The 144,179-nt window shown below is 42.2% G+C and overlaps 5 protein-coding genes across 8 annotated transcripts; 2 read left to right on the top strand and 3 right to left on the bottom strand.

Moving 5' to 3' along the window:
* Positions 1–28,144: 28,144 nt before the first annotated feature.
* Positions 28,145–54,497, bottom strand: LOC110538589 (ras-related C3 botulinum toxin substrate 2). The gene is made up of 6 exons (XM_021625496.3): positions 54,344–54,497; positions 39,172–39,243; positions 38,473–38,590; positions 37,807–37,869; positions 29,346–29,505; positions 28,145–29,012 (listed from the first exon to the last, which is right to left on the bottom strand). Exons 1-6 carry the CDS (start codon positions 54,376–54,378, stop codon positions 28,882–28,884), a joined length of 579 nt encoding a protein of 192 aa, XP_021481171.1. The 5' UTR covers positions 54,379–54,497; the 3' UTR covers positions 28,145–28,881.
* A 537-nt stretch (positions 54,498–55,034) lies between these two features.
* On the top strand, positions 55,035–64,570 carry LOC110538588 (cytohesin-3). 3 transcript variants are annotated; one of them, XM_090193747.1, is made up of 15 exons: positions 55,035–55,615; positions 55,982–56,048; positions 58,184–58,266; positions 58,547–58,611; positions 59,233–59,299; positions 61,165–61,283; positions 61,415–61,495; positions 61,618–61,730; positions 61,941–62,089; positions 62,212–62,323; positions 62,504–62,580; positions 62,708–62,779; positions 63,092–63,240; positions 63,423–63,551; positions 64,414–64,570. In XM_090193747.1, exons 1-14 carry the CDS (start codon positions 55,610–55,612, stop codon positions 63,508–63,510), a joined length of 1,248 nt encoding a protein of 415 aa, XP_090049873.1. In that variant the 5' UTR covers positions 55,035–55,609; the 3' UTR covers positions 63,511–63,551; positions 64,414–64,570. The 3 variants fall into 3 exon arrangements, with proteins under 3 accessions (XP_090049873.1, XP_090049872.1, XP_021481170.1); XM_090193746.1 differs by having other exon boundaries at positions 55,361–55,615; positions 55,940–56,048; XM_021625495.3 differs by having other exon boundaries at positions 55,361–55,615; positions 55,940–56,048; positions 63,423–64,570.
* Positions 64,571–74,043: 9,473 nt separating this feature from the next.
* On the bottom strand, positions 74,044–86,785 carry LOC110538990 (scaffolding CK1 anchoring protein F). Its single transcript, XM_021625949.3, has 5 exons — positions 85,221–86,785; positions 80,542–80,709; positions 79,387–79,508; positions 78,194–79,266; positions 74,044–78,078 (listed from the first exon to the last, which is right to left on the bottom strand). Exons 1-5 carry the CDS (start codon positions 85,689–85,691, stop codon positions 78,032–78,034), a joined length of 1,881 nt encoding a protein of 626 aa, XP_021481624.3. The 5' UTR covers positions 85,692–86,785; the 3' UTR covers positions 74,044–78,031.
* A 1,441-nt stretch (positions 86,786–88,226) lies between these two features.
* On the bottom strand, positions 88,227–103,412 carry LOC110538587 (GRB2-related adapter protein 2). The gene is made up of 9 exons (XM_021625491.3): positions 102,917–103,412; positions 95,702–95,776; positions 94,205–94,340; positions 93,882–93,973; positions 93,631–93,750; positions 90,803–90,992; positions 90,338–90,433; positions 89,990–90,106; positions 88,227–89,757 (listed from the first exon to the last, which is right to left on the bottom strand). Exons 3-9 carry the CDS (start codon positions 94,280–94,282, stop codon positions 89,581–89,583), a joined length of 870 nt encoding a protein of 289 aa, XP_021481166.1. The 5' UTR covers positions 94,283–94,340; positions 95,702–95,776; positions 102,917–103,412; the 3' UTR covers positions 88,227–89,580.
* Positions 103,413–106,933: 3,521 nt separating this feature from the next.
* LOC110538586 (ras-associating and dilute domain-containing protein) lies at positions 106,934–134,228 on the top strand. 2 transcript variants are annotated; one of them, XM_021625490.3, is made up of 15 exons: positions 106,934–107,793; positions 108,110–108,448; positions 108,713–108,948; positions 110,025–110,359; positions 114,673–115,377; positions 115,622–115,659; positions 116,383–116,677; positions 118,760–118,979; positions 119,340–119,512; positions 125,231–125,375; positions 127,150–127,313; positions 127,476–127,860; positions 131,836–131,987; positions 132,781–132,920; positions 133,097–134,228. In XM_021625490.3, the coding sequence occupies exons 1-15, from the start codon at positions 107,666–107,668 to the stop codon at positions 133,194–133,196; spliced, it is 3,555 nt and encodes a 1,184-aa protein (XP_021481165.3). In that variant the 5' UTR covers positions 106,934–107,665; the 3' UTR covers positions 133,197–134,228. The 2 variants fall into 2 exon arrangements, with proteins under 2 accessions (XP_021481165.3, XP_021481164.3); XM_021625489.3 differs by having other exon boundaries at positions 131,833–131,987.
* Positions 134,229–144,179: the final 9,951 nt, after the last annotated feature.

Genomic DNA, 144,179 nt, shown 5'->3' with positions numbered 1-144,179 from the left:
ACATTGGTGCTGGTTTCCCCGAGCTGCGGAGACACCAGGGAGAAGGAGCACGTTGGGATTGCTTCCATAAATCAAACAGAACCAAATCAAGGGCACACATGACGGGCTAACAAGATCACGCTCTGAAGTCTTCAGCTCCACATGGAGAAGAGAGGGATGCCATTGCATTTATCTTTATCCTTGGGTTATGAACATAACATTGTCACTAATGCCTTGATTTCCTTCAGTTATTAACATATTGTTAGTGGAATGGTCTTTGCACGATGGGACAGTTTTTTTTCTGAAGACTCTCTTATCTCCAGCATTTCTCTTCTCTGCACAGATTACAAATTGGGGTTCTGAGCTGGTCAGGGTACCATGGGGAAGGCAGGAATATAGTATGAATGCAGACCACACACATCTTTTAATCAATGTCATTCTCTTTTACTGCCACTCGGGAGCCATTTGTCCAGTGAACAAATATTTCTAAACGAGTCTGGCCAGTCAGTGCGGCAGTGCGGAGTTACCATGGGAAAAGAGACATAAAAGCTAAGTGACTACTTCAGAGCTGCATCCATGCAATCAGCCCTCTTAGTCAGATCAATTGTGTTCCATAGCTGGGAAGAACAGAAGACACATGCCTCTTAAAGATGATCACTAATGCACATGATCATACATGGTTTATTGGGTACACCCATCTAGTACTGGGTCTGGCCTTTGCCTCCAGAACAGCCTGAATTATTTGGGGCATGGAATCATTGCTCAATTGATATCGAGGGACCTAACGTGTGCCAGGAAAACATTCACCATACCACACCACCGCCACCAGCATGTACCGTTGACAACAGGTAGGATGAGGCCATGGACTCATACTGTTTACACCAAATCCTGGGATTTGTCGGAACAGGCAATGTTTTTCCACTCCTCAATGGTCCAGTGTTTGTGATGGCGTGCCCACTGGAGTCGCTTTGCTTTTAGCTGATAGGTGTGGAACCCGATGTGGTTGTCTGCTGCAAAAGCCCATCCGTGACAAGGATTGACAAAATGTGCATTTCGAGATACGCATCACTGTTGTACTGCACCGCTATTTGCCTGTTTATGGCCCGTCTGTTAGCTTGCCATTCTCCTTTGATCTCTCATCAATGTGCTGTTTTTGCCCACAGGACTGCTGCTGACTGAATGTTTTGTAAACCCTAGACACTCTCGTGCGTGAAAATCCCAGGAGGGCGGCTGCTTCTGAGATATTGGATCTGGCGCGCCTGGCACCGACGATCATACTTTAATTAAACATTTTTTTTCACCTTTATTTAACCAGGTAGGCCAGTTGAGAACAAGATCTCATTTGCAACTGCGAATAAACACTGGAGTGATGGATGTGCAGAAGATGAATGGGCAAGTAGAGATACTGGGGAAAGGAGCAAAATAAATAAATAACAGTATGGGGATGAGGAAGTTGGATGGGCTAGTTACAGATGGGCTATGTACAGGTGTAGTGATCTATGAACTGCTCTGACAGCTTGTGCTTAAAGTTAGAGAGGGAGATATGAGTCTCCAGCTTCAGTGATTTTTGCAATTCTTTCCAACTGGAACTGGAAGGAAAGGCAGCCAAAAGAGGAATTGGCTTTGGGGGTTACCAGTAAAATATACCTGTTGGCGTGCGTGCTATGGGTGGGTGCTGCTATGGTGACCAGTGAGCTGAGATAAGGCAGGGCTTTACCCAGCAAAGACTTATAGATGACCTGGAGCCAGTGGGTTTGGCGACGAATATGAAGCGAGGGCCAGCCAACGAGAGCATACAGGTCGCAGTGGTGGGTAGTATATGGGGCTTTGGTGACAAAATGGGTGGCACTGTAATAGACTGCATCCAATTTGCTGAGTAAAGTGTTGGAGGCTATTTTGTAAATCAAATCAAATCAAATTTATTTATATAGTCCTTCGTACATCAGCTGATATCTCAAAGTGCTGTACAGAAACCCAGCCTAAAACCCCAAACAGCACGCAATGCAGGTGTAGAAGCACGGTGGCTAGGAAAAACTCCCTAGAAAGGCCAAAACCTAGGAAGAAACCTAGAGAGGAACCAGGCTATGTGGGGTGGCCAGTCCTCTTCTGGCTGTGCCGGGTGGAGATTATAACAGAACATGGCCAAGATGTTCAAATGTTCATAAATGACCAGCATGGTCCAATAATAATAAGGCAGAACAGTTGAAACTGGAGCAGCAGCACGGCCAGGTGGACTGGGGACAGCAAGGATGTCAGGTAGTCCTGAGGCATGGTCCTAGGGCTCAGGTCCTCCGAGAGAGAGAGAAAGAAAGAGAGAATTAGAGAGAGCACACTTAAATTCACACAGGACACCGAATAGGACAGGATAAGTACTCCAGATATAACAAACTGACCCTAGCCCCTGACACATAAACTACTGCAGCGTAAATACTGGAGGCTGAGACAGGAGGGGTCAGGAGAAACTGTGGCCCCATCCGATGACACCCCCGGACAGGGCCAAACAGGAATGATATAGCCCCACCCACTTTGCCAAAGCACAGCCCCCACACCACTAGAGGGATATCTTCAACCACCAACTTACCATCCTGAGACAAGGCTGAGTATAGCCCACAAAGATCTCCACCACGGCACAACCCAAGGTAGGGCGCCAACCCAGACAGGATGACCACATCTGTGACTCAACCCACTCAGGTGACGCACCCCTCCCAGGGACGGTATGAGAGAGCCCCAGTAAGCCAGTGACTCAGCCCCTGTAATAGGGTTAGAGGCAGAGAATCCCAGTGGACAGAGGGGAACCGGCCAGGCAGAGACAGCAAGGGCGGTTCGTTGCTCCAGAGCCTTTCCGTTCACCTTCCCACTCCTGGGCCAGACTACACTCAATCATATGACCCACTGAAGAGATGAGTCTTCAGTAAAGACTTAAAGGTTGAGACCGAGTTTGCGTCTCTCACATGTGTAGGCAGACCGTTCCATAAAAATTGAGCTCTATAGGAGAAAGCCCTGCCTCCAGCTGTTTCTAGGGAAATTCTTGTGACCGTAGCGTACGTGTAGGTGTGTACGGCAGGACCAAATCAGAGAGATAGGTAGGAGCAAGCCCATGTAATGCTTTGTAGGTTAGCAGTAAAAACCTTGAAATCAGCCCTTGCTTTGACAGGAAGCCAGTGTAGGGAGGCTAGCACTGGAGTAATATGATCATTTTTTTTGGTTCTAGTCAGGATTCTAGCAGCCGTATTTAGCACTAACTGAAGTTTATTTAGTGCTTTATCCGGGTAGCCGGAAAGTAGAGCATTGCAGTAGTCTAACCTAGAAGTGACAAAAGCATGGATTAATTTTTCTGCATCATTTTTGGACAGAAAGTTTCTGATTTTTGCAATGTTACGTAGATGGAAAAAAGCTGTCCTTGAAATTGTCTTGATATGTTCTTCAAAAGACATTGCCAAAGTCAAGGATCGGTAGGATAGTCAGTTACGAGGGTATGTTTGGCAGTGTGAGTGAAGGATGCTTTGTTGCGATATAAGAAGCCGATTCTAGATTTCGTTTTGGATTGGAGATGTTTAATGTGAGTCTGGAAGGAGAGTTTACAATCTAACCATGTATGTATTTGACACCTATGTATTTGTAGTTGTCCACATATTCTAAATCAGAACCGTCCAGAGTAGTGATGCTGGACGGGCAGGCAGGTGCGGGCAGTGAACGTTGGCAGTGAAGTTTTTCTTGCATTTAAGAGCAGTTGGAGGCCACGGAAGGGGTGTTGTATGGCATTGAAGCTCGTCTGGAGGTTAGTTCACACAGTGTCCAAAGATGGGCCAGAAGTATACAGAATGGTGTCATCTGCGTAGAGGTGGATCAGAGAATCACCAGCAGCAAGAGCGACATCATTGATGTATACAGAGAAAAGAGTCGGCCCGAGAATTGAACCCTGTGGCACCCCCATAGAGACCGCCAGAGGTCCGGACAACAGGCCCTCCGATTTGACACACCAAACTCTGTCTGAGAAGTAGTTGGTGAACCAGACGAGGCAGTCATTTGAGAAACCAAGGCTGTTGAGTCTGCCGATAAGAATGTGGTGATTGACAGAGTCGACAGCCTTGGCCAAGTCGATGAATACAGCTGCACAGTATTGTCTCTGATCGATGGCGGTTATAATATTGTTTAGGATCTTGAGCGTGGCTGAGGTGCACCCATGACCAGCTCAGAAACCAGATTTCATAGCAGAGAAGGTACGGTGGGATTCAAAATGGTCAGTGATCTGTTTGTTAATTTGGCTTTCGAAAACCATAGAAAGGCATGGTAGGATAGATGTAGGTCAGTCACAGTTTGGGTCTAGAGTGTCTCCCCCTTTGAAGACGGGCATGACCGCGGCAGCTTTCCAATCTTTGGGGATCTCAGACGATCCAAAATAGAGGTTGAATAGGCTAGTAATAGTTGCAACAATTGCAGCGGATACTTTTTTAGAAAGAGAGGTTCCAGATTGTCTAGCCCGGCTGATTTGTGGAAGTCCAGGTTTTGCAGCTCTTTCAGAACATCAGCTGTCTGGATTTGGGTGAAGGAAGAATGGGGAGACTTGGGCAAATTCCTGTGGGGGGGGGGGGGGGGCTGGGCTGTTGACTGGGGTAGGGGTAGCCAGGTGGAAAGTATGGCCAGCCATAGAAAATGCTTATTGAAATGTTTAATTATCATGGATTTATCGGTGGGGACAGTGTTTCCTATACTCAGTGCAGTGGGCAGCTGGGAGGAGGTGCTCTTATTCTCCATGGACTTTACAGTGTCCCAGAACTTTTTGGAGTTTGTGCTACAGGATGCAAATTTCTGTTTGACAAAGCTAGCCTTTGCTTTCTTAACTGCCTCTGTATATTGGTTCCTAACTTCCCTGAAAAGTTGCAGATCGCGGGGGCTATTCGATGCTAATGCAGTCCGCCACAGGATGTTTTAGTGCTGGTCAAGGGCAGTCAGGTCTGGAGAGATCCAAGGGCTATCTTGTTCCTTCCAATCTGTTCCTGGTTTTACATTTTTTGAATGGGGCATGCTTATTTAAGATGGTGAGGAAAGCACTTTTAAAGAATAACCAGGCATGGAATGAGGTCAATATCCTTCCAGGATACACGGGCCAGGTCGATTAGATAGATCTGCTCGCTGAGGTGTTTTAGTGATGTTAGCAGTGATGTTTGACAGTGATGAGGGGTGGTCGTTTGACCACAGATCCATTACAGATGCAGGCAATGAGGCAGTGATCGCAGAGATCCTGGTTGAAGACAGCAGAGTTGTATTTGGAGGGTAGGTTGAATAGGATGATATCTGTGAGGGTGCCCGTGTTTACGGATTTAGGGTTGTACCTGGTAGGTTTATTGATAATTTGTGTGAGATTGAGGGCATCTAGCTTAGATTGTAGGATGGCCGGGGTGTTAAGCATGTCCCAGTTTAGGTCACCTAACAGTACCGTCTTTGACGATAGATGGGGGGCAATCAATTCACATAAGGTGTCCAGGGTACAGCTGGGGACAGAAGGTGGTCTATAGCAAACGGAAACTGTGAGAGACTTGTTTCTGGAAAGGTGGATTTTTAAAAGTAGAAGCTCAAATTGTTTGGGCACAGACCTGGATAGTATGACAGAACTCTGCAGGCTATCTCTACAGTAGATTGCAACTCAGCCCCCTTTGGCAGTTCTATCTTGTCGTAAAATGTTATAGTTAAGAATGGAACTTTCAGGGTTTTTGGTGGCCTTCCTAAACCAGGATTCAGACATGGCTAGGATATCCGGGATGGCAGAGAGTGCTAAAAGAGTGAATAACACAAACTTAAGGAGGATCCTTCTAATGTTAACATGCATGAAACCAAGGCCTTTTCGGTTACAGAAGTCAACAAATGAGAGCACCTGGGTAATGGGAGTGGAGCTAGGCACTGCAGGGCCTGGATTAACCTTTACATCACCAGAGGAACAGAGGAGGAGTAGGATAAGGGTACGGCTAAAGGCTATAAAAACTGGTAGTCTAGTGCATTCGGAACAGAGAGTAAAAGGAGCTGGTTTCTGGGCACGGAAGAATAGACTCAAGGGACAATGTACAGACAAGGGTATGGTAGGATGTGCATACAGTGGAGGTAAACCTAGGAATTGAGTGACGATGAGAGAGGTATTGTCTTTAGAGACACCATTTAAACCAGGTGAGGTTTGGGTGGTGGAACAAAAGGGTTAGCTAAGGCATATTGAGTAGGAGGCTCTACAGTGAAATAAGACAATACTCACTAACCAAAACAGCAAGGGCAAAGGCATATTGACATTAGGGAGAGGCATGCGTAGCCGAGTGGTCATGGGGTCTAGTGAGTAGCTAGCCGGGCTGGAGACACGGCGATTCAGACAGCTAGCGGGCAGGGGCTAGCAGGCTAGCAGAAGGGCCTTAAGGGGATGTCGCGACGGAAGGGTCAGTTGTAGCCCTCTCGGGCGGTTATGTCGGCAGACCAGTCATGATGGATCGGCAGGGCTCCGTGTGGTAAAAGGGTCCAGGCCAATTGGCAAAATAGGTATTGTAGCCCAAGACAATTGGCTGATGGGCCTCTTCAGCTAACAGTCGATATGCTCTAGACAGCTAGTGGGCCGCGGCTAGCAGGCTAGCAGATGGACATTCAGGGGACGTCGCGACGGAGGAGCCTGTTGAAAACCCCCTCGGGTGGATTACGTTGGTAGACCAGTCGCGAAGGATCGGCGGGGAGCGGCTGATGGACCTCTTCAGCTTGCTGGGAGATGGGCCTAGCAAAGGCGAGCTCCAGGCTAATTGGTGCTTGCTTTGGGACAGAGACGTTAGCCAGGAGTAGCCACTCGGATAGCAGCTAGCTAGCTGCGATGATCCAGGTGAAAAGGTTCAGAGCTTGTGGTAGGAATCCGGAGATGTGGGGAAAAAGGGTTCGGTATGCGCTGGGTTGAATCGAGCTGTGCAGACTGGCAGGAGCTGTGAAGACTGGCTAAATGTTAGCTGATGACCGCTAGCAGTGGCTAGCTGACTACTAGCTAGTAATCTGGCTAGCTTCTGTTGGGGGTTCTGGTTCTGTTGGGGGTTCTGGTTAAAGAAAATAGCAGATCCATACCCCATTGGGTGAGCCGGGTTGCAGGAGAGTATGTTGGAGTTGAGGTTAAAAAATATATACGAAATATATACGAAGAAAATGCAAAGGAAAAAGATATATACATGTGACACGACAGGACGAAGACAAAGACACCTGACTGCTACGTAATCTTGGAATGATACCATGCTCAAAGTTGCTTAGATCACTAGTTTTTCCCATTCTAACGTTCAGTCGAACAGTAACTGAATGCCTTGATGCCTGTCTGCATGGTTTATATAGCAAGCCATGGCCACGTGACTCACTGTCTGTAGGAGTGAACCATTTTATTGAATGGGGTGGTGTCTAATAAACTGGGAACTGAGTGTATTTTTTTATGTTTCCAAAGGCGCTTTCTGTCATGAGGATATGTTGCTATGGCAAGGTTATTGAGGGACAGGGAGTGCTCTCGTTTTCTTGGGCATGATATAAATGGGACGACAATGACAACAAAAAACAACAGCAATCCAATGTTTTTTGACAACTGCCACCCAGTCCTACTCTTGGCTTCGTCATGCTCTTTGATACATGTGTCACAGCCTTTGATGCCAGTCTATTTTGATGCTCTTCGATTGTTCGAGGGCCTTGACTCAATGCTGAACACTTTCTGTCATTTCTCCTCTTGCCCATCTGAGATAATGGTCACAACATGAAGTTCATAGAGATAAAGATCCCTTAATTAATCATTTATAAACAGTTTAAAGAGAGTTCAATTACCATTCATTAATCATTGTTCCTACATTGTCAATAAGCAATCTCTAAAGAGTAATTTATATTCACAATTTGTAAATTATTAATAATGTTCTACTGTTGTACTTATAAAACAGTTGTAAAGAAATTATTATCAACTCATAAGATGATTTATAAGGTATTTGTTAATGGCTGACTAATGGTTTGATATTTATAAATCTATTTATACACTGCTCAAAAAAATAAAGGGAACACTAAAATAACACATCCTAGATTTGAATGAATGAAATATTCTTATTAAATACTTTTTTCTTTACATAGTTGAATGTGCTGACAACAAAATCACACAAAAATTATCAATGGAAATCAAATTTATCAACCCATGGAGGTCTGGATTTGGAGTCACACTTAAAATTAAAGTGGAAAACCACACTACAGGCTGATCCAACTGTGATGTAATGTCCTTAAAAAAAGTCAAAATGAGGCCCAGTAGTGTGTGTGGCCTTCACGTGCCTGTATGACCTCCCTAAAATGCCTGGGAATGCTCCTGATGAGAAATGCCTGGGAATGCTCCTGGACTAAAGCATCCGCCAATTCCTGGACAGTCTGTGGTGCAACATGGCGTTGGTGGATGGAGCGAGACATGATGTCCCAGATGTGCTCAATTGGATTCAGGTCTGGGGAACGGGCGGGCCAGTCCATAGCATCAATGCCTTCCTCTTGCAGGAACTGGTCATACTCCAGCCACATGAGGTCTAGCATTGTCTTGCATTAGGAGGAACCCAGGACCAACTGCACCAGCATGTGGTCTCACAAGGGGTCTGAGGATCTCATCTCGGTACCTAATGGCAGTCAGGCTACCTCTGGCGAGCACATGGAGGGCTTTGCGGCCCCCCAAAGAAATGCCACCCCACACCATGACTGACCCACCGCCAAACCGGTCATGCTGGAGGATGTTGCAGGCAGCAGAACGTTCTCCAAGGCGTCTCCAGACTCTGTCACGTCTGTCACATGTGCTCAGTGTGAACCTGCTTTCATCTGTGAAGAGCACAGGGTGCCAGTGGCGAATTTGCCAATCTTGGTGTTCTCTGGCAAATGCCAAACGTCCTGCACGGTGTTGGGCTGTAAGCACAACCCCCACTTGTGGACGTCGGGCCCTCATACCACCCTCATGGAGTCTGTTTCTGACCGTTTGAGCAGACACATGCACATTTGTGGCCTGCTGGAGGTCATTTTGCAGGGCTCTGGCAGTGCTCCTCCTGCTCCTCCTTGCACAAAGGCGGAGGTAGCGGTCCTGCTGCTGGATTGTTGCCCTCCTACGGCCTCCTCCACATCTCCTGATGTACTGGCCTGTCTCCTGGTAGCGCCTCCATGCTCTGGACACTACGCTGACAGACACAGCAAACCTTCTTGCCACAGCTCGCATTGATGTGCCATCCTGGATGAGCTGCACTACCTGAGCCACTTGTGTGGGGTGTAGACTCCGTCTCATGCTACCACTAGAGTGAAAGCACCGCCAGCATTCAAAAGTGACCAAAACATCAGCCAGGAAGCATAGGAACTGAGAAGTGGTCTGTGGTCACCACCTGCAGAACCACTCCTTTATTGGAGGTGTCTTGCTAATTGCCTATAATTTCCACCTGTTGTCTATTCCATTTGCACAACAGCATGTGAAATTTATTGTCAATCAGTGTTGCTTCCTAAGTGGACAGTTTGATTTCACAGAAGTGTGATTGCCTTAGAGTTACATTGTTTTGTTTAAGTGTTCCCTTTATTTTTTTGAGCAGTGTATATAGTGCCTTCAGAAAGTATTCACACCCCTTGACTTTTTCCACATTTTGTTGTGTTACAGCCTGAATTAAAAATGGATTAAAAAATATTTATTTTCACTGGCCTACTCACAATACCCCATAGTGTTAAAGTGGAATTATGTTTTTAGACATTTTTACAAATGAATTACAAATGAAAAGCTGAATGTCTTCAGTTAAAATGTATTCAACCCCTTTGTTATGGCAAGCCTAAAAACGTTCAGGAGTAAACATGTGCTTAACAAGTCACATAATAAGTTGCATGGACTCACTCTGTGTACAATAATAGTGTTTACCATGATCTTTGAGTGACTACCGCATCTCTCTACCCCACACATATAATCATCTCTAACGTCCAGTAGCAATGGGTGGGTAAAATCACTTGGGAAGCCAAGCCAGAAAAAAAGGCATATTACAACCTATGTGTTGTGATAATTGTGTTGTTTGCTCTATAACCTGTTAGTGCATACAGTATGCCTTGCGGCCGTGATATATAGGCCTAAGACCTAGACAATAAGAGGACACAGTGGCAGAATAAATTCAACACAACTTTTGTTTCATCACAAAACCAGAGAGCAACCTCTGTCCGGGTGAAGTCCACAAAGCATAATGTATGTAGTTACAACTAAAAGATACCAAAAATGATTTAATCCAATTAATGTAACCTAAATATGATGTGGCTGTCCATGGTTCTGATTTATGTGTGTATGTTGATTCACCCTACTTTTAGAGAAATGCCAATGCTATCCTCCTCTCTTTCATGTTGACGAAATGTCTATGTCCTAGGCTACCTGGCTAACATGCTTGCTCGCTAGCCTAACTTCCTTTCATGGACCATGTTAGCTAGTTAACATTAACCTTCTACATCTAGCTACATATTGAGCTTACATTGGCCAGTATGGAGATTTAGGTTAAACCACAAGTCCAAATCCTTATCTCCATCCATGGATAATTTAGGAATGGGACAATTTTACCTAGCTAGTTAGCCACCAGAGGACAACAACAGAATGAGATGCAGCAATTCAAGTTGGTTCTGATAATGATGTATTGATCTCGATGTGATTTGAGTGAAGCCAAATCCAAATTGGCTTCTCTTGACACTTTGTTTTGGTGTGCCAGGACCATTCACAGTTGTGCTCACTCAGTTTAGCTCAACACTAATAGGCTATAATTTTATACTTTATTTTATCAAGGGAGGCCAAATTCTGTCTTCCTGTGCATTAAAAGCTACGGGAGACAACAATGTCATACACTTTTTGACCAGACAGAATCGGATAGATGGCCTACACTTACAGAGACAGAGAGGCGCTGTTTCGCTGGCTAAGATGCTTTCTCCGGTGAAAGATATTCAGGCTCTTGCGAATTGAAGGAAAATTATGAAACACAGAGAGACGAAAGAAAAGTTATTTTATGTTTTCTTCTAGGTATTTTTTTTTAGGGAAGCCACTGGTAAGGTCCTTCAGTCGAGCAGTGAATTTCAAACTCAGATTCTACCACAAAGACCAGGAAGGTTTTCCAATGCCTCACAAAGAAGGACACCTATTGATAGTTGGGGGGGGGGGGGGGGGGGGGGGGGCATGGTGAAGTCATTAGTTACACTTTGGATAGTGTATCAATACACCCAGTCACATCCTAACTCAGTTGCCGAAGAGGAAGGAAACCGCCCAGGGATTTCACCATGAGGCCAATGGTGACTTTAAAACAGGTACAGAGTTTAATGGCTCTAATAGAAGAAAACTGAGGATGGATGAACAACATTGTAGTTAATCCACAATACTAAGCTAACTGTCAGAGTGAAAAGAAGAAAGCCGGTACGGAATAAGAAAAATTACAAAACTTACATCCTGTTTGTAACGAGGAGCTAAAGTAATACTGCAAAACATGTGGCAAATTAATTATTTTTTTGTCCTGACTAAAAAGTGTTATGTTTGGGGCATATTCCAATACAACACATTACACATTACATCACTCTCCATAGTATAGTGGTGGCTGCACCATGCTATTTGTATGCTTGTATTTGTTTAAGGACTAGAGGAAAACCTGGTTCAGTCTGCTTTACACCAGACACTGGGAGATTAATTCACCTTTCAGCATGACAATAACCTATAACAAAAGGCCAAATCTACACTGTAGTTGCTTACCAAGAAGACAGTGAATGTTCCTGAGTTACAGATTTGACCTAATCTACTTGAAAATCTACAGCAAGACCTGAAAATGGTTGTCTGACAACGATCAAGAACCAATTTGACAGAGCTTGAAGAATTTTGAAAAGAATAATAGGCAAATGTTTCACAATCAAGGTGTGGAAATCTCTTAGAGACTTACCCAGAAAGACTCACAGCTGTAATCGCTGCCAAAGGTGCTTCTATAAAGTATTGACTCAGGGGTGTGAATACTCAAGTAAATGAGATATTTCTCTATTTCATTTTCAATAGATTTGCTAATATTTCAAAAAGCAGGTTTTCACTTTGTCTTTATGGTGCATTGTTTGTAGATGGGTGAGAAAAAATATCAATTTAGTCCATTTTGAATTCAGGCTGTAACACATATAAATGTGGAATAAGTCAAGGGGTATGAATACTTTCTGAATGCACTGTATATCATGAATGGGATATTTAGGAATTCTTAATGAGTGCATTAATGTACATAAATGTGAGTAGGTCTACATGCACTTATTAATACCTCAGATGACGATTAATGTAGCTGCTTAGAAACCATTTATTAATTATTAATCAACCATTTTGCAGCTCCTAATCTAAAGTGTGCACTATATATAGCTACTTTTATAAATGCTTCATAAATGACTTGTCACTCCCCAAAAGCTGACCACATTTGTAGATAGTACCCGACGCTCCACCAATGGCTAAAAATAACCTAAAACAAGCAACGGTAAAAGAAGTACACAATTAAGGGACGCATAAGAATTTAAAAAATTAAAAACAGAGTATCTCCAGAATACATTTTAATGCATGAACTGGCTTAAATAATTTCAGTTACATATTTCATAAGCTTCATAGCTGCAGTCATTAACAAAGGCCTGATAAATCACAAGTGATCATCAACTTGGGTAACTTGCAGTTGAACCAGAATCATACGCACAGTGTTATATGGCTGCTGAACACTAGACTAGCCGGGCTATTTCTAAGAATCTCAGATAAAGTGGTGATAATAGCTGTCCATGGGAATGAAGATTCTCAGCTGTTATTTGGTCCCACTAACTGGATGACTAGATGTAGAACACCCTCCTTTGCTACCTGAGAGGTATAATCACTGCTTCCTTGAACTGTTATTTTCTGTTATTTTTGCCTGCTGACATTTGCAGATAACGCTTTTTGCAAGCTGTGACCCTCTAGGGAACACAAAAAATCCCTGAAAAAAAGAGAAGGGCCATTCAGTTTTTAATTAAGTATCAGTCCCATTTTTTTTACCCAATCTAATCTTCCCCTTCAAACGGAAAGCAATCTCAAAGATTCTTGCCTCATAAATATCAATCTTGTTTTTCCATGTCGTGCCACTGTCAGAGTCAATAAAAGCTGATGATTTAGAGGCCACATTGTTTGAGGAAATAAAGGAACTGAACACAATAATGTATCTATCAGTACAGAAAGACTTCAGTGTCCCTGAAATTTAGCATACAGCTAACCATTTTTACCAATCAGAAAGCATTCAAGCACAAATTGGCCAAAAGATTCTCCTGACAGATAGGTGATCACAGCACACTAACTAATAAATGATCACACTTGTGAGGTAAAACATAGGTGTTTTGACAAAAAAATGTCCATGAACTATAATCCATATGATAATCCACATTTCTTTTTGCTGCAGGACTTTCCTGCTGTAGCAAACTTGCTCAAATGAAGAGCCTACATCTATACATAACCACCATGTATGGCTTGGACACACCATTTGAATCAGTCTCCTTCAGTGTTGAATGCAAACAGGACCACGTGAGAACCAAGGTCAATGTCATTGCCATGCAAAGATGTTTACATACCTTATCTGCTTCCATATTTCTGCCTTCATCTAAAAATCCCATCCCAACAGTCACAGAACTATGACACTGCTCTACCGACAACTCATAATATACACTCTTGGAAAAAAAGATGCTATCTAGAACCTACAAGGGTTCTTCGGCTGTCCCCATAGGAGAATCCTTTGATGAACCCTTTTTGGTTCCAGGTACAACCCTTTTGGGTTACATGTAGAACACTTTCCATGGAAACCAAAAGAGTTCTACCTGGAACTGAAAATGGTTCTCCTATGGGGACAGCCAAGGAACCCCTTTGGAACCCTTTTTTTTCTAACAGTGTAGTCTCAAGATGATGTCTTAATAAAAGCCATTCATTATTTTCTAAAAACAACAAACATCATTGGACCATCTACAGAAGTTCCTAATATTGTGTGTTTGTTCTGTATGGACTGTAAATGCCACATGGCCACACATACTGAGTGTGCATGTGTGTGGGAGGTGGGGGAGGGGGGGGGGGACTGCTGGGTTCCCAGATTTTCCATCTTAGCAAGGTCCAACCCACATATTGAAATCTGCCAAGAGGCCTTGAATAAATTAAAGAGTGATGATCCAGCAGGTCTATAAATTCATTTTGAATGATTTATTAATGTTATTATTTTGAACCTAATCCTGTGGGTGTTTTTCTACAGGGTATAGCTCTTCAGGGCTTGCTGACTCACATACTGTCCCTCCAGAGCTATGGACAGACAGATGGAACTCATCATGCTCATTAGTGAGTGCTCTTGTATGGTCTTTAACATTAACTGAGCTCTAATTTTTTTATTTTGATCGCCCCTGGGCCCTCTGTCCCAGATTTTCCACCAATCGCCCAGACTGAGTGCTAAAAACATCCTCAGATTGACTCAACTCTGCGCTCTGTCCATCTGCTTGTACATCAATCTCCAGCAGACATCAGCCCCCAACTTTTTTCTTATCAAAACTAAATAAGTAAAAAAAATATATATAATTTTATGTCTTTTTCAGCTGGTGGGAGGAGGTGAGCAGGGGGTGAGGGGTGTTTGGAGTGGGCATGGCCTGCAAGAACACCTTGCAGGTATTTTACACCTAGGGAATGTTGGCGAGACACTGTGATAAACAGCATGCGTCTAGCAACCTAAAGGGTGCGAGTTTGAATCTCATCACGGACAACTTCAGCATTTTAGCTAATTTGCAACTTTTCAACTACTTACTACTTTTTATTTACTTTTGAACTACTTAGTATGTTAGCTAACTCTGACCCTAATCTTAACCCTTATAGCTAAACCTTCAACCTAACCCTAAGCTTAACTATTTTAACTAACTCTTCCCTTAAATCTAACCTTAACCCTTTAACCTAACTCCTGAACTTAACCCTAACCTTAACCATAACCCCTAAACTAGCTAATGTTAGCGAGCTAGCTATTGTTAGCCAACTAGCTAGAACTTGTAACAGATCATATGTTATGCAAATTCGTAACATAATGTACGTTTGGCAAATCCGTACGTTTGCAAATTTGTGACATAATATAAATCATATTTCATAACATATCATACGAAATGGTTGATGGAAATCCACAAATGAATTCATACCATACAAAACGTAACATATCATAATAAATGATGTGTCTTGGGTTTACAAACAGAATAATAAGAAATGCTCTGAGACCAGGTTGTGTTCAAAGGCACTTAAATCATTCACTCTTGGAATGGCACACATACACAATCCATGTCTCAATTGTCTCAAGGATTAAAAATCATTATTTAACCTGTCTCCTACCCTTCATCTACACTGATTTGAAGTGGATTTAACAAGTGATGTTAATAATTGATCATAGCTTTCACCTGGATTCACCTGGTCATTCATTCTATGTCATGGAAATAGCAGGTGTTCTTATATGTTTTGTACACTCAGTGTATATTGCTCTAGAAATAGACTAAACAAAAACCATTAAAAAAAAAATCTTACCTTTCACTTTTGCAAACACGTTTTTTCGGTAAGTATCCACAGCTGGGTGATTAAATAATGGTGAAGTTGTGCTTTCTCTTGAGAAATTACCCCAAAAAATGTTACTTGCAAATAATAGGGTACACAATTGTTTTTTCTTTAGTGTGTCCAATATAAAAACAATATTTTATAACGGAATTAACTTTCTTTTACGCGCACTTCCACCTGACTGTTCACAGTCCGAGAGGTAGCCTGCACTGAAAGCCACCAACATTACATTAGGCTACTCGTTGCACCATCACTCGCTTGTAACTAGGTAACGGGTATTCTGCTCGCAGGCGCTCCAGAGAAAAAAGTAGGAGGTGTTGGAATAAATTACTGTGTGTTTGTGTGTGTGTGAGAGAGAGAGATGGGGGGCTTTGGGGATTCTACTCTTTGAATTACATCTAGAGTCAATTGGACATTGCACTCCACCAGTCTCTGCCCACTTAATCTGTAGCCTGGTGTATGCCCTTTTGATAATAACCGAAGTATGCTATTGTTAACGTAGAAGGTGTGGCGATCTTTTTCCCAAAGGATTTCAGGAGAAATGTTCCAGCACATTAATCAGTCACATACGTTTATAGCATGAGAACATCTGATAATTACTGGTTTATAATGGCACAATAGAACCTATTGGAGAATATGTTTGACAAGACCACCAGTTAAAACAGAGACGCTAATGCTGGCAGTTAAAAACAAATCTATATCTGCTTTTCTTCTGTTAGTTTGCTGTCATACGGACAATTCCAGTGCTCTCTCTCAGGCAAATCACTCTATCCTCACCAGGAATCCACTCATTTGCTGTACATATCTGTGAAGAGCCAATATAATGGAAGTCAGAAACCAAGAACATTTGGCCGAGACTGCAGGCTGGGCCTGTCTAAATTGTGTTATTTTTGCACAAAATGGTCACTACTTGGCTTATAATGGGGGCCTCAAGGGGAAAAAAATGGGCTGGTGTGGGGGCCTCAAAGAACAAAACGAGCCAATGTGTTCTAAATGTCTGGAACGATTTTTGTTCCCAGTCCGTCCCTGTCCATTGGCCATAAAGAGTGGTCAGTCAACTAATTGGGTGATTTCCTCCCTGATGCATATCCCCAGTGGTAGCAGACCTCTGTACATTACAGAGATATTGCGACAGGGAGAGACCTCCCCCACAATGCCTGAAAGGTCACCCATCTCTCTCCTACCGCCATCATTAGAAGAAATTCTGGTTGTAAATGATAAACCAGCAGTCCCTTCTAGCCCATTGGAGGTAAGCAGGTAAATTAAAAACCGAAGCAACCAAACCAAAGTTACTGCACACGTCACAACTTCCTGTGTTCCCCATCTCTTCTCCCAGAGCCCAAAAGTCTGCTGAGGACACTGCATCCTCAGTTACACATCATGTGTCCTAATTAGATTTTTTCACTCAAAAGAGTGATTGACATTCTGTGCATGAGGAGATGATCCAAAGCAAGCTGCTCAGTGTTCTCAGGACCATGGAAGTTGTGGTTGCGTGGGAGGTGTTGTGTAAGAAATGGCTCAATTGTTACTCCGCCTGCGATGGCATTGACAAATAAGGTATGAAATGGAGTAGTGAGCTGTGTGTAGGAGTGTGTACTTTATAGAAACAGAATTCTAGACCCAGGAGGACTTCTTTTCTGTTTTCTATCTTTTTCCTCTTCCTTTCAGCTAAAGAGACGCAATCGCTGGCTCACCTCAAAACATTAGGCAGCCTTGAATGACACACACAGACGCACATGGACACAAACATATGCACACACATACGCACACACTATCACGCTCTACGTCATTTTCTCGAGGCAATCATAACATTGTGCAAAAAGCTTGCTGAGTAATGCAGCAACATTTTTTCAATTTGTCTCAGAGCAATGTCAATGTTCTCCCCCTTTAGTTGGAAGCCTAAGTTTATTTTATTTATTTATTTTGATTTCACCTTTATTTAACCAGATAGGCCAGTTGAGAACAAGTTCTGATTTACAACTGCGACCTGGCTAAGATAAAGCAAAGCAGTGCGACACAAACAACAACACAGAGTTACACATGGAATAAACAAACATACAGTCAATAACACAATAGAAAAAAAAGTATATATACAGTGTGTGCAAATGGCATGAGGAGGTAAGGCAATAAATAGGCCATAGTGGCGAAGTAATTACAATTTATCAAATGAACACTGGAGTGATAGATGCAGTGCAAGTAGAAGTACTGGTGTGCAAAAGAGCAAAAAAGTAGATAAAAACAATATGGGGAGGAGGTACAGTAGGTAGATTGGATGGACTATTTACAGATGGGCTGTGTACAGCTGCAGCGATCAGTTAGCTGCTCAGATAGCTAATGTTTAAAGTTGGAGAGGGAGATAGAAGTCTCCAACTTCAGCGATTTTTGCAATTCGTTCCAATCATTGGCAGCAGAGAACTGGAAGGAAAGGCGGCCAAAGCAGGTGTTGGCTTTGGGGATGACCATAAAGATACACCTGCTGGAGCGCGTGCTACGGGTGGGTGTTGTTATCGTGACCAGTGAGCTGAGATAAGGCGAAGCTTTACCTAGGAAAGACTTATAGATGACCTGGAGCCAGTGGGTCTGGCGATGAATATGTAGAGGGCCAGCCGACGAGAGCATACAGGTTGCAGTGGTGGGTGGTATATGGGGCTTTGGTGACAAAACGGATGGCACTGTGATAGACTGCATCCAGTTTGCTGAGTAGAGTGTTGGAGGCTATTTTGTAAATTAAATCATCGAAATCGAGGATCGGTAGGATAGTCAGTTTTACGAGGGTATGTTTGGCGGAATGAGTGAAGGAGGCTGTGTTGCGAAATAGGAAGCCGATTCTAGATGTAATTTTGGATTGGATATGTTTAATATGAGTCTGGAAGAAGAGTTTACAGTCTAGCCAGACACCTAGGGGTTTGTAGTTGTCCACATATTCTAAGTCAGAACTGTCCAGAGTAGTAATGCTAGGCGGGCGGGCGGGTGCGGGCAGCGATCGGTTGAAAAGCATGCATTTAGTTTAACTATCATTTAAGAGCAGTTGGAGGCCACGGAAGGAGTGTTGTATGGCATTGAAGCTCGTTTGGAGGTTTGTTAACATACTGTCCAACGAAGGGCCAGATGTATATGGTGTCGTCTGCATAGAGGTGGATCAGAGAGTCACCAGCAGCAAGAGCGACATCATTGATATATACAAAGAAAAGAGTCTGCCCGAGAATTGAACCCTGTGGTAACCCCATAGGGACTGCCAGAGGTCCAGACAACCGATTTGACACACTGAACTCTATCGGAGAAGTAGTTGGTGAACCAGGTGAGGCATTCATTTGAGAAAATAAGGCTTTTGAGTCTGCCGATAAGAATACGGTGATTGACGGAGTCAAAAGCCTTGGCCAGGTTGAAGACGGCTGCACAGTACTGTCTTTTATCGATGGAGGTTATGATATCGTTTAATACCTTGAACGTGGCTGAGGTGCACCCGTGACCAGCTCGGAAACTGGACTGCACAGCGGAGATGGTACGGTGGGATTCGAAAATGTCAGTGATCTGTTTATTAACTTGGCTTTCAAAGACTTTAGAAAGGCAGGGCAGGATGGATATAGGTCTATAACAGTTTGGGTCTAGAGTGTCACCCCCTTTGAAGAGGGGGATGACCGTGGCAGCTTTCCAATCTTTAAGGATCTCGTATAATATGAAAGAGAAGTTGAACAGACTGGTAATAGGGGTTGCAACAATGGCAGCGGATAGTTTTAGAAAGAGAGGTTGCAGATTGTCTAGCCCAGCTGATTTGTACAAGTCCAGGTTTTGCAGCTCTTTCAGAACATCTGCTATCTGGATTTGGGTGAAGCAGACGCTGGGGATACTTGGGCAAGTAGCTGGGGGGGGGGTCGGAGTTGTTGGCCGGGGTTGGGGTAGCCAGGAGGAAATCATGGCCAGCCGTAGAGAAATGCTTATTGAAAATCTCGATTTTCGTGGATTTATTGGTGGTGACAGTGTTTCCTGTCCTCAGTACAGTGGGCAGCTGGGAGGAGGTGCTCTTATTCTCCATGGATTTTACAGTGTCCCAAACTTTTGGAGTTAGAGCTACAGGATGCAAATTTCTGTTTGAAAAAGCTAGCCTTTGCTTTCCTGACTGACTGTGTGTATTGGTTCCTAACTTCCCTTAAAAGTTGCATATCGCGGGGACTATTCGATGCAAGTGCAGTCCGCCACAGGATGTTTTTGTGCTGGTCGAGGGCAGTCAGGTCTGGAGTGAGGTCTGTCAGGTCTGTTCTTAGTTCTAATTTTTTCGAAAGGGGCATGCTTATTTAAGGTGGTGAGGAAATTACTTTAAAGAACAACCAGGCATCCTCTACTGACGGGATGAGGTCAACATCCTTCCAGGATACCCGAGCCAGTTCGATTAGAAAGACCTGCTCGCAGAAGTGTTTTAGGGAGCATTTGACCGTGATAATGGGTGGTTGTTTGACCGCAGACCCATAGCAGATGCAGGCAATGAGACAGTGATCGCTGAGATCCTGATTGAAAACAGCGGAGGTGTGTTTGGAGGGCTGGTTGGTCAGGATAATATCTATGAGGGTGCCCATGTTTACGGATTTAGGGTTGTACCTGGTGGGTTCCTTGATAATCTGTGTGAGATTGATTTTAGATTGTAGGACTGCCGGTGTGTTAAGCATATCCCAGTTTAGGTCACCTAACAGAACGAACTCTGAAGATAGTTGGGGGGCAATCAATTTACATACTTTGCTTTGATGAGAGATTTAGTATTTGCTGTGCTACTAAAAAAACATGAAACATACTGTATGTGTATGATACTATTTCCAAGAAGATTTCTAGTTAAGTGCTCTTACCTCATTTGTTTTTATAATTTGTTTTATTGGACTTTTGCAGGTGGGTCACCATTTAGACCAGGGTCTCATTCTCAAGGGAGCCCTGTGAACATGAACACACAATTCAATACAACATAAAGCAAAATAACATCAACACAATACAACACATACAGTACAACAAGATTAATCAAAACAAGCACAACTATCACATACAGTGCCTTGCGAAAGTATTCGGCCCCCTTGAACTTTGCGACCTTTTGCCACATTTCAGGCTTCAAACATAAAGATATAAAACTGTATTTTTTTGTGAAGAATCAACAACAAGTGGGACACAATCATGAAGTGGAACGACATTTATTGGATATTTCAAACTTTTTTAACATAACAAAAACTGAAAAATTGGGCGTGCAAAATTATTCAGCCCCTTTACTTTCAATGCAGCAAACTCTCTCCAGAAGTTCAGTGAGGATCTCTGAATGATCCAATGTTGACCTAAATGACTAATGATGATAAATACAATCCACCTGTGTGTAATCAAGTCTCCGTATAAATGCACCTGCACTGTGATAGTCTCAGAGGTCCGTTAAAAGCGCAGAGAGCATCATGAAGAACAAGGAACACACCAGGCAGGTCCGAGATACTGTTGTGAAGAAGTTTAAAGCCGGATTTGGATACAAAAAGATTTCCCAAGCTTTAAACATCCCAAGGAGCACTGTGCAAGCGATAATATTGAAATGGAAGGAGTATCAGACCACTGCAAATCTACCAAGACCTGGCCGTCCCTCTAAACTTTCAGCTCATACAAGGAGAAGACTGATCAGAGATGCAGCCAAGAGGCCCATGATCACTCTGAATGAACTGCAGAGATCTACAGCTGAGGTGGGAGACTCTGTCCATAGGACAACAATCAGTCGTATATTGCACAAATCTGGCCTTTATGGAAGAGTGGCAAGAAGAAAGCCATTTCTTAAAGATATCCATAAAAAGTGTTGTTTAAAGTTTGCCACAAGCCACCTGGGAGACACACCAAACATGTGGAAGAAGGTGCTCTGGTCAGATGAAACCAAAATTGAACTTTTTGGCAACAATGCAAAACGTTATGTTTGGCGTAAAAGCAACACAGCTGAACACACCATCCCCACTGTCAAACATTGTGGTGGCAGCATCATGGTTTGGGCCTGCTTTTCTTCAGCAGGGACAGGGAAGATGGTTAAAATTGATGGGAAGATGGATGGAGCCAAATACAGGACCATTCTGGAAGAAAACCTGATGGATTCTGCAAAAGACCTGAGACTGGGACGGAGATTTGTCTTCCAACAAGACAATGATCCAAAACATAAAGCAAAATCTACAATGGAATGGTTCAAAAATAAACATATCCAGGTGTTAGAATGGCCAAGTCAAAGTCCAGACCTGAATCCAATCGAGAATCTGTGGAAAGAACTGAAAACTGCTGTTCACAAATGCTCTCCATCCAACCTCACTGAGCTCGAGCTGTTTTGCAAGGAGGAATGGGGAAAAAATGTCAGTCTCTCGATGTGCAAAACTGATAGAGACATACCCCAAGCGACTTACAGCTGTAATCGCAGCAAAAGGTGGCGCTACAAAGTATTAACTTAAGGGGGCTGAATAATTTTGCACGCCCAATTTTTCAGTTTTTGATTTGTTAAAAATTTTGAAATATCCAATAAATGTCGTTCCACTTCATGATTGTGTCCCACTTGTTGTTGATTCTTCACAAAAAAATACAGTTTTATATCTTTATGTTTGAAGCCTGAAATGTGGCAAAAGGTTGCAAAGTTCAAGGGGGCCGAATACTTTCGCAAGGCACTGTATCTCCCTCAAATGTATCTAAACTGTCCAATGGTGACCAGCGAGTCCAGGTTCAAGTTAGCCTGAAGGCAATGCCACTTTCTCATCATTGAAATGAAACGTACCTCTCGTTATCTCATCCTCAAACAGCCTTGCTTAGTCTTTTATCCAAGACCCATCTAAATCTATAAAGAAATTACTACCGACAGTTTGTATCTATGTGTGTATTCATGTTTGGTGGTGGGTTGTTCTGAATGCTTGGCAGTGCTCTCTTTCATCCTTCAAATGAGTGTGAGATGCAGGTGCCCACACTCCTCTTAATGAGTGAGACTAGCCTCCTCTCATTCGCTCAACTACTTCTGTTATTCAAGCAATTACTATTTCCAATATGACATAGCAGCATCTTCAGTGGAGTGCCAGAGAGGATCATGTGGCCTTGCACCAGCTGGCCCCAGGGTCAGCAACAGAGGGACAGAAAGGGAGATTGAGGGCTGGAAGTATGGAACTTGTCATTTAATAAACCTCTTCTGGTTTAACTAATGCTGGAAACACACATAACCTGCTTAGACCCATGCCCCCATGTTAATACCACACACACATATTTTAGTCAGCGATTGAGCCGTATTGGAGGGAAGAGTTGCCTACATACTAGGTTTCTGTTGTGGTTATGTAATAATGACGTCTCTGAGGAAAGGTTGTACAAGGTCATCCTGGGTCAGGAAAAGAAGGAGGGAAAAGTAATTAACAAATATCCTCATTCTCTCCCCCTCAGCCTGTTAGGAAAGAGAGAGATTCCACACACTAGAGTTTGGAGGCTTCAATAGAACAAGGATGAAAGAAGAAGATTTGGGTACTGTCGTGCCGAGAGATTACCACAGTTGAAGAGTGAATCTCAAACCATATCTCAAATAGAGATTGAAAAAATGATTTGATTGTGTATTATACCAATAGTGTAATGATGAGATAATATGTTATATTAATTATTCAGTATGACACATAGTGTCTATGCTGTTAAGAGATATGGACTAACACTATTTTTGTTACTACCTTTGATTCTGCCTATTGTATTTCAAATAGAGCATGTTGTTTCAGTTTTCAGTATAGGATATATACCAGAGGAAACTGCAGGGAGACAGGGACGGTTAGCATTGAGACCCCCATGTTGCGAGATCAGGCCAGGAGGCATCATGTACAGTTTTTGTGGAAGAGTTTCTGTCAAATGTTGGCATAGCAATGATTCAAAAGCTGTCATGGGGGGAATCAGTACGCTATTATGTTGAATGTGTGAGATGACCTTCAAACATTGTCCCCTCAGACAATTGGAAACACAACAATGAAATTACAGTGAATGAAGCTACAGTACAGTACATTCAACCATTTTGTATAGGTGAATATTATGATCTATTTCCCCAAGGTGTTTTACATAACCAGCAGCCTTCAACATTATGAGATGGATCTGATCCAAAACTCCTCTGGCCACAATACCACCTAATACAGCATCAACGTGTTCACATGCTCTGTTTTCCCTCTGCATCGCAATGAGATCTGCTCATTGTAATTCCTTAAATGTTCCGCCTCGAATGGAGCCAGGCTTTCTCATTTGCAGCCGGTGGCGGAGTCCTGAACCTGGGAACTAACCTCAGTTGACCCCTCCCCTTTAATCTAAGAAACTGTTTGGGGCATTGTGCATCAATTGCACCCACAGAGTGTCTGTGTGCAGAATCAGCTTTGACTTCAGCTGATTGCTTTTCTGTCTTTAGCTCAGTGAGGCTCTGTGATACGAGGTGACGGTGGAAACTGCCTCCTTGATCCGCCTCACTGGCAGCATCGTTGAGCATGGTCCCATGGGACCGCCCTGACTTATACTGCCCTTCTTATTCTCTGAAAGCCACATGTTTATATGTCTGGTGTCTTGTTAGGACTGAGCTCTTTCTTACCATATGTCGTAACCAGGAATAACTCTAGGCTCTAGCTATAGTCAATAGGCCCAAGTCAACAGGAATGCACTGTCTGTGGCCTGATTTCCCTCCACTATAATCTGTAATGTCTCTTCATCTAACTCCACTATAACCTGTAATGTCTCTTCATCTAACTCCACTATAACCTGTAATGTCTCTTCATCTAACTCCACTATAACCTGTAATGTCTCTTCATTACAGGAGAAGGTGAAAATCTTCAAAGTTCCTCGGCGTACACCTCATTGACAATCTGAAATCTTCCACCCACACATACAGTTTGGTGAAGAAGGTGCAACAGCGCCTCTTCAACCTCAGGAGGCTGAAGAAATTTGGCTTGTCACCTAAAACCCTCACAAACTTATACAGATGGACAATTGAGAGCATCCTGTCGGGCTGAATCACCGCCTGGTACGGGAACTGCACTACCCGCAACCGCAGGGCTCTCCAGAGGGTGGTGCGGTCTGCCCAACGCATCACCGGGGGCACACTTCCTGCCCTCCAGGACACCTTCAGCACCCAATGTCACAGGAAGGCCAAAAAGATCATCAAGGACACCGACCACCTAAGCCACGTCCTGTTCACCCCGCTACCATCCATAATGCGAGGTCAGTACAGGTGCGTCAAAGCTGAGACCTAGAGACTGAAAAACAGCTTCTATCTCCAGACCATCAGACTGTTAAATAGCCATCACTAGCCAGCTACCACCCGGTTACTCAGTTCTGCACCTTAGAGGCTGCTGCCCTATATACATAGACATGGAATCACTGACCACTTTAATAATGGAACACTAGTCACTTTAAAAATGTTTACATACTGCTTTACTCATCTCATATGCATATACTGTATTCTATTCTACTGTATTTTAGTCAATGCCACTCCGACATTGCTCGTCCTAACATTTATATATTTTTACTTTTAGATTTGTGTGTATTGTTGATACTACTGCACTGTTGGAGCTAGGAACACAAGTATTTCGCTACACCCACAATATCATCTGCTTCAATGTGTCTTCGTCTAACTCCAGGCTCAGTCAAACACGTCCTGATGTGGCTGAGAGCTGGAGCTGTGAACTTAGTGACAGCAGCGTTTGTACTTTGGCTTAACACCCTTTGATGTCCATGGGAGGGTGTCTGATTGAAGTTTCTTTACCAGGCAGTCACACAGTGACACACATGTGGCAGATCAGAGCTGGTCTCACAAGGACCTAGAGGCTGAGCTGAGCTGTGTGTTCACAGATACAATAACAACATTTGATTTGAAACTTAATCACCATCCAAATCAGCTTATCAGACAGTGCCTGGAGCGGTTGTGGACCAGTGGTTCTACAGTGGATAAGGAGCCTGCTCCAGGTTCCCTGTTCTCAATCATCTGTTGTTGAACGCAGGCACACCAAAGTCTCAGCCAAAAAGCTAGTCTTAATGATTTACTTAATTTCTCTCAAAGCTTTATTGACACTTAGCTCTACGGAGTGTGTGTTTGTCTACATCAGGGATCCCCAACCCTGGAGAGCTACCGTCCTGTAGGTTTTCGCTCCAACCCCAGTTGTAACTAACTTGATTCAGTTTATCAACCAGCTAATTATTAGAATCAGGTGCGCTAGATTAGGGTTGGCGTGTAAACCTACCGCTCCGGGAACAGGGTTGGAGAGCCCTGGTCTACATCTAAATCTACATCTTTGGCTAAAAGCAACACAGTCACAGCAGGCTTTCAAGTAGTGATTCAATGACAGCCTTTATCATTAGGACTCCACACAGAGCTCATGTTTGATTACTGAAACAACTGTTCTAGCAGCATCCAGTCACACACTGTATTGTAACCTACTGTGCTGTACCTGAGGAGGAGAGAACAGCCAAAGCACCCGTACATAACATGGGTGTTTGAATAAACCCTTAACTGTATGTGTGAAAATGATGAATTGCCAAAGCCATTTCCTATTTTGTATCAAACTTTTGATTGTGAGATGCCTGTTTGCTCAGAGTCTAGTTGCAAGAAGGATGGATCAAAGGGTTCAGCATACATACCTGTCATGAGTCAGAGGAATAAACCTCTTCATCCTGCCTCTCTGCAACTCCTCTATTCCCCTACAGGCAACATGAGAGAGTGATGCCTGTGGTTGGAATCAATACCCGAGGCTACTAGAGAAAATACGAGTTTATTTTAAGACAGAGTGGATTTCTGTGGTAGTGCATGTCAGTTTCTGACACATCACAGTACTATGCTGTAGCCCTGGAGGGGAGATGATGTCTAGGTAGCTGTTGTAAAAATAGGCCCCAGTAGAACTTGTATACTGGTATACACACTCCCCTCCATATGTATTTGGACAGTATTTTTTTTATTTGGCTCTATACTCCAGAATTTGGGATTTGAGATGAAATGTTTCAAATACCCTTTTATTTGAGGGTATTCTCATATATATTACTATCTGTTCTACCGTTTAGAAATGAAAACACTATGTGTATCTAGTCCCCCCCATGAGAATAAGTCAGTAGTATTTGGACAAATTCACTTATAGTGTATTCAAATAGTCAAAAGTTTAGTATTTGGTCCCATACAGTATTGTCACGACTTCTACCGAAGGTGGCTCCTCTCCCTGTTCGGGCGGCGCTCGGCAGTCGGCGTCGCCGGTCTACTAGTATTCCTTGATTAGATGTTTCTGAACACTTATAAATGAATCCTGATAATGCCCTGATTAAGACAAATCATGAATGAATCATAAATAATGGCATTCATCTAAATAAGCATTTTTTTTGGGGGGGGGGGGGGGGTATGATCTTTATGCCCCATTCACGATTAATTCATGATTAGCAATAATCATGGTAGCATCAACATGAAACATATTGGCACAAGACATTATTCACCATTCAGTTCCAAAACATAATCAGAAACACAACCAAAACTAACCACAAAAGCACCCAACAATTTATTACATTTTAAAAACTTTTTACCCCTTTTTCTCACCAATTTCATGATACCCAATTGTTAGTTACAGTCTTGTCCCGTCACCGCAACTCATGTACTCATGCATCCTCCGAAACACAACCCTGCCAAGCTGCACTGCTTCTTGACACACTGCTCGCTTAACCTGGAAGCCAGCCGTACCAATGTATCGGAGGAAATACCGTACAACTGGCGACCGTGTCAGCATGCATATGCCCGGCCCACCACAGAAGTCGCTAGAGCACAATGGGACAAGGACATCCCGGCCGGGCAAACCCGGTCGCAGCCGGCTGCCACACAGCCCGGGATCAAACCCGGGTCTGTAGTGACACCTCAAGCACTGTGATGCAATGCCTTTCGGGAGGCCAGCACCCAACACATTTGAAAAGTCACAAGCTTGATGTAGTCATTGTGTGCAAGGAAAATGGTACCAAATGCTAAACTTTTGACTTAAGTCCAAATACTTATGATTTCTTCAAATGGAGGGACGAGAAACATAAAGTGCTTTCATTCCCAAATGGCAAAACAGATCATGTGTGTATGAAAATACCCTCAAATAAAAGCTTGCATGCTGTACTTATCACTGAGTATACAAAACATTTTTGACATAAACTGACCAGGTGAATCCAGGTGAAAGCTATGATCCCTTATTATTATCACTAGTTAAATCCACTTCAATCAGTGTAGATGAAGGGTAGAGACAGGTTAAAGAAGGATTTTTAAGTCTTGAGATAATTGAGACATGGATTGTGTATGTGTGCCATTCAGAGGGTGAATGGGCAAGACAAAAATGTTAGCGCCTTTGAACGGGGTATGGTAGCAGGTGCCAGGCACACCGGTTTGTGTCAAGAACTGCAACGCTTCTGGGTTTTTCATGCTCAACAGTTTCTCGTGTGTATCAAGAATGGTCCACCACCCAAAGGATGTCCAGCCAACTTGACAAAACTGTGGGAAGCATTGGAGTCAACATGGGCCAGCATCCCTGTGGAATGCTTCCGACACCTTGTAGAGTCCATGCCCCAACGAATTGAGGCTGTTCTAAGGGCAAGGGGACACACAAACACACCCATATGTTTTATTTTGTGTTAAATTAAATTGTAATAGAGAGAAAAGTAATACGGTCCCATAGAAATATAGTAGAATGCTGTATCATGTCAAAATATGAAAAATACATTTTATAGAGGAAACAACATGATCATTCTAGAAAGTTTCTTACATTAGGATGGTGCAATACATTTCTGACTATACACACTGTAATGTTTGGTCTATGTATTTTTCAGTGTCTTTCTTGTACAGTAAGGACCAGTCACTGCATTAACAAACCATATACAAGAAGTGTATAAGAAAATGAGTCAGAAACCAAAACCAAATACCAATATATGAATCTAAAACACTTATCCATGTGTACATATCCAGGATTTGTCTTGAAAATATTAAGGACATTTATATTGATGCTCCAGAAAGTCTGATGGTTGTTTTCAGACCTGAACAGTGGTCTAACATTGAGAAGAATCGTAGATCCAGCTATATGCCTCAATCCCCAACTAGTGGGAAAGGTAGGCACCATCTGTAATGGTACAATCCGACGGTCCAACTATCTTCCATTCATTTGGGATTGAGGCATACACTATATACTGTAATTATAGCTGGATATACACTACAGATGGCAAGACTCAACACTACATATGTTGACTCATCTGAACATTAGACCACTTTGTAAAACTGCCAAACTTTGTATTTAACTAAAATCAACATTTGCTGTTGTGTGATTCCTGAGCCCTTCCCTCTTGGTCTATCCACAGGTCTGAGATCAGATGAGTAGACAAGGTCGTTTCTTCACCTTGGTGGGCTGGGGGCACAGCACCGCTCGGATGGCCTCGTCAAAGACCGTCTTCAGCCCCCGCTGGGTCAGGGCAGAGCATTCCAGGTACTTCACAGAGTCTACCCAGAAAACACACAAAAGATGTATGAGGGACATGAAGAGGATAGACTGTTTATCTGGCATAATGCACGGCTGGCGGGCGATGACTTGGGCGACATGAAATCTCAACAACTATGCAGTATAAGGACTAAGAGCAGAATACAAAGTGTTCCATTATACTGTACAGCTCTGTGAACAACAATCATTAAAATGACAGATAATCAATCAATCGCTGATTAAGTCATATCCAATCACAAACCCAGAGTGACCACTGTATATGTGACCACTGTATACCAATCACGGTAGATCTCTGATGCACGATCACTAATTCAGGATCTCAGAGACCTACATACCTATCTCTTTGGCTAGTGCTAAGCCTTGTGGGTAGGTGATGGGCGCTAGCTTCTTCTCCTTCAGCTTCTCAATGGTTTCCTTCTCGTCCCTCAGATCCAGCTTAGTGCCCACGAGGATGATGGGTGTGGAGGGGCAGTGGTGTCGTACCTCAGGGTACCACTAGTGGGAGCAAACAGACACACACACACACAGAGTAGGTCAACATGGTACTGAATTACTTTTCACTTCCTTTTCTGGGATACAGCTCATCCTTAATTCTACCAAAGATGATCTGTATTCTGACAAGATACTGGACTGACCACTTTAATAATGAGAATAAATGTCCGCAAAGCGGACTGCAGACAGGAGGAGGCGGGGTCAGACGGGAACATTCTAACCAATGAGAGGGCACATACACATAAAATAAAATATTTTTTCTCAAAGTTGCAGGAATGCCACGTGTGTCCACTTATTTCAGAACATTCGTAACAACCTAAACATTACAAAATGTCTATTCGATCAAATAAGGCTCCCGTAACAAATTAGAATGACATTTTTTAGTTGACGAAATTCGACACTCATTATAAAAATCCCTACTTGTGGACAGATTTTGTGGACAGATTTAGGGGCAGAGTCAAGCCTCTCGCTACGTCTCTTACCCTCTGGTTCTACTACTGTATTATGGAGTAGCCAGTTAATGCAGAGGTTGATTCCTGGTATAGCTCCTCACACATAAAATCTAGGATACTCTGTCTATTACTATTATTATTATTACTACTATCATTACCGTCATTATTATTACACACTATTCAAATAAAATGGCTGCTCTCTTGTTTCTATCAGTCACTCAATGAAAAAGGAAGTTCATTCTTCCACATTGAGTGACTGATAGAAACAAGAGAGCAGTGTATGCTTTTGCAGAATAGGAAATGAATGCTTATGAATGACGTTAGTGAGTCACCTTCGCTTATTTTAGTGTGCCTCTGTTCATTTGGAGGCCTTTCATCAGCTTCTCTGCTTAACACCTGGTTAACAGCTCTACGTATGTTTATACGTCAGTAATTATTGGCATCTCTAATACAATAATACAATACAATATACAATATCCTGCAAGCCATCATTAGCTGTTACAGCAGAGTGGAGGGAATGTCAAGGTTGAAAATGTTTCCTTTTTATAGAGCATGAATGTATAGTAATGAGAACAGTGACAGTGAAGCACGCACATACAGTGGGGCAAAAAAGTATTTAGTCAGCCACCAATTGTGCAAGTTCTCCCACTTAAAAAGATGAGAGAGGCCTGTAATTTTCATCATAGGTACACTTCAACTATGACAGACAAAGTGAGAGAAAATAATCCAGAAAATCACATGGTAGGATTTTTAATTAATTTATTTGCAAATTATGGTGGAAAATAAGTATTTGGTCAATAACAAAAGTTTATCTCAATACTTTGTTATATACCCTTTGTTGGCAATGACAGAGGTCAAACTTTTTCTGTAAGTTTGGGATCATTGTCATGCTTAAAGACCCAGCCACGTATCATCTTCAATGCCCTTGCTGATGGAAGGAGGTTTTCACTCAAAATCTCACGATACATGGCCTCATTCATTCTTTCCTTTACACGGATCAGTCGTCCTGGTCCCTTTGCAGAAAAACAGCCCTAAAGCATGATGTTTCCACCCCCATGCTTCACAGTAGGTATGGTGTTCTTTGGATGCAACTCAGTATTCTTTGTCCTCCAAACACGACGAGTTGAGTTTTTACCAAAAAGTTATATTTTGGTTTCATCTGACCATATGACATTCTCCCAATCTTCTTCTGGATCATCCAAATGCTCTCTAGCAAACTTCAGACGGGCCTGGACATGTACTGGCTTAAGCAGGGGGACACGTCTGGCACTGCAGGATTTGAGTCCCTGGCGGCGTAGTGTGTTACTGACGGTAGGCTTTGTTACTTGGTCCCAGCTCTCTGCAGGTCATTAACTAGGTCCCCCCGTGTGGTTCTGGGATTTTTGCTCACCGTTCTTGTGATCATTTTGACCCCACAGGGTGAGATCTTGCGTGGAGCCCCAGATCGAGGGAGATTATCAGTGGTCTTGTATGTCTTCCATTTCCTAATAATTGCTCCCACAGTTGGTTTCTTCAAACCAAGCTGCTTACCTATTGCAGATTCAGCCTTCCCAGCCTGGTGCAGGTCTACAATTTTGTTTCTGGTGTCCTTTGACAGCTCTTTGGTCTTGGCCATAGTGGAGTTTGGAGTGTGACTTTTTGAGGTTGTGGACAGGTGTCTTTAATACTGATAATAAGTTCAAACAGGTGCCATTAATACAGGTAACGAGTGGAGGACAGAGGAGCCTCTTAAAGAAGAAGTTACAGGTCTGTGAGAGCCAGAAATCTTACTTGTTTGTAGGTGACCAAATACTTATTTTCCACCATAATTTGCAAATAAATTCATAAAAAATCCTACAATGTGATTTTCTGGATTTTTTTCCTCATTTTGTCTGTCATAGTTGAAGTGTACCTATGATGCAAATTACAGGCCTCTCTCATCTTTTTAAGTGGGAGAACTTGCACAATTGGTGGCTGACTAAATACTTTTTTGCCCCACTGTACTGTATGCACACACACACACACACACACATTTCAGGTATTTCACCAAGTCTACCGAGAAAACACACACACACTACATTCTGTGAAAAATGCATCAAGAATTCTTGGTACCATTGCATTCTCGGTACCATTGCCATTGGTACCAAGGTTTTTCTGCCTCTCGTGTCTGTCTCTCTTTCATTGCAGGGTAGCCATTATTTAGTCATTGTCTATGGGGACAAACACCCACTCCTCTGCACTCTTTGGCCTTCCTGCCATCAAACCTTGAATGCCACACAAAGGACTGTGGTTGATCTCACAGAGTCTTAGCTCCTTAGGAGGACTCATTGGAGAAGAGCAGCTTTACAATAAAAGGCTTTCACTATTCAGGAACTAAGGGGTTACCTCTGCCCTGACCCTACAGACTCTGTGGAAGAGAGATGAAAGGATGCTTTTCTATATACCAGGACAGGTAAGAGATGTCACTTTAACAAATAAAACTGGACCGTGGCAATAATCAGAGATAACACAGGTCAATTGAATCTCCTTTTGACAGGCAAATACCAGAGTGACATGGGTGGGTTAGTGTGAGCAACATGCTACATGGCTGTGACTCTGGCTGTGACTCTTCCCCCACACAGTCTGTAGCCTACCTTCCATGTTAAATAGATCCTAATGTCACCTGAAAGCCTGGTAATCTATTAAGGCTCCATTTGCATACATGGTCAATGTTACCATGGAGACTCATTGGGAACATGCCATGAAAAAACAGACTGAGAAAGATGGAGAGAGGAGGGAAAACAACTAAAGAGGTTTGTTCTTGAAATGTAAAAAGTGGCAAACATTTGCATAAGGGCTGGAGAAGCAAGATTGCTATTGTTTGAAGCTAATCATAAATTAAAGGGCTGAGTAAAGTCATTTGGGAAAGCGGTGCAATTCGAAATGGCACAAATTGGAATGGACACTGGTCTTTTCAATAATTGCCAATAGCAAGAGCATTTTTCTTTCCCCTCCTTCTTAGTTTGAGCACTTGAAATCTATGTAGTAGAATAAATGACACATTAATACTTTGCAGCGACCTACCAGACCTGCCTTCAGACCACTCTGGACCATTATAGGGTTGTTTTGACAATGTCATATTAAGTAAAGCAGATTTATCAAACTTCATTGTCTTTTGGCCTCCACTGCTCTTGATATAATGCTGTCCTCTCCAACACTGACAGTTCCCAAACTAATCAGATCAATTCAAATGGTTGACTGTGAAGTCAGAGGAGTCAGACACTTAGCTGTCATTTTTTAAATTGTATTTATTTTATTTAACCTTTATTTAGCTAGGAAAGTCAGTTAAGAACAAATTCTTATTTACAATGACAGCCTACCAAAAGGCAAAAGGCCTCCTGCGGGGACGGGGGCCTGGGATTAAAAATTAAAATAAAAACAATATAAATATAGGACAAAACACACATCACAACATTAGAGGCAACACAACATTACATAAAGAGAGACTTAAGACAACAACATAGCAAGGCAGCAAACACATGACAACACAGCATGACAGCAACACAACATAACAACAACATGGTAGCAACACAAAATGGTAGCAGCACAAAACATGGTACAAACATTATTGGGCACTGACAACAGCACAAAGGGCAAGAAGGTAGAGACAACAATACATCACACAAAGCAGCCACAACTGGCAGTAAGCGTGTCCATGATTGAGTCTTTGAATTAAGAGATTGAGATTAAACTGTCCAATTTGAGTGTTTGTTGCAGCTCATTCCAGTCGCTAGCTGCAGCGAACTGAAAAGAGGAGCGATCCAGGGATGTGTGTGCTTTGGGGACCTTTAACAGAATGTGAATGGCAGAACGGGTGCTGTATGTGGAGGATGATGGTTGTAGTAGGTATCTCAGATAGGGGGGAGTGAGGCCTAAGAGGGTTTTATAAATAAGCATCAACCAATGGGTCTTGAGACGGGTATACAGAGATGACCAGTTTACAGAGGAGTATAGAGTGCAGTGATGTGTCCTATAAGAAGCATTGGTGGCAAATCTGATGGCCGAATGGTAAAGAACACCTAGCCGCTCGAGAGCACCCTTACCTGCCAATCAATAAATTATGTTTCCGTAATCTAGCAACAAGGCTAATCTGAAAACAAGACTCCCTAAATTCTATCAGCATATCGATTGTGCTACCAGGGCTGGTAAAACCCTGGATCATTGTTATTCTAACTTCCGCGACGCATATAAGGCCCTACCCCACCCTCCTTTCGGAAAATCTGACCACGACTCCATTTTGTTGCTTCCAGCCTACAGACAGAAACTAAAACAGGAAGCACCTGCGCTCAGGTCTGTTCAACGCTGGTCCGACCAATCTGATTCCACGCTTCAAGACTGCTTCGATCACGTGGATTGGGATATGTTCCGCATTGCATCCAACAACAACATTGACAAATACGCTGATTCGGTGAGCGAGTTCATTAGAAAGTGCATTGGCAATGTTATACCCACAGCAACGATTAAAACATTCCCAAACCAGAAACCGTGGATTGATGGCAGCATTCGCGCAAAACTGAAAGCGCAAACCACTGCTTTTAACCAGGGCAAGGTGACTGGAAACACGACCGAATACAAACAGTGTAGCTATTCCCTCCGCAAAGCAATCAAACAAGCTAAGTGTCAGTATAGAGACAAAGTAGAGTCGCAATTAAACGGCTCAGACACAAGAGGTATGTGGCAGGGTCTACAGTCAATCACGGATTACAAAAAGAAAACCAGCCCCGTCGCAGACCAGGATGTCTTGTTCCCAGGCAGACTAAATAACTTATTTGCTCGCTTTGAGGACAATACAGTGCCACTGACACGGGCCACTACCAAAACCTGCGGGATCTCCTTCACTGCAGCCGGCGTGAGTAAAACATTTAAACGTGTTAACCCTCGCAAGGCTGCAGGCCCAGACGGCATCCCCAGCTGCGTCCTCAGAGCATGCGCAGACCAGCTGGCTGGTGTGTTTACAGACATATTCAATCAATCCTTATCCCAGTCTGCTGTTCCAACATGCTTCAAGAGGGCCACCATTGTTCCCGTTCCCAAGAAAGCTAAGGTAACTGAGCTAAACGACTACCGCTCCGTAACACTCACTTCTGTCATCATGAAGTGCTTTGAGAGACTAGTCAAGGACCATATCACCTCCACACTACCTGACACCCTAGACCCACTCCAATATGCTTACCGCCCCAATAGGTCCACAGACAACGCAATCGCAACCACACTGAACACTGCCCTAACCCATCTGGACAAGAGGAATACCTATGTGAGAATGCTGTTCATCGACTACAGCTCAGCATTTAACACCATAGTACCCTCCAAACTCGTCATCAAGCTCGGGACCTTGGGTCTCGACCCCGCCCTGTGCAACTGGGTACTGGACTTTCTGACGGGCCGCCCCCAGGTGGTGAGGGTAGGTAACAACATCTCCACCCCGCTGATCCTCAACACTGGGGCCCCACAAGGGTGCGTTCTCAGCCCTCTCCTGTAATCCCTGTTCACCCACGAATGTGTGGCCATGCACGCCTCCAACTCAATCATCTAGATTGCGGAAGACACTACAGTGGTAGGCTTGATTACCAACAACGACGAGACGGCCTACAGGGAGGAGGTGAGGGCCCTCGGTGTGTGGTGTCAGGAAAATAACCTCACACTCAACGTCAACAAAACAAAGGAGATGATTGTGGACTTCAGGAAACAGCAGAGGGAGCACCCCCCTATCCACATCGACGGGACAGGAGTGGAGAGGGTAGTAAGTTTCAAGTTCCTCGGCGTACACATCACGGACAAACTGAATTGGTCCACCCACACAGACAGCGTTCTTCAACCTCAGGAGGCTGAAGAAATTCGGCTTGTCAGCAAAAGCACTCACAAACTTCTAAAGATGCACAATCGAGAGCATCCTGCCGGGCTGTATCACCGCCTGGTACGGCAACTGCTCCGCCCACAACCGTAAGGCTCTCCAGAGGGTAGTGAGGTCTGCACAACGCATCACCGGGGGCAAACTACCTGCCCTCCGGGACACCTACATCACCCGATGTCACAGGAAGGCCATAAAGATCATCAAGGACAACAACCACCCGAGCCACTGCCTGTTCACCCCGCTATCATCCAGAAGGCAAGGTCAGTACAGGTGCATCAAAGCAGGGACCGAGAGACTGAAAAATAGCTTATATCTCAAGGCCATCAGACTGTTAAACAGCCACCACTAACATTGAGTGGCTGCTGCCAACATACTGACTCAACTCCAGCCACTTTAATAATGGAATTGATGGAAATTGATGTAAAAAATGTATCACTAGCCACTTTAAACAATGCCACTTAATATAATGTTTACATACCCTACATTACTCATCTCATATGTATATGTATATACTGTACTCTATATCATCTACTGCATCTTGCCATCTTTGTGTTATACTTGTATCACTAGCCACTTTAAACTATGCCACGTTATGTTTATATACCATACATTACTCATCTCAGATGTATATACTGTACTCTATACCATCTACTGCATCTTGCCTATGCCGTTATGTACCATCACTCATTCATATATCTGTATGTACATATTCTTTATCCCTGTACACTTGTGTGTATAAGGTAGTAGTTGTGGAATTGTTAGGTTAGATTATTTGTTGGTTATTACTGCATTGTCGGAACTAGAAGCACAAGTATTTCGCTACACTCGCATTTACATCTGTTAACCATGTGTATGTGACAAATAAAATTTTATTTGATTTGTTGTTGATGTAAATTGAGAAGAGCGTGGGACCTAGGATCAAGCCTTGAGGTACTCTCTTGGTGAGGAGGAGGGTTTATTCTCCAGGTCTTTAACCATTTCCCAGAACTTCTTGACAAAGCCTATGGCTGAGGCAATGGTATGAGAAGAATCAACAATAAAAGTGTTTGAAAGTAATGTTTGGCAGGCTTTTTTGGTGATATTATAACTCTTTGATGTGAATTCAACTTCTATAGTAGTGTGTCAGTTTCAAACCCATGACTTCTGGAGAGATGGAGATGGAGAGACAGAATGGGACAATTCCTATATTCTCCTTTCCATCAGAATGGCAGTAGAGCGATAGAGGGCTCAAGGACAGCTTCGTTCAGCAGTAGCTGAGAGCTGCCAAGGTGACATGTGAACTGTGTGCCCCGTGCAGTGAAAAGGCACAGACCCTGACAGTTACCTGGGGGAGTAGGTAGAGGTCTCATCGTTCATTAGGCGAGTTAAGTTCACATGGGACATCCATGTTTGACTCCGTTAAAGAAGAGATGATTACTTCTCTCTGACGTAAACCTGAATGAATATGATTGAATATGATTTCTATTGATGAACAGATCTCTATTTCCTATCCAAATGGAGTGAGGTTCATTGGAATCCAACGGGATGCAAGGTGCTACCTGAATAGATGTGCTGTTCTAGCCCTTGGATTTGAAATATTTTATTCATGACTGTCTGACTGAAGCGACTAAACCCATGGCCTCTGCAACAATAGGTAGAGCTGAAAGCAGCAGATCACAAAACAACTGTTGACAATAGCATTACTCAGACATAGTTAGGATATTGTCCATATCCTATTACTGTACCGTAAATGCCCGAATCTGCAATATGTTTGTTTTATTATAGGGTACACTTGGATGTTCTATTGAAAGCAGGTAAACCAGAGTAGCCTATCCTTTTGAAATGGATTGATTTCTCTATGTGTTTAGACTCACTTCATTATCTTAATCTTGACAGGCATTTTACCGGCGGCGGCGGATCAAATAGAATATGTGTGTATTGCATACTATATGTACCTATACACTGTAGCACAACAGCCATGAAGATCACACAGCATCCACTCACCTTGGCTCTGACGTTCTCAAACGATGCTGGGCTCACCAGAGAGAAACAGATGAGGAACACATCCTAGGGGACAAACATAGTACCGAAGGTTAGAAAGGTGTATCAGAGTAGTGGAAGACGTGGGGTCCAAAATGATTGACTCTTTTGATAAATATGAGCGATGATGACTATATAAAATGCAGTATGCAAATACTGAACTACATTGTGTGCTCCAAACAACGTGGGAATTATATTATTTTATGCTAATACAATTGCTAAAAGAGATTTAGTTTAACTAGTAATATTACGTTTTTCTCAAAAAAGTAGTCGTCAAATTTAAAGACACCCCTAAAGATTCTTATAAATAAAGTAGTCAACAGCTTACATCCTGAATGAATCGTGAATAATGATGAATGAGAAAGTTACAGAGGGTCAAAGATCATACCCCCAAGACATTACCAACAACAGGGGAGGTTAGCATGTTTTGGGGCTATGATTTTTGATCCTCTAACTTTCTCATTCATCATTATTCACGATTCATTCAGGATTATTCATAATCATGGCAGCATCCATTATTAATTGGACAGTATACAGTCATTACTGCTCATCTTTATCAAGGGTGTCAATAATTCCGGACCCCACTGTATATAATTTGTAATAGAGAATCTGTATGTGTGTGTGTGTTACCGTCTGAGGATAGGACAGAGGTCTGAGTCTGTCATAGTCCTCCTGTCCTGCTGTATCCCACAGTCCCAGGTTCACTGGCTTACTGTCCACCATCACATTGGCTGAGTAGTTATCAAACCTGCAAGACAAATGAGTCCATTACATCTAGAACATATCACAGTGGAAAACCTTACACAGAATAAACAGTATACAGTTTATTAGTTGCACCACCCCGTTCACGAAAATGGATCGCTCCTACAGACAGTGAGTCACATGGTCGTGGCTTGCTATATAAAGCAGGCAGACAGGCATCAAGACAACTTGAATCAATGGACCCATCCAGCCTGGTGTTAACGGTACTGGTGTAGGGAATGTTTTCCTGGCACACGTTAGGTCCCTTGACACCAATTGATCAACAATTGAACGCCATGCCCCAAAGAATTCAGGCTGTTCTGAAGGTAAAGTGGGGTCCGACCCCGTACTTGATAGTGTACCTAATAAACGGGCCACTGAATGTATAAAAACTGCATACCATAGGTGTTTGTGAAAGTAAAGTCAATATCTAGCATACCAATCCCTAGAATTATTGTGAATATAATATTGTTTCCTATTTCTGGTTATTGGTTGCATTTTGTATGATGTTTGTCCATTCAGCCCACACATTTGTCACTGTACCAGCCATATCATGTCCACTGTGTCTGTCTGTGGTCCAGTACTTACACTGTGGGGATGTACTCTCCAGGGAAGGCGTTGGTTGTGTAGCTGATGAGCAGGCATGTCTTTCCCACAGCACTGAAACAGACATTGGGCAATCAGTTGTGTGCCAACACATACACACACATTTTCTTGCTGCAATAGCACATTGAAACACTCTCGTGCGCACGAACACACACACACACACACACACACACACACACACACACACACACACACACACACACACACACACACACACACACACACACACACACACACACACACACACACACACACACACACACACACACACACACACATTTACTCTAGCACACACTGAGAGAACCTATAGTCATTATACAGGGTAGCTGCCAGCTGTCAGAGTAACTCCTTTCTCTTACTCAAAAAACACATGTCAAATTCGCAGTTTCACATGTGAAAACTGCATTTTCACATGTGAGATACTGTAGCTGTTTTCATATTGAGGTAAAATGTCACAAGTGAAACCATATTCATTTTCTTTTACAGTTTTTTCCAACGGCTTACACACATTTTCAAAACTGTCTCCTTTTTTCAAAACTCTACACACAATTCTCAAAACTGCACACACAAAATGCAAAATGCCTCACATCTACTTCAAAATGTAACACTGCATTCAAAATGCCATGAACACATGTCAGAATGAAGCATTTGCATCAAATGGCAAACACTGCTTTCATAATAGTACATTTTTGGATATACCATGTAAACACTGTTGTTCTAAATCTAAAGCTCTTTGGTCTTTCATAGGCTTATATCTACATTTCAATACAATGTTCTACAGTGAAAGTAATCTGCTGAGAGGGGTAACAAGTACACTGTAAACACCAATGTAATGTAGAAACAGAAAATATTTATTAGGCCAAACATTACTGTTGTATACAGTAGCATACAACAAAACCATAAACATATGTAAACCAAAAGTATATTCTTTAGAATACAGTAAAGAACACAATTGTGTGTGTGGTGTCCCAAGGGAGCAGTACAGGAATTGGTAGGGGGGGGGGCAGTCACCAGTGCTAAGCTACTCTTCTCTGGCCTGAGTCTGGCCACGATACTTCGGCCACATCACAAGATGTGATTTTCTCTTGCCAAACATCGAGGGAAGAATCTCCTAGCATGGCGTATCCAACCTTGGACAGAGGCAACCTCTATGTCCCCAAATAGACCATATTTATAATTGCAGTCTCTTGTACATCTTGTACATCTGTAAACAAGCATCCTCGTCCTCCATGATGTCTTTGCCTTTCCACTCTGTACAGAATTCAAACACAGTATGTGTTCAGCATAGGAACTGTAAACAATGTACAAAAAAATGTAGTACAGCATGATAACCAACCTTATTCATTCAGTGCAGTGCAGTAAATGGATGGCTTAGAGTTACAAATGTTTATGCAATACTATGAAGTCATACGTATTTTACAGTACATTACTGTAATGCTAAAATAGTCATTAGATAGTTGCATACCTGTTCTCATTTCTGAAAGTTCGAATTATGGACGCCACTGTAAATCGACTCAAATTGGGCTGGACTCTCAGTCCAGCCTCTCTCATGGTCAAACCGTGGTTGATCACATGATCAACAAATTTTGCCCTAATCTCATTAGAGATGCCTCTCCTTCCTTCTCTTCTTTGCCCTCGTCCTCTTCCTCTCCCTCCTACTCCTCTTGCTCTCTGTCCATTGTTGGCATCCATTGTTCAAAACAGGTAATCTGACCTTTGACCTATTTATAGGCCTATACTATATTTTTTATTGCTTGTTACAGTATGATGAATGGCCATAGACATTCTAACTATGTACAATGTGCTGAATGAACAGCATGATGGGGCCTGGCTTCTTTCAAACTTGCCTACATTATGAGAAGCAGTAATCTGCTTTCTCTAGCTTCTTGTCAGTGTTCTAAAACACCTCTGACAGGCAGCAGCTAAAAACACAGTCAAGGTTTTTGCAGTAAAATTCCAATAAGAAGCACGCACCTGCATGTACAGACAGGAGGGAAGGAATGCTAGTCTGAGGAGTGCTCCCAGAGTTACATTTTTAGGGCAAGGTTAGAAAGTGACACCCCGGGCTATACGTAGGCAGGCTACCATCAGCTTCTTCTACAGATTGGCTCCACCTTGAACATCATTAGGTTAGCATTCAAGGTTGGGTAGAAGAAACCTGATATAGATGCCATTGAAAAGAACTGGAGAAACATTCATAGTTTATACCCTTGTGGAAGACATGATTAGTAATAACTTACTGTATATTATATTAGGTGCAAAAAAGCAGTTCTGTCCACACTAACTGAAGTCAAGAGAGGGAGAGAAAGAGAGAGGTGACATGAGAGAGATAGAGAGAGAGAGAGAGAGAGAGACAGAGAGGTGATATGAGAGAGAGACGTGATATGAGATAGAGAGAGAGAGGTGATATGAGAGAGATATGTGATATGAGAGAGAGAGAGAGAGAGACAGAGAGGTGATATGAGAGAGAGAGACGTGATATGAGATAGAGAGAGAGAGAGAGAGAGAGAGAGGTGATATGAGAGTGAGATGCAGGATAGTGTGATAGTGTCTGTTTCCCTCTCTCAGTGGTGAGTTAGTGTGTCATTGAGCAGTCTCTATCTCTGCTACCCTCTGACTCACACACACATGCTGTTGACTGTGGTCTAAGTGTAGGGGCCCCGTGCTTCCTACTCTCCATCTGCTCCTCCTGCATGAGGCTCCCTCTCTCTTCTTACCCCCACACACAGATGGACAAGGGACAGGGGTGGATGGAAGCCCTGAATCCAATGATGGCATTGTGATAACTTACTACATGAACCTGATGGAACCACGTGAAATGCTATATTCTATGGTGCATCTAAAAGGTATTCCTTTTAACTAGAGGTCTACCGTTTATGATTTTTCAACGCCGATACCGATTATTGGAGGACCAAAAAAAAACGATACCGATTAATCGGACGATTTTTATTTATTTTATTTATTTATTTGTAATAATGACAATTACAACAATACTGAATTAACACTTATTTTAATATATATAGTACATCAATAAAATCAATTTAGCCTCAAGGTAATAATGAAACATGTTCAATTTGGTTTAAATAATGCAAAAACAAAGTGTTGGAGAAGAAAGTTAAAGTGCAATATGTGCTATGTATGAAAGCTAACGTTTCAGTTCCTTGCTCAGAACATGAGAACATATGAAAGCTGGTGGTTCCTTTTAACATGAGTATTCAATATTCCCAGGTAAGAAGTTTTAGGTTGTAGTTATTATAGGAATTATAGGACTATTTCCCTCTATACCATTTGTATTTCATTAACCTTTGACGATTGGATGTTCTTATAGGCACTTTAGTATTGCCAGTGTAACAGTATAGCTTCCGTCCCTCTCCTCGCTCCTCCCTGGGCTCGAACCAGCAACACAACGACAATTAGCGCGCGCTAACTAGCTAGCCATTTCACTTCGGTTACACGAGCCTCATGTTGGGAGTTGATAGGCTTGAAGTCATAAACAGTGCAATGCTTGACGCACAACGAAGAGCTGCTGGCAAAACGCACGAAAGTGCTGTTTGAATGAATGTTACGCACCTGCTTCTGCCTACCACCACTCAGTCAGATACTTAGATACTTGTATGCTCAGTCAGATTATATGCTACGCAGGACACGCTAGATAATATCTAGTAATATCATCAACCATGTGTAGCTAAATAGTGATTATGATTGAATGTTTTTTATAAGATAAGTTTAATGCTAGCTAGCAACTTACCTTGGCTTACTGCATTTGCGTAACAGGCAGTCTCCTTGTGGAGTGCAACGAGAGAGAGGCAGGTCTTTATTGAGTTGGACTAGTTAACTGTAAGGTTGCAAGAGTGGATCCCCCGAGCTGACAAGGTGAAAATCTGTCGTTCTGCCCCTGAACAAGGCAGTTAACCCACCGTTCCTAGGCAGTCATTGAAAATAAGAATGTTTTCTTATCTGACTTGCCTAGTTAAAGAAAGGTATATACATTTTTTTTTTTAATTAGGCGAAAAAATACCGATTTACGATTGTTATGAAAACTTGAAATCGGCCCTAATTAATCGTCCATTCCGATTAATCGGTAGACCTCTACTTTTAACAGGGCAATTACTTTTAAACTCAGTTCTACAACGGAACAAAAGACTAAAAAGTGCCAATCATGCTACAGTAGTTAAAAGTTACAGCACATGAATGCTTTTCAATGATACTTCACTGTGGGAATCCAACATATACAGCATCTGACTTCAAAGACCAACCTAATTACCACTGGCTGGGCAGAGTTAATTTTAAATGCTCTCACTTCTCACTCAGTCAGAAGGCCTAAAACAAAAAACAACCGAGGAGGATATAGATGTCAAAATCACACTTACACCTAAATGCCACACTCCAGAATGAAGTTGTTGGCCTATTTGTGTCCTATTTAGTTTCTGTCACCTCTGCCTTGATGTAGCCTACAGGAAAAACATATCTATGTTCCCCACGTATACATACTGTATGACTGCATTCAAACAAGTAAGCCGTCACAGTTTCAAAAGCTAGTCTCCTGATCTACAGGGGTTCTCCACATAGGGGGACCGGGGTGTCAGAGTTGTGTGACACTGGGTGGTGACACTGAGTGACAGTCAGGACGATAGGGGCATAGAACCTCTTATGAAGTGTACCTTTGTAAAGTATTTATCTTTTTCTGTCATTCTCTCTCTCTCTGTCTCTCTCTCTCTGTCTCTCTCTATCTCTCTCTCTCTCTCTGTCTCTCTCTCTCTGTCTCTCTCTCTCTGTCTCTCTCTCTCTGTCTCTATCTCTCTCTCTCTCTCTCTCTCTCTCTCTCTGTCTCTCTCTATCTCTCTCTCTCTCTCTGTCTCTCTCTCTCTGTCTCTCTCTCTCTGTCTCTCTCTCTCTGTCTCTATCTCTCTCTCTCTCTCTCTCTCTGTCTCTCTCTATCTCTCTCTCTCTCTCTGTCTCTCTCTCTCTGTCTCTCTCTCTCTGTCTCTCTCTCTCTGTCTCTATCTCTCTCTCTCTCTCTCTCTCTCTCTCTGTCTCTCTCTATCTCTCTCTCTCTCTCTGTCTCTCTCTCTCTGTCTCTCTCTATCTCTCTCTCTCTGTCTCGCTCTATCTCTCTCTATCTCTCTCTATCTCTCTCTCTCTGTGAAAAGTTTGGACAACCACTCCCTCTCTCTTTCTCTTCTCTCCCTCTCTCTTCTCTCTCCAGTTAATGTCACCTCTACCAGCTCTTACTGACACCGACCCATGGCCCGACCCATGGGCCCCCTCTCTTTCCATGTACTGTAACCAGCCACCTCACCCACTGAGCACTAACTGACACTGGACGTCCATGTACTGTAACCAGCCACCTCACCCACTGAGCACTAACTGACACTGGACGTCCATGTACTGTAACCAGCCACCTCACCCACTGAGCACTAACTGACACTGGACGTCCATGTACTGTAACCAGCCACCTCACCCACTGAGCACTAACTGACACTGGACGTCCATGTACTGTAACCAGCCACCTCACCCATTGAGCACTAACTGACACTGGACGTCCATGTACTGTAACCATCCACCTCACCCACTGAGCACTAACTGACACTGGACGTCCATGTACTGTAACCAGCCACCTCACCCACTGAGCACTAACTGACACTGGACGTCCATGTACTGTAACCAGCCACCTCACCCACTGAGCACTAACTGACACTGGACGTCCATGTACTGTAACCAGCCACCTCACCCACTGAGCACTAACTGACACTGGACGTCCATGTACTGTAACCAGCCACCTCACCACTGAGCACTAACTGACACTGGACGTCCATGTACTGTAACCAGCCACCTCACCCACTGAGCACTAACTGACACTGGACGTCCATGTACTGTAACCAGCCACCTCACCCACTGAGCACTAACTGACACTGAACGTCCATGTACTGTAACCAGCCACCTCACCCACTGAGCACTAACTGACACTGGACGTCCATGTACTGTAACCAGCCACCTCACCCACTGAGCACTAACTGACACTGGACGTCCATGTACTGTAACCAGCCACCTCACCCACTGAGCACTAACTGACACTGGACGTCCATGTACTGTAACCAGCCACCTCACCCACTGAGCACTAACTGACACTGGACGTCCATGTACTGTAACCAGCCACCTCACCCACTGAGCACTAACTGACACTGGACGTCCATGTACTGTAACCAGCCACCTCACCCACTGAGCACTAACTGACACTGGACGTCCATGATCGTTAAAAAGTTGCTTCATTTTGTTAGTCCGACCTGGCCTTAATTTTAACATCCACAGACGTCTGGACCGGCCTTCATTTGGCCCAAACATAGACATGCATGACTGGTTCAAAAGTTTGGACAGCACAGTACAGTACATTACAGTAGAGTACTGTACAGTGAGGTAAAGAATAGTTCAGTATAGTTCAGTACAGTACAGTAAAGAATAGTTCAGTACAGTACAGTACAGTAAAGAATAGTTCAGTGTAGTTCAGTACAGTACAGTAAATAATAGTTCAGTATAGTTCAGTACAGTACAGTAAAGAATAGTTCAGTATAATTCAGTACAGTACAGTAAATAATAGTTGAGTATAATTCAGTACAGTACAGTAAAGAATAGTTCAGTATAATTCAGTACAGTACAGTAAATAATAGTTGAGTATAATTCAGTACAGTACAGTAAAGAATAGTTCAGTATAGTTCAGTACAGTACAGTAAAGAATAGTTGAGTATAGGTCACTACAGTACAGTAAATAATAGTTGAGTATAGGTCACTACAGTACAGTAAATAATAGTTGAGTATAGGCCAGTACAGTACAGTAAATACTAGTTGAGTATAGGCCAGTACAGTACAGTAAATAATAGTATAGGTCAGTACAGTACAGTAAATAATAGTTGAGTATAGTTCAGTACAGTACAGTAAATAATAGTATAGGTCACTACAGTACAGTAAATAATAGTATAGGTCACTACAGTACAGTAAATAATAGTATAGGTCACTACAGTACAGTAAATAATAGTTGAGTATAGGTCAGTACAGTACAGTAAATAATAGTTGAGTATAGGTCAGTACAGTACAGTAAATAATAGTTGAGTATAGGTCAGTACAGTACAGTACAGTAAATAATAGTTGAGTATAGTTCAGTACAGTACAGTAAATAATAGTTGAGTATAGGTCAGTACAGTACAGTACAGTCAATGATAGTTGAGTATAGTTCAGTACAGTACAGTAAATAATAGTTGAGTATAGTTCAGTACAGTACAGTAAATAATAGTTGAGTATAGGCCAGTACAGTACAGTAAATAATAGTTGAGTATAGGTCAGTACAGTACAGTACATAATAGTTGAGTATAGGTCAGTACAGTACAGTACAGTAAATAATAGTTGAGTATAGGTCAGTACAGTGCAGTAAATAATAGTTGAGTATAGGTCAGTACAGTACAGTACAGTCAATGATAGTTGAGTATAGGTCAGTACAGTCAATAATAGTTGAGTATAGGTCAGTACAGTACAGTAAATAATAGTTGAGTATAGGTCAGTACAGTACAGTAAATAATAGTTGAGTATAGGTCAGTACAGTGCAGTAAATAATAGTTGAGTATAGGTCAGTACAGTACAGTACAGTCAATAATAGTTGAGTATAGGTCAGTACAGTCAATAATAGTTGAGTATAGGTCAGTACAGTACAGTAAATAATAGTTGAGTATAGGTCAGTACATTACAGTAAATAATAGTTGAGTATAGGTCAGTACAGTACAGTCAATAATAGTTGAGTATAGGTCAGTACAGTGCAGTAAATAATAGTATAGGCCAGTAGAGTACAGTAAATAATAGTTGAGTATAGGTCAGTACAGTACAGTGCAGTAAATAATAGTTGAGTATAGGTCAGTACAGTACAGTAAATAATAGTTGCGTATAGTTCAGTACAGTACAGTACAGTACAGTAAATAATAGTTGAGTATAGTTCAGTACAGTACAGTAAATAATAGTTGAGTATAGGTCAGTACAGTACAGTAAATAATAGTTGCGTATAGTTCAGTACAGTACAGTACAGTAAATAATAGTTGAGTATAGGTCAGTACAGTACAGTAAATAATAGTTGCGTATAGTTCAATACAGTACAGTACAGTGCAGTAAATAATAGTTGAGTATAGGTCAGAACAGTACAGTAAATAATAGTTGAGTATAGGTCAGTACAGTACATAATAGTTGAGTATAGGTCAGTACAGTACAGTAAATAATAGTTGAGTATAGGTCAGTACAGTACAGTAAATAATAGTTGAGTATAGGTCAGGTCAGTACAATACAGTACAGTAAATAATAGTTGAGTATAGGTCAGTACAGTACAGTAAATAATAGTTGAGTATAGGTCAGTACAGTACAGTACAGTAAATAATAGTTGAGTATAGGTCAGTACAGTACAGTAAATAATAGTTGAGTATAGGTCAGTACAGTACAGTACAGTAAATAATAGTTGAGTATAGGTCAGTACAGTACAGTACAGTAAATAATAGTTGAGTATAGGTCAGTACAGTACAGTACAGTAAATAATAGTTGCGTATAGTTCAGTACAGTACAGTAAATAATAGTTGCGTATAGTTCAGTACAGTACAGTAAAGAATAGTTGAGTATAATTCAGTACAGTACAGTAAAGAATAGTTGAGTATAGGTCAGTACAGTACAGTAAAGAATAGTTGAGTATAGGTCAGTACAGTACAGTAAATAATAGTTGAGTATAGGTCAGTACAGTACAGTACAGTAAATAATAGTTGAGTATAGGTCAGTACAGTACAGTAAATAATAGTTGAGTAAAGGTCAGTACAGTACAGTACAGTACAGTAAATAATAGTTGAGTATAGGTCAGTACAGTACAGTAAATAATAGTTGAGTATAGGTCAGTACAGTGCAGTAAATAATAGTTGAGTATAGGTCAGTACAGTACAGTACAGTCAATAATAGTTGAGTATAGGTCAGTACAGTACAGTAAATAATAGTTGAGTATAGGTCAGTACAGTACAGTACAGTCAATAATAGTTGAGTATAGGTCAGTACAGTCAATAATAGTTGAGTATAGGTCAGTACAGTACAGTAAATAATAGTTGAGTATAGGTCAGTACATTACAGTAAATAATAGTTGAGTATAGGTCAGTACAGTACAGTCAATAATAGTTGAGTATAGGTCAGTACAGTGCAGTAAATAATAGTATAGGCCAGTAGAGTACAGTAAATAATAGTTGAGTATAGGTCAGTACAGTACAGTGCAGTAAATAATAGTTGAGTATAGGTCAGTACAGTACAGTAAATAATAGTTGCGTATAGTTCAGTACAGTACATAATAGTTGAGTATAGGTCAGTACAGTACAGTAAATAATAGTTGAGTATAGGTCAGTACAGTACAGTAAATAATAGTTGAGTATAGGTCAGGTCAGTACAATACAGTACAGTAAATAATAGTTGAGTATAGGTCAGTACAGTACAGTAAATAATAGTTGAGTATAGGTCAGTACAGTACAGTACAGTAAATAATAGTTGAGTATAGGTCAGTACAGTACAGTAAATAATAGTTGAGTATAGGTCAGTACAGTACAGTACAGTAAATAATAGTTGAGTATAGTTCAGTACAGTACAGTAAATAATTGAGTATAGGTCAGTACAGTACAGTAAATAATAGTTGCGTATAGTTCAGTACAGTACAGTACAGTAAATAATAGTTGAGTATAGTTCAGTACAGTACAGTAAATAATAGTTGAGTATAGGTCAGTACAGTACAGTAAATAATAGTTGCGTATAGTTCAGTACAGTACAGTACAGTAAATAATAGTTGAGTATAGGTCAGTACAGTACAGTAAATAATAGTTGCGTATAGTTCAGTACAGTACAGTACAGTGCAGTAAATAATAGTTGAGTATAGGTCAGAACAGTACAGTAAATAATAGTTGAGTATAGGTCAGTACAGTACATAATAGTTGAGTATAGGTCAGTACAGTACAGTAAATAATAGTTGAGTATAGGTCAGTACAGTACAATAAATAATAGTTGAGTATAGGTCAGGTCAGTACAATACAGTACAGTAAATAATAGTTGAGTATAGGTCAGTACAGTACAGTAAATAATAGTTGAGTATAGGTCAGTACAGTACAGTACAGTAAATAATAGTTGAGTATAGGTCAGTACAGTACAGTAAATAATAGTTGAGTATAGGTCAGTACAGTACAGTACAGTAAATAATAGTTGAGTATAGGTCAGTACAGTACAGTACAGTAAATAATAGTTGAGTATAGGTCAGTACAGTACAGTAAATAATAGTTGAGTATAGGTCAGTACAGTACAGTACAGTAAATAATAGTTGAGTATAGGTCAGTACAGTACAGTACAGTAAATAATAGTTGCGTATAGTTCAGTACAGTACAGTAAATAATAGTTGCGTATAGTTCAGTACAGTACAGTAAAGAATAGTTGAGTATAATTCAGTACAGTACAGTAAAGAATAGTTGAGTATAGGTCAGTACAGTACAGTAAAGAATAGTTGAGTATAGGTCAGTACAGTACAGTAAATAATAGTTGAGTATAGGTCAGTACAGTACAGTACAGTAAATAATAGTTGAGTATAGGTCAGTACAGTACAGTAAATAATAGTTGAGTAAAGGTCAGTACAGTACAGTACAGTACAGTAAATAATAGTTGAGTATAGGTCAGTACATTACAGTAAATAATAGTTGAGTATAGGTCAGTACAGTACAGTCAATAATAGTTGAGTATAGGTCAGTACAGTGCAGTAAATAATAGTATAGGCCAGTAGAGTACAGTAAATAATAGTTGAGTATAGGTCAGTACAGTACAGTGCAGTAAATAATAGTTGAGTATAGGTCAGTACAGTACAGTAAATAATAGTTGCGTATAGTTCAGTACAGTACAGTACATTACAGTAAATAATAGTTGAGTATAGTTCAGTACAGTACAGTAAATAATAGTTGAGTATAGGTCAGTACAGTACAGTAAATAATAGTTGAGTATAGGTCAGTACAGTACAGTACAGTAAATAATAGTTGAGTATAGGTCAGTACAGTACAGTAAATAATAGTTGAGTATAGGTCAGTACAGTACAGTAAATAATAGTTGAGTATAGGTCAGTACAGTACAGTACAGTAAATAATAGTTGAGTATAGGTCAGTACAGTACAGTAAATAATAGTTGAGTATAGGTCAGTACAGTACAGTACAGTAAATAATAGTTGAGTATAGGTCAGTACAGTACAGTACAGTAAATAATAGTTGCGTATAGTTCAGTACAGTACAGTAAATAATAGTTGCGTATAGTTCAGTACAGTACAGTAAAGAATAGTTGAGTATAATTCAGTACAGTACAGTAAAGAATAGTTGAGTATAGGTCAGTACAGTACAGTAAAGAATAGTTGAGTATAGGTCAGTACAGTACAGTAAATAATAGTTGAGTATAGGTCAGTACAGTACAGTACAGTAAATAATAGTTGAGTATAGGTCAGTACAGTACAGTAAATAATAGTTGAGTAAAGGTCAGTACAGTACAGTACAGTACAGTAAATAATAGTTGAGTATAGGTCAGTACAGTACAGTAAATAATAGTTGAGTATAGGTCAGTACAGTACAGTACAGTCAATAATAGTTGAGTATAGGTCAGTACAGTACAGTAAATAATAGTTGAGTATAGGTCAGTACATTACAGTAAATAATAGTTGAGTATAGGTCAGTACAGTACAGTAAATAATAGTTGAGTATAGGTCAGTACAGTGCAGTAAATAATAGTATAGGCCAGTACAGTACAGTAAATAATAGTTGCGTATAGGTCAGTACAGTACAGTGCAGTAAATAATAGTTGAGTATAGGTCAGTACAGTACAGTAAATAATAGTTGCGTATAGTACAGTACAGTACAGTAAATAATAGTTGAGTATAGGTCAGTACAGTACAGTAAATAATAGTTGAGTATAGGTCAGTACAGTACAGTAAATAATAGTTGAGTATAGGTCAGTACAGTACAGTACAGTACAGTAAATAATAGTTGAGTATAGGTCAGTACAGTACAGTATAGTAAATAATAGTTGAGTATAGGTCAGTACAGTACAGTACAGTAAATAATAGTTGAGTATAGGTCAGTACAGTACAGTAAATAATAGTTGAGTATAGGTCAGTACAGTACAGTACAGTAAATAATAGTTGAGTATAGGTCAGTACAGTACAGTACAGTAAATAATAGTTGCGTATAGTTCAGTACAGTACAGTAAAGAATAGTTCAGTATAGTTCAGTACAGTGCAGTAAATAATAGTTGCGTATAGTTCAGTACAGTACAGTAAAGAATAGTTGAGTATAATTCAGTACAGTACAGTAAAGAATAGTTGAGTATAGGTCAGTACAGTACAGTACAGTAAATAATAGTTGAGTATAGGTCAGTACAGTACAGTACAGTGCAGTAAATAATAGTTGAGTATAGGTCAGTACAGTACAGTAAATAATAGTTGAGTATAGGTCAGTACAGTACAGTACAGTAAATAATAGTTGAGTATAGGTCAGTACATTACAGTAAATAATAGTTGCGTATAGTTCAGTACAGTACAGTGTAGTAGAATAGAGTGGAGTAGAGTTCAGTACAATACACAGTAGAACACACTAGAGTTGAGTACACTATAATGTACTGTACTATACTCTACTACACTGTAATTTACTCTACGACACTGTACTGTACTGTACTGAACTCTACTGTGTAGAGCTGGGAATTGCCAGGGACCTCGCGATACGATATTATCACGATACTTAGGTGCCAATACATTATGTATTGCAATTTTCATGATCCTCACAATTCTATATGTATTGCAATTCAATACTGTGATTTTATTGCGATTTCATGGTCAAAACATATTGCTCACCATATGTCTGCTGCAGAAGGACATGAGAGAGCCATGAGAAAACAAGTTGTTTTTTTTATCATTCATGGAAATAAAAGTGCTGAAAACAAATTGGCTCCCCATTTTCTTTAAAACACTGGAGTTTTATTTCAGGTACAGCCAACTAGCCCAAAAATAATATTGTGATATTGTCAAATGAGCACAGTCAAAAATATCCCATTAATTACTGTTCTGTACTTTAATTTCCAAACTTGTGAAACTTAGAATTCTATAATTGGTTCAGACTTGGTCCGGTCCAGAGCAACAAAATGTAGTTTTGTTTGGTGGCGGAGCTCATAAACAAAATAGCCAGTGTGTAGAATGATACACAAATATGCATATTTCTACTTGTGTACCTATTTATTTCTACTTTGCACATTCTTCCACTGCAAATCTACCATTCCAGTGTTTTACTTGCTATATTGTATTTACTTTGCCACCATGGACTTTTTTTGCCTTTACCTCCCTTATCTCACCTCATTTGCTCACATCGTATATAGACTTGTTTCTACTGTATTATTGACTGTATGTTTGTTTTACTCCATGTGTAACTAACTCTGTGTTGTTGTAAAGCTTTGGTTTATCTTGGCCAGGTCGCAATTGTAAATGAGAACTTGTTCTCAACTTGCCTACCTGGTTAAATAAAGGTGAAATAAAAAATAAAAATAAAAAGAGAATGACATTCGTATTCATAATTATGCATTTCTGTGTAGTACAGATCAGGGACCCATGATGAAATGCCATTCTGCTACTGGGTGTAAATCCACTTCACTTACTATTCTAAAGCTTCCTGTTGAAACTTCCTGTTGAATACAGGCCATTTGCTGTATACATGTAACTGCACTTTGTCGAAATACAAAGAACAAGCAAAAAGGTGTCTTTGGTCTTTGCATCGACCGTGTAGGAGAATGGTGTTGTGGGTGTTAAGGTGACTGTGTTACAGGTGGCAGCTGTGCTTTGGTTCCTTTATTAACCATGAGACTGTGCAGACAGAGTGCACCACAGACTAAAGAGGAACTTCAAAACTAAAACTGGAGGATAAAAGCAGCATAACAGAACTTCTCTTTTACAAAACGAGAAGAGGTTTAACGAACGGAGAACAGGAAAAGGCTGCATTGACCTCACTGACTGCTGTCTGTCTGTGTCTTTGTAAATGTTCTCTTTAATTGAGGCTCTCATTATCACCAACTACTCTCCATCCCCTCTCTCCTACAGACATTACACCCACGGATCCCAATCTCCAGCTAGCATCTCAGCATCCATTTTGTCTTATTCAACTTGTCACCAATCTTGCATACACTCCAAAAGGGTTCTTGGGCTGTCCCCATAGGAGAACCCTTTTGGGTTCCACGTAGAACCCTCTGTGGAAAGGGTTTTTACATGGAACCCAAAAGGGTTCTATCAGTAACCAAAAGGGTTATTCAAAGGGTTCTCCTATGGGGACAGCCGTATAACCGTTTTAGGTTCTAGATAGCACCTTTTTTTCTAAGCTTGTAGGCACTTCCTTCCTGTCTACTGAATTCAGTGTGTATTGCTACACTGTCTCTTCATTATTGATTTAAGGGCTGTTGAACAATGTCATTGTCAAGTCAACATACATTCCTCAACCTGATGTTAAAACTGCACATGCGAATTAGGAATTTAAAGTGTTAATTGTGTGGCCTGTTTTACAGTTAGAGGTTTGCTCTACTGGGAAGTTCCTGCCTTGAGGGCGTCATTATGTTGTTGTATTGACTCTGTGGTAAAGACCTATTGAGTTTCTGGACATCAAGGTTAATAATGTACACAAAAGGACTGTTACTTGAAAGTATTATTTCTTTGTCTAGCTAATACAGAGTAGAACAAGGTTAGATTGTACTGTGGCACCTTTTACAACCTTTACCCCCCTCATGTCTATCAAGCTGACAGAACACAGCTGTCAGGAAAGTATGAACAGTGTAAACTATATACAATAACCTCATTGTTAAGAGTATGACAACCAAATTGAAATAAAAACTACATACATTCCAATTGTTGCAGCTCCCATATGCAATATGAAACGAATTAATTCAATTAATTCATAAAAAGCAGAAGTTGTCTCTTGACACAAGAATGTGTAGTACAATACACAGAGAAAAATTAATCTCCCAATTAATAGACAATTGAAAGAAGGCTAAATAGAGTTTTTCTAAATGTCTTTTTAACACACCCAAATCCATGCGCGCATACATAACTTAAAGAACTTACCCATCTCCAACCACCACACACTTGATGGCTTGCATTTTCCAGGGGCTGATTTAACAACTTGTGAGTTTACACTTAGTAGGCAAGACAACGATGTAGAATCAGGTACAGTGCAGGAAATACGTTTGCCTATCTTATCTTGCCCACCGCCTCGACTCTCGCGTTTACTCATGCGCAGCGCAGTTGAATGCGGTTGGCCTATGTGAAACTGTGATATTAATGTCCTTCAAATTTGATTAACAAAATACTCAGTGAAGCTTTCAGAAGCTGACATTATGACTCACACTGACATTTAAGCATATCTAGGCTATGACTTTATTGTCCCAGCGCGAACACACTTTTTTTTCACCTAGGCTATGACAGTGTTATGCACTTCCATTTTATTTTCACTAGATGGTGCCCTATATCAAGAAACTGGGAGCAGCGTTTGACAAGTACTCTATATTCACACTAGTTATATAAACGGGGCTGACAACTAGCCTTTACTCACAGAAGTTCTATGTTTTATTGTTGCAGAAATCTGCAAATGAACATAAAAAATCTGAAAAGGCTTATTTTATACCTAGCTAAGAAGTAGTCAGGGAATTATATAATTTCAAAAAGTAGTGGATTTATAAAAATCACTTTTGATGCCTAGGGGTGCGTTCGTAAAATGTGCTCTTGCTATCTATTCCGATTTCAGATCACTCTCGTCTGAGTGTGCAGTAGTGCAGAGTAATTGATGAATTTACGAACATGCAACACCCGTTGAATATGACCGGTGTCGGTAAACGTCGGGGAAAAATTATTAAATTGTTGCCATCAGCAAAGTTACAGTCACGAACGCTCTAGAAAACATGAAAACAGCCTAACCAGCTTTGCTAGGGTGAGTAAAATGGTCAGATCGAGGCGTTCTCTCGTTCATGACTGGAAGTAGCTAGGAAGCTAGCCAACTTTAGCCTATTAGCTTGGGTGCATGACTGCCATTGTGAGGTCAGAACACTCGGATCAACCATACTCATTGGCAAGAGCGTCCAGTGTGCGCTTTGAACGCCCCTCCCCCCAAGAGCGAAACAAACGCTCAGAGCACACTGAGCGCCCTCTGGCACTCCAGATTGAATTTACAAACGCACTGACAGTTTGAGTTGCGCAGGTCTGTGCATGGTACTTGATTTGAGGCGTCAGAAGTGGCTTCCACCCCTGCCTGAAGCACTCTTCCCATCTACTGTACATGTCTACATGAGTGTTGTCAGAACGTAATTACTCTCTCATGACCTCATACATCTATTTATGAAGGTAAGCAGTTGGTTGATCTATTAGTCTCCCCAGAGTTTCAATCTGTGTTTGTTTGAGTTCAGCACAAGGGATTTTCAAATGACTTAAGGTCACTTATGTTGGCTACATTTTCACACTGACTGCTGAATAATTATTGATATTGTGCATTAGATCTATCTCGAACTGGTATCACCAGTCAATACACACACACACACACACACACACACACACACACACATCTTCTTTACTTGTGCAGTATATGCAAATTTTTTCCGTAACAGCACTGACTTTAGGTGGTCAGTTCATTATGTTTTGAGGATGCTATTGACACTGCCCTTCTTGCAGTAGGCTACATGACTTCAACACTGACACATGTTTCCTGTACAGCCACAGTCTCTCTCCAACACCTTCAACATGGGCAGCCAAAGAAAAGACAGCTTCCTCTGGGGAAAATGTAAGGTTTTTACGTTTTTACAGTCCATTTTGCAATTTAACAACATCCCTAATTAGGCTATATTATCTGGGGATTAACACCATGAACAATACATGAGTGTCTTTATGTAAGATGATGAAGTGTTGAAGTGTCAGTAGACAATGGGGGTTTGAGTTGTTGCTGTGAATATCTTACTTGAGAAATGAAAATGAAATACACTAATAAGAAAGTGTACTGATATAGTACCTGTCTTCACAATAGATATTCACTACAGTCTACAGTGACTATTGTGTGTTCAATCTCTTTACCTTGACCTATATATATATATATATATATATATATATATATATATATATATATATATAAAGTCAGCAGTGTTCAACGGATTCAAATGGTTTGTTTTGATCACTTTTACCACAGTGATGAATGTTATTCACTTTATTATAGCATCACCTGACTTTATAGAGACATTTATTGTTGTCAAATAGCCTTTATATACTTCAAGTTCTCATTACTGACTATCAAGTAACGTTCAGAGGTGTTGCTTACACTATAGTGTTCAACAATCTAATTGCCAAGATAGATGGAGTTTGGTGATGTTGTATTATGAGTTAAGGTTGTACTGTCTAGTTAATGTTGTATTGTCTAGTTATAATGTTGTATTGTGTCATTATAATGTTGTGTTGCCTAGTTATAATGTTGTATTGTCTAGTTAATGTTGTGTTGTCTAGTTATAATGTTGTGTTGTCTAGTTATAATGTTGTATTGTCTAGTTATAATGTTGTGTTGTCTAGTTATAATGTTGTATTGTCTAGTTAATGTTGTGTTGTCTAGTTATAATGTTGTGTTGTCTAATTATAATGTTGTATTGTCTAGTTAAGGTTGTGCTGTCTAGTTATAATGTTGTGTTGTCTAGTTATAATGTTGTATTGTCTAGTTAATGTTGTGTTGTCTAGTTATAATGTTGTGTTGTCTAGTTATAATGTTGTATTGTCTAGTTATAATGTTGTGTTGTCTAGTTATAATGTTGTGTTGTCTAGTTATAATGTTGTATTGTCTAGTTATAATGTTGTGTTGTCTAGTTATAATGTTGTGTTGTCTAGTTATAATGTTGTATTGTCTAGTTATAATGTTGTTTTGTCTAGTTATAATGTTGTGTTGTCTAGTTATAATGTTGTATTGTCTAGTTATAATGTTGTTTTGTCTAGTTATAATGTTGTATTGTCTAGTTATAATGTTGTTTTGTCTAGTTATAATGTTGTGTTGTCTAGTTATAATGTTGTATTGTCTAGTTATAATGTTGTTTTGTCTAGTTATAATGTTGTTTTGTCTAGTTATAATGTTGTGTTGTCTAGTTATAATGTTGTATTGTCTAGTTATAATGTTGTTTTGTCTAGTTATAATGTTGTTTTGTCTAGTTATAATGTTGTGTTGTCTAGTTATAATGTTGTATTGTCTAGTTATAATGTTGTGTTGTCTAGTTATAATGTTGTGTTGTCTAGTTATAATGTTGTATTGTCTAGTTATAATGTTGTTTTGTCTATTTATAATGTTGTGCTGTCTAGTTATAATGTTGTATTGTCTAGTTATAATGTTGTGTTGTCTAGTTATAATGTTGTGTTGTCTAGTTATAATGTTGTATTGTCTAGTTATAATGTTGTTTTGTCTAGTTATAATGTTGTGTTGTCTAGTTATAATGTTGTATTGTCTAGTTAATGTTGTGCTGTCTAGTTATAATGTTGTATTGTCTAGTTAATGTTGTATTGTCTAGTTAATGTTGTGTTGTCTAGTTATAACCTGAAAAGGGAGTAATGAATAACCCTCATCTAAAAACCGTGAGAAGCTGTTATGAGGACAAGACTAGAGCAGATCACTTACTAATGGACATTACTGGGGCTCATTCTATAAAAAGCTGAAGTTCAGCAGTTATATTTAGCTAGTGCTGAGAAGTGCAGTATGTTGAGTTACTGTATGCTAGGGTTGGTGTGAGGGTGGTTGTCAAGGCACATTTCTGACACCTTTGATATTTTCAGTGTATACAGGAAGATGTCTCAATTAGATCTCAGGGGTTTTGCCTGACTGCTTCATTTATGCATTGGATGATAATGATGGTTTTGTCTGTATGTTTGTTTTTGTGTGTATAATCAATTATACAGCTTCCACAATGCTTAGCTCAATGGAGAGGCAGGAGATAGACACCATGAAGTTTCATAAGAGTGACCTATTAGATGACATTCAGGTATAGTACATCATGCTCTCAACGAGGGCTCTTTTTGCACAGTCAAAATGCTTTATGAAACTGCATTTTGCCAGAATAAAACTAGCTGTATTGTGACATTACCTACAACAGTTATTACATTTACAAAAGCCTCCCTCAAAAGTTACAACATCTCAGAAACATCCAGTTTTATGTGTAGACTGACCCTGTACCTCTGTATGTGCCAAGGGCTTGAGTCGGCTATGGCTAAAATACCACACATTATCATCTCATCCCTTTGACATCATTTCCCCTTGTGTAGAAGCTGAGGTTGGAGATCGACAGCGTCATGACGGAAATCCACAACATTGAGGCGGACGAGGAGAAGTAAGTTAGAGCTTGCACAATGGCTCATTCGGATAGGTTACCATTGACCAGTAGGCCTCTTCCTCTGTGGGAGAGTTAGCTACAGTAACACTTGGCAGTGTGTCGTAGCTTCTTTTGAATCTATCACAGCACAAACACCAGATCAACAATACTCCCTGACATCCATCTTGACAAAGAGGCTCCTCTGACGTCCTATCCCTCCCTAACTCAGACTAAGAAAGGCATGGAGGCCGCGGGGAGTAGAGGTGCACCCCCTGAACCCCCCCGCCCCCTCCCCTACTGTGGTCACCTCTTCGTCCTTATAAGTGGGCTCTGGGGGCGTTGTCTTCAAGAACAAGAACAGATTCTGCCCCCCATCTGTAAGGCCCCTCTGTATATGTGTGTTTCCTGTTTCTTCACTAGCAGCTACAGGAATGTGGTAAAGCTCTTATATGTCAGCAGCATGAAACACTGAGACATGTTCCAGGCAGGACAACCCCAGCTTCCTTTAATTGTCTCACTCTCACTGTGTCATCTCTTATGCAGTGGACACATACTGTAGCTAGTATAACGCTCATGGGCAAAAGTGGTGTAATTATCCTTTGTCAATATTTATTATGTTTTGTCTTTGTCTCTCTTCAGCAAAAATGTTGTGAGAAACAAGAGGTTCTTAAGTGGGAAAAAGAAATTCAACATGGACCCTAAAAAGGTGAGCCCATGTCACACACTGTAATTAGAGCCCTTCGTTTTTCCTGGTGAGGTTCTCTGGTAAGACAAAGTCATAACATTACTCAATATGGAATACACTAAACACAAATACATACGGATCAGATATGTACCGAAATGTGAAGTGCTTCAATTATAACATTTAAGTAGTAAATATCTGTATAATTATCACATCTCTACTGACAGAGGCTTGCCACAGCTAGAAGTTTAAATAGTTAACTGCAAGATGACAGAACAAATCATCTGACACAAACCAATGAATGCTGAGCGAGTGACGTGACTTATGTGCAGAAGTGCAACTGTGCGGAGGCAGAGAAAACGAGAGAGAACCACATCCTGTTCCGTGAAGAGAAGTGGAGGCGCACACTCCTGCTCAAACCACAAACACCCCTCCTTTCCTCTCATCTGACGAGAGGCCAAAACCATAATATAAAGTCCCCCCGGCCTGTATGACCACCCTGGAGACAAGCCTGGCCTGTATGACCACCCTGGAGACAAGCCTGGCCTGTATGACCACCCTGGAGACAAGCCTGTCCTGTATAACCACCCTGGAGACAAGCCTGGCCTGTATAACCACCCTGGAGAAAAGCCTGGCCTGTATGACCACCCTGGAGACAAGCCTGGCCTGTATGACCACCCTGGAGACAAGCCTGGCCTGTATGACCACCCTGGAGACAAGCCTGGCCTGTATGACCACCCTGGAGACAAGCCTGGCCTGTATGACCACCCTGGAGACAAGCCTGGCCTGTATGACCACCCTGGAGAAAAGCCTGGCCTGTATGACCACCCTGGAGACAAGCCTGGCCTGTATGACCACCCTGGAGACAAGCCTGGCCTGTATGACCACCCTGGAGAAAAGCCTGGCCTGTATGACCACCCTGGAGACAAGCCTGGCCTGTATGACCACCCTGGAGACAAGCCTGGCCTGTATGACCACCCTGGAGAAAAGCCTGGCCTGTATGACTACCCTGGAGACACGATTGGCCTGTATGACCACTCTGGAGAAAAGCCTGGCCTGTATAACCACCCTGGAGAAAGTCTGGCCTGTATGACCACCCTGGAGACAAGCCTGGCCTGTATGACCACCCTGGAGAAAAGCCTGGCCTGTATGACCACTCTGGAGACAAGCCTGGCCTGTATGACCACCCTGGAGAAAAGCCTGGCCTGTATGACCACCCTGGAGAATAGCCTGGCCTGTATGACCACCCTGGAGAAAAGCCTGGCCTGTATGACCACCCCGGAGAAAAGCCTGGTCTGTATGACCACCCTGGAGAAAAGCCTGGCTTGTATGGCCACCCTGGAGAAAAGCCTGGCCTGTATGACCACCCTGGAGAAAAGCCTGGCCTGTATGACCACCCTGGAGAAAAGCCTGGCCTGTATGACCACCCTGCAGAAAATCCTGGCCTGTATGGCCACCCTGGAGAAAAGCCTGGCCTGTATGACCACCCTGGAGAAAGGCCTGGCCTGTATGACCACCCTGGAGAAAAGCCTGGCCTGTATGGCCACCCTGGAGAAAAGCCTGGCCTGTATGACCACCCTGGAGAAAAGCCTATGTGTGGGTGTGTGCAGAGGCTAGAGATCGAGTCAAGCAGATCATTGGTTTCTTTAGCTGGAAGCTCTGCATTGTTTAGATATAAGAAGATATATTACTTCTGGTGGCTCTCTCAGAATGGCAGACAATGCATACAGAATATTTCATATGTGCATGACCACTACCGCACATCACAGTGCTTTGGACCTCATTATTATTTCTGCAATTTTTTTATTCCACATACAAATATGCGTTAATGCATTCATATCTTCCAAGTTCATACATGTTCATTGACTTGTCATGGCCTCTTCCTCCAGGGTATTCAGTACCTGGTTGACAATGACCTGTTGGAGTGGACAGCAGAGGCAGTGGCTGAGTTCCTATACAAAGAGGAAGGACTGAACAAGACAGCCATTGGGAACTTTTTAGGAGAGAGGTACACAATGCTTCTGAACATGACCAGGATAATGATGGCTTTGTTGATGGGGATAATGATGACTGTCATAACCACTCATTAACTAAATAATCTCTATATCACTGATTTGACTCTTGTTTGTGTTCATGCAGGGAGGAAATGCACCTTCAAACTCTGAAAGCCTTTGTAGAACTACACGAATTCTCCGACCTGAATCTGGTGCAGGCACTGAGGTTAGTGCTGCACTACACTGGTGTATCTCTTACACTCATACATGAATATATTCTCATTATTACATAAATTTCCACAGTCAATCCTGTCTGATTCCTGTCTCTTCCCTGGCTCATCCCTGTAGGCAGTTCCTGTGGAGTTTCCGTCTCCCTGGAGAAGCCCAGAAGATTGATAGGATGATGGAGGCATTCGCTACACGCTACTGTGACTGTAATGCAGGGGTCTTCCAGTCAACAGGTACTGTACAGTACTGTAGTTCACAGGAACCAGCCTCCTCTACCATGCTGCTGACTCCCTACACTGACAGATCAGCAAGACAGATGGGTTGGGGGTTGAGGAGTACATTTTGAGGCATATTCAAATCATTTCACAAAGGTGATGCTGATTAAGGATGCAAATACATATCATTGACCAAACAGTAAGGAAATGTGTGGGTGTTTCAAACAGACACCTGCTACATCCTGTCCTTTGCCGTCATCATGCTGAACACCAGTCTCCATAACCCCAACGTGAAGGACAAGCCCACTCTGGAGCGCTTCTTCAGTATGAACAGAGGCATCAACAACGGGGGTGACCTGCCCAACGACCTGCTCATGGTGAGGCCTCAGGGGTCAGAGGTCAGGAGTTAACTCCACTCTCAGAATGTGACCCCTATTTGGTTGTTGTTGTCTGTAGCTGTAGTTACAGTAACTCTCATCTACTACCTCATTAAATCCAGAAACTCTATGAGAGCATTCGGAACGAGCCGTTCAAAATTCCAGAGGATGATGGGAACGACCTCACACACACCTTCTTCAACCCGGACAGAGAGGGTTGGCTGCTCAAAATGGGTGAGATGATTAGCAATATCTTTAGATGAGAGAATTGTCTTATAATTGTGCCATTACCAAGCATTAAAAACAAGCTTACCACTGAATGATCTGATTTCCTTTATGGAGCGTGTTGGATGGAGAGTTTCATGATTAAACGTTTTATTTGTGTAATGAAATGTTAACCTTTCCTCTTTGCAGGAGGAAGGGTGAAAACATGGAAGAGGCGGTGGTTTATTTTGACAGACAACTGTCTGTACTACTTTGAGTATACCACAGTGAGTATGCTATACCCCCAACTTTGTTATAGGGTTTGCCAGTAATGTAATTTAGGATAAAAGATGTTAGTAGTTACTGCTAAGTGATAGTTCTTGACCAACGCATCTCTCTCTCCTCCTCCCTCAGGATAAAGACCCCATTGGGATCATTCCCCTTGAGAACCTCAGTGTAAGAGAGATAGAAGACTCTACCAAACAGGTACAGTGTATTCCACTGACTGCATACTTCTTTCTAAGGTTTATGGCAGTGCCACCTGTTCTATGGTGTTTCAGTCTCATAGTCTGTGCAGAAGTCACATTTACAGAAGCTACTCTCTTAGCTGTCACGGCACTGTATGACTCATAGCCTCCGTATGAGAAAGGAAGGTTTTAACTGGAAGATTAGGAGTAATTAGACCAATATACTATGGGATCATTTCCTTTAAAAAAAAAAGAAGTTATTACCAGTAATTTGGCTTGGGCAGGTGTTTTGTGAACATTTGTATGCATGTGTGTGCTTCATTGTGAGCAGTATTGTCTAGAGATCTACAACCCCAGAGGGCAGAAGATCAAGGCGTGCAAGACAGAGAACGGAGGCAGGGTGGTGGAGGGGAAACACCAGTACTACAGGATGAGTGCAGCCACAGCAGATGAGAGAGATGACTGGATAGGCTCCATCAGGTCAGACACCTCAACCCAGGCTTAACACATACCTGTACTACACGCCATACACTTCACACATGACATCCCAAATGACAGTTGTGTCCGGGCACCAGGACACAACTGGCAATCAATAGGATAAAGTGAACTTGATGATTATCATTTGGACACTTGTCTTATTCTTCTCTCTGTCTTTCCCTCAGAGCAAGTATCACCAAGGATCCCTTCTATGACCTGGTGTCATTGCGCAAGAGGAAAGTCATCAACAACAACAATGCTTCACAGGACTGAGACATCAGACATGATATAAAGCATCATGGGAATTGAGCCCGGTAATGATCTGTAGAGGTCCTTCTCTGTAGCAGAAATGCTTGGAAATGATAGACTGGTTCAAGTACATAGACATGGCACTTAACGTTACAGTGCTGTACAGTACAGCATTAGTGTAATACTGTAACTCAGAATGAAAAAAGATCATTGTGACCTGTGTGTGGTTTAAAGCTGTCAAACCAGAAACTCCCCATACCTCATACTGTAGGTCTAATTTTATGGTTGAAGTTAGAGTCACTCAGTCTGTTCAATTACTAATAGAAAGTGATTTCTGTCAATATTTCTTAGAAGAAGAATAAGAATAAGAATAAGAATTTAAAAGTACGTGGGAGACAGTTGCAAACCAAAATAAGTGTGTAGCACTGTAAGAATAATGCATCATTCTATAAGGGCAGATTTGAACATGTAATGTATAACGCAAAGTTACTAAAATGTAGTTGTATATAGTTATAGTTGATTCTGTACCATGAGCATAGAACAAAGGAACTATCAGGTAAGCATTACGGAAATGCTCCACCTTTTCACCTTGCACCAGGCTCAGGATTTCAGTTCCCAGTAAGCCTCAGTACTACTAGCCTTTTCCTCTCCCAAGCCTATAGAATTCCTGTTACGTGGACACAAAACTTCAACACTGATTCAGTGTTGCGATGTTCTTCCATTGCCTTAGAGGCATTGTGTAAATATTTTTTGAAATATGTATTTTGTAAATACTGTATTATAATAGAAAGTTATTTTGCACATTGCCTTTAAAGTACAGACAGTGATAATACACACGTCTGTATACATGCCTTAATAATGTTGAATAAATAATAAATAATACATGCTTATTTTATTATAAATATGTGTGTACTTCTTTCACAACAGATGACAGATAGTAGCAGATTATAATTATATCAATCGAGCCTAAAAAGTGGGACTGAAGACCTTTCTCTTCAGGAGGGCTCTATGTTGATTGCACTGCTCATTGGTTTCATTGTCCCTTGTAGCGTCAAGAAATAAAAGATTGCAGAAAAGTTCAAAATGTTCTACATTTTTATTTTTACAAATTGGTTTACATCACTGTTAGTGGGCATTTCTTCTTTGCCAAGATAATCTATCCACCTGACAGGTGGGGCATATCAAGAAGCTGATTAAACAGCATGATCATTACACAGGCGGCTGTGCTGGGGACAATAAAAGGCCACTCTATAATTTGCTACACAACACAATGCCACAGATGTTTCAAGTTTTGAGGGAGCATGCAATTGGCATGCTGACTGCAGGAATGTCCACCAGAGCTGTTGCCAGAGGATTGAATGCTTGTTTCTCTACCATAAGCCGCCTCCAATGTCGTTTTAGAGATTTTGGCAGTACGTTCAACCGGCCTCACAACCGCAGACCACGTGTAACCACGCCAGACCAGGACCTCCACATCCGGCTTCTACACTTGCGGGATCGTCTGAGACCAGCCACCTGGACAGCTGATGAAACTATGGGTTTGCACAACCAAATAGTTTCTGCACAAACTGTCAGAAACCATTTTAGGGAAGCTCATCTGCGTGCTCGTCGTCCTCACCAGGGTCTTGACCTGACTGCAGTTTGGCATCTTAACCAACTTCAGTGGTAAATGCTCACCTTCGATGGCCACAGGCACACTGGAAAAGTGTGCTCTTCACGGATAAATCCCATTTTCAACTGTACTGGGCAGATGGCAGACATATGGCGTCGTGTGGGTACAGTGCCCCATGGCAGTGGGTTTATGGTATGGGCAGGCATAAGCTACAGACAACGAACACGATTGCATTTTTATCAATGTCAATTTGAATACACAGAGATACCATGATGAGATCCTGAGGCCCATTGTCGTGCCATTCATCCACCGCCATCACCTCATGTTTCAGCAGGATAATGCACGGCCACATGTTGCAAGGATCTGCACACAACTCCTGGAAGCTGAAAATGTCCCTGTTCTTACATGATTAGCATACTAACCAGACATGACACCCATTGAGCATGAGTTTGGGACGCTCTGGATTGATGTGTCCAACAGCGTGATCCAGTTCCCATTAATATCCAGCAATTTAGCACAGCAGAGGAGTGGGACAAAATTCCACAGGCCACAATCAACAGCTTTAAAAACTATGCGAAGGAGTTTTGTCATGCTGCATGAGGCAAATGGTGGTCACACCAGATTTGATGGTTTTCTGATAAACACCTGTGACTGACATATGCGTATCTTCATTCCCAATCGTGTGAAATCCATAGATTAGTGCGTAATAAATGTATTTCAATTGACTGATTTACTTTTATGAACTGTAACTCAGTAAAATCTTTGAAATTGTTGCATGTTTCGTTTATATTTTTGTTCAGTGTAAAATCAAATTAAGTAGTTTTAAACCATTTTTATTATTTAGTGATACAAATGTAATCAATCTGATTTTGTTCAACACAAATAAGGAAAAACACAAAGATATTATCAAAGGAATCACTATTTGAATTTCTAAAATGTCCAGTAGATGGTGCCAGATTATAATCTGTTGTTGGTTTTCAGTTTTCAATACATATTAGGTGTCAGAGTTTAATAACCACTCATCAATATGCTTTATGTCTCCCATGACATGGGAAAATATACTTTAGCAACCCAAATGCACAGCTCCTAATGAAGAAACATTGAATCATGTCATGTGGTCATCCTGAGGTACTGTGTACTGAGGAGCTGCGTTGTTTTTAGCATCATGTGATGAAAGATGCATCATACTGGCTGTGTTTCTCTATTTTGAAAGTTATTCATTTTGAAAACTTTTTGGGACATTTTGGGACTAGAAATGGACTAATGAAACAAATAACAAAATATTGTTTTTGGATGGGGTTTTCCTTTAAATTAAGTGCTGTATTTCTACTGTGAAATGAGGCCTGCACCTGTGGTATGAAAAACACAAGCATCCTTCCTGTGCACATCAGTTCCTGTGTGCATGTGTGTCTGTCATAGGGCTGTGGTTCTGCTCTGAGGTTACTATAGCCCTTATGCAGATATGAGAGACAAAACATACAGGGAGGAGAGAGTTGATGCAGGGAGTGATACACTAACCCTCCCCACATGTGACAGCAATATCCATGAAGAGGGCTACTGTAATATACACAGTATGTATATGTTGTAAGTCCTCTCTCACTCACAGTTAAATATACAGTACTGTATGTCCACACACAATATGCAGTACACCGTTTGAGTGAAGGTACAGTAAGCATAGGCTACAATCTTATGAAACCTTTCCCTAAAGCTTTACAGGCAAGAGTGAACCAAAGAAATGTCTATGTGCTTTTTGTAAAAGTGAATTCTCGCATAAATTTCTCTTCAAACAAGGGTGGGAATATAAACACTGATGCACCCAGAGAGAGAGAATAAAAACACTGATGCACCCAGAGAGAGAGAATAAAAACACTGATGCACCCAGAGAGAGAGAATAAAAACACTGATGCACCCAGAGAGAGAATAAAAACACTGATGCACCCAGAGAGAGAGAATAAAAACACTGATGCACCCAGAGAGAGAGAATAAAAACACTGATGCACCCAGAGAGAGAGAATAAAAACACTGATGCACCCAGAGAGAGAGAATAAAAACACTGATGCACCCAGAGAGAGAGAATAAAAACACTGATGCACCCAGAGAGAGAATAAAAACACTGATGCACCCAGAGAGAGAGAATAAAAACACTGATGCACCCAGAGAGAGAGAATAAAAACACTGATGCACCCAGAGAGAGAATAAAAACACTGATGCACCCAGAGAGAGAGAATAAAAACACTGATGCACCCAGAGAGAGAGAGAATAAAAACACTGATGCACCCAGAGAGAGAGAATAAAAACACTGATGCACCCAGAGAGAGAGAATAAAAACACTGATGCACCCAGAGAGAGAGAATAAAAACACTGATGCACCCAGAGAGAGAATAAAAACACTGATGCACCCAGAGAGAGAATAAAAACACTGATGCACCCAGAGAGAGAATAAAAACACTGATGCACCCAGAGAGAGAGAATAAAAACACTGATGCACTCAGAAAGAGAGAATAAAAACACTGATGCACCCAGAGAGAGAATAAAAACACTGATGCACCCAGAGAGAGAGAATAAAAACACTGATGCACCCAGAGAGAGAGAATAAAAACACTGATGCACCCAGAGAGAGAGAATAAAAACACTGATGCACCCAGAGAGAGAATAAAAACACTGATGCACCCAGAGAGAGAATAAAAACACTGATGCACCCAGAGAGAGAATAAAAACACTGATGCACCCAGAGAGAGAGAATAAAAACACTGATGCACCCAGAGAGAGAGAATAAAAACACTGATGCACCCAGAGAGAGAATAAAAACACTGATGCACCCAGAGAGAGAATAAAAACACTGATGCACCCAGAGAGAGAATAAAAACACTGATGCACCCAGAGAGAGAGAATAAAAACACTGATGCACCCAGAGAGAGAGAATAAAAACACTGATGCACCCAGAGAGAGAGAGAATAAAAACACTGATGCACCCAGAGAGAGAGAATAAAAACACTGATGCACCCAGAGAGAGAATAAAAACACTGATGCACCCAGAGAGAGAATAAAAACACTGATGCACCCAGAGAGAGAATAAAAACACTGATGCACCCAGAGAGAGAGAATAAAAACACTGATGCACCCAGAGAGAGAGAATAAAAACACTGATGCACCCAGAGAGAGAGAGAATAAAAACACTGATGCACCCAGAGAGAGAGAATAAAAACACTGATGCACTCAGAAAGAGAGAATAAAAACACTGATGCACCCAGAGAGAGAGAATAAAAACACTGATGCACCCAGAGAGAGAATAAAAACACTGATGCACCCAGAGAGAGAGAATAAAAACACTGATGCACCCAGAGAGAGAATAAAAACACTGATGCACCCAGAGAGAGAATAAAAACACTGATGCACCCAGAGAGAGAATAAAAACACTGATGCACCCAGAGAGAGAGAATAAAAACACTGATGCACCCAGAGAGAGAATAAAAACACTGATGCACCCAGAGAGAGAGAATAAAAACACTGATGCACTCAGAGAGAGAATAAAAACACTGATGCACCCAGAGAGAGAGAATAAAAACACTGATGCACCCAGAGAGAGAATAAAAACACTGATGCACCCAGAGAGAGAGAATAAAAACACTGATGCACCCAGAGAGAGAATAAAAACACTGATGCACCCAGAGAGAGAGAATAAAAACACTGATGCACCCAGAGAGAGAGAATAAAAACACTGATGCACTCAGAAAGAGAGAATAAAAACACTGATGCACCCAGAGAGAGAGAATAAAAACACTGATGCACCCAGAGAGAGAGAATAAAAACACTGATGCACCCAGAGAGAGAATAAAAACACTGATGCACCCAGAGAGAGAGAATAAAAACACTGATGCACCCAGAGAGAGAGAATAAAAACACTGATGCACCCAGAGAGAGAGAATAAAAACACTGATGCACCCAGAGAGAGAATAAAAACACTGATGCACCCAGAGAGAGAGAATAAAAACACTGATGCACCCAGAGAGAGAGAATAAAAACACTGATGCACCCAGAGAGAGAATAAAAACACTGATGCACCCAGAGAGAGAGAATAAAAACACTGATGCACTCAGAAAGAGAGAATAAAAACACTGATGCACCCAGAGAGAGAATAAAAACACTGATGCACCCAGAGAGAGAATAAAAACACTGATGCACCCAGAGAGAGAGAATAAAAACACTGATGCACCCAGAGAGAGAGAATAAAAACACTGATGCACTCAGAGAGAGAGAATAAAAACACTGATGCACCCAGAGAGAGAATAAAAACACTGATGCACCCAGAGAGAGAATAAAAACACTGATGCACCCAGAGAGAGAATAAAAACACTGATGCACCCAGAGAGAGAATAAAAACACTGATGCACCCAGAGAGAGAGAATAAAAACACTGATGCACCCAGAGAGAGAGAATAAAAACACTGATGCACTCAGAAAGAGAGAATAAAAACACTGATGCACCCAGAGAGAAAGAATAAAAACACTGATGCACCCAGAGAGAGAGAATAAAAACACTGATGCACCCAGAGAGAGAATAAAAACACTGATGCACCCAGAGAGAGAGAATAAAAACACTGATGCACCCAGAGAGAGAGAATAAAAACACTGATGCACCCAGAGAGAGAGAATAAAAACACTGATGCACCCAGAGAGAGAGAATAAAAACACTGATGCACCCAGAGAGAGAATAAAAACACTGATGCACCCAGAGAGAGAGGATAAAAACACTGATGCACCCAGAGAGAGAGAATAAAAACACTGATGCACCCAGAGAGAGAATAAAAACACTGATGCACCCAGAGAGAGAGAATAAAAACACTGATGCACCCAGAGAGAGAGAATAAAAACACTGATGCACCCAGAGAGAGAGAATAAAAACACTGATGCACACAGAGAGAGAGAATAAAAACACTGATGCACCCAGAGAGAGAATAAAAACACTGATGCACCCAGAGAGAGAGAATAAAAACACTGATGCACCCAGAGAGAGAATAAAAACACTGATGCACCCAGAGAGAGAGAATAAAAACACTGATGCACCCAGAGAGAGAGAATAAAAACACTGATGCACCCAGAGAGAGAGAATAAAAACACTGATGCACCCAGAGAGAGAATAAAAACACTGATGCACCCAGAGAGAGAGAATAAAAACACTGATGCACCCAGAGAGAGAATAAAAACACTGATGCACCCAGAGAGAGAGAATAAAAACACTGATGCACCCAGAGAGAGAGAATAAAAACACTGATGCACCCAGAGAGAGAATAAAAACACTGATGCACCCAGAGAGAGAGAATAAAAACACTGATGCACCCAGAGAGAGAATAAAAACACTGATGCACCCAGAGAGAGAGAATAAAAACACTGATGCACCCAGAGAGAGAGAATAAAAACACTGATGCACCCAGAGAGAGAGAATAAAAACACTGATGCACCCAGAGAGAGAATAAAAACACTGATGCACCCAGAGAGAGAGAATAAAAACACTGATGCACCCAGAGAGAGAGAATAAAAACACTGATGCACCCAGAGAGAGAATAAAAACACTGATGCACCCAGAGAGAGAATAAAAACACTGATGCACCCAGAGAGAGAATAAAAACACTGATGCACCCAGAGAGAGAGAATAAAAACACTGATGCACCCAGAGAGAGAATAAAAACACTGATGCACCCAGAGAGAGAGAATAAAAACACTGATGCACCCAGAGAGAGAGAATAAAAACACTGATGCACCCAGAGAGAGAGAATAAAAACACTGATGCACCCAGAGAGAGAATAAAAACACTGATGCACCCAGAGAGAGAGAATAAAAACACTGATGCACCCAGAGAGAGAGAATAAAAACACTGATGCACCCAGAGAGAGAATAAAAACACTGATGCACCCAGAGAGAGAATAAAAACACTGATGCACCCAGAGAGAGAATAAAAACACTGATGCACTCAGAAAGAGAGAATAAAAACACTGATGCACCCAGAGAGAGATAATAAAAACACTGATGCACCCAGAGAGAGAGAATAAAAACACTGATGCACCCAGAGAGAGAGAATAAAAACACTGATGCACCCAGAGAGAGAGAATAAAAACACTGATGCACCCAGAGAGAGAGAATAAAAACACTGATGCACCCAGAGAGAGAGAATAAAAACACTGATGCACCCAGAGAGAGAGAATAAAAACACTGATGCACCCAGAGAGAGAGAATAAAAACACTGATGCACCCAGAGAGAGAGAATAAAAACACTGATGCACTCAGAAAGAGAGAATAAAAACACTGATGCACCCAGAGAGAGAGAATAAAAACACTGATGCACCCAGAGAGAGAGAATAAAAACACTGATGCACCCAGAGAGAGAGAATAAAAACACTGATGCACCCAGAGAGAGAGAATAAAAACACTGATGCACCCAGAGAGAGAGAATAAAAACACTGATGCACCCAGAGAGAGAGAATAGAAACACTGATGCACTCAGAAAGAGAGAATAAAAACACTGATGCACCCAGAGAGAGAATAAAAACACTGATGCACCCAGAGAGAGAATAAAAACACTGATGCACCCAGAGAGAGAGAATAAAAACACTGATGCACCCAGAGAGAGAGAATAAAAACACTGATGCACCCAGAGAGAGAATAAAAACACTGATGCACCCAGAGAGAGAATAAAAACACTGATGCACCCAGAGAGAGAGAATAAAAACACTGATGCACCCAGAGAGAGAATAAAAACACTGATGCACCCAGAGAGAGAGAATAAAAACACTGATGCACCCAGAGAGAGAGAATAAAAACACTGATGCACCCAGAGAGAGAGAATAAAAACACATGCACCCAGAGAGAGAGAATAAAAACACTGATGCACCCAGAGAGAGAGAATAAAAACACTGATGCACCCAGAGAGAGAATAAAAACACTGATGCACCCAGAGAGAGAGAATAAAAACACTGATGCACCCAGAGAGAGAGAATAAAAACACTGATGCACCCAGAGAGAGAGAATAAAAACACTGATGCACCCAGAGAGAGAATAAAAACACTGATGCACCCAGAGAGAGAATAAAAACACTGATGCACCCAGAGAGAGAGAATAAAAACACTGATGCACCCAGAGAGAGAGAATAAAAACACTGATGCACCCAGAGAGAGAGAATAAAAACACTGATGCACCCAGAGAGAGAATAAAAACACTGATGCACCCAGAGAGAGAATAAAAACACTGATGCACCCAGAGAGAGAATAAAAACACTGATGCACCCAGAGAGAGAGAATAAAAACACTGATGCACCCAGAGAGAGAGAATAAAAACACTGATGCACCCAGAGAGAGAATAAAAACACTGATGCACCCAGAGAGAGAGAATAAAAACACTGATGCACCCAGAGAGAGAGAATAAAAACACTGATGCACCCAGAGAGAGAGAATAAAAACACTGATGCACCCAGAGAGAGAATAAAAACACTGATGCACCCAGAGAGAGAATAAAAACACTGATGCACCCAGAGAGAGAGAATAAAAACACTGATGCACCCAGAGAGAGAGAATAAAAACACTGATGCACCCAGAGAGAGAGAATAAAAACACTGATGCACCCAGAGAGAGAGAATAAAAACACTGATGCACCCAGAGAGAGAATAAAAACACTGATGCACCCAGAGGAAAAAAAAAAAAAAAACAGCTATCAATTGCACTTATTATACCGCCAGCCAAAACATTTGTATACCACCCAAACCATATCTACAACTAGCAGAGTTATGATTAAGCGGAGCTCCTGCACAGTCATCCATTTCTTCGACAAATCTACAGATAAGATAGTGGCAGGAAATGTTATCTAACGGTTGCGCAAGAAAAATATAATCAAGTTCCAAAAACAAAAAATCACATGACTGTGGAGAAGAGAACTTGATTTAGCAAAACTATCTAAGTCCTCTGTAAATGATTGCAAAACAAAATAGACAAATTATTTTTTATATTATGATTTCATATAAAACAACAGTCACACATCAGAGATATGAAGTCAGTCAATTACATGAAGTATGTGTGGTCTCATACATATTTGGCATTTTTATATACAAGACTACACACTATAATTTCAATGAGAAAATGTCCTTTGCTCTTTGTAATTGCTATGCATAGAAAATAAGCAAAATATGTCTTAGTCCCTATTGCTTCTTTTTTATTAAGATGACAGATATAGCCATGGATCAGTGACATGGTTATAATGTCACATAGGTTTAGAGACAATGCATTGTTGCATGTTAACAGCAGAAGTGTGTGATTGGTGTCTGATCTGTTAAAACAACATCCATTATTCAGACACTACACACTCCAGTGGAGATAAGGGCCAGTCCACTAACAATTTAACAAAGTGCCCTTGGTAAGGTGATACCTTGTGTGAGAGAAGAGAGCTGATCACTTTTCCTTCTCCATAGTAACCTGAAGGATAGACACATTCAGAATAGATCTATACCTGGGATAGATGTGTTTTTAAAGCCATCCATTTATTTAGGTTTAAAAGCAGCCGTTTCAATGACAGTGATACAGGGAAGAGCAATACAACATGTTGATTTCTTATGACATGTGAGCAGTAACATAAGATCAGTTTTCAAGCATCGAATGACTGAACGATCAAGTCTGTATTGGCATTTCCCTGACACAGGTGGTGAATGCCATCTGAGACGGGCAGGACTCAGGAGACACTAACTGCTATGTGGTATCAAATCACTCCTGCTAAACAACAACATTAGGCTCATATTAAAGGAACAGTGGGTCTGGCATTGAAGACTCTCACTACTCTAACTGATAAGGCAGTGGCGGTCCACACAGTCTCACACCAAGTCTCACTAAGGAACATTACAGTAGTACATAGAATGAGCAGCACATGTAATTACTATACTCCTGCCATGGCATGTCATTACTACACTCCTGCCATGACATGAAATTACTATACTCCTGCCATGACATGTATTTACTATATACTCCTGCCATGACATGTAATTGCTATACTCCTGCCATGGCATTTCATTACTACACTCCTGCCATGATATGCAATTACTATACTCCTGCCATGACATGTAATCACTATACATCACTATACTCCTGCCATCACTATACTCCTGCCATGAAATGTCGTTACTATACTCCTGCCATGAAATGTCATTACTATACTCCTGCCATGACATGTAATTACTATACTCCTGCCATGACATGGTATCACTATACTCCTGCCATGACATGGAATTACTATACTCCTGCTATGACATGTTATCACTATACTCCTGCTATGACATGGAGTCACTATACTCTTATCATGACATGTCATTACTATACTCCTGCCATGACATGGAATTACTATACTCCTGACATGACATGTTATCACTATACTCCTGCTATGACATGGAGTCACTATACTCCTATCATGACATGTCATTACTATACTCCTGCCATGGCATGTCATTACTATACTCCTGCCATGGCATGTCATTACTATACTCCTATCATGGCATGTCATTACTATACTCCTGCCATGACATGTCATTACTATAGTCCTGCCTAGACATGTAATCATTATACTCCTGCCATGACATGTCATTACTATACTCCTGCCATGGCATGTCATTACTATACTCCTATCATGGCATGTCATTACTATACTCCTGCCATGACATGTCATTACTATAGTCCTGCCTAGACATGTAATCATTATACTCCTGCCATGGCATGTCATTACTATACTCCTGCCATGGCATGTCATTACTATACTCCTATCATGGCATGTCATTACTATACTCCTGCCATGACATGTCATTACTATAGTCCTGCCTTGACATGTAATCACTATACTCCTGCCATGACATGTCATTACTATACTCCTGCCATGGCATGTCATTACTATACTCCTATAGTGACATGTCATTACTATACTCCTGCCATGATACGGAATCACTATACTCCTGCCATGCCATATAATGACTATACTCCTGCCGTGACATGTATTTACTATACTCCTGCCATGACATGTCATTACTATACTCCTGCCATGGCATGGCATTACTATACTACTGCCATGCCATATAATGACTATACTCCGGTCATGACATGTATTTACTATACTCCTGCCATGACATGTATTTACTATACTCCTGCCATGACATGTAATTACTATACTCCTGCCATGGCATATCATTACTACACTTCTGCCATGACATGTCATTACTATACTCATGCCATGACATGTAATCACTATACATCACTATACTCCTGCCATGACATGTCATCACTATACTCCTGCCATGACATGTCATTACTATACTCCTGCCATGACATGTAATCACTGTACTCCTGCCATGATATGCAATTACTATACTCCTGCCATGACATGTCATTACTATACTCCTGCCATGACATGAGATCACTACACTCCTGCCATGACATGTAATCACTATACTCCTGCCATGATATGCAATTACTATACTCCTGCCATGACATGTCATTACTATACTCATGCCATGACATGTAATCACTATACATCACTATACTCCTGCCATCACTATACTCCTGCCATGACATGTAATCACTATACTCCTGCCATGAAATGTAATTACTATACTCCAGCCATGACATGTCATCCCTATACTCCTGCCATGACATGTATTTACTATACTCCTGCCATGACATGTAATTACTATACTCCTGCCATGGCATTTCATTACTACACTCCTGCCATGATATGCAATTACTATACTCCTGCCATGACATGTCATGACTATACTCATGCCATGACATGTAATCACTATACATTGCTATACTCCTGCCATCACTATACTCCTGCCATGACATGTAATCACTATACTCATGCCATGAAATGTCATTACTATACTCCTGCCATGAAATGTCATAACTATACTCCTGCCATGACATGTAATTGCTATACTCCTGCCATGACATGTTATCACTATACTCCTGCCATGACATGTTATCACTATACTCCTGCTATGACATGGAATCACTATACTCCTATCATGACATGTCATTACTATACTCTTGCCATGACATGTCATTACTATAGTCCTGCCTTGACATGAAATCACTATACTCCTGCCATGCCATATAATGACTATACTCCTGCCATGACATGTATTTACTATATTCCTGCCATGGCATGTCATTACTATACTCCTGCCATGCCATATAATGACTATACTCCGGCCATGACATGTATTTACTATACTCCTGCCATGCCATGTATTTACTATACTCCTGCCATGACATGTAATTACTATACTCCTTCCATGGCATATCATTACTACACTCCTGCCATGATATGCAATTACTATACTCCTGCCATGACATGTCATTACTATACTCATGCATGACATGTAATCACTATACATCACTATACTCCTGCCATGACATGTCATCACTATACTCCTGCCATGACATGCCATTACTATACTCCTGCCATGACATGTAATCACTGTACTCCTGCCATGATATGCAATTACTATACTCCTGCCATGACATGTCATTACTATACTCATGCCATGACATGTAATCACTATACATCACTATACTCCTGCCATCACTATACTCCTGCCATGACATGTAATCACTATACTCCTGCCATGAAATGTAATTACTATACTCCAGCCATGACATGTCATCCCTATACTCCTGCCATGACATGTATTTACTATACTCCTGCCATGACATGTAATTACTATACTCCTGCCATGGCATTTCATTACTACACTCCTGCCATGATATGCAATTACTATACTCCTGCCATGACATGTAATGACTATACTCATGCCATGACATGTAATCACTATACGTCGCTATACTCCTGCCATCACTATACTCCTGCCATGACATGTAATCACTATACTCATGCCATGAAATGTCATTACTATACTCCTGCCATGAAATGTCATAACTATACTCCTGCCATGACATGTAATTACTATACTCCTGCCATGACATGTTATCACTATACTCCTGCCATGACATGTTATCACTATACTCCTGCTATGACATGGAATCACTATACTCCTATCATGACATGTCATTACTATACTCCTGCCATGACATGTCATTACTATAGTCCTGCCTTGACATGGAATCACTATACTCCTGCCATGACATGTATTTACTATACTCCTGCCATGCCATATAATGACTATACTCCGGCCATGACATGTATTTACTATACTCCTGCCATGCCATGTATTTACTATACTCCTGCCATGACATGTAATTACTATACTCCTTCCATGGCATATCATTACTACACTCCTGCCATGATATGCAATTACTATACTCCTGCCATGACATGTCATTACTATACTCATGCCATGACATGCAATCACTATACATCACTATACTCCTGCCATGACATGTCATCACTATACTCCTGCCATGACATGCCATTACTATACTCCTGCCATGACATGTAATCACTGTACTCCTGCCATGATATGCAATTACTATACTCCTGCCATGACATGTCATTACTATACTCCTGCCATGACATGTCATCACTATACTCCTGCCATGACATGTAATCACTATACTCCTGCCATGATATGCAATTACTATACTCCTGCCACGATATGTCATTACTATACTCATGCCATGACATGTAATCACTATACATCACTATACTCCTGCCATCACTATACTCCTGCCATAACATGTAATCACTATACTCCTGCCATGAAATGTCATCACTATACTCCTGCCATGACATGTAATCACTATACTCCTGCCATGAAATGTCATTACTATACTCCAGCCATGACATGTAATCACTATACCCCTACTCCACATCTAATACTGCATCTGATAATGGCAATTACTTCAAATGTCCTCTGGCTCTGTCTCTCGCAGCTGATCCTGTCCTCCCTCTCTTCATCTCAGGACTGAATGCAGTTCCTCTTGGAAGGCTTCTTGTGTCCCTTTCCTATAGGGAAAGGAGAAAAGAAGGGATGATCCATCAAACAGTCCACGTGAGGGACTATTGCAGTTAATATTCAAAGACAAATGAAAACCACAAATGGTAGAATATAACAACATACCGTCATCCTCTCCTTTGTTGAGGGTCATTAGAGACATACTTCTTTGAGGCAGTTTTGAAGGCTTTTTGTTCTTAAATTTCAACAGGGACGGTTTCTCTACCATCTCAAATGAGTCATCAGTGGCAGTGCTATTTGTCTCTGAGACTTTGCGGGTAGAGGAGGGGTTTTGGCGGGCCGGGGAGGGGTTTGGGCAGGTAGGGGAGGGTGTTGAGTGAGTATAGGAGGGGTTTGTGAGGTTAGGGGAGGGTGTTGAGTGGGTAGGGGAGGGGTTTGGGTTGCAAGGGGAGGGGGTTCGGTGGGTAAGTGAGGGGGTTGGGTGGGTAGGGGAGGGGTTTGGGCGTGTAGGGGAGGGGGTTCGATGGGCAAGGGAGGGGGTTGGGCGGCTAGGGGAGGGAGTTGGGTGGCTAGGGGTGGGGGTTGGGCGGCTAGGGCAGGGAGTTGGGCGGGTGGAGGAGGGGCTTGAAGGTGTGGCCCCATCCTCCTCTATAGTCTCACTGTTGTGATTGGATCCTCTGCCTTTCAGGAAGAGCCTGAAAGAACTGCGTTGTTTCTTTCCACCTAAGTCCTGGTGCTTCTGCGAACCTCCGTTCCCATCCTCCTCATCCTCCACAGGAGAACTGGGGGACTTCGCAGTGACCTTGTCCAGTTCCACACTACTGCCCCCTTTGGCATGGAGTAGCGTCGACAGTCCGTTCCGTTCGAGTCCACCGCCCAGTGAGTCTCTGAGTGTGGAGAGGTCCTGTAAGGACCCAGTGAGCCCGAGACTGTTCCCCACCACCAGAGAATACTTAGGGTTGTGGTATTTATGTGCAGGCACCCTCTGGTCAGCCTGCCCCCGAGAGTCCCCTAGAGACACCTGGAAACGGGAGGTGGATATCAACAGGGGCTTGGGGACCACCACCTTCCGTACCGGCACAGGCATGGGAGGCTTGGTTATGTGGAACTCCTTGTAAAGGTCCACATTCTCAGATACAGCATACATTTCCCTGAAGTCATTGTCGAAGAAGTCCACCACCTGCCCAGACATTACTGTGATGGTGTTCCTGTCCATCCTAGAGGAGCTCCATGTGAAGCTGGAGATGACAGAACAAGAGAGTGAGACACAGACTCAAAGCTCAAAGAGTAGGAAAAAATCATGTTTGCTCTGGCTGAATGAATGTGAGTGGAAGTGTATGACTGAGAAAATGACTGACCTGTAAGAGCCAAACATAACCTTTTCTCCGTCCACCAGCATGTATTTGGAGCACAGAGAGCCGGGCAGCCTGCCAAATGACAGGGCCAGCCCAGAACCTTTCACCGTTCGCACACGCAGGTTCTGAAAGAGTAACACAGATACTGAGTTAGAGAGGTGCCCTTATTTTAAAATAAACCATGAGTCAGTGACTATCAGACTTCCAAGTACTGAACAGTATCATATCAAAGACTAAGGGAAATTGTGCTGTTACCACCCACGACCAAAGTAAACTTTCAAGGTAAGCAAATCCGAAACTGGTGATGCAAGGGTTGAGTTAAACCCCTTGAGTATACAGTCGAGGCAGGTCTATTTACTGAGCAAGGAATGGGAGTGAGTTGGAGAGAGTGAAAAAGACTGTCCGAGACATAAACACAGAAACAGACACGTCAGAAGGATGCTACCCTATGCTGTTAACACTTGTTTGGTCAAGGATCAAGTTCCACAGGACTGGATTGTTTTCGGCTCAATGAACAGCAGTTTCTATGAAACAACAATGACAGAGTCTCAACACTGGAAGGGCCTTTCAGAGGCGTATCAACTGACACCACACACACACACACTAGGTTATCCGGCATTTCATTTAAAATAGGCTAGATCTACTGCACAAGCTTTAGTCTACATAGATCAACATCTACAGATGTAGGATCTTAATTTGATCACCATGTTGCAGGACAACTTTCCTGCATTGCAGGACATTTTTAACTTATGGTGTATTTGAGGTTTAAAGAGGCTTCTGAAGTTTGTAATTTCCACTTTGAAATGCCAGACTTGATTTTCCCTTATGAAAAATGTATCAACCCCTACAAAAATGCCCATGAATTATAATCCACATAATAATTCCCATCTCCTGTTGCTGCAGGATTATTTTCCTGCTGTAGCAAACTGGCTCAAATTAAGATCCTACACCAGTATAGACAGTGTGCCAATATGGATGATAATAAAAGAATAGGCCAGAGGAATATTCTGTTTTTTACTGCCAAGAAGTTGTGGCTGCACTTTCCGTTCACATGACACTCTGCTATTTACATGGTAATGACATGGTAATACCATAGCTAACTATCATTTGTTCCTGTTTGTTTGTTGCCTACTGCCTGCCAAAGCATCCCTGTCTTACCCGTAGATGCAGAGCAGTGACCTGTAAACGAGTGCACATATCCAGGAAGTGGGGCATACCACGAGCCTCCAGTATGATGTACACAGCCACCCCTCGTCTCTGTGTTGCGTCCAATAGGTCCTGAAGGATCTGCAGGTCAGTAAGGTGGTCCATGACCACGGCTACTACCTGAGGATCACACATAGGACCGTTATAGAGGAAGAACAGAGGGGGATGATATCTCTGTATCAAATCAAATTGTATTTGTCACATGCGCTGAATACAACTTATTTTAACTTAATATAATACATCAATAAAAATCAATTTAGCCTCAAATAAATAATGAAACATGTTCAATTTGGTTTAAATATTGCAAAAACAAAGTGTTGGAGAAGAAAGTAAAAGTGCAATATGTGCTATGTAAGAAAGCTAACGTTTAAGTTCCTTGCTCAGAACATGAACATGAGTCTTCAATATTCCCAGGTAAGACGTTTTAGGTTGTAGTTATTATAGGAATTATAGGACTATTTCTCTCTATACCATTTGTATTTCATTAACCTTTGATTATTGGATGTTATTATAGGCACTTTAGTATTGCCAGTGTAACAGTATAGCTTCCGTCCCTCTCCTTGCTCCTACCTGGGCTCGAACCAGGAACACAACGACAACAGCCACCCTCGAAGCAGCGTTTCCCATGCAGATCAAGGGGAACAACTACTCCAAGTCTCAGAGCAACTGACGTTTGAAACGCACCCCGCTAACTAGCTAGCCATTTCACATTGGTTACACCAGCCTAATCTCGAGCGTTGATAGGCTTGAAGTCAAAAACAGCTGCTGGCAAAACGCACGAAAGTGCTGTTTGAATGAATGCCAACGAGCCTGCTGCTGCCTACCATCGCTCAGTCAGACTGCTCTATCAAATCATAGTTATAACATAATAACACACAGAAATACGAGCCGTAGGTCATTAATATGGTCGAATCCGGAAACTATCATCTCGAAAACAAGACGTTTATTCTTTCAGTGAAATACGGAACCGTTCCGTATTTTCTCTAACATGTGGCATCCATAAGTCTAAATATTCCTGTTACATTGCACAACCTTCAATGGTATGTCATAATTACGTACAATTCTGGCAAATTAGGCAGCCCAAACTGTTGCATATTCACTGACTCTGCGTGCAATGAACGCAAGAGAAGTGACACAATTTCACCTGGTTAATATTGCCTGCTAACCTGGATTTCTTTTAGCTAAATATGCAGGTTTAAAAATAAATACTTCTGTGTATTGATTTTAAGAAAGGCATTGATGTTTATGGTTAGGTACACATTGGAGCAACGATATGCACCGCATCGATTATATGCAACGCAGGACATGCTAGATAAACTAGTAATATCATCAACCATGTGTAGTTAACTAGTGATTATGATTGATTGATTGATTGTTTTTTAAAAGATAAGTTTAATGCTAGCTAGCAACTTATTTTGGTTTACTGCATTCGAATAACAGGCAGTCTCCTCGTGGAGTGCAATGTAATCAGGTGGTTAGAGCGTTGGACTAGTTAACTGTAAGGTTGCAAGATTGAATTCCCCGAGCTGACAAGGTAAAAATCTGTCGTTCTGCCCGTGAACGAGGCAGTTAACCTACCGTTCCTAGGCCGTCATTGAAGAATGTGTTCTTAACTGACTTGCTAGTTAAATAAAGATTAAATAAAGGTGTAAAAAAAAAAATTACAAAATTAATCGGCCAAATCGGTGTCCAAAAATACTGATTTCCAATTGTTATGAAAACTTGAAATCGTCCCTAATTAATCGGCCATTCCGATTAATCGGTCGACCTCTAACACACAGACACACGACCACACAATCACACACAACCACACACACACACACACAGACACACACACACACAGAGACACACAACCACACAAACACACACAGTTATTGAAATGTAAATCCTATAATCCTTGAATGGCATTCGTTTAGGTAAAAACAGAACTGGTTGTCTTTCAGGAGCACAGACTTTGCATGTGAAGAAATGTGAGCACTGGTGCATTACTATGACCTAGTCCTGTACCACACTGTAATGTGTAATGTGTACACTGTACAGTGTAATGCTCTCTGCCTTATGCTGACAATGGTAAAGGAGTGGAGATGACAAACTATTGGACAGTGAAGGCCTTTTTATAGTAAGGCTAGAGTCACTTCCTGGCTTGTCCTTTATTTTCTATTTTTTAATCTTTATTTTAACAGGCAGGTCAATTAAGAACAAATTTGTATTTAAAATGACGGCCTGTCAACTATTTCAGTTTGTTTAGTTCATTGACATAGCTAGTCATATGCACACAGAACAGCTGGTCACGGGTTTGTCTTCCCTGTCAGTAGATCATTAACCTGTCTCAAGGAGTGTACGATGACCCCTCATTTGCATTGTTCTCAGTGAAATACCATCTTTTGGTATTTTTTCCATTAGTCCACTGTTGAAACAGTCCCACAACATGTTGCATCATCATGATGATGTGGAAATAACACTTCGCTTCTTGAAAGTTCAATGTCTTGAAAACTTGACTGCTGACAAGCAAAACATTTTGGGACTGTGTCAACAGTGGACCAATGAAGAGCCAGAAACCGGATATGGACAAGAATCAACTTTGCATGATAAAAAATATTAACATTGAGATTGCATGAAATGGAGATAAAATGTGAATGTAAAGTGAGTATGCATTATTCCATTGTTCCAGAGAAGTTAACTGTAACCTGGTCAAACACTCCAGTCTCTTATCTGGATTTGGGCTACTTATACACCCACAGTGTTTAAGCTCAAGTTTGCATGCTTATCTCCTTGCCCTATAGCCGTGTCGTCCTGTGCCAAGCTTAACCCCAGAGTTATGCGAGTTCTTCCTCCTGACATTTAGTCCCAGGCAGCATGACTGACAGGTTACGCAGCCATTTAGAGTGGGAGGGACTCTTGATGGAGTGAGTTGAATTACAGTGGATGTGGGAGGACAAAGCGTCGTGTGGATGTGTTTTTAAACACTGACGTGAGGCTGGGGAAACGATTTTGAATGACTTGTTACAGGTTCTGATGTGAAACTGTCTGACAATTAGAACTGTGAAATGTTTGGCCTTTCCAGCTCCTCCACATGGGGCGTTGCTTGTTACAACATGCCTATCTACTGCATGTGCTCCATCCAGTTAGAGATCTACTGTGAACATTCATTTCAAAGCTCCTGTTAAGTGTTGATAATTCATTGTAGAACGTAATGACGTGATGAAGGGGAGAAAATGAAGATGATTGAGATTACCATATCAGTGTTCTATATCTATGATAATAACAACATAACATAAATCAATAGTAAATCATCAATTATGTAATCGTTTCATTTCATTATAAAAATCAAAATAGAAGTAGATGTTTTACATTGTTGCTAATCGCCTTGGTTCATTTTACAGTACGACTCCTCAAGTATGACTCCTCAGTTGAGCCACGACCTGGCTGTTCTAAGCCTTAAGGACACACATCTCTTGTTGAATTCACATGACTGCCAAAGTCAAGGGGTATGAATACTTTCTGAGGGCACTGTAGGTCAATGAAGAACAATTAAGACACGTTCCCCTTTCTCTTTTTTTCTTTTTTTTTTTTTACCTTTATTTAACCAGGCAAGTCAGTTAAGAACAAATTCTTATTTTTAATGACGGCCTAGGAACAGTGGGTTAACTGCATTGTTCAGGGGCAGAACGACAGATTTTTACCTTGTGAGATCGGGATTTGATCTAGCAACCTTTCGGTTACTGGTCCAATGCTCTAAGCACTAGGCTAGCTGAGAAGTAACGTTAGCCAAGCAGACAATAAAACCTCATGTCAAAAAAATGAGTTTGCTGTCAAAAGGCCTATGTAACGACTGTAGTAACTACACTGACAAATTCAGACCTGATAAATAGGCCTATGTAACGACTGTAGTAACTACACTGACAAATTCAGACCTGATAAATAGGCCTATGTAACGACTGTAGTAACTACACTGACAAATTCAGACCTGATAAATAGGCCTATGTAACGACTGTAGTAACTACACTGACAAATTCAGACCTGATAAATAGGCCTATGTAACGACTGTAGTAACTACACTGACAAATTCAGACCTGATAAATAGGCCTATGTAACGACTGTAGTAACTACACTGACAAATTCAGACCTGATAAATAGGCCTATGTAACGACTGTAGTAACTACACTGACAAATTCAGACCTGATAAATAGGCCTATGTAACGACTGTAGTAACTACACTGACAAAATCAGACCTGATAAATAGGCCTATGTAACGACTGTAGTAACTACACTGACAAATTCAGACCTGATAAATAGGCCTATGTAACGACAGTAGTAACTACACTGACAAATTCAGACCTGATAAATAGGCCACTAGAACTGACACTAACTATCCTATGTAGTGTTGAGAAGTTTACATTAAATTAACAGAACTCATTTTATAACTTGTCAAGATGAAGAACACAAATGCATGATTCAGGGTCATGCTGACTCAGGATTCAAAGTAATTTGTAAACTGTTCTGAGCTACAAAGAATGAGGGGGAACAATGTGACGGCATCACTCAATAATTTAGGGCTGAGAAAAAAGTATGTAAACTACGTTATTCACCTGTAATATGCCGTTATCAATTTATATTAGAACTGTAATTACCTTGTTAGATTCTTGAATGAGTCTCCTGACAACCTCTTTTATATGGGGCCCCTTGTTTTTGGGTGGGTGCGTATGAACGGATACTCGAGTGACACCTTTATAGAAACTAGTGCTGCCTGGCCAGCCGATGTCAAGCGGCGGGACATCCGTGTCCGACATCTGAGGCCAGTATGTGGAGTGGACCCCCGAGTCTGCATTGGACTCCTGAGCCTTTTCGTATTCGCCCTTCTCGGACTCACTATCGGAATCATATTCATCAAAAGTTTTTCGAATCCATTTAATCTCGCGGGCGGATAGAAAGTCTCTGACGTTGTCCTCTTTCAGTCGCATCTTGAACGCGCCATCACCGTTCTTCAATAGTTGCTCGAGCGCGGCTCGCTGCTCCTCGCAGTAGTAGAACTCTGCTTTGGATTCGGGTATCTTTTCGTTGACATGATCTTCGTCCATGCACAGAAGCTGAGACTCGGCCATAGCAGCGGTATCCGGAATTTTGCCAACCGTTAATTCTTCCTTCCCCCGCAGTTCTCCTTTGCATACACCTTTACCTGTAGGTGTTGGGTGCGTACTCAGGTGACGTTCAAGAAGTAGGGGGAGGAGTTCTAAACTGTTATAATCTGGTTCAAATGTCAAGTTTTATTGTCACGTGCACAAGAACAGTGAAATGGCTTTCTTGCAAACTCTTTCCCAACAATGCAGTAATCGATATAAGTAGTAGGTTTACTATAAAACAAGGAACAATAATCACAAAATAGCAAAGACGGCAGCCATACAGTACGGCGCCATCTTTGTGTGTGGTTGAGGTAATTCTTGCATGGAGAATGTGATTATTTTGAATTTCCATAAAGGCCAACCAAGAATTGAGTGGTGTCACGTAAAGCACATTCATACTGTAGTGTATAGGCTTGTAGGTTTAACATAGAACTCAATACAGATAAATTATCCTACATGATGTTGTAATGTCTAGCCAACTAAAATGAAATGACTCAAAGCAAAAACCAAAACAGTTCAATTCCAAATGTATTTATCAGACCCTGTGCTTCGGATACTTTTCTTGGATGCTCTGGTTCTGTGACATACATAAAAAAAAACATTTGGTCACAGGTCAGCAGTGTTGGGGAAGCTACTCTGAAAATATACAGTACCAGTCAAAGGTTTGGACACACCTACCCACACCTACACCCACACCAGGGTTTTTATTTATTTCACTATTTTCTACATTGTAGAATAATAGTGAAGACATCAAAACTATGAAATAACACAAAGGGAATCATGTAGTAACCAAAAAAGTGTTAAAATAATAAAAATAGATTTGAGATTCTTCACACCTGGTTCCCTTTGCCTTGATGACAGGTTCGCACACTTGGCATTCTCTCAACCAGCTTCATGAGGTAGTCACCTGGAATGCATTTCACTTAACAGGTGTGCCTTGTAAAAAGTTAATTTGTGGAATTTCTTTCCTTCTCAATGTGTTTGAGCCAGTCAGTTGTGTTGTGACAAGGTAGGAGTGGTATACAGAATATAGCCTTATTTTGTAAAAGACCAAGTCCATATTATGGCATGAACAGCTCAAATAAGCAAAGAGAAATTACAGTTCATCATTACTTTGACAGGTCAGTCAATCCGGAAAATGTCAAGAACATTTAACGTTTCAGAGTGAAGGAAAAGCAGCCAACAAGTGCTCAGTGTCACGACTTCCGCCGAAGTTGGTCCCTCTCCTTGTTCGTGCGGTGTCGAAGTCACCGACCTTCTAGCCAACGCTGATCCTCTTTTCATTTTCCTTTGGTTTTGTCTTGTCTTCCATCACACTTGGTTCCAATCCCATCATTACATGTTGTGTATTTTACCCTCTGTTCCCCCTCATGTCCTTGTCGGTGATTGTTTATTGTGCACGTCTGTCCTGGTGTGCGTTGGGTTATGTACCCATTTATTTTATTATTCTGTTTTACGGTGGGTTTTGTTAATAAACTGCACCGTTGGAAACACAGTTATTTCTCTCCTGCGTCTGACTTCTCTGCCGCCAGTTCGCACCCCTTACACTCAGCATATGTGGGAACTGCTTCAAGACGGTTGGAAAGGCATTACAGGTGAAGCTGGTTGAGAGAATGCCAAGAGTGTGCAAAGCTGTCATCTAGGCAAAGGGTGGCTACTTTGAAGAATCTAAAATACTTTTTTATTGCATACTACACGATTCAATATGTGTTATTTCATAGTTTTGATGTCTTCACTAGTATTCTACAATGTAGAAAATAGTACAAACTTTTGACTGGTACTGTAGGCTAGTTTACCAAGCCACCAATTACTTCACTCTGGAAGAAGTTAAGCTACACTAATGCTTCCCTTAAGGAAAATATAGTTTACTTAACTAAAGTTACTTTGAAACGTAGTTTACTACATCCACACTTGTTTGTGAAAAATTATCATATGTCAATCTGAAATGTCATAGACTACAAATTGCAAGACTAAATTCAAATCTAGGTAGTGTTTTCAGTAGTTAATTCATTTTTTTTGCAATGTAACGCTGTAGTAATTGGATTAGGCAAATCTGATGCTGAAAAATAATGGAAACGATTGCCTACTTCACTCATATTTTACTTTATTTGAAATAAAAAGTAGTGTGTATTTCCAGTAGTTACTACAACGTTACATTGCAATTTTTTTTATATAACTACTGAAAACACTACCTAGATTGAATTTAGTTCAACTACCACTGAGCTACTGCAAAATGTAGTTAAATTACTAGTTGAATTACATGTAGTTCACTATTACCCAACACTGCAGGTCAGGAATATACTGTAGTTCTCAGTGTCAGATCAATAGAGTATTTTTTTGAAAATACTGTCCCAACTACAACAAAAAAATACTTAAATACATGTAATTTTGTCTTAAAAACATTTAAATTAAATACTGAAGAATTCCCATGGAAGACTGCTTCTGAGGAGTGACAATATGGCCGACCGGTGGTTTCAAACATCTCATTGGCCAATACATAGCATCAGCAAGCCAGGGTTTATATACATCATTGTTTTAATTTAGACAGACACAAGCATACCCAAACTGACATTGTAAATTTGGTAGTTCACTAACAAGACATAATTTGCTATGGCGACCTTACAATTAAAAGCAAGCACTACAAACAATACAAAAAGGTAGCAGTACAAAAAGTGTAATTCCATACAGTAAATGTGTGGCAGCATAGCTCCCAGTTTTCAACCTCCAATGGATATGACACTGTAGTTGGGTTGTGGAAGTTCCCTTACAAACAGGGGCGGACTTAATGATTTGGGTGGACAACATTTTGTTATGGGTTTTATAGTAAAGACATCATTTAACTGTAAAAATAAATTACCTTTTAATGTGCCATTTTTGTTTAACCTGTAACCTTTATTTAACTAGGCAAGTCACTTAACAAATTCTTATTTACAATAACGGCCTACCAAAAGGCAAAAGGCCTCCTGTGGGGGCGGGGGCTGTGATTAAAATGAACACAAGTCATGATGTTTCCATCTGATTGTCAAACAATCACTTCTTAAAGTAGCATCCAAACAATTTCCTTCAATTTGCAAGTGACAAACTATCTCATTGGAGATGATCCGATTATCCTAGTGAGCCAAACAACGCCCCTGTCTTTCTATATGGTTCCAATGTATCTGATTCTGTCTGGCCAAAAAGCGTATGACATGCCATGCTCTGTTTGGCCAGATTGCATCAGATACATTGTCTACACATACATGTCTTCTGACTCGATGACAATGTCAGTATTACAAGCAGCACTTGTAGAAGAAATGGATTAACTTACAACATTTTTCTGTTAAATCTTCTTTCTTTCCTTTTATTTTCACTGGTTGCGTTAATTGCACATTTCTCTGCCCCGCTGTGAAAGCATCTCATTGATACAGCTTAATTACAATGAAAGTCAAATTTGCAATCATATCGCGTGAAACAATGCACAGGAACTCTGTCAAGGTGGAATAGTCCATTATTATAAACCAGTTGTGAGGTCTCATGCGGAGACATTATTGGGGAAAAGAAGAAGATTGCTAGTATTTTATTATTATGCCCAGCTCATAAGGCACCTTGATGATGTGAGGCCTGAGGCAATTGCCTCTTCTGCCTAATGGTAAGTCCGCCTCTGCTTATAAATCAATGTCATTTAGGTATGTCAATTGTTTCATGCTGAGCACCAGCTTTAAAATAAAAATAAATGTGTGAGCATATGTTATCAGAAATCATATGTGAACCAATTTCTTTTTAGTCCTACAGTTTGGGCTGCTGAAGTTTCTGTGTGTTGCCTGACTCTTATCATCACAGTCCATATGATTGGAGAAGCCCAAAGAGCGACTTTTCTATCTCTAAGCTTTCCTCATAATGGTGTGGTATAGTTGGCAGGGAACAGACCACTTTTATCCCGCAATCTTCCTTTCCACCACGATGGATCAGAGTGATCCAAAATGTCAATGACATCACCTGCACGGAAGCCAAGCTCGTCCCCTTCCTCCGCTGTGAAGTTGTACACTGCTTTCACCTGTATGACTGCCCTCTGGTACACACACACACACACACACACACACACACACACACACACACACACGCACACACACACACACACACACACACACACACACACACACACACACACACACACACACACACACACACACACACACACACACACACACCTGTGTTAGGTAATAGCTGGCCATAAGAACCAGTAATTTCAGAGGACATCAAGGATGAGCCCCCATTTACTGACTACAGTAGGCTTAATGTACCTGTGGATGAGGCATGGTTTCAGATGTCCTTTGGGGGGCTGGGAGAGAGGTTAGGGGGGTGTTTCTACCAGGGGTGCCTATGGTGTGAGCCCTCACCTCCATCCCAGGTCTCTTACTCTGGGGGAAGAGAGGAGAGAGGTTGAACTCAAGTCAGACTCTAACCTTTAAATCAACCTACAGCATGTCTCAGAATCACAGTAAAACATTACAAACCCGATGAAATCAAATAAAAGCAATGACATGGTTTTACATGACCATGGTACATAGCAGCTTCTGAAAAACCGACATGATTCAAAAGACTGCATTGTAGGTAGTGTAGGTTTGTACTTTGGGGTGAGTGGTGTTTACCTGCTGACTGTGAGGAAGGTCTGAGGCCCTGCGGTGTGACGTGGCTGCAGTAGGGGCCCCATAGCTCCTCTCCTCAGGTAGACTCCCCCTCTTCAACTGACAACAGAAGGATGTGGACAGGAAAGGGTTAATAAAGGCCCAGTGCAGTCAAAATGTCGTTTTTATATCCTATTGTACAACAGCTGATGAAACTAACAAAAACGTTTGATCAGTGTTATTTCCTGATAGTTGCTGGTTGAAAGTACAATCTACACAGGACCTTCTGTGTAGAGGTTTGATTTTCCATGGTGACATCACCATGCAGTACATTGGTTAATTGACCATTCTGGTGCAATAGCTCACTGATTTCAGTTCCTGTATGTGTGCTTGAGAATACAGAAGATACAGAAGAGTGGGAAGTCAAGAAAGGGAAGGAAGGCTTCACTAAAGAGTTGATTGAACTGAGATAATATATGGCTGAAATACCGGTTGGGGTGCGGATGGGCTCTGGTCATCCCGGCTACCGTCTCTAAGGTAGATGTCCCGTTGCTTGGAGATGGAGGTGTTCTTGTAGAAGTCCACCAGCTTGTTGAGGGAAGTGAATTTCTCTGACCACAGGAAGTAGTGGCCTTTGCTGTCCTTCATCACTTTGAAATGCTGCACGTCAAACTCATGTCTGAGGGGAAAGGTTTTATATATCAGTGAAGCATGTCACAACACAACATCTGGCCTCTTAGTCATACAGTACAATGCAGGTTTAGGGTCAATTCCAGTCAATTCAGGAAGTACACTGACATTTCAATTTAAATGATTTTCAATGAGGAAGATTTGGAATTTGAATTTGGTTTAGTGTCTGAATTAATTGGAATTGAAATGGAATTTACCCCAACCCTGGTTGACACTGCCTGGGACTATTTGTATATGTCATTTGTGTCGATTTGTGATAAGCATGCCCCTGTGAAGAAATTCAGAATCATTGGAAGGGACAATCCCTGGGTTTCAGATAACTTGGCAGAATTAATTAGAAAGAGAAATATCTCTTGGTTTCAAGCTAGACATACAAATGCTCCTGTTGACTGGGCCTCCTTCAGAGCGCTAAGAAACAAATACACAGTATTGATCAGGAAGTCCAAATCAGATTACTATTTAGATGCAGTCGATTAGATGAACCTAAACAACCCTACCAAGTTCTGGAAGCTAATCAGATCAGTGTCAGGTTCTAATGCATCCTCTGGCCTTCCTGACCATTTAATGATGGATTCTAATGAAGTGAAGGACAAAGCCGATGTTGTAGGGGTTTTTAACAAGCACTTCATATCTGCTGGTTCAGTTTTTGATAATGGTGGGCCCAGGCCTCTAATGTAAGCTCTGTTACAGTCAACTATGATATAGGCCCTCATGTGAACCATTTGATCTTTGAGCCTGTTTCTTATACTGAGGTCTATAAAGCACTACAGGCAAAAGTATGCAGGTCCAGACAACCTGGACCCCTACCTCTTAAAGAAAGCAGCTGGTATTATTACTGAACCTGTGGCTCACATTTTCAACTTGAGTCTCTTGACCAATTCCATACCCGGCATTTGGAAATCAGCTTATGTCCTCCCGCTGCTAAAGGGTGGAGATCTCTCAGATGCTAAAAACTATGGTTCTATCTCTAAACTCACTATCCTGGCCAAAGTCTATGAATCCCTAGTGAACTCACAGTTAAAAAACATCTTAATTGAAAAGAACATACTGAGCAGGGTTCAGTCTGGCTTTAGATTGGGGCACAGCACCACAACTGCAACTATGGCAGTGGCAAATAACATCATTAATGCACTTGATAAAAAGCAATATTGTGCTGCTCTCTTTGTGGATTTAGCAAAGGCCTTTGATTCAGTTGACCATTAATTGTTGCTAGCTAGACTCAGAAACATTGGTCTCAGTGAAGGGGCAGTAAATTGGTTTAGGAACTATCTTTCTGACAGAACACAATGTGTATATACTGACAATCACAAGTCTAGCTTTCTAGAGATTAATAGAGGTGTGCCTTCCATTTTAGCTCCTGTGTTGTTCTCAATTTTTATTAACGATTTTGGAAATGGGATGCAACCAGCAAAGTTACATCTATCTATATGCAGATAATACAGTTGTATATTCATGTGCTCCTTCTCTGGTTCAGGCTGTTGAAGAGCTCCAGACTGCTTTTCAGTCACTGCAGGCCTCCCTTTATGGTCTCAAACTGGTCTTGAATGTACAAAAAACTAAATTCATCACCTTTACCGGAGCTAAAACTCTGCCAGAGAACGTTAGCATTGTCACATCTGGTGGCTTATCCATTGAAAAAGTGTCATCCTACAAACACCTAGGTATTTGATTGGATGACAAGTTGTCCTTTAAAGTTCATGAGGATAATCTTGTGACAAAGCTTAAATTGAAATAAGGCTTGCTTCCCGCTTATGGCTAGAAAGAAGCTTGTTCAAGCTACTTTTCTCTCTGTCATTGATTATGGTGACTTGTTGTATATGCATGCAGCCTCCTCCGTCTTACAGAGACTGGACTCTGTTTATCATGCATCCTTGCGCTTTTTTACAAATGCCAAGTCACTCACCCACCATTGGTAGGTTGGACCTCACTTTACATGCGCAGAAAGATACATTCGTATGTATTCATCTACAAAGCCCTTTTGGGTAAACTCCCTCTTTACCTCTGTAGTCTGGTCTCCTTCACCACCAGCAGTTACCATACCCGGTCTACTAGGTGGTTGCTACTTAAAGTCCCCAGGACATTCACAGTATTTGGCAAGACTGCCTTCTCATTTTGTGCACCAGAGGCATGGAATAGTCTACAATCCATGTTTCATCTAGATATGTTAGTGCCACTGAATGAATTTAAAATATTGATGGGAGACTTTTTTAGGCTGGATCATGTTGTTTTATTGTTGTATGTTTTAATTATGTAATGTATTGAATGTTGCTGCCTTCTTGGCCAGGTCTCCCTTGAAAAAGAGACTCTGGGTCTCAATGGGCTTATCCTGGTTAAATAAAGTTTAAATAAACAATGATAGGATGTGATGAGTTATGATTCAAACAATTTAGTTGTGTCCTGTCCTATTCCATAAATCCAAAGTCAACTGTTTCTCTGGTGCAGTACTTTCATTGTCCCCTGCTGGCTTATGTTAGATATTGCAAGGAAAAGCTGTACCAATAATATCAAGTATAGCCTACAGAAACTGAATTCTTCCCCTGGCTCATAGACATTTCATAAGAAATGTAGTTTTGTAATCAGTGAGTTAGCTCCCTGTAATATCCTGGCCTGAAACTACACCCACCCACCTGACAGAGATGGAGAATTCTCCAGGGGAGCTCTGACTGCCACGGATCAAGAATCCCCCCACCTCCCTAGACATCAGGAGCTCCTCAGCAGAGCTGCGGCTTGCCGTCTCCTTGAACCAGCTGGACAGAGAGAGATACAGTATACAGATGTGGCTAAACTGTACTTACTTTAAGCATACAAACTCATGTTGCATGTGTGTGTTCAAATACATTTTATGGATGAGAATGACTAAACCTTAACTTTATTTCACCTTGGGATTTGTCTCTCAATGTAGTTTTGGGGCACAAAGCCTTCCTGTCCATGCAGCTCTGCCTTAAACCACTCATCTTGACTACCTAGAATCTGATTAGGGAACAAAGATATACAAAAACAACAGATCTCACTGTTTCGGTTTAATATTACAGCAGAATACAACAGTAGAACTTTGTGTGCAGAATTTAGGAATTAGATTAGTGGAATGTGTCTTTAAAGCCAAGTCCCACACTCAGTTGTACTACTCCCATTCTTTAGTCTTACTATGGCACGCTGTTCTGAATTGTAATGTGTCTCCTCCCATTCTCAGGTCATACTCACTTTCAGGATGTCTCCCTTTCGGAAGCTCAGCTCATCCTCAGCCGTAGCATTAAACTCGTACTTTCCTCTGGCTTCCATGGCGAGCGGTGGAAGGGTCAAAGAGTTGGAATAGGGATGCAGAAGGTCTGCAGTCGGTCTATGGAATGAGATGAGTCAGGGAGAGTTGTGGGTTGGTAGTTTCAAAGTAAGCCAACTATACAGTGCAGTCAAACATGTTATTTCCTATGTTTTAGATATATTTCGACACTGAGGTTGGAATAATACTGTGTATTTGTGAAAATGATGATAATGCCATTTTAGTGTATGGGCTGTTTGTGAAGACCGCCTGAAATATCATCCTGTTTTGGTGGGATGGAGTTTTGGCAGTAAATTAGTTAATAGATCAATATGAAAGAGAGTTCCAAACTTTGTGCGGGACTGATTTCTTCATTCCTTTTAGATAGATAACTGCCCCCTGCTTCATCGCCCATGCATAGTCTATAGCTTACTATTTTAATTGAGACTACACACACACCTGATCATAGCCACAGGAAGTATGGGTGCTGAGAGTGCTGCAGCACCCCCTAAAAACAATAATTATTTAAAAATGCAAAAAACAATGTTTTACTAGTCCTGTATGAAAGACCAATACAGCTGTCTGTAGCATTTTCAAAAACATATTCTCATCCCCAAAATTGTCTGTCTGATCGCCAGCTTCCACCTGCAGCATGAACAATTATAACCGCGCCTCAATGATCTCTGTCAGACCGGCAGCCCTCTACCTCTTTGCCAATAACAGCTACAGTTTTCAGTTTTCTCCTCCTCACTCAGACTACTCCCAGAGAGTCCTAGCCTACTTCTAGCTAAGAAGCTATTTTTGTTTCTTTTTGACCATTTTAATTGAAAAAAATCCCAGTAAGGTACTTAATTGTTAATCAGAAATGATTTGATATTGAGATGAAAATGGCTGCATTAGACATTTAAGTCCTTAGCTCCTATATGCTCCTTTAAGGAACATAGGCCTACAAATAACTGCACTGTTTAAACAGCTTACAGCAGGTATACTTGAATTTTAGGTCGATATTGCCAGTAACTTAACTCTGGAGGGGTAATTCTGCTAAGGTGGTGCAGTGGTGGTTTGCAAAATACAATTGTTACCAGCCTAGACTAGACTATGCTGTACATTCTGTAATCTGTGAATATTGCACCTGAGGCTGTAACAACCAGTGCATGGGGAAATACATTCAGTGGGATAAAACGCAAAAAAAAAATTTTAAATGGAGGAGATGACATGAGAGGAGTTGTGCAATAAGAACACAGATTTAGTTTCAAAATCCTTTGGTTCAGTTGTATCCTTCTGAACACAACCCTAAGTATAACTTTAGATAAATATATCCCATTCCTAGCTATGAAGTTTAGATATGGAAAATGAGAAATAAAGAAATGGGGAAACTGGAAAATCATTTAAAATGGAAGCAAAACAGAGAAAAGTTGTCTGAGCCAGACACTTCCCCTTACCTTCTGTCACGAAGCTGAGGAGAGAACAATTCTTGTTTCGGTAGTTCGTAGCATTCACCATGTGGTAATGTTTACCTACGGGATACATAAACAGACATGAGCATGGAGGAACAGGCAGAAGAGCGAGTCAGAGGAGGACAAACAACATCAGGAGCTGTCCATTTCCCCTTTCAATTAAGTAAAAAAAAAAAACGGTGTAATTTTTAGAGATTGAAATCTCATGATGGTAATTATCTTTGATGTTCAATTTGCTGCTCTCCCACGTGTGTGTGGTTGAAGGGGGGTCTGCAGTGTATGCTCCAAAATCACATACATTATCCATCCCCAGAACCATAGATACACACAAGATTACATACAATTTCATAAATCTATCCCTACCTCTCTACCTATTCAGCCATCAGACACCGGAGGGAGCCAATACCAGCGCTGTAGTATCAGCTTCTATTGCTCACCACGGCTCCAATCCTATACCCTGATTAAAACTCCTACTCTGCAGTAAAAGACCCCTTCTGTTCCCCCTCTCTGTCTTATTCAGAGCGGATATGAGTGAGGGTAGATAGATGATAATGAGAATCATTCACAGAGCTCTACTAAGCCGGATGGAAGGCCTCATAAACAAGATGAGAACAACTGAAGATGAAATTCAATTACATGTAGAAAGTTGTTTTAACTCTGTGTGTTTCTGTCAAACCCAGATGTATCTCTTTCTCTCCCTTTTTTTTACCAGACAGGAACTATTCATTAAACCAGAAGAGGAAACTCTCCTCTGTCTCCCTCTCTAAAGTCAACACAACATATTCACTTATTGATAGTAATAGCTCACATATCAGTTTAATAGAATTGTTTTATTTAAATGTAACCTTTATTTAACTAGGCAAGTCAGTTAAGAACAAATTACTATTTACAATGACGGCCTACTCTGGCCAAATCCGGATGACGCTGGGACAATTGTGCGCCGCCCTATGGGACTCCCAATCACTGCCAGATGTGATACAGCCTGGATTCGAACCAGGTACTATAGTGACACCTCTTGCACTGAGATGCAGTGCTTCAGACTGCTGAGCCACTCGGTAGCCCACATATGATAACAATAGTATTTTTTCTTGGGGGTGTGGATGAGCAAGGAGAAGGTCAAGGGATATCACCACACATTCCATTGACATAAATTCAACAAATTGTTTAATCTAAATTATTCCCACTTCAGTTGAACCATGTGTGTACACAGAAGTGCACTCAATCTGTGTTATTTAACTCCTTCGCTCCATAAAACCATGTACCGTAAACACAGTAAAACATGCATGCAGCCAAACAAGCACTTCAGTTTTAAATAATTTGCCTCACCGAATGGCTCTAATGTTTAACTAATGAAGTGAACCTCCTGATTCCATTGCAGATTAGCCCTCATAAACATTATCAATATAACTCTTACTTTTGATTTTAGATAAAACATATCCCAGCAGCTTGCTGAAAAAGCATGTACATAAACTGCATACATCCAACAAATCTCAAAATACTGTCAACTGCACTGACGAGAGAGATATAGTAAGGTAAGACACTACACTGACGAGAGAGATATAGTAAGGTAAGACACTACACTGACGAGAGAGATATAGTAAGGTAAGACACTACACTGACGAGAGAGATATAGTAAGGTAAGACACTACACTGACAAGAGAGATATAGGAAGGTAAGACACTACACTGACAAGAGAGATATAGTAAGGTAAGACACTACACTGACGAGAGAGATATAGTAAGTGTCATGACTGTCCTGATCAGGTCAGGTTACAGGAGACCACAACCCTACAGATTATCTCTCAACGCCAACAGAGGAGGAGAGATCTAGGGGTCTGAAGATGTAGGGGTTTTATGACCCCTCACACCCCTGGTAAATCTCAGGCCACAGACAAATTCCTTTGTCCTGTTACTATGGAGAACCAGCCTCAGAACATTAAACATGAAATAAAGGGACTTTGGAACAATGGTTTCCGTCAGCCACAAAGGTGGTCATGACGATAGATGGAATATGAAAATGTATGTAATTTTTGTTTTGTTATTAAAGGTTAATAGATGACGTTATTATGAAAACATTGTAACGTGAAGAGCTTTCCTAGTATATGTTTGATGTTTATACATTGTACGTTGTGTGGAAAATGTCCAAATCAAAGGGAATGTTTTGGTAAAGATGAAATGTTAAGTTAGTTGTCTAAAATTGGATTTGAAAAAAACCTAGACCTTGCTCTTAACTTGGTATGCCCAGAGAATTGCCCTAAAGGCGATTACACCCACTTCTGACCCAAGGTTATAAAACCTGTGAGTAAAGAATTAACAGAAGACTACGTGACCCAAGCTGCAGCCAAGGTCTAAAAAGTAAACGAACCCAGAACGCAACACAAGTTTGAAAACAAAGAAATATTTTTCTACCCAAGCTACGGATGAGTCGCTGTGTCTAAGCAGGTGAATTCAAGCCGGACCCCCTTAGCATCCAATCCCAGCGAATCGTGGTATCTAAAAGGTTTCATTCCTATGCTGTGAACTCTGAGCTACAGAGCTGTCTGTCCTCAGAAGACCCCTTCCAGAGCAAGGTTGAGGGAACAGACTCCTAAGCCAAAAGGATACTGACATCGTGAGGACGACCAGAAAGGTGCGCTGGAGAAGTGCGTCATCGAGCAGCCTGAACGGAACCCTGAATGGTCCACGCAGAGAATCCTCAGAGGTCTACCCCACGTAATTACATCATTATATTCTGACCCATAAGAGCGGCAGTTTGGGGCAAGGCTAGGGTTAGAATAGCATATCTGACAAATTCACCCAAATGTATATTTCTCTCGTGTACTTTCTTTTTCCTCTCTCTCTTTGAAATCCCCATTTTGGGTAACATGTGTTGGCCCGTTATACTAAGTTCTAGTCAATAGCCTATAATGTGTTTTGTCTATGTGTATCTTTTATCATCATTTTAGATTTTTGTAAATAAATATTAAACTAAGATTGGTGTGGTACGAACTCATTGGTGAGATCCGAGTCCGTGCAGATTCACGGACTGTACAACGTTCAGAACAAGATTGTAGAGGTAACTGGTTAATTAGAGGCTGTTGTAAAATCGATATTCTGATGTTTTTTGCGTTAATTTGGGAAATAGAAACTCAATAAAAACTTATTTTCCCATGGTGCCCCAGGTTAATGAGTTAATAATTGCTTGATTCAGTTAATCACGCAATTAGAAACATTTAATCATTCGATGAACAACAGTCGTCACATTAACTAATACAATGTCGCGACATAAGGTAAGACTGACGAGAGAGATATAGTAAGATAAGACACTACACTGACCACCACAAAACCCCTTACCCCAATGAGCATAAACCACTGATAAAATCTTTGCAAAAAACACTGGTCAAATACATCCCACAAACCACTTAATCATTCTGCTGTCAGGACAATTCTGCTATTAGACAGCCGTGAACACACACACACACACACACACACACACACACACACACACACACACACACACACACACACACACACACACACACACACACACAGACAGACAGACAGAACCTCGTTGTTGTCACTCTAGAGCCCTCAAACTCAACTCTGGACATCAAAGCCAGTTCCACTGCATTTGTTTATTGTTCCCCTCTAATTAAGGACGGATTTAGACCTGGGCCACCAGGTGTGTGCAATTAATTATCAGGTAGAACAGAAAACCAGCAGGCTACGGACCTCACAGGGTAAGAGTTGAGTGCTCTAGAACAGGTATTTGTACACGCAATGCCGTCGGGGGTACGCCAAATTAAAATGTGATTCACATTTTTTTTAAATAATAATAATATTTGTTTTTCTTCACATTTTCAAACAGTCCATTTATATTTTCCAACGGGGCTATACATTTGGGTGAAGATTTTTTATTGCCTGATTAGCCTTGTTTCACTGCCAAAAATACAATTAAACCATCTAGTGTTCAGTGAAATAACAACACAATGTCAAATACAGGTAGCCTAGACAAATAATTAACATCCAATCACATTAACTGTTACTCTCTCGCTGGAATTCCACTAACGGTCCATATGTAGCCAAACGTAGCTGCTGCTTATATTGGTATCTGTACTTATGGTGCAAAAGCCTTGACAAGGAGACATAGTGGAGTGGTAACGCACATGCAAGCAGTTGCTTCAGATGCCACTTGGGTACACTGTAGCATCCACTGAGAGGCTCTTGCTGCCAAGGGAATGCCTGACAGCTTGAAAGACATTTTGGGCACTACAGTCAAAATGGTTAACTTTGTTAAAGCAAGGCCCCTGAACTCTTGTGTATTTGCTGCACTATGCAATGATATGGTCAGCGACCATGTAACGCTTTTACAATATACAGAAGTGTGCTGGTAATCAAGGGGCAAAGTATTGACACGTTTTTTAAATTGAGAGACGAGCTTAAAGTTTTCTTTACTGACAATAATTTTCACTTGTCTGACCGCTTGCATGATGATGAGTTTCTCACATGACTGGCCCATCTGGGTGATGTTTTTTCTCACCTGAATGATCTGAATCTAGGATTACAGGAACACTATGCAACTATATTCAATGCGCAGGACAAAATTGAGGCTATGATTAAGAAGTTGGAGCTCTTCTCTGTTTGCATTAACAAGGACAACACAGGTCTTTCCATCATTGTATGATTTTTTGAGTGCAAATGAACTCAAGCTTACGGACAATGTCAAATGTGATATAGCGAAGCACCTGAGTGAGTTGGATGCGTAATTATGCAGGTACTGGATGACACAAACAACTGGATTCGTTATCCCTTTCATACCCAGCCTCCAGTCCACTTACCGATATCTGAACAAGAGTGCCTCATCGAAATTGCAACAAGTGGCTCTGTGAAAATGTTATTTAATCAGAAGCCACTGCCAGATTTCTGGATTGGGCTGTGCTCAGGGTATCCTGCCTTGGCAAATCACGCGGTTAAGACACTGATGCCCTTTGAAACCACGTACCTATGTGAGAGTGGATTCTCAGCCCTCGCTAGACTGTGTGTGGGAAAGGATTTAAGACTGAACTCTCTCCAATGCAACCCACCATTGCAGAGTTATGTGCATCCTTTCAAGAACACCTTTCTCATTAACCTGTGGTGAGTTATTGACAATTTTCGATTAACAAATAAGGTTTTATATGTAAGATGGTTAAATAAAGAGATAAATTATATTATTATTTGTGCTCTGGTCCTATAAGAGCTCTTTGTCACTTCCCACAAGCTGGGTTGTGACAAAAACTCACACTCATTCTTATGTTAGATAAATGTATCGTATAGTGTGTGTGTGTGTGTGTGTGGCAGGCTTACGATGATGGCAAAAAACAACATTGTAGAGTGCGCTGACCCTGGTGCTAGAGGGGGTACACAGCTGGAGGTTGAATGTTTGAAGGGGTACGGGACTATAAAACGTTTGGGAACCACTGCTCTAGAGGGTGGAAGTCTCAAACATGTAAAACAGTAACAAAACAGTAGCCGAGTCCCCTGGGAAGAGACAGTGCAGAGCAGAGGGGATCTACTCTAGTAACATGTCACCAGTGAGGTGGGCCAGGGGCATGTTGGCAATGTGCCAACGTCCCTAGAGCTCCCCTGGTACGGTGACCTGGGTGAAGGGGATATTTCCAGTGGTTTCAACTCTCACTGCCCACATTCATTTTAGCTGGATTTTTTCTGCTCCCAACTGTTTTTTTCTTAGCACTTTTGTTCCTCTTCAACAGCCCAGTCGGTTGTTATATAGTCTTGTGGGGCCAAACATTTGACCATTAGTCAAATAAATAGGATTATGATGTCTTAAACAGATATCTTTATTAAATAACGGACATTGTAGAAGTGGTAAGATCTATTACGGAGTAGCGTGCATCATTTTCTTTGTTGGAAACGTTAGAAACGGTAAGTTTTATAATTAAGGATTTACATTATGCAAAGCCTAACTATGTGAAGGCACGAAACATTTCTCTACACTTCACCAATCAGAGATTAGTGAGGAATGTGCAGAATGTGTTTTTGAGAGTAACTATGACATCCAACTACCCAGCACTGAGGAGAACAGCACTAGACAATACTGCATTACCATTTATAAATATCCATCCATTCTCAATTATGGGAAATCCAAATTCAACAAGTTCTATATATTTTAGTAAACAACAATTTACCACCATGTAAAGCATTGAAAGATCCAGTGATACTGTACTGTTTGTGATCTATTTGACACACCATAGTAGCTCACACTATGTCAATTAGACTGACATGGCTAGCCTACTATGATTGAATCGAGGACCTTGTTTTAGCAAAAAAAACAACCCCGAAAAAACATGAACTTATAAAGCTTGCTCAATAGTGCACCTGTCCTCTTCAGTGGCTTTCTATTTTAACTGAGTTTCATGTAAAAAAAAAACACATTATGAACATACTTCCTCATCACATAAATACAACTATTGTTGAACTTATCTCCTACTACTTATACATTACCACATCCCAGAGGAGAAGCTATATGAGGAAAAAACGTTCAAACAAAAAGCTATTTCAAAATACCTTTCACATCACCATGGCATGGGCAGGGGAACTATCTGTAAAGTTAGTTTTCAAATAATTTAGCAATAATGAAAATATTTCAACTGTTAGGTCAAACATAATATCCTTGTTGTTATATGTTTATAATAGCATTGCATAATATGGTAACAAGTTGTCTCATAGCCTACTTATGTGCTCCAGAACTATATTGCATATCCTTTTCACCAATGTCTGTGGACAACTGTTGGTTACTGGGGACAGTTATTGATTGTATCAAACAGGTAGTTAAAGTTCTCTATGTGGCACTTATTTCAATTTCAGAATATAAAAGATTTCAAACAAATTATAGGGATACCACTCTTGAGAGAGAGACAGTTTTCTAACCATTAAAGAGCAATGATTCACAATTCAGATGAGAGGAAGCTGACTAATTATTATAATTAATTACATTACAGAAAAAGTGGAGTGGGTATGACTGTAACAGCTGTTCATAAGATTAGAGCAGTGTCTTCAAGCCAGCATGACATTATAAGAGGTTTGGTCATTTTGGTGATATGATTTGGCTACCCATATAACAGTGGGTATATTACATTTGCATTTATGGTTACATCACGTATGTAAGAATAATCTAGCTTTCTTCAAATGGGTAAACTGTATATTGCAAAATTATATTTACCTTTATCTCATGTAAAGAGCCACGCGTTGACAGTCACAAGAGGCCGGGAAATTTACGCAGTCAGACAGGGCTTTGCCTACTAGATCATAATTTCAGTCAAAATTTCGCAAGTTCGCATCAAAAGGAAAACGTCATATTCGTAAAATCATAAAGGTTAAATAAAACAAATCCGTTAAAGACTGTTTACTTCCGCGTCCTTTCATTGAAGTATAACAAAGCCGAGACTTTCGAGTTCCCTCTCCAACACGCACAATAGAAGAAAGTCCCACCGCGGAGATGAACCAGTTACTTGCACTTGGTTAGTGACCGCCTCTTTTCAAAAGGAACTTTTGGACTTTACCTCAAAAATGCTGATGAATAGAACAGATAATTTTCATAATGTGACAATAAATAATAAAGGCGTATGCACTTGGTTAGATACCGCCCCTTTTCAAAATGAACTTTTGTACTTGACCACAAACATTCTGAGGCACTGCATCTCAGTGCAAGAGGCATCACTACAGTCCCTGGTTCGAATCCAGGCTGTATCACATCCGGCCGTGATTGGGAAGTCCCATAGGGAGGCGCACAATTGGCCCAGCGTCGTCCGGGTTTGGCCGGGGTAGGCCGTCATTGTAAATAAGTTCTTAACTGATAATTTGTTCTTAACTGATTTTCCTAGTTAAATAAAGATTAAATAAAATAAAAATACATTTAAATGAATAATGTGACAATATGTAATAAAGGCTTATTGCATGAGATGAAACATTATGATTTACACAAGCAAACACACACACAGTATAGACTTTATTCCTGTGATCTTCCATGTGTCTTTCGGATAGGCAAATTAATGCTCCTTGGCATCATCTTGAACATGTCCAAATGTTTCACATTCTTTCAGATGGCATGCATGAAGATCTCATTGGAAATGGGCTTCCCACGATAAAACATTGACACTCCTCAAACAAACTAAACTGAAGTTATCGAGCTCTATTTCAGTAACCTACTGTCTTTCTATGACAGATCATATAGGCTAATTCCTGTCTATATCAACACATATCAAAACATATCAATGTAGGCTTTCAAACCAATATAAGTTATATAATTCAGCCTGCATTATACAGTTAATGGAAACAGATGGCTTTGGAATTTGGTTATATAAAGTTATCTACAGTCCTCATATTTCTCTTTAGAAAAATGCATGTTTGGTGTATTTTTTTGGGCTATACATTCATAACACATGCTGCTGACCATCATTATAGAGAGCAAGCAGGGAGTTTACTCCATGCAAAGAGGCTGAGGGATAGATAGTGTAGCTCTGCCGAAGGTGGCAGGTGGTACCTTAATTGGGGAGGATGGGCTCTTAATAATGGCTGGAACGGAATAATGGAATGGTATAAAACACATGCTTTCTGTCCTCCACTTAGCAGTCTCTTGTGCAAGCCTTCACATGTTGCTAACTAAAGCTGCAGTCTGTGACAGGAAGTCAAACCCGTAGAGATTACAGCGTGGTTTCGCTCTCAATTTTTTCTAGTTCAATATTATTTCTTGCTGACTCTAAAACTTGGTCCACTTGATGTTCTAGATGTAAATGACAAGTTATTTTTCACAGAGTAGAAATGACTATTCAAACTCCTCTTTTATTTTCTTCACACCAGTTGTAGTAAAGTTGTAATAAAGATCACCAGATTAAGTCAGCATAGTTGGCAATGAAATTCCACATAATATTGTTCAACTGTGACAGCAGCAGAGGACGGAATGTGAATGGACAGCAGAGTAAACATGACATTCAGTTGACATGGGGAAGTAATGTGTAAGCCCCCAGGGTTCAGTCTATAGCTGCACCTGCAGGCCCTCAGCTTAGCACGATTCAACCCTCAGAGCCAGAGCAGCAACAGGGGGAAAGTTTTGGACTAAGTAGTATAGATGATCTTTCTCTTTCAAACATCTGGCTTGAACTGTAAGTTTATGATAAACTGCACAACCTCTTTCTATAGTGACAACGGTGTATTGCACTGGAAGTGTGAAAATCTATAGTGACAGCCTTCCATTTAACTGTAGTTAACAATTTACAATTTGCAATGTTACAGTGCTTACGACAGCACCTAGTACAATGTCAACACAACATAATGAAGTGATAGAGAGAAAGAGGTGTGTCAGCATAATTTATTGCTAGGCAGGCAGGGCATAAATGTCCTGTTGTAATCGGACATATTTCTATTCACTTTTGCTAATGTTAAGAATATAATCAAATGTGAAACAATACTCAACAACACAAATAGTTAATAAAAAATAAACAACATAATCAAGGATTTAGTGCATATCAATGTCCTTCCAATTAATGGATTTGATGAAAACATCCAGCTGAACAAAACATGTAGGCCTACAGTAGATTTATGGAGAAGGGAATACTCTCCCATTTATTTACAGAGCTTTTGGTTTATATTTAAGCAATAAGGCCCGAGGGGGTGTTGTATATGGCCAATATACCACTGCTAAGGGCTGTTCTTAAGCACGACGCAATGCAGAGTGCCTGGATACAGCCCTTAGCTATGGTATATTGGCCATATACCACAAATCCCAGAGGTGCCTTAATGCTATTATAAACTGGTTACCAATGTAATTAGAGCAGTAAAAATACATGTTTTGCCATACCCGTGAAATACCACGGTTGTCAGCCAATCAGCATTCAGGGCTCGAACCACCCAGTTTATAATGCATTTTTTATCACTCTGCAGTAAGAACATAATTAAACTATGGATCCTGCAGGTTCGTCCAAAGCTTCTATGATGGGCAATATATCCATTATATGGGAAATTTAATATTTTCTTCAACAAAATGTTTGTTTGTACTGATGATACATATTCTTACTTGAAAAAAATCTACAGCATTCTACGGAAATGCCAAACTCATTTTATGAAACGGGAACAAAAAGGGAACAAAAAAGGGAACAAAAAAATAATTTAAAATACCAGCATACTTTAAATGAATGCTTAGCTTGCTTTTACTATTTCAAAGCTATTAAGGCCACGATTCAGACCGAACAGTGTTGAGTCTATTGCAAAATTCCTATTAAAGCTGCCTCTCTAAGAACCTTCCATCATCACACTCACATACTTTCAGTGGTGTGAAGTACTTATGTAAAAATACTTGAATGTACTACTTAAGTGTATTTGTTTTGTATCTTTACTTTTACTCAAGAATGACATTTGGGTACTCTTTCCATCACTGAATACTTTACATGAGTGGTTCTTAAAAGGAGGAAGATTTCATTGGGATTTTGCAATAGACTCAACACTGTTTGTCCTGAATCCCCAGCCTAACTATGTCAGCAAACCAGCCAAACCTCATCTACACCTGCAGGTTCCACACTCACTCACATCCGTTTGTGACCAACCAGCGGCGTAGTGAGTGTTTGTGTGTGTGTGTGTGTGTGTGTGTGTGTGTGTGTGTGCACGCGTGCACGTGCATGTGTGATTGTGTGTGTGTGTGTGACACCAGTGTCAGACACTTTCTGGTCATGAAATTATTTCAGCCACTAGATGGGGCCCTAAGCATAGAGCAAGAATGCCAAGAAGATCATCTAAGTTGATGCAGTACATGTACAGCAGATGAGGCTGGTGGGATGAGCTATAGGAGGACAGGCTCATTGTACTGGCTGGAATGGAATATATGGAACAGGTAAAACATGTGGTTTACATATGTTGATGTGTTTGATACTTTCCATATGGGTGCGCCCATCCAGAAAGATAGATGACTCCTCATGGATATAACCCATTTTAACATGGACATTGCCATTGAGGGCTTCCACCATTTTAAAGTAGTCAACTGGGTAGGAATTCCTATGAGTTGGGAGGAATCAGCCAAGGAAGAAGAAGAAGAAGACAATGTACTACTTTAAAATGGAGATAGCCTCAATTGAGCTGCCCATGCTGTCCCATACGCTATAATGGCACAGATACAAAGATGTGTCCTATAGCTAGCTCCATCCGTGCTCCTTTACTCAGTTCATCGCATTTTCAAATCCCTCCCCACAACTCTCCCATGCGCGAAATGAGCAATGACGTCAGGGTAGTAACTCCAGCACCACTTTTCAAACAGGTTGCATTCTACCAGACTATCAGTGTTGGGCACTGAACTGTTGAATGCGCCTAACGGGATAAGGAGAGATGGCATGGAGCAGACAGGTCAAGAATCGCAGGGTGCTTCGAATAACACATAGTCTAGTTAAGTATCTGAAATTGATCATTTATTAGAAGTAATTCACATTGGATGTATTTATTTATTTTTAGAAGATACTTTTTTTTAAAACTAGCGCTCGTGTAGCTGTCCCGAACGTGGATACATTGTATCTGATTCTGACCAACTAACTTCTGTTCATGAAAACAATTTAGCAACAATTGTATCGAACGGATTACAGTCGTATTTTGTGTTTCCTGATATTGTTGAGTTGGAAATTCGGAATATAACTGTAATTTGAAAGCGAGTGTATTTTGGAAGATGCCTGATGTCTAATGCCACTGGACGAGAATACATTTTCTCCACGTCGTGCTTCTTTACGAAAACTTGTCAGAGTTAGTTTACAAACTGCCTGAACTGACAAATTCCTAGTTGGCTTCATCACCACGAGAAAGTGTGGATTCCAGTGTCAAATACCACAATGGACTGAGTATATTTGTCACAAATAGTTTATTTTGAGAATAGTGCCTTACCGTGCTTTCCAGGGAGCACTTTGACCTATAATATAGCCTACATCTGAACTAAGTCGTGATGATTTCGGAGGAACGGAGTAGTCACGTATCCAAACAAGCCCTCAACTTTCCAGTGGGCCTATTGATCCGCTCGCCAAAGAAGAGCCTGGCAAAGCTGGGGAGGAATCCAAGCAATGGATCCCTGCAGTAAGTCATTTATATCCAGTGTGTCTACTTTGCAGAATAGGATTTCAGTTTTGTTACATGCAGCTGCCTGGGATTTTGTATATTCAAATGGAGGTATGGCCTTCAATAGAAATATAATTTATTTGTAGAGAGGTGCTCGAAATACTGTCCTCTTATTAATTACCCATTAATTTTGTGTCCTCTCTTGAACTCTCACTTTAATTTACATCTTTGCCTTGCTCTCTCTGTTTCACTCTGTCACTATCTATGTCTCTGTCTCTTATTTCTCTCTCTCTCTCTGTCTCTCCATCTACCCATCCATTTCTCCCTCTCTCAGGTCCAACACCTCGGATGGCACCACCCATTCAGCAGAGAGTACAGGCGTGAGGCAGCCGGCCAAGAACAAAATCCGCCGCCACAACAACAGACTGTCGACGGTGTTCAACCGGAGCCCCCTCCTGCGGGGAGACAGTGGACAGGGGCATGTCCCAGATGGCAGGAGCATGGCGGGGGACATGCAGGCTGCAGATGACCCTGCTGAGCTGTCCAGTCAGATGTCTGCCCCAGGTATCCTAAGGATCTTTGGCAGCGACATCTGCCAGGGAACCAACTACAAGAGTGTGCTGGCCACGACTCGCTCCAGTGCCAAGGAACTTGTCAAAGAGGCCCTTGAGAGGTGAGGGGTTAGGGATGCCCACTGGCATAATGTGATTTGTTAGCATTAACTTCAATGCTAACAGGCAAGCAGAAAGAGAACATTCCTCAAGGCTGAATGGCATGGACTGCAATACTGCTCATCCTAATATGGTGTGAACCATTGCAAATCACTTAAAGCTGGTGATATGGATATTTTACCCAAATGATCTCAAAGTCATTTTATTTCAGGAGGAATTACATCTTATCATGGTATTCTGACTGAACCTCTTTTATTGTTGCTTAGATACTGTCTGGAGAAAGAGGATCCCAGTCGATATGTGCTGTGCGACGTGATTGGCCAGACCGGAGCAGACCACCAATGGAAGACAGAGTGCTTTCGGGTCGTGGGTGACCACGAGAAGCCCCTCATGCTGCAGTCGCTATGGAAACCCAAAGAAGGCTTCTCCAGACGCTTTGAGATCCAGAAGAGAGTGAGCGTAGAGGAACAGACTGCTAAAGAGACCGACACCGTCACTGCAGGTACGTCAACCACACAGGTGCAGCTCAGTGATCCCACTAACAACAACCTAAAGCCCAGGTCATCATTCTGTCTCTGTTGGGGTGGCATTGGATCTCCTATCTCTGTCACTAACTGTAGGGTAATAGAATCCATTGTCCAGCTTATCATGAGACAGAGCAGGGGAGATGGCAGGCAAGTGAGAGGTCAGAGAAAAACAAAAGCTGCAGTGAGGGGTAGACAAGGTCAGAGTGTCCCCTCTCTCTTATCTGGGATTGACGACAGGGTCCCAACAGGTCACTCTGAAGCCCCCATGGCAGGGGACTGGCTGTGGCTGGATAAGCTTTTTCCGCTGGGACCTGAATGTCTCCACCGTTCCACATGTTATTCTTTCCATCAGAGCCTGCTTCCTGCACACTGGACACTGTGTGGTCTTGTTGACTTTGGCGTGCGTTTGTTGTGATTTTCAGTTTTCATCAAACCCCACAACCCCACATCACCCTCCACTCTCTTTGCTCCACTCTGATTGGGGGAAGCTGGGGGAAGTTGCCCCCTCTGCAGGCCTGACCAGCCCCCCTGACACAGTGTGGCAGAACAATGTGGAAGAACGCCCACTTCCACAGCTGATAAGGCCTGGGAGCAGGAGCTGTTAGCTGGTGTGAAGCTGAGCTCTCTGGACATTCCATGGTGCTTAATGGCTCCAAATGAGCTGAATAGTGTTTATTTTGCGGTACATCAGCCCAACAGCCAGGAACGCCTGTTGATATCAGATAGAGGACAACACCTCTCACTACACCTCCAGATTTCCTCTCCTTCCCCTTCTATGTTTGGTTTGACTGAGAGCCAACTCAGTAAACATTATGATATGGTGGTGTGTGATGGACTGGAATGATTTGATGGAAGATCTCCACTAATAGTTTATTGAGTGTTTAGTATACGGTGAAGTTTCAGTTTATGCATAGATGATGAAGTTTATGTTACATTGACTATATCAGGACACAATCAATGATATTGTAATGAACTATGAATACATGATTAGTAATCACTTCTCTGCATCTAGTCTCATCCTCCCTCTCTCCCGTGCTCCTCTCTGCCCCAGGTATCAACGCCCAGGCTCGTAAGCTCCAGAAGGGCCGTTCGCGGGTCACCTCTCTGTTCATGGACGGCAGTGGTGAGGATGTGGAGGGCCTGGGGATGTGGAGGAGTCTCAGTGAGATGGACCTGTCTGCCATGGAGAAGGAGGCCTTGCGGGCCCAGCAGAAGGCCCAGCTCATCAGGGAGGACCCGGAGGCCGAGGCCGACAAGGAGGCCCTGCGTCTGGGCATGGAGAAGGAGGAGACGGAGAGCAGTGACGACAACACCACCCAGTACTCCATCCACCCGCCCTTTGACTTCCCCTACTTCCTGCTACTGCAGGGATACAGCTACAGACAGGTAGGAAAACTGGGAAGTGAAGCTGTTGCCACTGTTATACATTAAACCCAGATGCATTTGTTTGTCTATCGGATTATTGATTCACTTAAATGATGAGTAACTTTAATGAAAGGATTGGCTTCAGTTGACACAGCTGAAGTCAATTTGTTAGATAAGAGTCAGTCTTTTCTTGAATAGTTAGGCTCAGAATAGGTTTGTACGGTTGGAGAATGTGTCCGGCTGCGACACATTCATGTTGAAATCCTTCACAGAGGGCCTGGGCAGCCAGATAGCAGCAGCTGTAATTGGTTGAGCCGGATGGCTGCTCCATTGAAGACCTTTCAAGGTTCTCAAGTGTCTCTTGGCAGGGTGGCAGAAACACTGTGACGAAAGGCTTATCAGAGACACCGAGGCGTAAACAAGTGTACTCCACTACACTATAGAGGCTCCCACTGAACCTCTTAGGTTAAAACCTGGGGTTAAAATCCCCAGAAACAGAGCGAGACAGTGAGAGAGAGGAGCAGAGAGCAGAGGGCTTTAGCTGCAGTGAGGATGCTATAACAGGGACAGCGAGAGACTGAGTCTTGCTGCTGGATTATACAATGGGCTCAGAGTATTGGAGCCACGAGCTCAAGCAGAGTCGGAGTAGACCGGCATGTTGTGGACAGGTGATCCTCGTGTCCACACACTGAGTGGGCCAGCCTGGGTCATGTACTGGAGAGGCGGGAAGACGGAGCTGGCCCTGTCCCAGCAGTAGAGTTCCCACACTGGGATGTGTTGTCTGTCGTCAGGGCTCGTTGAATAGATAAGGAACACTGTGTTCACAATCACAGTTCAGCTGAGCCCTGCTGGCTCTGCAGTGGAGGTGGCGATAGGCCTGATTAAAGGTACATAGTATTAGAGAATAGAGCAAAAGGAACACTGTAATGTCTAAACAAACTCAGTGGATGGTCACGTACACATGCCTAGCTTACACATTTGCACACAGGCTCGTGCATGCCAGAACACACATGCACATTTAGGCACAAAAGCTGCACATTCAACAAATATATATATATATATATTCCTTTCAAAAAGAGATTCTGTGGGTGACAGATTTTTTTCTGCACTTTTATTCCTTTACAAAACATTCTGGATATTTCAATGCAAAACCAGAGTGAGAGTGGCAGGCTGTGGCCTAAGCAAAGAGCCAGAGGGCCAGAGAGCCAGAGAGCCAGAGTGCCAGAGAGCCAGAGGGCCAGAGAGTCAGAGAGCCAGAGAGCCAGAGAACCAGAGAGCCAGAGGGCCAGAGAGCCAGAGAGACAGATAGCCAGAGGGCCAGAGAGCCAGAGAGCCAGAGGGCCAGAGAGCCAGAGAGCCAGAGGGCCAGAGAGCCAGAGGGCCAGAGAGCCAGAGGGCCAGAGAGCCAGAGAGCCAGAGGGCCAGAGAGCCAGAAAACCAGAGAGCCAGAGGGCCAGAGAGCCAGAGAGCCAGAGAGCCAGAGGGCAAGAGAGCCAGAGAGCCAGAGGGCCAGAGGGCCAGAGAGCCAGAGAACCAGGCTCATTCCTAGAAACAGGAAATGCTGCTGCTCTCTGTTGTTTGATCCTCATTGTGGAGACTGCTGAGTGTGCAGGACACTGGGTGGGGTGTGCCAGATACTGGGGGAAGTACTGAGCCCGCCCCTGGTCTGGCCACTCGACAACAATAAGTCACTCATATATCAGTCCTATGGAATACAAATGTTCCAGCTCCATGAATGAAATAGTTTTTCTCAGGCTTGACTAGTTATTTTCAGGCTTGACTAGTTATTTTCGAAAGTGTCTTTGTGTTTCCAGACCAGATTTTCCTGAACTTAATCACCTGTGAACCATGAGAGCTGTAGTGGATTTGATTTCCTTGTAAGTGTTGTTGTTCAAGTGCAGGTCAGTGTAGTCACAATTCACATTGACTCATAGCTATTAACTCCCTTCCTAGACAGTTTGATCTATTCTGCCAGATATCATGTGCAGGAAAATAAATACCATTTAACCATTTAGTTAGTTAAGTGTATGTGCTCAAACACACTGCTCAGCGGCTGATTGGCTTCCATGCTAGCTGGGATGATACAGTATCAGGGCTTTCATACAGGGTTATAGAAGAGCAGGGTTATAGTGAAGGAAGTTGTCAAGGAAGTGAGTTTGTGGTTGACGATACATGACGTACCGCCCCCACCTACCGTCAACGAATCATGTCAATGTGGAGCTATAAGGAGCCCTCCGCATTGTTACAAAATTTGAGAGGTACGATGCGGTACGGAGCTTGATTTGGCCTCTGCATGCCTCCGGAGGCTCAGCAATTGCGACACACCCTCCATATGGAGCCTCCGACTACATTTTCAGATCAACCATAAATTGCCTTTAATAGACTTGGGACAGATGACCGAGCGACGGGTGGTGTTAGAAGGTCATGACCTCCCCCACACTGATCCTCAACAGAGGGTCCCCACAGGGGTACTCAGCCCACTCCTGTACAGCTCACCCATGACTGCGTGGCCACACACTTCTCCAACTCAATCATCACGTTTTCTGATGACACAACAGTGGTAGGCCTGATTACCAACAATGATGAGACAGCATACAGGGAGGAGGTGACGGCCATGGCGGAGTGGTGCCAGGAAAATAACCTCTCCCTCAGCGTCAACTAAAGAAAGGAGCTGATTGTGGTCTACAGGAGACCGCAGAGAGAGCCCGCCACCATCCACATAAACAGGGCTGCAGTCGAGAAGATCAAAAGCTTCAGCTTCCTCAGCGTGCACATCACCGGGGGCCTGAAATGGTATATATATACAGTACCAGTCAAACGTTTGGACACACCTACTCATTCAAGGGTTTTTCTTTATCTTTACTAGTTTCTACATTGTATGTATAATAGTGAAGACATCAAAACTATGAAATAACACATATGGAATCATGTCGTAACCAAAAATGTGTTAAACAGATTCTTCAAAGTAGCCACCCTTTGCCTTGATGACAGCTTTGCACACTGGCATTCTCTCAACCAGCTTCACCTGGAATGCTTTTCCAACAGTCTTGAAGGAGTTCCCACATACACTGAGTGTACAAAACACTAAGAACCCTTCCTAATACTTTGCCTTCAGAACAGCCTTAATTTGTTGGCACCTCATCGGTGTCGAAAGCGTTCCACAGGGATTCTGGCACATCTTGACTCCAATGCTTCCCACAGTTGTGTTAAGTTGGCTGGATGTCCTTTGGGTGGTGGACCATTCTTGATACACACAGGAAACCTTTGAGCGTGAAAAACCCAGCAGCGCTGCAGTTCTTGCCACAAACCGGTGTGCCTGGACCTACTAGCATATCCCGTTCAAGGCACTTCAATCTTTTGTCTTGCCCATTCACCCTCTGAATGGCACACATACACAATCCATGTCTCAATTCTCTCAAGGATTAAAAATCCTTATTTAACCTGCCTCCTTCCCTTCATCTACACTGATTGAAGTGGATTTTTACGTCAAAAGGGATAATATCTTTCACCTGGATTCATCTGGTCAGTCTATGTCATGGAAAGAGCATAATGTTTTGTACTCAGTGTTTTTTTTGTTTTTTTTTGCTCGTTCTTTCTTTTTTGGGGGAGATTATGTGTGTATTGTTTTAAAAAAAAAGTGATTGTTTCATCCACTTCTCACCCCCCCTTGCTGCTCCTTCTATGGACAGTCTACCCCCCCACCCCAAATGGACACTTACCCTGCCCCCACATTTATCATTGCTACAGTTGTAAATGTGTATAAAATATTATTTTTATTATTATTATTATTGTCGAAATTCACTTCTCTTTTTCTATCCTGCACTGTTGGAGCTCAGAGCATACGAATTTCACTGTACCCTGCGATAACATCTACAACCCTGCGCATGTGACTAATAAACTCTTTAAAAAAATTACAAATCTGCGAATCTGTGTACTTTGATTTCATTTAACATGGACTTATGGTTTCACACCTAAGCCCTTCCATTCCTGTCCCTCCACCACACTGCCAGTACATGCTTATCCTGGATCTGTTCTGTCCTCACATAACACACACCTCTAATGCGCCTGCTTGATCAATCTCCAAACGATTACACAACTTCTCTATTAAAGTCCTAGGTCTTTTATTTGCACTTTGTATTGTGGTGTCAAAGTGCATGTGTTTACTTTGTAGTTAGGTACTAGGCAGGAGCAGTGTAATTACAGTGTAGTTAATACATAGTAGTTTCTAATGATCATAGCATATTGCAAACTGAAACCAGTTCATTAATTAATGCGCCAGTCATTCTCATGGATTCTGCTGGTTGACCTTCCATTGCCCCTCCTCTACGCTGCAGGACTTTGTCATCTACCTGATGAGCGGCACCACCACCATCTTCGGCTGCTGCAGGGAGCACTGTAACGGAGAGGATGAGGAAAGGCTCAAGGTGGACATCCTCCTCTTTGCCCCGGACATTCTTCCCCAGCACTGCTGTGTCAGGCGCCTGGACTCTACCAACTCCTTCCCGGGGGACACCAAGCGGACTCTGACCCTGCTGAAGCCCCTCCACGGAGCCCCCGTCACCCGGAATGGTTTCCTCCTGAAGGAGGAGGTGGAGCTGACCCCTGGGGACCTGGTGGGTCTGGGCCGACACTACCTGTTCATGTTTAAAGACCCTACCGCCGCCCCAGGGGCCCCACAGACCCCTCTCTGGATGAAACAACTCTGCCCCGACCATGGCGGAGGAATGGGAGTGTCATCCTCCTGTCAATCATGTGGCTCCGCCCTCCCCATGAAATGGCCTAGGGTCCAGAGGAAGCCGGCTCCTCCTCGGTGGAAGGACCCAGAGGGTGGAGAGGTATCTCTGAGCTATGAGTTGGAGCAGGAGGACAGGGTCCTGCAGGAGGTCCTGGTCATGGTGGACCCCAATGGGGACGAGGCCAAACTGACCCCTGCCTTCCTGCTGAGCCTGTCCATCCAACACTCAGCCACCACGTTCCAGCTGACACACTTCCGAAGGTTGCTGCTCCGTATAGCCAGTCAGATCCAGCTCACCATGTGGGTGAGTAAAACTATGCACCTCCACTATGCACAAAAACAATGCACTCTCTCCAGTCAAACGATTGACCTTTTATATCATCACGCCACAAATAAACCTTGAATGGTTAGGAATTCAACATACTGTGTGTCTCAAGGGTACTGCAAAGAAAGAAATGTAATGTAAGGTGTCATCAGGATGGAATATCACTTAGATAGGCTTGCTGCTGGTTTGAAATTAATGTTGTCTTTATCTCGTCCCCTTGCAGGAGAAGACAAAGGAGCTTGCTGTGATCCAACCAGAAAGGTGAGTAGCCGCCTCTCCAACCTCAATCACTCAGCCTGCCCCAGAAATGCTAACAATGAACAGCAAAGATGACAACAGGGTGCAGAACAGTGGCAACCTGCTGCCTCTGACACTAACACCCCTTTCAACTTTAGTGTTTGCTATGAGTGTTTGCTATGAGTCATATACATGTATGTAGAGCTAGGAGTCTTAGAATATGATGCTACTGCCTTCCACTACATTCCAACAACAATTGGAACATTCCAACAACAATGCTACTTGAATTTCTGGGAGGGATGTGTAGTACACAGATATAGTATTCTCTCATTGTCACATGTCCCAGTGACTTCTTTACAGAATAAGAAGCTGAGAATGAATCATGGTCTCTTGATGTTCATACTTCTCTATATGCCGCCCATTGAAGTGTATGAAGTCAAAATGATATCTCATGATGATTTAATATTATGGAACATTATTGTAGGGCACTGTATTCCAAAGCTGTGCTTTAGCTGCCTGCTGAGAAAGGAGGAAGGATTTTTAAGAATGAATGTTTCATTTCATATTTCACTCAATTGCACATGGAAATCAAATGTAATGGTTTAAATTAGCATTCATTCCAAGGGATAGATTCATGATGTAAAATATGAGTCACTTGCAAGCCACTTTTAGTGCCATTCACCCAGTACAGGGTATTTGTTGGCTGTTGTACTGAACTCAGACCTGTCTATATGTCTCCCCTTGCAGGAGCTTCAGTGATGTCCAGCAAGAGCCAGAGGATGTGCAGCTGCTGAGCATAGAGGAGCTGATCCCAGGCCTGCGGCCGCTGGTGTTGTGGATGGCCAACTCCATCGAGCTGCTGCACTTCATCCAGCATGACGTTCCCCAGCTGCTGCCCTGGAGGCAGGAGGAAGAGGAGGAGGAGGGCTCAGAGCCAGAGTCAGAGATGTGGTCCACTAGGACTGCCAGTGAGGAGGCCATGACGGTCCTGGAGGAGGTCATCATGTTCACCTTCCAGCAGTCTGTCTATTACCTCACCAAGGTCAGTGCATAGTCACACACACTATAATCATACATTGTAGATGGCATTCCATTTGCTCCGTTCCAGCCATCATTATGAACCATCCTCCCCTCGCCAGCCTCCACTGATACACTCACCAATAGATTACATGCATGCAGCATGCACACAAACATAGACACGTGCCTTGCACACACAATTAGCACACACACCGCACATGTACACAAATAATAACATCCTTGACTATTTGCTCCAGAAAACCTTGCACAGCCCAAATAGAAAGCCATCTTTTGCTTGTGGACTACGGGAAGCAGGACTAGAGACCTTATGAACACCATTCTCCGTTTGCTGGTAGCATGCCAGACAATAAGCCATAATAAACCAGGGGAAACATGCACACTCCCTCTGGCTCTCTCAGTAAGGATAGGCGTGTCAGATAGTGTCATCTTTTCCAGTGGAATAAAGGACTACTTATCATCTTTTTAATATTCTGTAAATCCACTTCGAGGGTATTTCCAAAGTCTTTTGAAATATTTATAGAGAGCAACAAAAGGTCTATCCTGTTCAACAGTGAGCCCCAGGAAGACACTCCCAGGCAGGGTTTACTGGAGTTTCCTATGTTTGGGCCCTATAACTAACTCTATGACATTAACAGAGCACCATCACTGCCACAGTAACCCAGAGACCAGCAATAGACACCCAATGCCTGGCGATGACTGTTCCAGGATGGGAGGGAGCACCGGCATGGGTGGGAACAGGAACAGGATTGTATGTGCTGTTGTTGTTTTGAATGCTCCGAGACCACCTCTTCCTGTCCCTAGATTTCCGTTTCATGGCAGAAACCATTGATAAAAGAAAGCTTACACATGCCTGTCAACTTTCCCTGTTGACAGGAACATTTACATTTTTACATGGTGAGGGGAAGGTCATTTTTTCCCCCATAGTTACAGGCTCTAGCTCTCCCTGTTGCATGAAACAAGCTTAGATTCCCCCTGTCACAAGGGGATTTATGGATGATTTAAGATGAAGTCGTCAACCCTGTTACGGTCAATCCTGTTACGGTCAACCCTGTTACCTTATTTGGCACTTAATAGGCACTTACTATAGTCCATTTTTTATTTAACCTCATGAGTTGGAAAAAAAACGTTTTTTTAGAACATGTACTGTTTATGACAGAATGCTAAAAGTAGGTGAAATATAACATTTTTGTTTTTTCCAACAAGTTACACTACTCAAAAGACACCTAATTGGTGGAACAACTAACCATGAGACAAAACACTCCAGGAGAAGTTGTAGGATAAGTTTATTCTCATGCCTATTACTCACTGGTACTGCCATTCCTTAGTAGTCAACAGCATGGGCTATTATCAGCTAGTTTATGATACTTGGCATTTATTTATTATGGGAATTATCAGGAGGCTGGAGGGGGCAGAGCGGGGTTGAGTCACTGGGAAACATTTGTGTTTCTGTCAGGAATGGCCAGTGGCACCAGTGTTATCAATGGGATTCCCAGGACTGTGTATGGTACACTGTTAACAATGGTGAGTGTCAAGACTGGACAGTCTCAGGCCCCTGGCTATCAGGCCCCTGGCTATCAGGCCCCTGGCTATCAGGCCCCTGGCTATCAGGCCCCTGGCTATCAGGCCCCTGGCTATCAGGCCCCTGGCTATCAGGCCCCTGGCTATCCCCCTTTGGAGGGGAAGTGTGTCTGTCCCTGTCTGGCTTTCTGTAACCCCTCCCCCTTGGGCTCTGACTGTTTTCTGATTGGCTCAGGGAGCTCAGGGTCATTGGGCATAGCCCTGTTGACTAAGTCACTGATTCCTCTGCAGTTTTACTGAATCTGTCAACAAATTTTCGCATGTTGATGAAGGTTTATTTTATAGAGAGTATGGCTGATAAAGTGAGAATCGCTGACAAAACGTCCCTTTTAAAGATCAATATATAATGCAGTATACTTTCTATATTAGTGGTACTGGGTACAGTAGCTGTGACTGTAAGGTTTCTTATCTCCCTCTCTCACAGAGGTGCTGTGCTAGACTATGGTACAGTGAGGTAAAGTCATGTAGCTGTGACTAACACCTCTAGCATGCCTCTCTCTGTCCTCAGAGTATGTACTCGGCACTGCCAAGCCTGCTGGATGGGAACCCGTTCTCGGAGAGCGGGCAACTGCGTGTGCCCGAGGGCGTGAGTGGCATCCTGGATGTCCTGAAGGAGGCGCTGTCTCTGCTCAACGCCTTCCAGGTGCACTCTGACATCAGCTCGCAGCTCTGCGCCTACCTCTTCTTCTTCACCAACGCATCCCTCTTCAACGCACTCATGGAGAGAGGTGAGACCTTCAACATGCTCTGTTTGTCATCCATGGGGTTTTGTAGGATCAAATCTTAAAATCCTTAAAGTCCTATGACAAGTATCCTCATAAAATACACACTGTATGTGTTAATGGGATACTTTGGGATTTGGACTTTCCCCAGGGTAAGATGAACTTGTGGATATAATTTTTATGTTTCTGTGTCCACTATGAAGAACGTTAGAGGTAGTTTCGTGAGCCAATGCTAACTAGAGCTTGTGCAATAACTGGAAGTCTATGGGTATCTGCTAGCATGCTGCATCTTATAGAAGTTTCATTACATTTAATAGCTATGATCGACATTACATGAGCGTGTCTGGATGGTGTTTTGTTCTGCAGGCTCTGGAGGTGGGTTCTACCAGTGGTCTAGAGGGGTCCAGATCAGGGCCAACCTGGACCTGCTGATGGACTGGATACAGGGGATGGGCCTAGGGGACCTGGCTGTGGAGTTCTTCCAGAAGCTCTCTGCTGCTGTCAATCTGCTGGCAACGCCCAAGGAGAACCTACTACAGGTCAGAGGGCACTTCCTTTATTTTCACTTCTTGTTTCGGTTTGGTCTGCTGAGTCAGAGCACTAAATAACACTGCAGCCAAGATGTCCAAAGCAGTTTGAACATATAGTGTATCAAAATGGTATTTTACAGTGTATTAGACTGTACATCACCAAGTGTCTCAGTTCATTATTGGTACACTAATCTCTGTTAACCCAAAAGTAAAATCATTATTCATTTGGTCAACTGCGTGATTTACTTCTGGGTCTATACGTGTTAGGAATTGTGAGTTCTGGCAGTTTGCAACGTTTCCACCCTCGCAAAAAGAAACTCTTATCCAAAGCCCCCCCCGCCCCCCCCCCCCCTTCCGATCTGTGTGGGCCACATGTGAATCACTTGTAGCCGAGCAGTTTAAGCCCCGCCTTCGTTCAATCCTGATAGTCCATATTAGAGGTCAACCGATTAATCGGAATGTCCGATTAATTAGGGCCGATTTCAAGTTTTCGTAACAATCGGAAATCTGTAATTTTGGACATCGATTTTGCCGATTTTCTTTTTTTCTTTTTCTTTTACACTTTTATTTAATCTTTATTTAACTAGGCAAGTCAGTTAAGAACACATTCTTATTTTCAATGACGGCTAGGAACGGTGTGTTAACTGCCTTGGTCAGGGGCAGAACGACAGATTTTTACCTTGTCAGCTCAGGGATTCAATCTTGCAACCTTAAGGTTAACTAGTCCAACGCTCTAACCACCTGCCTCACGAGGAGCCCGCCTGTTACACGAATGCAGTAAGAAGCCAAGGTAAGTTGCTAGCTAGTATTAAACTTAATCAATCATAATCACTAGTTATAACTACACATGGTTGATGATATTACTAGTTTATCTAGCGTGTCCTACGTTGCATATAATCGACGCAGTGCGCATTCGCGAAAAAGGACTGTCGTTGCTCCAACGTGTACCTAACCATAAACAATGCCTTTCTTAAAATCAATACACAGAAGTATATATTTTTAAACCTGCATATTTAGCTAAAAGAAATCCAGGTTAGCAGGCAATATTAAACTAGGGAAACTGTGTCACTTCTCTTGCGTTAATTGCACGCTGAGTCAGGGTATATGCAACAGTTTGGGCCGCCTGGCTCATTGCGAACTAATTTGCCAGAATTTTACATAATTATGACATAATATTGAAGGTTGTGCAATGTAACAGGAATATTTAGACTGATGGATGCCACATGTTAGATAAAATACGGAACGGTTCCGCATTTCACTGAAAGAATAAACGTCTTGTTTTCGAGATTATAGTTTCCGGATTCGACCATATTAATGCCCTAAGGCTCGCAATTCTGTGTGTTATCATGTTATAATTAAGTCTATGATTTGATAGAGCAGTCTGACAGAGCGATGGTAGGCAGCAGCAGGCTCATAACATTCATTCAAACAGCACTTTCGTGCGTTTTGCCATCAGCTCTGCTGTCTATAACTTCAAGCCTATCAACTTCCAAGATTAGGCTGGTGTAATGTGATGTGAAATGGCTAGCTAGTTAGCGGGGTGTGCGCTAATAGTATTTCAAACGTCAGATGCTCTGAGACTTGGAGTAGTTGTTCCCCTTGATCTGCATGGGTAACGCTGCTTCGAGGGTGGCTGTTGTCGTTGTGTTCCTGGTTCGTGCCCAGGTAGGAGCGAGGAGAGATACGGAAGCTATACTGTTACACTGGCTATACTAAAATGCCTAGAAGAACATCCAATAGTCAAAGGTATATGAAATACAAATGGTATAGAAAGAAATAGTCCTATAATTCCTATAATAACTACAACCTAAAACTTCTTACCTGGGAATATTGAAGACTCATGTTAAAAGGAACCACCAGCTTTCATATGTTCTCATGTTCTGAGCAAGGAACTTAAACATTAGCTTTCTTACATAGCACATATTGCACTTTAACTTTCTTCTCCAACACTTTGTTTTTGCATTATTTAAACCAAATTGAACATGTTTCAATATTTATTTGAGGCTAAATTGATTTTATTGATGTATTATATTAAGCTAAAATAAGTGTTCATTCAGTATGGTTGTAATTGTCATTATTAAAAATACATTTTAAAAACAGTCCGATTAATCGGCATCGGCTTTTTTTGTCCTCCAATAATCGGTATCGGTATTGGCGTTGAAAAATCATAATCGGTCGACCTCTAGTGCATATAACCAGTGATGAAAACCCAAAGACTGAAACTACTGCAGTTCGTTATCACAGGGATCCCATTCAGTCCCGGCAGATTCTTGGGTCTACATGCAGAATCTGCCCACGGGAGATTATTGGCATACCGAACATGCCTCGAGTGGGAAACCTTTGGGAAGTATTTAGGAAAATCTGACAAAACATTGAAAACACTCATGAATCATCACTGAAACTCTGTTTCCCTACATTTCATTGCTAACTAGGTTTTACTCTTAGAAATGCATGTTGTCTTTGATGGAGGTGATACTGTTGAAGTAGTTCACTGCCACACTAGTTGTGGGAGAAGGTGTGTGTACATAGACTGTTGGTTTTATATCTCTATAGCACCTTACTAAACATTCCCCAGCCCTGGCCAGTTATCAGATCTGGAAAAATACTGCAGGCTTCAGGTACCTGCATGGGAATGTTTAGTAAGGTGCTATAGAGGTATAAAACCAACAGTCTGTGTACACACACCTTCTCCCACAACTAGTGTGGCAGTGAACAAACAACATCTCTCACCCCACAATGGCCCATTCAAACTACTATCACAATGTTATTATCTTAGTACGATACACACTTCTGATATTATGAGAACAGTTAGACTGGTCTTAACACTATCGGTGTGATGACAACACCTAGATGTAATGGTAAAGCAATGAAGCAATGGGGTGTTAATGACAACATTTTTGTCCACTATAGCAATTCTGAATGTATCCATTGTAGACCACAGGTGTTTTACAAGGTATGGAACAGATTGAAAATGTTAGAGCTGAAAGGTTATTTTCACTGACGGATGTCAGCTGAGTGGAACTCACACGCACCACCACATGACATCATTAAAAAAGCCTGACAGAGCTGTGGGAGAGGGAAAAGAATGCTTGGAAACAATGGAATTTCTCCCACCAAATTGTACTCTACATCTCCTATTATGCAATGACTTCTCATCTATTGATGAAGAAAATACACATTTTGCCAAGATAGGCAGTCCTTGCACCTAGAACTTAAACAAATAGACATAATAATAATTCATAATTAGGTAGGTGCTTATATTTATCATGTTTCACACATGTACAAGTGTGTATATTATAGACGTGTGAATTGGAAATGTGTTTTTTGCATATACCAACTCCCCCTTAGACATCCTCGGACAGTGGGGTCATGGCCAGGTTCACTGTATGTATGTTTAAATCCCATGTTGTTGATGCCTGTGGCTTTAAACTGTGTGCCACTGAGTAGTTAATCCTTCCTTAAGCATGCCATTCTCTCTGTAATCCACTGAAAGGAGGATCATGTTTACTGGGGGAAGTTGAGCCTTAACATATCTGGTGGTGGTTGGGTTAGTTAACACGATTCCAGGCTGTATCACATCCGGCCGTGATTGGGAGTCCCATAGGGCGGCGCACAATTGGCCCAGCGTCATCCGGGTTTGGCCGGGGTAGGCCGTCAATGTAAATAAGAATTTGTTCTTAACTGTCTTGCCTAGTTAAATAAAGTTTAAATAAACAAATTAAACAAATAAGTGGAGAAACAAATGTTAAACACACACTCATATCCTGTTTCTGGTCATGTTTATGACACCTGTAAAGATAAGGGAGATTGGGAAAACCTGTTGCCAGTCTGTGTGTGACACAAGGCTGGCTTTAGCCCTGTCACCTTCATAGAAAAGAGTGACCTCTGCCGTGACAGGCCCACACTACTGTATGTCTCATCCTATGAATGTCCAGGGGCTGCAGGAAGGCTGTGGACACGTCATGGTCTTGTAATGTTCTCCCGGGTTAGTACATGAGAGAATCACCTCCTACTCATCCCAATTACAGCACTGTTGTTGTGGATAGTTGTGGGTTTTATCTTAAAACCACAGTTTGCACAGCCCTAAAGCATCAAATTCAGTCAGAAAGTTGTATTTTCTCCTGCAGCTTCCCTCATATTTAATTTAGATCCAGAGTTGATAGTTTCTTGATCTGATTCACCAGGAATTGAGAAAGGAGCCTGCTGAGACTCAGTGCAACCGGACTGACAGTCTAGCATTTCACTCTTCAATCCACAGCCATAAGGGGCTAATACAATTTGAGACAACACCTGTTCTCAATATCTAACCAGAAGGCAGCCATGGTAACAGCCCCAAAACAGCTCCGCAGTAGTAGAACCAGTCTCCCCTCAGTCAAAGGCTGCCTCTCTCCTCTATTCGTGGGGACTGTTGCTAGGAGGCTGGTGGTGTTGTGTATGGATCACTCCCATGGCACGAGGTCAGATGTTGTGGTAGGTAAAATGGAGCACACACCCTTGTGATATTCTCAGTTTTCCATCTGGAGTTCTGGGCTCGAGAGAGTGAGGGACATAGTAAATTACCAGTGATGTGGCATGGTTTTGTTATGGCTGAGCTCTCTCAGTCTCCAGTAATTACCGATGATACAAAGTTAGGATGATTGTGTCATTGATGCCGTAATGTTATGCCACTTATGATTGGGATACACCAAGTCAAATAGTAGATATAGTAAATATAGACTTAAAAGAATGTAAAAAAGAAGTCTTCCTGCAGCCCCTGGACATTCATAGGATGACATTCATAACTCCTCCTTCTGGCCAGCCTCTGTGCTGTCATGCGACAAAGAGGGTGTGCTCATTGGAGGAATGACGGGTTACAAGGCTGGGGTAAATATGGTCTGATATATTCTACACAATGCCTGTCAGCATACCAATAACACCTCTATGCCAATGATGTCATCTTGAAATGATTCACCTATGTCTTTCTGGTTAGTTACTGAGTCATTAAAACACCTCAGCTCTAAGGTGTGTCTGAGTGAATGAGGAAATAGTTGAAGATGAAGTCTCTTGTGTGTTTATTCCCACTAACCAGACAGAGGTCAACTGAGAGGATAACAAACACCTGATTGTTCATAGTCATATAACACATACAGAAATCTAGACGCTGTAATTAGCACATCTTCTGATGACATCTGACACTTTACGTTTATGTCTCATCAATGTTTAGTCATATGGATGGAAAATGTGACATTCAGGAACATTGACCTCCACAATCAAGCATTTGAACATTTCTTCATTCTGTGTGTGTGTGTGTGTGTGTGTGCGTGCGTGTTTGCGCGCGTGTGTGTGTGTGTGTGTGTTGATTTTATTACTACAGACAGTGATAGAGGTTGGCATAACAAGTATTACTTACAGTCCTAGATGTATTTTCCTAATAAATTCATCACCACATAATCTGTCATTGGAATGACACAAATTTGCAATTACAGTACTTGGACAGATTTATGGTTTGAAATATTTTTTACACAAATAGCTTTGTGTTGAAATAACCCCACTGAGGAAATGCTACCCTGTCATTTTTAGTTTCACTAACAACAATGACATCAAACAGCTCTGCCAGCTCTTGCATTTAAATGATGCCATGTTTACTCTTTTGTGAAATATGCAATCATATTCCTTGTATCACGATCCTTGTGCCTGTACATTGATATTCTTGTAGCGTGTGAGTGTACATATGTGTGTGTGTTTCAGGCATCATGGAGCTCTCTGAGGACTGAGTTCATGCCTCTGAACCCAGCCCAACTGCACCACATGCTGAGGGAGTATAACCCAGGCAGGGCCTGTCCTGCAGACTGGAACCCCTCGCCAGACGAAGCGGAGGCTGCCCTCAGGACCAGTGAGTGGAACACAGATACAGCAGAGTCACGGCGGGTAGCCAAACAGACACACAGACATGTTCACGTGTATAAACCATATTTTGAAACAAACAAACACACGTATTTCTTGGACACAAACAAATTCACATAGCCTATGTAGTCTGTACGCTTGTGTATACAAACTCACTCTGCCAAGATTCAATCAGATCAGACTGTCGCCCATGCCCTGATAAGGTTACACGGAACCCAAACCGGCTGAGCCATCGTGCATAAATGTATTTTGTCCCCCTACACCAAACGTGATCACGACAGGTTAAAATATCAACACAAACTCTGAACCAATTACATTCATTTGGGGACAGGTCGAAAAGCATTAAACATTTATGGCAATTTAGCTAGTTAGCTTGCAATTTCTAGCTAATTTGTCCTATTTAGCTAGCTTGCTGTTGCTAGCTAATTTGTCCTGGGATATAAACATTGAGTTGTTATTTTACCTGAAATGCACAAGGTCCTCTACTTTGACAATTAATCCACACATTAAACGGTCAACCGAATCGTTTCTAGTCATCTCTCCTCCTTCCAGGCTTTTTCATCTCTGCACTTATATGGTGATTGGCATCTAAACTTTCATAGTATTACCACGACGACCAGCAGTGCGTCTTTCAATCACCGACGTGGGTATAACCAATGAGGAAATGGCACGTGGGTACCTGCTTCTACAAACCAATGAGGAGATGGGAGAGGCAGGACTTGCAGCGCGATCTGCATCAGAAACAGAAAGGACTTCTGTTTTAGCCCTTGGCAACGCAGACGCTCGTTAACGTGTGCAAGCAGTGTGGGTGCAATAATTGAATAATAGATCTCTAAATGTATTTTGCAATGCGACGCGAGTGGTGTAGTCAGGGTATTAGTAACTAGAGGCCTATTCCCTGTTGTGTCTGAGAGTGGCTGTAACGTTCTTGGTGTAGTGGGTGAGAAGTCAGGCGCAGGAAGCAGAGAGTTCAGGGTAGTGCCACTTTAATGCACAAAACGGCGAACATAAGCCAACCCCACAAAAACACAGGGTGCACAACAAAACAAATGCCCCAAACAAGGGGACTTAAACTGTCCAGCAAACCCCATGAAAATGGGAAACACGTAACCCACAGACGTGCACACAAGTTACACAAAAACAATCCTGCACAAAGAGCAGGCTACCGGTAAATAAAGCCAGACTAATCAGCCTAAAACAAAAACAGGTGAAACCAATAAACAGAAAGGGGAGAAAGGATCAGTGGCAGCTAGTAGGCTGGTGACGACGACCGCCGAGCGGCACCCGAACAGGAAGGGGTTCCACCTTCGGTAGGAGTTGTGACAGTGGCTGAGTGTGTTCCCCAGAGTAATCCTGTCTGCCTGCCCCAGTCTAACTCTAAATTGGAGCATGAGTACAGGGGGAGGTTAGAGAGGAGAACCCTGTCCAGCCCAATCAGTCTCACCACAGAGTTAACTCTCAAATCCGCCCCTCGCAATATAGGACTTGGCACCTCTTCTGTGTGAATGGCCCAACTCCCGCTGGCACCCCCTGGGGGGAACTTTATCTTGTCCTAGAGGCCATGACTGTCTTTCTTTAAATGGAGAATCTAAAGGATTAACCTACAAATCAGATGTAATGAAGTTAATGAAGTAAAAGGAAATATACAAGTATAAATAATGTAGTGTACACCGTGAGAAAGCTCTTCCAGAGCTTCTGTTGTAATCTTTTCTGAGTCACGTCTTCTGTCTTTAATGATGTCCTGTATTTCCCTCCTCCTCTAGCTGGCATCCTGGAGAGTTTTGACAACCACCCTCCCCTTATCCTGCCCAGCAACACCTTCCACCTGGAGTTGGGTAAACCAATCACGGAGCCCGCTCTGTTTGAGCAGCTCGGCCATCTGCAGGACTTCATCCGTAGTCTCCCCACCAGTCAAACAACACAGCAGGTAACCACCTATCTGACCTTCTGACTCTGTGTACCCAAATTTTACAAATATGCAATCTAATGAGAGGCAGTGGCCGCCCTGAACTGGTGGTGCTCAGTAAATTAGACATTTTAACTTTGATGTTTTTCTAACCCCGCTTTATTCACTTGTCCCTCCCTTCAGGCACTAAGCGGGACAGCTACAGACGCCAAGTCTGCGACCTCACGCTCCTCGCCCTCTGTCACAGTGGTCCCTGACCCAGTTCCCCGCCCCTCGCTCAGGGCAGAGGTGGACTCTTTGAGCCCTGCGGCGCCCCCTCAGGCCCGGGGGTCTCATGGTGACCTAAGCTGCTGCCTGGCAGAGGCAGAGTTGACCCTCAAGCTGAAGAGTCTGGAGCTGCAGAACGCCCTACCTAGGAGTAGCCAGGCTGACCTGGGATGCCACAAGAGCCTGGCTCTGGACCCCTCCTGCCTGCTGACGCCCCCCAACACCCCCCAGGGAATGGGCCTGTCTCAGTCTGAGCTGGAGGCAGACCTGCAGGAGGGAGCAGCACGGCAGCACAGGAAAGGTAACACAGAGGGCTATGTCATACAGTCAGGCATTCAGTTACAGAGCATTCAGTTACAATACAAACAGCTCTGATTGACAGAAAAGAAGCATAAAAAGCCATGTGTCAGCTGAAGTGTGTTATTGACCAATCATAACAGAGGATTGATGATGCTGTAACAGTGGGGGGCACATACTGTACATAGTAATACTAAAAGAAACGGATCCTGTCTCAATCACATTGGATGAATTATGAAGACAAAGAATAACAAAGGATCCCTTCATGGCCTTTCCCTCCCTCTGCGGGTTTTGATTAAAGTGATGTAAAACTCCTATCACAGCAAATACAGCCACCTCGGCTCACACTGTGTCTCATGTACCTAACCTCTGGAGTTAGGTCGCTAGTGCCTCCCGCGTAATATCAACCCACCAATGACTGACAGGCTCCATTAAAGGAAGAATTTGTCTGCTTGACCCGGGAGACCCTGGTGCATATTTGTCCACAGTGGCTCCAGGTTGACACAAGGTGCTTGATATGACAGGAGGAGGAGGAGGAGAGCTCTCATCCTCCCATCATCTCTTCAACCCTATTGACTTTGGACAGAAACTACAGGTCATTGGAGGAATAAAGAGCTGTTCTGGCTGTGTAAAGGTCGTGTTCTCCCTGTAGGGTGGATTCCATGTGTAGAGGAAAGGCAATTTTCTCCTCGGGCTTATTGTTTTTTGAAGCTCTGCTCATGAGGTCATCTGTAGGAGTGGATGGGAGGGGAACGCGAGCAGACTGCTCTCTGGTTATGATTTATTCTGTGGTGGAGGAGTTGAGCTGAGAAAGGGGAGGAAAGGACTAAACATCTTATTCCGTAACTGGGAGGGACACTTCCAGGGTTAACTTCCAGGGATAGCAATAACGTCCCCCTCCCTAAAGCAGGTCAGCTTTCTCTAGCGATGTCTCAAACAATGTGTAAGATTCTAACACTTTTGTATAAGTCCTATACCAGCCATACTCAACAGGCGGAGCACAGTCCGGATCAAGTTCCTCTTGTTATGTCCTTCACTGACAGACCTTAGAGAGCTATTTATAACCTGTCAGAAATGTTCAGTGGATTACTACTAGCCGATGTTAGCTAGATGGGTAAATTAGACTAACCAGCTATCTAAATCCTGTAGTTATCATGGCCAGATTACATGCCCAGGGGCCTCAACACCAGCAGCTCGCATTGATTTTGTTCAGTTACTCAGGTATCATATGAACACACAGAAATGTCAATATGTGTAGAATATCAAGAAATTAGCTTTAAAACGTCAAAATGCGTAGAATTTCAGGAAATTAGGTTTAAACTGACAACATTTTCTCTCAGCCAGCAATGTGGCTGTGTACAATTTAAACAGTTTGAGGTCGCATGGGTTGGGAGGTGGGGGTTTGCTACTATGCCGATTAATGACAATACCTATCCGGACCTTTGCCACCTAGGAAATGTGTGTGACCGCCGGACATTCTCAAATAGTAGTCTAGTGCGCCTGTCCTATACAGTACATTGACCTTTTCTCAAGATATACAATCGTTGAGTCAAACACCTAGCAAAAGAGAGTGAGTCTATACGTTTGATGCCACTTCATCTAAAACATTGTGAGAATCCTGAATGTTTCTGATTTCAGATACCACAGTCCCAGGTCATATCCAAACAACAGGTTAGATAATAAAAGCCCTTTAGTCCAGTATAATCTTTCCTGTTGATTAACACCAGATAATTCCCTCAACTCTAAATCAGAGACAAACACTCTGTGTAACATTTGATTGTGTGTAAGTGCTTACCGCCTGCTTAAAGCTCCCTGACCCCCTGTGTGGTTGTGTGTAAGTGCTTACCGCCTGCTTAAAGCTCCCTGACCCCCTGTGTGGTTGTGTGTAAGTGCTTACCGCCTGCTTAAAGCTTCCTGGCCCCCTGTGTGGTTGTGTGTAAGTGCTTACCGCCTGCTTAAAGCTTCCTGGCCCCCTGTGTGGTTGTGTGTAAGTGCTTACCGCCTGCTTAAAGCTTCCTGGCCCCCTGTGTGGTTGTGTGTAAGTGCTTACCGCCTGCTTAAAGCTCCCTGACCCCCTGTGTGGTTGTGTGTAAGTGCTTACCGCCTGCTTAAAGCTTCCTGGCCCCCTGTGTGGTTGTGTGTAAGTGCTTACCGCCTGCTTAAAGCTTCCTGGCCCCCTGTGTGGTTGTGTGTAAGTGCTTACCGCCTGCTTAAAGCTTCCTGGCCCCCTGTGTGGTTGTGTGTAAGTGCTTACCGCCTGCTGAAAGCTCCCTGACCCCCTGTGTGGTTGTGTGTAAGTGCTTACCGCCTGCTTAAAGCTTCCTGGCCCCCTGTGTGGTTGTGTGTAAATAGGGCTTTACTAAAGCTTCCATTTTGTTGATCATAATCAGAACTCATTACGATCAATGGCCCTTGTCTTTATACAGGCTCTATGGTTTAATAGTTTGTCATAAACCTAAGATATTGTTATGAAAATTATGTACTATTGAACATTACCCACTTTCACAGAAATATTCTCTAATCATGTCATATCCCTGGTTATGACATTGGCCATAGCTTCCCTCCATGTATTACTGTGGCCTCCCAGTCCCATAGAGTGCTCCTGCTCTCTGCTCTCAACCTCGGTGGTTTTGGGCGCTAACGGTAACTTACCGCTATTTTTGGTAGCATTGCTAATCCTTTAATCTGTACCAAGAATTACAGAGAGGTGGTGATGTCAGGAGAGAAAAGATCAGTGGCTGACCCGTCATGGGAATTTACAGTTGGGTTGGTGCGTGGAATCTTAATCGGGACAGGCATTGTCCAGAGCAGGTCCTGTATGGGGGGCAGATGGGCTCGGGCTGGGGGAGAGCAGGGGAGACCAGAGGGGGACCAGGGGGAGACCAGGGGGAGACTAGGGGAGACCAGGGGGAGACTAGGGGAGAGCAGGGGGAGACCAGGGGGAGACCAGGGGGAGACTAGGGGAGAGCAGGGGGACACCAGGGGGAGACCAGGGGGAGAGCAGGGGGACACCAAGGGGAGACCAGGGGAGAGCAGGGGGACACCAGGGGGAGACCAGGGGAGAGCAGGGGGAAACCAGGGTTAGAGCAGGGGGACACCAGGGGGAGACCAGGGGAAAGCAGGGGGACACCAGGGTTAGAGCAGGGGGAGAGCAGGGGGACACCAGGGGGAGACCAGGGGAGAACAGGGGGACACCAGGGGAGAGCAGGGGGACACCAGGGGAGGGGGGGGGGGTGAAAGTGTAGGGCATGCTGGTGGTACTGTTGCTGGTGGCTAGGTTGTTGTGACAGGATAAATACACCACAGAGCACCGGACCAACCTGAGGAAGAGCTTTCCCAAGGCCCCAAAGCTTTACATGTAGAGCTTGTTCTCAGTGGGGTTCTGTATGGTTCTCATTACAACGTCTATGCATTTAGTGGACTCCCCACAGTTTTATAGCACTCAGACTTGACATGATTTTTATATGGAGTCCAAATGCAACATCTGTGTTCAATATTAGTGGTAGTTATATGTATGTTGAGGAGGTCAAACCAACTGCGTGTCCCTCTGAAGCAGCTCAGATGAACCTCCAGTCTTTGATCCATATATTTTCCTATTGGTAGAAATAATAATCCTTAAACACTAATGCCTCAGGTCTTCAAAACAAGCCCAGTATTGTGAACTTCTCTTTCATATGACCAGACAGACAGACAGACAGACAGACAGACAGACAGACAGACAGACAGACAGACAGACAGACAGACAGACAGACAGAGACCCCTAGAAGGTACTGTAGAGGGAAAACCAAAGGGGAACAGACACTACTTTCATGTTTTCTCCTGAAGTAAACCCTGTCTCAAATTGCCACAGTGATATGATTTCTTTATAATTTCATTAAAATGACCACAATAACAGGAAAAGTATAACTTTAAACAGAGTTAAGGTTGGATTGGATACTGTGTATAATGTGGGGTGTTCTTGTGTGTGTCTCCTCAGCAGGCAGCTGCCCAAGGGAATGTTCTGAGAGAAGGAATGGGAATGTGGAGGAAGATAATGCAGAGGAAGAGGAGGAGAAAGAGAGGGATGAAGTGTTTACTGTGGAGCTACACAGAGGACCTCATGGTCTAGGCCTGGCACTGGTGGATGGAATGGTAGGTGAAATCCTTGTCTTTATTCCTCCACCTCCTCCTTTGTTCATCTCCTTCACCCAAGTCTCATCTTCCTTTTTGTTTCTCTACCTCCCTTTCTTATTTTTCACCTCTCTGCATGGGGAAATCAATGGAACTTGAAAAAGCTCTAATATTCTGTTTGGTTACAAAGGTTACATATTCCCCATGATTAACTGTGTTACATCATCATGCATCAAAGTCAGGGAAATCTAGCTTGAAATGAATGATGAGTTGAACTGTGACGTAGATCTCAACTACAGATCGCAAGAAGAGCTGTTGAGCCTATGTGGGACTTTGTGTGTGTGTGTGTGTGTGTGTGTGTGTGGTTATGGTATGTGGGTGAGGGCTTAAGCTTGGGTTTACTAACAGGTGTACAACATGTGGTAAATGTGTTGACCTCCTTTTGAAGTCAGCCATGAACCACATTGAGAACACTAAGCTAATTTATAAGAACCGGTAGACTCCTCTATTGCACAATAGGCAGCTGCAATGGTTATTATTACCCTCATTCCAATGTCTGCCTTTGGCTTCAAATTCCACTAAAGTGCTATTTTCATCATTTAATTCATAACAGAAACATGCCTGGTCTGTGAAAGCCTCTACTCATGTATATGCATGCAGGTGTAGTGCTGTGGAGGATTCTATAACATGTGGTGCCCCCTGTAGGATAGAGATGAAACAGCGGAGATGTTCCTGTAATGATACTATAGTGCAGGTACGGCATGTCCTCAGTCCCAACCTCAACGCTTCCTGCATCCTCTTGTGTCCTGTGTAGAAAACACCTCTGAAGATGACTGGGATCTATATCAAGTCAGTGGTACCAGAGTCCCCAGCCGCCCAGTGCCAGAAGCTGAGGTTGGGAGATCGTATCCTGGCTGTGAACGGCATCAGTCTGGTGGGCATGGAATACCACATGTAAGTAGTGTAAGATGGAGACTGGTCTTTACCACCCTGTGTTGATTAAGAAGTTGTAATAGAGTACTGGATATTATTTAGGTAGTAAGAGTTATAAAACACAACATAGAGTAGTGTCGTTCCCTCCCTCTGTTTAACACACCCTCTGACGTTCTCTCTCGTTCTCTCTGTCAAAGTGGTAGAGAGCTCATTCGTTCATCTGGAGATGCCCTCAGATTGCTGGTGGCCAAAAACGAGTCCAAATCAACGGGGAAGAGCTCAGTGATCACATGCTGAGTGGAAGGAAGGTTTCATTGGAGGCTTCCCCAAGTGACCGTTGACCCTCAGAAGGGAGCTTAATCTTCTCTTTTTATCCAACTAAGGAGCTTAGTTGTCTGTCAGTACTTTACGAGACGTGTTCCTCAACCAAAGGATAAGACACTTGACTGTTTATTTTGTTTTGGTGAATAATCTCTTCTCACTGAGTATTTTAAATGAAGCTTTACTGTACATAGAATGAACAGGAGGACACTCAAAGGTGGATGAAACCACTAGACTGAATCCACTATTGCTCAAGTCTTCTCTGAAGCACCCCTTTTGAATGAATGCCATTTCAAACGCAAACACAACATGTGTATCAACAACATGGTCCAGACAGCTTTGCAGAAGTGTTTTCTGTTGCCCCCTTTTCTTGCCAGCATGTGAATAAATGTACATGGTGAGCTGTCCTTCGTACCCAGAAAACACTGGGTTCTGGAGAGCAGAAAAGAACAGCGGTTAAGGAAGTTGATTCGAGCAGGGTTGAGCTTTTTCAGTGTCTTCAAGGACACTATCTACTGACTACAAATGGCTAGTGCACAGCATTCTGTCTGAAGATTGCTCAGCTTTACAAATGCCAAAACCCATAAGGAGTTATGCAAATATACCATTTTTATAGAACTGTAAATTATAATGTATTTTTTGAGTAAAAACAATGACTCATTCTAATGTTGTAGTGGCTGTATACTTTGGATATTTACTGAAGTGCTATTAGTGAAATATTTTCTGAAGCACTACAGTATAACGAAAGGGTGTCATGGACTCTATGGTTATCTTTAAGACATTTCAGTGGATCTCAGTGATAATCTAATATAGATTCCTGGAGGTATCACTGCTAAACATCTCTGACTTTTCCCATGTAGTGACAGTGACACTATAACTTATGACTGTTTATGAAATGTTTATAAACAAATGACTCTTTATGACAGTTTTAAGTCAACTATCTCTCTTAACAGTGTTAAGTCTTCAATTTGATTGATGACAAATAAAAGAGTATTCCATTTTTTTATACTTATATTGTCCAGTATTTTTGAACATATTAAATAAATGTTATTTAGATTTTAAAGCAAAATCAGAGCTCCAAAATTCCTGAGTTATTCCCCAACCCTACATTGCCTTCTACCCATAGAGGTTGTTGCCTCACAGACGGTACAACCTGCATCCCCAGATGGTTGAACTCTACGACGTGGGACGTAACAAGGCCAAATAAACCAACGGCACACTTTGGGGGGAATAAGGACTCCAGCTGTTGACCAAGTGCTTTTAAACGGGGGGAGGTAGCAGGGAACCAAGGGTGTGTCTCACTCAGGGCAGACACGCTTTAGTGGGCCACCACAAGAGCCGCCATTTATAGTGCCCTTTGGTTTCCACTAGAGCAGCACTTTCCACTACACCACTCAATTTGACACACCCCAGGGTTCTCCACTGTGCCCTGAGGCCCTGAGGAAAATGGTTGTTTTGGCATTGAAAAGGCAATCTCACACTTTGCATACTTCATGCTTGCAGGTAAACACAAAACTATGTCAGAAGCTGCTGATTTTGAAGAGTGTTCTGCCCAAGTCGTCAATTTTCTCCCCTCGTATAACGCTGACATTAATGCACTTTTAATTATCAGATTTAATAATTAGCTAAACACAGCCAATTATCAACTGTAATTGCTTCGTGGTGCTAGTAACACAAAGAGAAATCTGTACATCAAAAAAGTGCTGATATAGTAAATCACACAGCTGATACTATAAGTTATACAGGTCACCTAGACAGGCCTTGATGCAAAGTAGTCCTCTCCAATCTGAGGTCGCTTAGAACAAAAGTAGTCCTCCCCAATCTGAGGTCGCTTAGAACCAAAGTAGTCCTCCCCAATCTGAGGTCGCTTAGAACCAAAGTAGTGGTCACAGTTGAGGATGGGGCAATCAGTGAACTCCAGCCTGTAGTCATAGAACAGTGTTGCCTGTCTGGGTGAGTCCTCAGGGCCTCCAGTGAAGCCACACTCCCCCAGAGAGCTGTCTGGCGGTAGGAAGGACTCCTGGGAGGGAACTCTGGTTCTGAACACCTGCAGGCTGGTGGTCTGGATCCCAACCCGCTCCTCGATCAAACTGAACAGGCTGGACACCCTGGTGCTCCTGGGAAGAAACCACCTCAAAGCTCCCTGGATGGGCTCCTCCGTAGTCATATAGTATAAGCCTGATACTCAGAAGAATGAACCTGAAACATGTTTGGAAGTAGAATAGGTGGATGATTAATATACTGTCTCTTATGATCAGCTATGCTATTTTATACTCCTTACTGTGCAATGCAAGGTCTTTATGAGATGTGTCCCAAAGTGTTAGCTCTGATCACAGAGTTACAAGGTCAGAAATAGCTTTGTCCTGAGAGGGTTGGTTGTCATGGTTAACCTCACAGACTGGCTGTTTTGGTATAGCAGCAATTTGTGGGCAGATCCTACATATTTACTGTTCATTAGTGCTGCTTGTTTGTTCCAATTGAACCACAAGAATTTGTGAAACAATTCATCTTGACTACAAATTGTTGGCTTTTAGCTTTGCCTCATTTTACACAGGCAACTTCGAACCTCCGGGGTAAACATAAATGGCTGACATGTATTTTCAATGGGAGTTCATTTTAAGTGGACCTGTCTGTGTGATGTACTGTAGCATGATTGTTTCTGTGTGTATAGATACTGTATGTCTGAGTGCTGGTTTGTGCAGTATGTAGTGTATGTGAATGTCTTACCTGTTTGTCTCAGGAGGTGGTGGGCTCCACAATCCCAGCTGACAGTTAGGACTGGGCTGTAGCTTCTCTCTAGTGATCTCAAAACAGCAGGGAACAGCATTCTCTTCTCTCTCATCCTTACCCTCCACTCTTTCAAACAGAATGATAAAACATCAATAGAAACCAATAGAAACATGCTCAAACATCCACACTAGAATGTTTGAAAATGGCGTGTGTGAAGAATGGCGCCTGAGAGGATGGCTGACGTTTTACGTGCTCCTAACCAACTGTTATCTGGTAGTAGCTTTTTCCTTTAACGAGTCCAACGAGTCCGACGTGAAGGACATACTGCTTTTCTGGGAACAGGCCCAAATCCCTGTCATTTGCGTGAAGAGAAGACGGAGAAAAAGGGGGCGGAGGTCGGGCTGCCTTCAGAGAATTAGTTGGTGAGCGAGTAAAATCCCACTGCCATCCCACTGCCGTTCAATTGGCAAACATGCAATCATTGGAAAATAAAATCGATGACCTACGAGCAAGATTAAACTACCAACGGGACATTAAAAACTGTAATATTTTATGTTTCGCCGAGTCGTGCCTGAACGACGACATGAACATCATACAGCTGGCGGGTTTTACACTTTATCGGCAGAATAGAACGACAGCCTCTGGTAAGACATGGGGTGGCGGTCTATGTATATTTGTATATATCGTACAGCTGGTGCACGATATCTAAGGAAGTCTCGAGGTTTTGTTTGCCTGAGGTAGAGTATCTCATGATAAGCTGTAGACCACACTATCTACCGAGAGAGTTTTCATCTGTATTTTTCATAGCTGTCTACATACCACCACAGACCGATACTAGCAATGAGACCACACACAATGAGCTGTATACTGCCATAAGCAAACAGGAAAATGCTCATCCAGAGGCGGCGCTCCTAGTGGCCGGAGACTTTAACGCAGGGAAACTTAAATCCGTTTTACCAAATTTCCACCAGCATGTTAAATGTGCAACCAGAGGAAAAATAACTCTAGATCACCTGTACTCCACACACAGAGACGTGTACAAAACTCTCCCTCGCCCTCCATTTGGGAAATCTGACCATAATTCTATCCTCCTGATTCCGGCTTACAAGCAAAAATTAAAGCAGGAAGCACCAGTGACGCGGTCAATAAAAACGTGGTCTGATGCTTAGATGCTAAGCTACAGGACTTGTTTGCTAGCACAGACTGGAATATGTTCCGGGATTCTTCTGATGGCATTGAGGAGTGCACCACATCAGTCACCGGCTTCATCAATAAGTGCATCGATGATGCCGTTCCCACAGTGACTGTACGTACATACCCCAACCAGAAGCCATGGATTACAGGCAACATCCACACTGAGCTAAAGGGTAGAGCTGCCACTTTCAAAGAGCGGGACACTATGCTCTCCAATGAACCATCAAACAGGCAAAGTGTCAATACAGGACTAAGATCGAATCGTCCCAATCTTCTGGATCATCCAAATGCTCTCTAGCAAAATTCAGACAGGCCTGGACATGTACTGACATAAGCAGGGGGACACGTCTGGCACTGCAGGATTTGAGTCCCTGGCAGCGTAGTGTGTTACTGATGGTAGGCTTTGTTACTTTGGTCCCAGCTCTCTGTAGGTCATTCACTAGGTCCCCCCGTGTGGTTCTGGCATTTTTGCTCGCCGTTCTTGTGATCATTTTGACCCCACGGGGTGAGATCTTGCGTGGAGCCCCAGATCGAGGGAGATTATCAGTGGTCTTGTATGTCTTCCATTTCCTAATAATTGCTCCCACAGTTGATTTCTTCAAACCAAGCTGCTTACCTATTGAAGTCTTCCCAGCCTGGTGCAGGTCTACAATTTTGTTTCTGGTGTCCTTTGACAGCTCTTTGGTCTTGGCCATAGTGGAGTTTGGAGTGTGACTGTTTGAGGTTGTGGACAGGTGTCTTTTATACTGATAACAAGTTCAAACAGGTGCCATTAATAACGAGTGGAAACTTTGCCAAAATACAACTTTAGGTATTTTTAAATGTTAATAATCGATCAAATTGTAGACGGGGCAATCTGTATTCAATACATGAATGAAAAGAAACCAACTCATCACGTCTTGTGCAACTCACAAAAGGGTCCCCTGTTCCGAGTTGGCCTACTTCCTGCCAACTCGGAACAGTTGAAATAAAAGAAAAAACCTCAGCCATATTCCAAACACTGGCAACATCGTGTGGAAGATGTAGGAACTGGAAGTATATTTCAATTAAATTTCCAATGGCAAAGACAATATAGGGAAGAGAGATGGGAAAAAAATATAAATAATTCTGAACAGTTAGTCCTCTGGGTTTTGCCTGCTACATAAGTTCTGTTATACTCACAGACATGATTCAAACAGTTTTAGAAACTTCAGAGTGTTTTCTATCCAAATCTATGAATAATATGCATATCTTATATTCTTGGCATGAGTAGCAGGAAGTTGAAATTGGGCACACTATTTATCCAAAAGTGAAAATTCTTCCCCCTAGCTTTAATTATTAAGCAGGTCAACATTCCCAAGGCCGCAGGGCCAGACATATTATCAGGACGTTTACTTCGAGCATGCACTGACCAACTGGCTTCACTGACATTTTCAACCTCTCCCTGTCTGAGTCTGTAACACCAACATGTTTTAAGCAGACCACCATAGTCCCTGTGCCAAAGAACACTAAGGTAACCTGCCTAAATGACTACCGACCCGTAGCACTCACGTCTGTAGCCATGAAGTGCTTTGAAAAGCTGGTCATGGCTCACATCAACACCATTATCCCAGAAACTTTAGACCCACTCCAATTTGCATACCTCCCCAACAGATCCACAGATGATGGAATCTCTATTGCACTCCACATTTCCACATTTCCCACCTGGACAAAAGGAACACCTATGTGAGAATGCTGTTCATTGACTACAGCTCAGAGTTCAACACCATAGTACCCTCAAAGCTCATCACTAAGCTAAGGACCCTGGGACTAAACACCTCCCTCTGCAACTGGATCCTAGACTTCCTGACGGGCCGCCCCAAGGTGGTAAGGGTAGATAACAACACATCCGCCACTCTGATCCTCAATATGGGGACCCCTCAGGTGTGCGTGCTCAGTCCCCTCCTGTACTCCCTGTTCACTCATGACAGCATGGCCAGGCACAACTCCAACACCATCATTACGTTTGCAGATGACACAACAGTGGTAGGCCTGATCACCGACAATGAAGAGACAGCCTATAGGGAGGAGGTCAGAGACCTGGCCGTGTGGTGCCAGGACAACAACCTCTCCCTCAACGTGATCAAAACAAAGGAGATGATTGTGGACTACAGGAAAAGGAGGGCCGGACATGCCCCCATTCTCCTCAACGGGGCTGTAGTGGAGCAGGTTGAGAGCTTCAAGTTCCTTGGTGTCCACATTAACAACAAACTAACATTGTCCAAGCACACCAAGACAGTCGTGAAGAGAGCACGACAAAAGCTATTCCCCCTTAGGAGACTGAAAAGATTTGGCATGGGTCTTCAGATCCCCAAAAGGTTTTACAGATGCACCATCGAGAGCATCCGGACAGGTTGCATCACTGCCTGATATGGCAACTGCTCGGACTCTGACCGCAAGGCACTACAGAGGGTAGTGTGTACGGCCCAGTACGTCACTGGGGCCAAGCTTCCTGCCATCAAGGACCTCTATACCAGGCGGTGTCAGAGGAAGGCCCTAAAAATGGTCAAAGACTCCAGCCACCCTAGTCATAGACTGTTCTCTCTGCTACCGCATGGCAAGCTGTACTGGACTGCCAAGTCTAGGTCCAAAAGGCTTCTAAACAGCTTCTACCTCCAAGCCATAAGACTCCTGAACATCTAATCAAATGGCTACCCAGACTATTTGCATTGCCCTCCCCCCTTTCACCCTGCTGCTACTCTCTGTTATTGCGTATCTATGTTTCAACACTTTAATAACTCTACCTACATGTACATATTACCTCAATTACCCTGACTAATCGGTACCCCCACACATTGACTCTGTACCGGCACCCCTGTACATAGCCTCGCTATTGTTATTTTACTGCTGCTCTTTAATTATTTGTTACTTTTATTTAACTGCATTGTTGGTTAGGGCTTGTGAGTAAGCATTTCACTGTAATGACTACACCTGTTGTATTCGGCGCATGTGACAAATACAATTTGATTTGATTTGAATAGAATAGAATGCTGATTTTGCTTTACCTTACTCTCTGTAGTTAGTTGGTTGCTCATGTCCCTGTAATCAATCTCCCCATCGTTGCCTCTCCTCAGTGGCTGAGGCAGCAGATCCAGCTGAAATTGCAGGCATGGAATCCCCAAATCTGTCATACCTAAGGATGTAAGGGATTTTCAATTTGAACTTATTGCTTTTTATACCAGAGACAATCTACAGACATTGTGGCTATTATATGTCCCTTATAACGTGCTAATCCCCTAGATAGTGATTCTTATACCAATGATGATGCTATTTCTCCAGTGAATCAGCCATTGAATGGCTCTATCCACAGAGGCATTAGCCAAGAGTTAAATAAAGGTGAAATAAAATGTAAATAAAAGAGGCCTGAATGATGGATTTAAGGTTTAAGGCTGACTGTGCTCTTTGGTTCTCCTTGGCTCCAACTTTCTGAAGGATTAATGTTTTCTTCTGAAGAAACTTACAGTAAACTCAATGTCTGGGGCCTGAAGGACAAAAGGAACATTGTTCTGTTTTTGTTTCCCAGGATGAGCTGTTTTCTGTGGGGGGTGAGATGGCCACTTACAAGCTCTCCAGGAAATGAACAAGTGCTTGCATTCTAAGCAGTCTGAATCAGAACACTGACCATAAGCACTTATATATCTTCAATAAAAGCCTACACAGTCAGTGGCATTCAGATAGGACTGACTCAGGATTCTCATAAAACGGTTTGTAATCGCTTGCCACGGTGGTTTTCTTTATGTTACATTTAAAGGAGCTGAGAACAGCCAGTTACATTTGACCTTACTTTTCAAGGGGTCTACAGTGGAAAGAATCATCACAACATTTCCAAATGGAACTCACTGAAACATGCTGGAGTGAACTACTAGCAATGAAAATAGTATTTGGACTCATTATGAGGTAATCCTTTGACATACCTTAATTGCAGCCATGAGCCCCAGATTAAAGCTTTGATAGATTTTCCAGCTCATATTGGGTCATTTGGCTGGGAATGAGGGTGTAACAGACCAGAAGAGGGATGGATTACCCAGAAGAGGGATGGTACCAGGGCTGTCTGTATCACACAGGCTGAACAGCTCCACTGCCTGTTCCTGGTGCTCCTGGAGCCAGAGAGTCATGTGATCCAGAAACCGCTCATACTCCGTCTGGTTGGACCTAAAGGCCTGGCAGGTTTTCTCTAAGGCGGCCTTATGGGATGAAACACAAAACCATTCTCACAGTGCCCTGTTGCATAACACTTTCAGGCTAGGTTCTCACAAGGTGCATTTGAGAGTCCTCACATTGCTACTACGTACTATGTATAAGGCTCCTAATGTACACTTCTGGTCAAAAGTTTTAGAACACCAACTCATTCAAGGGTTTTTCTTTATTTTTACTATTTTATACATTGTAGAATAACAGTGAAGACATCAAAACATCAAATCATGTAGTAACCAAGAAAGTGTTAAACAAATCAAAATATATTTTATATTTGATATTCTTCAAAGTATCCACCCTCTGCATTGATGACAGTTTTGCACACTCTTGGCATTCTCTCAACCAGCTTCATAAGGTAAAAGGGAAAAGGGGATACCTAGTCAGTTAGTCATCTGGAATGCATTTCAATTAACAGGTGTGCCTTCTTAAAAGTTAACTTGTGGAATTTCTTTCCTTCTTAATGTGTTTGAGCCAATCAGTTGTGTTGTGACAAGGTAGGGGTGTTATAAAAGAAGATAGCCCTATTTGGTAAAAGATCAAGTCCACATTATGGCAAGAACAGCTCAAATAAGCAATGAGAAACGACAGTCATCACTACTTTAAGACATGAAGATCAGTCAATATGGAACATTTCAAGAACTTTGAAAGTTTCTTAATGTGCAGTCACAAAAACCATCAAGCGCTATGATGAAACTGGCTCTCATGAGGACCGCCACAGGAAAGGATGACCCAGAGTTACCTCTGCTGCAGAGGATAAGTTTATTAGAGTTACCAGCCTCAGAAATTGCAGCCTAAATAAATGCTTCACAGAGTTCAAGTAACAGACACATCTCAATATCAAAGAGACTTGCTTGGGCCAAGAAACACGAGCAATGGATATTAGACCGGTGGAAATTTGTCCTTTGGTCTGGAGTCCAAATTTGAGATTTTTGGTTCCAGCCGCAGTGTCTTTGTGAGACACGGTGTGGGTGAACGGATGATCTCTGCATGTGTATTTCTCACCCTAAAGCATGGAAGAGGAGTAGTGATGGTGTGGGGGTGCTTTGTAGGTCACACTTGTCAGTGATTTATTTAGAATTCAAGGCACACTTAAACACCATGGCTACCACAGCATTCTGCAGCAATACGCCATCCCATCTGGTTTGGGCTTAGTGGGATTATCATTTGTTTTGAAACAGGACAATGACCCAACACACCTCCAGGCTGTGTAAGTGCTATTTGACCAAGAAGGAAAGTGATGGAGTACTGCATCAGATGACCTGGCCTCCACATTCCCCCGACCTCAACCAAATTGAGATGGTTTGGGATGAGTCGGACCGCAGAGTAAAGGAAAAGCAGCATATGTGCTCAGCATATGTGGGACCTTCTTCAAGACTGTTGGAAAAGCATCTCAGGTGAAGCTGGTTGAGAGAATGCCAAGAGTGTGCAAAGCTGTCATCAAGGCAAAGGGTGGCTATTTGAAGAATCTCAAATATAAAATATATTTGAATTTGTTTAACACTTTTTTGGTTACTACATGATTCCATTAGTGTTATTTCATAGTTTTGATGTCTTCACTGTTATTCTACAATGTAAAAAATAGTAGAAATAAAGAAAAACCCTTGAATGAGTAGGTGTTCTAAAACTTTTGACCGGTAGTGTATATTTGAGTATTATGTGTTGCACCATACCATGGTCTTCTCATCTTTGGTCAGTATAATAGCCCTCTTCTTTTTCTTCTCCTTCACTATGTCCTGGTTGATAGGTGTTCCAGGGTACGAGACAGTATTGGGGTCTGTGTTTGGATCTGTGATGGCCTCAGTGCTGGTCTTCAGTGTCTCACTCTGGGCTCTGAAGACAAAGAGAAATGAGTTACGGTGGTTCCAAAACATGTTTATTTTTCCATTTCCTTTTAATAGTACAATGTTTGAGTCGTGATTCAACAAACCTTTTCATTTAGATACAGACTCGACATTGACCAAAATAGAATGGCAAATGAAGACTGACGTAATGGGAAGTGAAGACTGACAAAGGGCAAACCAGGATTTGAAATGTCTCATCCTTCCTCCCTATCTATAACAATGAGGGCAGGAAACAACATAGTGGTGACTAGTTAAACACCAAGCTCCAGAGTGTGCTGGTTACTGCTCTCCCAGGTTTCCTTCCCTGAGAGAGAGAGCCCTTCCCTGAGAGAGCCCCCCCCCCCCCCCCCCCCCCCCCCCCGACACAGGAAATTTCATCTGGAGACTGGGGAGCCCGGTGTAGAGCTCCTCAGGGGGACACGTCAGCTCTGGGTCTGGGGTGTAGCTCACTGTAGACCTAACCCTCCCAGCAGATATCCAGACCAGGCTGGGGGGCAGAGGGCACCTATAAGTCCCACAGACTGTGGCTGTGAGGGGGGTATGAGGGGTGTATGGGGTGGGGGTGGTGGTGGAGAGCAACAGCAGGTAGAAGACTATTAACTTTGAACTACATGAGTCAGCCCTGCATTGCAGTGTCCAGTCTGGAAACTGATTAAGAGTAAAGCACCAGCAGATTCCAACAGCAATACAGATGTTCATAGATTAAAAGATTGCCTCTTATACTAGATACTGAATGGTCAGGCCCTTACATTTTTACCAGTCTTCCATAAAAACATTGCCTCATAACCTATAACCTATGACATTTTTTACTCAATGTATGACAATACCCCTTTTGCCCTAAGAACAGCCTCAATTTGTCGGGGCATGGACTCTACAAGGTGTCAAAAGCATTCCACAGGGATGCTGGCCCATCTTGACTCCAATGCTTCACACAGTTGTGTCAAGTTGGCTGAATGTCCTTTGGGTGGTGGACCATTCTTGA

Source organism: Oncorhynchus mykiss, chromosome 12, assembly GCF_057628025.1.
Source record: "Oncorhynchus mykiss isolate SJ-2025 chromosome 12, ASM5762802v1, whole genome shotgun sequence".
NCBI classification, from domain to species: Eukaryota; Metazoa; Chordata; class Actinopteri; order Salmoniformes; family Salmonidae; genus Oncorhynchus; species Oncorhynchus mykiss.
Note: the sequence above shows the minus strand (reverse complement) of the source record. Positions and strands in the feature narration are given on the sequence as shown.

Excerpts from the sequence above, each read along its gene's own strand:
- LOC110538589 (XM_021625496.3), bottom strand. The coding sequence starts at position 54,378 with ATGCAAGCCATCAAGTGTGTGGTGGTTGGAGATGG. Across the intron at positions 37,870-38,472 it reads CTCTGTCCTATCCTCAGACG|GATGTGTTCCTCATCTGTTT; the intron begins GTAACACACACA and ends TTTGTCCCCTAG. Across the intron at positions 29,013-29,345 it reads AGCACTAGCCAAAGAGATAG|ACTCTGTGAAGTACCTGGAA; the intron begins GTATGTAGGTCT and ends TTTTCTGGGTAG.
- LOC110538588 (XM_090193746.1), top strand. The coding sequence starts at position 55,967 with ATGTTTCCTGTACAGCCACAGTCTCTCTCCAACACCTTCAACATGGGC. Across the intron at positions 58,267-58,546 it reads ACCTATTAGATGACATTCAG|AAGCTGAGGTTGGAGATCGA; the intron begins GTATAGTACATC and ends CCCCTTGTGTAG. Across the intron at positions 61,496-61,617 it reads AATCTGGTGCAGGCACTGAG|GCAGTTCCTGTGGAGTTTCC; the intron begins GTTAGTGCTGCA and ends TCATCCCTGTAG.
- LOC110538990 (XM_021625949.3), bottom strand. The coding sequence starts at position 85,691 with ATGGCCGAGTCTCAGCTTCTGTGCATGGACGAAGATCATGTCAACGAA. Across the intron at positions 80,710-85,220 it reads TCATTCAAGAATCTAACAAG|GTAGTAGCCGTGGTCATGGA; the intron begins GTAATTACAGTT and ends TGTGATCCTCAG. Across the intron at positions 79,509-80,541 it reads TCACTGCTCTGCATCTACGG|AACCTGCGTGTGCGAACGGT; the intron begins GTAAGACAGGGA and ends TTACTCTTTCAG.
- LOC110538587 (XM_021625491.3), bottom strand. The coding sequence starts at position 94,282 with ATGGAAGCCAGAGGAAAGTACGAGTTTAATGCTACGGCTGAGGATGAG. Across the intron at positions 90,107-90,337 it reads ACCTTCCTCACAGTCAGCAG|AGTAAGAGACCTGGGATGGA; the intron begins GTAAACACCACT and ends CTCTTCCCCCAG. Across the intron at positions 89,758-89,989 it reads AAACCATGCCTCATCCACAG|AGGGCAGTCATACAGGTGAA; the intron begins GTACATTAAGCC and ends TGTGTGTACCAG.
- LOC110538586 (XM_021625489.3), top strand. The coding sequence starts at position 107,666 with ATGATTTCGGAGGAACGGAGTAGTCACGTATCCAAACAAGCCCTCAAC. Across the intron at positions 115,378-115,621 it reads AGATCCAGCTCACCATGTGG|GAGAAGACAAAGGAGCTTGC; the intron begins GTGAGTAAAACT and ends GTCCCCTTGCAG. Across the intron at positions 131,988-132,780 it reads TGGCACTGGTGGATGGAATG|AAAACACCTCTGAAGATGAC; the intron begins GTAGGTGAAATC and ends TGTCCTGTGTAG.